At 39.2% G+C, this 137,570-nt stretch overlaps 2 protein-coding genes across 2 annotated transcripts; one reads left to right on the top strand and one right to left on the bottom strand.

The window, feature by feature from the left end:
• Positions 1–5,814: 5,814 nt before the first annotated feature.
• LOC140232064 (uncharacterized) lies at positions 5,815–11,188 on the bottom strand. The gene is made up of 5 exons (XM_072312215.1): positions 11,074–11,188; positions 10,410–10,561; positions 8,889–9,016; positions 8,120–8,328; positions 5,815–7,240 (listed from the first exon to the last, which is right to left on the bottom strand). Exons 1-5 carry the CDS (start codon positions 11,154–11,156, stop codon positions 7,084–7,086), a joined length of 729 nt encoding a protein of 242 aa, XP_072168316.1. The 5' UTR covers positions 11,157–11,188; the 3' UTR covers positions 5,815–7,083.
• A 10,795-nt stretch (positions 11,189–21,983) lies between these two features.
• LOC140231711 (TATA-binding protein-associated factor 172-like) lies at positions 21,984–115,071 on the top strand. Its single transcript, XM_072311865.1, has 39 exons — positions 21,984–21,994; positions 25,383–25,506; positions 33,315–33,432; positions 33,835–33,990; positions 34,524–34,687; positions 36,314–36,450; positions 36,965–37,088; positions 37,891–38,049; positions 38,817–38,909; positions 39,426–39,602; positions 40,304–40,444; positions 41,175–41,426; positions 41,982–42,089; positions 42,614–42,763; positions 43,362–43,513; positions 43,862–44,027; positions 45,126–45,236; positions 46,104–46,162; positions 46,504–46,668; positions 47,299–47,416; positions 47,941–48,252; positions 48,959–49,229; positions 50,528–50,634; positions 51,110–51,311; positions 52,347–52,495; positions 53,017–53,169; positions 54,006–54,295; positions 54,650–54,727; positions 56,177–56,306; positions 56,935–57,076; positions 57,826–57,956; positions 58,795–58,932; positions 59,562–59,710; positions 66,600–66,749; positions 68,512–68,589; positions 73,395–73,524; positions 74,044–74,135; positions 108,879–108,987; positions 114,656–115,071. The coding sequence occupies exons 1-39, from the start codon at positions 21,984–21,986 to the stop codon at positions 114,827–114,829; spliced, it is 5,670 nt and encodes a 1,889-aa protein (XP_072167966.1). The 3' UTR covers positions 114,830–115,071.
• The last annotated feature ends 22,499 nt before the right edge of the window (positions 115,072–137,570 follow it).

The following is a 137,570-nucleotide window of genomic DNA, read 5'->3' as shown; positions in this document are numbered from 1 at the left end:
ACTACTGAAATAGTAAGCTTCAAACCAGGCAGCAGCATCTTGGAAGATGTACACAATATCTATGCTCATTGAAGCACCAATGGCAAAGAATCAATTCACGCTCTATGTCTAACAGTTGAACACATCTAAAAGGAAAATAATATCAAAATGATTATAATATCAAAAATGACAATGAGAAAACACAGTGTCCACAGAGATCTTCCCTTGGATGGGCTATTTCACTGTCGAGGCTGCTTTGGATTTCTAGATGAGTAGTCAAATGTTTTCCGCTACCTGGTTCTTTTCCATTTTTGATATCAAAATTACCTAATTCCAACAAACTCTACCATAGTATTTGATAAAATAAGTGGATGTAAATACAGGTAATGCATTTCTTTCATATTACATAAATTTATGTGCATTATTTTACATCCCAATCAAACAAAACAACCACATCCATATCTGTAAGTCCTGCATTTAATTCATTAAAAAAAAATGAGGAAAGATATTTGAGAAACAATTAGTTTAACACCTCTTTCTATCATCCCTTGCAATTTGGTTATTGAAAAACCAATGTACATATGTATGATAAAAGTGCACACCTTATGTCTTATCTGTAGTGGCTATTGAAATATACCAAGTAACTGGCAGGTGAAAACCAGAAGAGCCGTAACTCCGTCCAAAGTATCTGCCGAGTTAGTGACCTTCTGCTTCTCACCTGATGACACAGTGAACTTGTGACTGTAAATATTTTGTTTTAGTGGAGATGGGAAGATCCACTATAAATTATTTATTTATGCAGCTTTTTTAGAATTATGTCAAACATTTACTCTCAATGTGGTTCGTTATTGTTCTGAATAAAAGACCATTTTGTACTTCGACAGCAATGTCTCCTCGCACAATTCATTTGCTTCTGAAATGGTTCATGAGATGCATGATGTTCAATTCATGAGTAAAGAGTATGACTTGGCGAACATTTTGGTCAGGCAACATAAATGGCGTCAGTATTTATCACTGTGATTGTGACAGTTATGAAAATGGCATAGGTGTTTGGAATGATATCATACATGTACTACGATTCCTGCTACTGTTGCTGTAACAATAATAACACTGCTAATAACAATTATCATATTATCATTAATACAGTTACAACTAACGCTTGAGCAATAACATCCACCATGACTACTTTTATAATTATGAATCAGTGCTATCATCATTGTCAATACTGACATGGGTAAACAAAATATTTGGGGTTTTTGTTGAGACAACAATGATTTACAAACAAAAACAAAACATTTCATGGTACAACTTTGTAGATGTGGAGTTTATTTATTTTTTTTAAAGTCATTTGTTAAAATTATACTTCGCAGACACTGACAATATTACTCACTGGGAAATCAACATCTAGTGTGTTTATTCAGATGTAAAGTTAAAATTGTACATGGACATTAAAATTCTGCTCACACATACCAGAAAAATATGTTTTTCAAAAATTGGTTTTTCCAATGCAATGCAAATACAGACAATTCTTCCATGTGTGGGCAAACAAATCACTTATCACTGTGTACTTCGGCAAATAAATAAGATTTTTGCATTTAAATATCAGAAAAAAATAAATCAATATGTCTTGCATGTAAATGAGTCTAAAAGCAGGCCCATCTCAGAAAGAGTAACAATGTATGGTGCACCAAAAAATATCCTAACATGAGCAATGCACCTGGAACCCTTTGAAAATGATACCACATGCAAGCTTCCACGGAGGTCACAGCTACATCATTCAGAACTACAAAAGCCTACCAGTTTATAGACTACCGGTGACACAACATTTGCTCCTGCTACGATTGCTCTGGTCTAATTTTCTCCAAGGACTTACGATTAGGATTAGAGTTGTAATGGGGTTTTAGGTTTAGTTTGATGTGAGGATTAGGGTTAGGGTAACGTTTGTGGGTAGAATTTATGTTTGGCTTAGCATGCAGATATTTCATGGAAGCAATTGTCACAGGAGCAAATGTCATTGAACCTTACACTACTACAATCAACATGGCCAATCCTGAGACGTTCCCTGCATGAGGCATCACATAATTCAAACAATCACAGCTTCCTGGATATTCAGTCCTCACATTTCAGCTTAAGCTTTCCCCTTTTAAGCTCCAAACTTCCTAATCTTTGTAATAACAATACCACTGTCATGTTGAAGTGAAATCCTTTATGTTGAACACACACAGACAGCCGCACACTGAGACATAAACAAAAATGAAATAAATCAGCATATAAATATGCATTTAAGGACTTAAAAAACATCATAACTAGCTTCTATTTCTCACACTTTCAAATTAAATTGAAAATTTGATTAACATTGATGCCCAGCAGCTTTCACAGAGCCCCTTTGATCATAACCATACAAGGCTCCCACTTAGTGTTCATGAGTTCCATGTGATGCACAAATGTGGCTCATATGATAAAAACGTAGCATTATCAGTTTGCATAATTATCACATTGAATCATTGTGGTGCTAGTGCAAGTGTTGTCATATTCATACTCATTTGCTAAGTTGGCATATAAACAATCTTTGACGGTGAGTTGGTGTCATATCGTCACTGGGGTAACGAGACTTTGTATCTCAAATTTTGGTAAAAATGACTTTCTCTGATGAATGGACAGATAATCAGTTCAGTGATGTCCCGTCCAAATCCTAGCTGTCTTTACCCCAAAAATGATGCCATCACCGCACGTCAAATAAATGGCTATCCCATTTGATATGGTGCTTTGGCTGCCATGTTTTTTTGCTCTCCTAAACATTTGACATTTTGTAGATGCGGGGTCTTGTTGCTCCAGTGACGATATGTCTTTGTAAAGGGTTTTTCATATTGAATGGGCACAGACAACATATTAAACCTTTGAATATTATCTGAATTGTGCAGCGCGAAGATTCACTTGAACAAATGATGGGCACAACACAAGGATTTCAATAAAACATTGATCCTTCTTACAGGACCTTTAAGTTACTCACACTCATCTACAGAAATTGAAGTAATCTCTGTGAAAAAATGCATCGCCGTAATATCGTCCTTCTTCACTGGACATTCCGCCTAATTACGAACAAGGTTACAATCTGTCCACATCAATATTTTGAGATGGAAACACTTTTTTTTTTTTTTTTCAGGTCAGGAGGAGGAAGAGGAAGAGTTTAGGGTTTGAATGATCTAGTTGACCATCTACGGTCAGAGTCAATTTCTCTCATGCAACCGACTGGGTGTCTGGGAAATATTAAAAAGTAAATCTTGTATGCATAATTGAGCTCTTCCTATCAGTTGAAGGTGCATTCATACCCTCAGGCAACTACAGCTTGTGTTGATGGGTGAATTTGTCATTTAGCATGTACAGAAAAACTTGTTCCTTTTACCTTCATACAGATCAATATATATCCAGAATGAATTTCATTTAAGGGAGAAAGTAGTTGCAGAATATTGCTTTGATAAAAAAAAAGAAAAAGAAGAAAAGATATCTACTTCTGAAGTCTGCTGATGAAACACTTCCTTGTGAAAATTCATACCAAAAGTTTAGTGCATCTTTTTACTATTGATTTTGAACTTAGAGTATACTTAGTACAGCACAAGAGACATGAGACATAAGAACACTAAAAAACTGGAACCGACTCAATGGCCCAAATTCACAAAGGTGGTGCAATTGAAACCACGGTTTAAACCATGGCTTATGCAAATTTCTTCTGTGTAAATACGATTGACAGATTGCGCATGCCAACAGACGTCCAGTAGCAAATGCGCATTGATACACGCATGTCAAAGGTACGCCTATTTTATGCTTATTTCAGACCATAGTCTGAATTTTTACCATGGTCTAATTCAGGCCAATATGTTTCATGTGCACTTAACAGTGTGTCAACCCTTTCTCCATGTGTCTATTCTTAGATAACTTGAAATCATGATATCAAAGTGACATCCCAAAGAGATATTACGGAGATATTTGTGACCCGCTACAACAAAAGGATCCTAAAGTCGCTGACAGCTGAGCCGAGAAGATCGAGTTTGAAGTCACATCATCAAAATTGGTCAAAACAATCGGATTTCTGTTTTTGGCATAATTTTGTAGTCTAATGTTTTCTCTATCATCTGCCGAAATTTCGAGGCTAAATGATCAAAGGAAAGGCAAGAAATCAGCGTTTTTCTGGGCCATGATTTTCCAACTTTCTACGTAATAGAAACGTGTCCGAAGATTTGGATTTAGCGCCGCAGTTGGACTCCGCCCCTAGCAACGACAGAGTGATCTTATTGGTCAGTGCTAGGCATCCTGATTACTGATTGGTCGTGCATAGACTGCTGGCGCTAAGCTTGAATGAACATCGCGGAGGTCGCTAGGAGCATGCCTTTTATTGTCAAGCGATGAAAACTGTCTCGCCTCCCCTTGATCATGATAGCGTCGGAATGAAAACTTTGAAGGCATTTTTCTCAAAACTCTCATTTCCTCAGCCACTTGACATGCGCTAATAAAATCATCGATATCTCCGCAACCGAGTACTTTATGAGTTGTGCTATATATGAAATTAAAGTAGAAGAGTAAAGGAATAATGTCATGCCATTTTCAGAAAATTGTACTTCCGCGACTTTAGGATCCTTTAGTTGTAGCGGGTCACATTTCTGAAGGTGACTCGACATTTGCTCCTGCACGAACTGCTCCAGTCTTATTTTCTCCAAGGACTAAGGGTTAGGTAAGGGTTGTAACAGGGAGGTGTAAGAAAAGGAGAGACAACTCCTGCTCTCCTTTGAAGGATGCGCGGCACCGCCGAGAAGTTATGCGCTTAACTACAGGTGGAAATTAGGTGCTTTGACAAAAGAGAGCATCAATAATCGGGACTAGCGCTCTCACACCAGAAATACTTGCCCCTACTGCATTTCGCTCTCTCTCTTTCAATGTGATGGCAACAATGACTTTGTGTACCTTGAATTGGAGCGGCGAATCAAAATGCAGTGTAAAACTGACAATTTTAACAGCAAACAATCTAAAAGCACGCTGGAGCACGCTTTAGCGGAGTACTTTATTTGAAAGATCAAAATATCCCAGATTAAAGGATAGAAAACTAACATGCAGAAATGTACGCATTATAGAAAAATATCAGGTTTTTAAGAGGGCCTAATTTTCATTTCATTTCGATTTGCACATTACGAAGAAACTAGAAATACATGTTTATAATATTGAATTCTTTCCTAAACTACTCTTAATCGATTCGAGTATTCGATTTAAAATTTTAAGGGGAAATAAAGCTTGTAATTCAACGAAAGGTGAAATGCGTTTTTCGTCTCCGAACTTCGCCTTGCAACTAGAGTGGTGCAGAGCATGACTTCAAAGCGTATAGTGGAATGCTAGACATCCCATTGTAACGCTTTGAACCCAAACATGTGTTTGCATGAATTACGAAGAGTTGTCTCTCCTTTTCTTACACCTCCCTGGTTGTAATAGGGTTTTAGGTTTAGTTTGATGTGAGAATTAGGATAAGGGTTAGGGTTAGGGTACGTTTGCGGGCAGGTTTTATGTTTGGCTTTAATAATAGCATGGACAATATTTCATGGCAGCAACTGTTGTAGGATTTAATGTTATGGAACCATTTCTGTTTACATGCATCTCAGCAGTCAAATGCAATTTCCCAAATCAGGCAAATATTCTTAATCTAATGTCATAACATGCAGAGATATCCACTGTATATACCAACTATTTTGTGAGGTTTTTATTTTTGCAAATTTTGCGAGCTGGTTGTTATTTGCAGATTTACAAACACGCATAAAATGTTAACCCTGATTCCCATATCAATGTGACGTGCAAACATACTATGTACATTTCTACAGTCAGTACTGTATTTCACAATCACAAATTCAACCACTCGCGAAATGGTCAAGTCCTGATTCACGAAAAATTAGACTCGCTAAATATATGGTGTGTACAGAATTATATCAGGGAGCCTTCTGCAGAATCAGGGAGACTTGGCCACTCTTCTTAACAGGGTTCCAGTCTGCTCTTGACCAAAACAGCAGCACTATGAAGAAAATTCCTCATTTAGAAGACAAATCAGTGTCAATTCAACTTGCGCTTTTACCAACCAGCTCTTGAATAATACTACTGTAATAGCTGTTATTTTCTTGAGGTTTAATTTTCACAAATTTTGCAAATCACTGCTGGGCCTAGAACTTAACAACACATGAAAATATCGCAATTGGACAGGCATTAGTGCACTTACGATAGCTGTGATGTCAAATCGCAAAAACAACATCTTGCGAAAATGTCTGTGAACTCCTCATTCGCAAAAACATCTGTACGCCATGAACAGCTTCTACAGTATACTTCCAAGAACTTTTAAAATCCCCCCAAAGCAAAAGCACAAAATTTCTCTTCCCCTACTGATGTTACTGATATTCATATGCTGTTGAAGATACTTGTCAAAGAACTATACTAGTGATAACACCTCATGAAAGTAGTCACCTTTACCATTGTTATTTCTTTCTTTTTTTCGTCTCTAATCAAGAGTTGACTTTACCAGGAGCACGAAATGGTCTACAGCACCACAACCTCCTCATGGTATTGTCTACAGTAGCTTAACTCACCTTTATATAAGCATGCTAACTTTAAGTGGCATGGTATATGCATCATTAAAACAATAACAATTTTGTCTTACGGCATTCACCCAGGAAATTACTGATTTTTGACTGCTCCAATATTTTGTCTGAAGAACTAGAATCTCTGCCTGGCATCATATTGGCAGTATACTCAATACTCAATACGCTCACTGAAAATAATATATTTCATCTTCAATTTTTTAGTAATATCTCATGGCTTTCATGAGAGAAATTGACTCTTTTTTTTTCATTAAATCCCCCAAATTTCTTCCTAGTATTACATTGGCAGCCTACTTCACTTCTGTCCTAAATACATCCAGTGAAGGCACCCAGTGCATCTCCAATATGGTGACATTGTCTCTCAGGCATTAACCTTTTCTGTGCCAGGGACTTTGGACAGCGTGTACAAAGCTATGGAGTTTTCTGGGCCGATCAACACTTGAAGGGTACAAAGGGTTAACAGAGGTTTAGAGAACATCCGTCACCGCTTTGGTCTCCTTGACGACGAGCCGCGCTTGATGAACTTCCCCAGAGTTTTCCTCTTCATGCTCTTCATCTTCCGCGCCATGACCTTCGACCCTTTCTTCTTCCTCAGCGCCTGCTTCTTCAGGAGCCGCCGTTTCTTGTCGCACATTGCTCTGGAAATCAAGACATCAAACGGAGGCAGAAAACATAGCAGCTATTTTTACACTCAGAAGTGATAATATTGCAAACAAATGATGATAAAATGATGATGATGACACTAATAATGATGATAAGAGCAAAACAATGGAAATAATGAGAAAAGAAATGACAATACTGATAATATATGGTAATAATAATCACACTAACAATACTCACGAATAAAATTCTGCAATAGTGTCAATTACAGTTCTAAATCATTATTTAACTTGAAAAGCTTATACTAAAATATATATCATGGGACACTGTCATAACTCCAAGTCCAGCCCTCACAATTTTTTAGACGTTCAAACTATTTAATGGACAATTAAAAATCATAGTTAAGATAGAATACACGAAACGACATATCCTTCAGTTCCTTACTCTTGTTACAGAATAAAAGAATAAGTTACCTTTACAATTCCTTCAAAATTCTGAAATTCTCAGTCTTTGATCCAGGCCCGCTAGGTTTCCATTGGTAATGGGTTAAGAGTGTTAATATGGGGCGCTCCATAATTGAGTGAACTTATAGCACATCATTGCTTGTAAGCAACACCCAAGACTAGCTGTATGTATGGTAGGCATGAGGCTATTCACCTACTACAGCAGCTTACCCCCTCCCATATGCCTCAAATCCACCATTTTGTACAGTCTCCTTTCCACCAATTTCACATCGTCACAATCTTTTGGCCTGCATGCTTGGACTGCCAGTAAATACCGAGATTAAGTGATGAAGTTTTTTGTAGGGACTAACACAAAATTGCCTCTGATTATGCCATCTCCTTGCTACACACCTGCCTTGTACTTGAGTGGCAAGCACACGTGATACCTCCAATCATGACTGAGCGAGTACTCACTTCTTTTTATCCTGCACTTCTCTGTTCTTGGAACTCTCCTTGTGTGCCTGAGCATTGCTCTCCTTCCCTGCTTCATCCTCGGATTCACTTCCATCCAGGCCGGCTTGCCCGACATCGCCGATGTCTGGATCATCATCATCGTCGTCCTCATCATGTCTCACATTGTCCTCATCAATGTTGTCACCACTGTCTTCATCTTCATAGTCAACCTGAAAGGGAAATTGATTTTCAAACAATCAGTCCTTCCATCAACTTGTGACACACTAAGCACTGCCAACCTCTGTAGAGTTGAGCAGTTTGATTTGTGAAACATCTTTTCACACTCCACTGAGAGAGAGTCAATATTCGTTACTTCAAAATTTTACTGACTTTTCACTTGTTATTAGAGATTATACAAAATATTTTTACGCTTCACTTTTCACAATGGAATGACACATTATGACTTGCATGAAAATGTCCACACTGGGAAATGCTTAATGTTTGTTGTTTGTTTGCTTTGGGTGGACAAGTGTATTTTTGGGGTGTATGTGCAGGGGCAGATCCAGGAATTCCGTAAAGGGGGGGGGGGGGGAACAAACAATATTTCTGGTGCTACTTCTGGGTTTTATCTCATTTTTTCTTTTTATTTCTCTTGCTTTAACAACAAATAAAGAGGCGGCGCCTGCCCAGTGCGCCCCCCTCTGGATCTGCCATCGATGTGTGTGTGTTACACATAAACTCCATCACAGGTTGATTGCAAAAAAAAGGGGACTGTTTTGGCCCTGGATACCTTGTTGCCTCCCACACCGCCATGCTCCTTCTCCAGGTCCAAACTGGTGATGGACGTCACGGTAACGGTGTGCTCTGGGTGATCAATGACGGCCACATCTCGCTTGGCCTGCTTGGTCTCGGTGACTTCTGATGGATGTATGTCATTATTGCACACAAATACAAAATTGTTATCCAGTAATCCTTCCAGTTCATACACTGAAGGCTTGTGGCTGCAAAGTGCACACACATGATAATATCAAATCAGAGCAACCACATGACATGGATCATCAAAAAACACAAGAACAAACCTGGAAGAGAAAACTACACAGTCACATAAACATTTTGTTTAAGTTATTTGTGCATTTGACAGGTGTAGGGCTGGTGATAGGGTCAAAACTCAGCTACAATGTTAGCATCCTTTAACCCGCTGAGTATGTGCTGATTTTACTACAACACGAATTCCCCATAGACAGCTGCCCGAGTATAATCAGGACTCGCCTTCAACGGGTTAATAAGATATCAATGGAGATTGCATCCTCTCTCCCCCTTGGATTAAAGATCTCAGGAAAGATGTGGACGTGTTTTCCAAATAATACAGCATAGCTGTCAGTGTGGGAAACATGAAAGTGTGGGAAGGCATTTACTATCACACTCACTGATCATCAAACAAAGTCATTTTGACTTCAATAGTCTTGCAACACAAATTACATTACTTGGCCCAACTACCCAACTCTACCCAGCTACATGATGCAGAAATATTTGAGTAAACCTCATTTGGAAAGCAAGAGCTCTCAAATAGAAATTTTCTGATTAGAACCTGTGGTAAATGAGCCACACAATTTATTCAGCTCCACAATGCAAAGCAAAGAGGAACGTGTCATCATTGCTTTCTGAGGTATAATGAACAATGAGTGGAGCATACAAAGATAATGACAAAAACTTCAAACACTCCTCTCAAGTTGACAAGTTGGAGCACACCATGAATGACTACACCCATCTTTTCCAACTTTACAGCTGGTCAGAGCAGTTTCTTGTGAATTTTGAGGAAATAGGGGTAAATGTTTCTTGATGTGATTTCTCTACTATACAAGAACTACATGTAATATCGCAGGGTGCGTCCGAGCGCTCTAAAGCGAACCAAAGCGAACTAAACTACAGCGAACCATACCGTACCATGCCAGTTTTGGAGCGTTCGAGTGCTCAGTTGAGAAAGCATACCTCACGAGTTATTTTTAGAAAAGGTCGCGCATGTTTGTAGCAAGAATGTCATTCACCTGCCGCTTGAACTACTTACAGCTGTCCTGAACAAAGAGAATGATGTCTTTGCATTGTGACGTATGCGCATGATACGCGCATACTTTACAGCAAACTTTTGGTACGCATTTGGAGCATATCAGGAAGTGGTCCACTTTTGGCTCGGTACAGTACGGTATGGTACACTTTAGGAGCATTTGAGTGCTCCTCTGGCGCGGGTACGGTAAGGTACGGTTTGCTTTAGGAGCGCGCTCAAACGCACCCCTAGAGTGAAAATGAGCAACACCTGGAAGTCTGATGCTCTTCAATTCCTCCTCCAGGGCGTCTCTCCTTTCTTGTCTCTCCTTTCGTCTTTCTTCTCTCCTTTTCTCCTCCGCCTCCTGTTGAGCAATCTTCTTTCTAGCCTTCTTTCTTTTCTGAAAACCTGTTAGAAAATCCCTGAGAAAGAGAAGGAGAGAGAGAGAGAGAGAGAGAGAGAGAGAAAAAAAATGACAGCCAGTCAGGTTGTGTAAATGATTCTTGTCAGCATCATTAAAAAAAATACCAAAGGCTAAACCCATGCAATGCAAATGCCATCACTCAGACAATCAAGTAAGGGGTGAGGTAAGAATTTTAAAAGAAACTTCATCTTCATGGACATGGAGATTATCCAGTATCAGAGCTACAGAATTAAATTCTTTCATATTTCATTTGACGAGGACCATGTTATTAGTAAATTCACATGCACTGAATAGGAATTCACAGGGTGCACGTCACACCAGCTGTTATATATGGATCATGTGGTATCAATATTGGTACTCCAGCCAGTGCAGTGGCACAACTGGAAACAATAAGCCATCAGATCGTACTCGTAGATCTGGTTTATTCCCTCTTTATCATGTTTATTAAACCTCTTGTCCTGATTCTGATTCTTATATATATTCTAAACTTGTAAATTTGAATTTACTCACTTTCTACTGTCCTCGTCGAAAACCAGCTGAAACTTGGTCTGCTTATTTTTAGGGTTCCGCTGCCGGAACTTGTCACTGGGCATGTTGATCTGGTGTCTGTCTGTCAGTGGGCGCTTTTCATCGTAGGCCTAGAGAGAGGGTCTAGAAGTCTAGTCGAAATATAAAGTGTGAAAGAGAGGTTGATAAGATTAGATAGAACTCGTCGAAATCGAAGAGGCGGAACAAATGGGGCACGCTGATAAATGAGAGTTTCTACTTTCTTGTCACTATATAGTAACAGGTCTATAGTAATTGTTCCTTCGAAAAATGGTGCACCGATGCAACGTAGTCCGTTGTAGTCCGGCCGGCGTCCGATAGTACGTCAGTAGTACTTCACGCATCACATGTACAATATTGTACGCATATATGCACATGGACACAATACATACAGCATCAGTGCGCTAAGAGCCCATACTTCTCTGTACGTTGTTTACACCATCGAGACCCACGTGTATCTGGCCGGTATGACCCGAACCATGTGACCATGGTTTCGCCAATTGCATCGCAACGACTGCGTGACCTTTACTTTTTCCAGGTGGGTATTCGTACGTACAAAAACGTACGGGTACTGTACGTGTAAACTCTACATTACATTCCGGTACATTTCTACCGACGTAGACGACCTATTTATGTTCTGCGAATTCTGTTGGGTGGGGATAATATTCCTTCGTTTTCCTTGTTGCAACAACACGGATTATACGTGGGTAATGTACACTTCTTTTGCGTTTCTTGTAACGTCTAGCAAGGTGAAAATGAGGGTTGTATCTCGCGTACTTCTACTTGTGACCTTAAAAAAAGGGGGAAGACACGCAATAATTTTTTAAGGTCATTGCCACTGATTTTTTGTTAGACCACAGTTCTAAAAATTATTGGCAGTTTACAGACCATTTTTTTCTGTTTTGTAATTGTTGTGGAAGTCATCTCTTGAGTTTATAAATGCGTTCGCTAAAGTTATAGGTGGGCTGCTTGATGTATACTGTTGCATTTCGGAGCTTGCTTTGATAGGGAGCAGACTCGGCTCCTCGGACATGTATGCCTACCGTGCTGTGTGTACTATACTACCTAGTAGTAGTATGTGGTGTATGCGGGGCCCGCAGAGGAGCCGCGAGGTACGGGGCGCGGGGTTGAGCGCTCACCAATGATCACAACCCTGCGTGTACGAACCGGGCGGTCACTTCACAGAAAATGCAGGCCAAGCGCAGGAGCAGGGGTACCTACCGACAATCACGGCGCGTGTGTGAGGGCATGGGCAATGGGCCGCGACGAGAAAGCTGTCTGTCCGGCTGGTACACTATGGTATGGAGCTCTGGAGGTGGCATCCATCCAATCTCTGAACCTGCTAGTGCATAGTGCTATATTCCCAAAGCTATACAAGTCAATGCAGGTAGCATTATAGCAGGTGTACTTATTGTGCAATGTACTTTATTTAATTTAGATGGATGGTACAGTATTGGTGGAGATGAAGATTGGGCTTTTTAAGTTTTTGCGAGATACCATATACCTACATGTACCAAGAAACCAGTTAGAGGTCTATGAAATAATACAGCGCATACCATCCTAAGAGGAATTCAAAGTTTATTAGATGAAAATTGGTTTTGGAATGGCTGAGACATCCAAAAACAAGGTAAAACAAAGCAATCCTATTCCTAATAAAAGGTGGGTCCCACCTTTTATTGGGATCGCTCTGTTTTGGATACAGTGTATCTCAGCCATTCAAAACCAATTTCCATCAAATAAACATTGAATCCCTCTTGGAATTACATGCTCTTTCTTTCAGAAAGAGGTTTCTCATTATCTCACCAAAAAATGTTAGAAACCTGAAGTTAGGTCTCAACCAAAACTATATGATCCCTTTTGTGTATTTGCCTGGGAGATCTTCAGAAGAAGGTGCAACTTGTGAGTTGTACCTTAGATGAACTTCTAGACGGTCTATGTCACCTGTTTTTTCATGTTTTTTGTTTTGTTTTGCTTTGCTTTTTTTTTTAGCTGCACGTCTACATGAATATGTCATAGAAAATTGTAGAATTTAGAGGATTTTCAACTGCACACTTTACACCCAACACCTCTTCCTGACAAGCATTTCAAAGGTACCTACAATGATGCACCACTACCAGCCGTGTGTGGACTGTACCAGGCAGGCAGGAGGCACGTATTGGCTGTCTGCACTATTGCTAGATTTAAATAGATGTCTGCATGCATGTAGGAAGAAAAGTACTTAGAAACAGAGAACTCTCTCTCTGTTCTGCCATGGACGTCACTGCCCGTTGGCAATCACTGATGCAGTATGCCTCCTCCAGCTCCCTCTATCGTCGCACGAATGCAGCAATGTAGATCCTCTTTCGCCAGCTAATCTAGCCATTGCGGAAAGGAAAGTGAGTCGCTGTCGTCCACGTGATCTCTTTCCGTTTACACATCCAGTCAGGAATAGATGTTCCGTTTGCCTCTTCCTCACGACATGACCCAAAAACTGCATCTGGCGTTTCCTGATGGTCGAGAGCAGCTCACATTCAGCCGACACCGTTTCTAGTACTTCTGTGTTTGATTTTCTCTCTGTCCATGATATTTTCAACATTCTCCTGTAGCACCACATTTTGAAACTTTTTTTTCTATGTCTTCAAGAACCGTTTCCTGGTGGCGATGGACAATTTGCGGTTCGTCATCACCTTGCGCATGTTCTGAAACGCTGTCTTTCCAATGCCAATTCTACGCTTGATTTCTTGTTCTGAGCGGCTGTCTGAAGTCGGAGAACTAGTAGACCCAATTCAGTGCAGGGCTGGACATTACATTGTAGACATAGCGGTGGCTCAGGGCCACTAAAAATTGATGTGGGGCCACAGAATTTCAGTAACTATTTGTCTTTTAATGGCCTGATCGGGCAACTCAGATTTAATTTCAGAGTGGATTTTTACACTTGCTTTTATATTGGGCCACTACACATCTTTTTCGGGCAAATTTCAGATGTTAAGATTTTTGGTCACAGATATGATATTTAGTCTCAAGCCCTGTCTGTAAAGACTACTAGTATTATCTACTATTAAAATGTGTTAATATAGAGTTCAGAGTGTTGTTGGTAATGAATTGGCACCTTGGTGAACTTCTTTCCATGTACAGATCATGTGGATGAAAACAGTCCACATAAAATGTAAACATGAGTTATTTTGGTGTTTTGATCCATTTCCGTAGCATGTGTACAGTGTATATCTCCTGAATGTTGTATTTTTGCTTTTACAATGCAATATCTAGAACAGGTCCTTGATTCACACTCCGATGTTAACAAGATATAAGTCAGTTCGTAATTAGCTTATGTACACTTGTACACCTTGGTACAAATGACCTTTCTTTTTTCTCATGGTTAGGCACTTCACTTGTTTTCAAAGCGGTATAATGCATTATAAGCTGCCTGACATAACAATTTATGGAATTTGTGTTCAAACAAAGTATGAACTTGTATTTAGACCAGGTGACCAGAATAGTCCGTCAGTTGACACTTTAGCAGGCATCTACTTCATTGTTTCGTATTGAATGCAATAGCAACCTTTTTCTTTTGATATTGCCAAATACCAGGCTTGCTGTCAGGTGGATGTGCTGGTAAGCACTATTTAGATAAGGATCACATAAATAATCATCACATCACAGATGCTTATCTCGGTGAATTAATAAACCAAAATTCCTGTTGGTACAAATGACCTTTTTCTGCTCATGGGCAAAGTGGAATTACGAACTGGTCTATTGTACATAAATTGTTCAAAGCTACATGCATGTCTGTCTTGGTGTAATTACATGTAGACCACAGGGGAGAGAAATCTAAGATTTTGGTTTACTGAGTTCTCAAAATAAAAAAATCAAGAGTCAAGAAGTGCAATTTTCAAGATTAACCATCTCGTTGAGGGTTAAGGAGCAATATTAACTTTTGTTTCACAACATTGTAGAGGGCTATAGATTTTTAGCTACAAAATGAAGAAGAAAACCTGTTTGAGGATTTATCCAACACTAACCAATCCTACAAATAACTTATAGTAACACCAATTGAAACAAATGTTAGAAAGAAAGTTTTCTGGTGCCACTTTCGAGTTTATTCAGCTCACAAGCAAAGAAAAAGAGTTTAACCACATTTTTCTGGTGCAACTTCAAAAAAAGGGGGCCCAAGGGGTTAGACCCTACAATGTATGTATTCCTTTGTATAATGCCCCCCCCCCCCCAAAAAAAAAGAAAAAAGTTCTGTTATTGTTTGATAAGATATATTCTAAATCTAGCCAGTCTTTTGCCATTTTACCAGTGGCTGAAAGACAGAATATGGAAAACTAGTATAATGCTGTATGCCTTTTGCCTTTCCAAGATATCTCATTTCTGAGTAATCCTATAGTGTGGGCATGAGACAATCCAGTTGTCAGCTGTATATAGTGCATGGCTAATCTGACTTTTTTTTTTTTTAATCAAAGAGGAGATGCTTACAATGGGTCACTATAAATTCTCAGTTGATTGCATGCATTAGAGCAGGGCGTGGCACTAACTTTTTTTCTCTGGTGGCCTGTTACAGCTACTCAAATCTTGAAATGGCCCTGGGCTTCTGGGTCACCGGGCCACAGCTAATGTCGAGCCCCTCATTAAAGTATGTTGGAGATTAATGTAGTGTCTGTGACTGTGACTCACCAACCTAATAAGGCTTTTTCAAACATCTTTTTCTTTCATCCCTAACATGATTGAAGGACTTGTCTGAACTGCCATTCATTTGTCAATCCTCCGTCTCTAACAAGTTCAAAAGTACAACGGTAAAATCCATTGAGGCCTCACTGTCAGGTTGTATCAAACATCCACGCCAAATGCACCAAACCAAAATAGCATGGACATGTCTATTTAAAGGTCCTGTTTACCTTTGGGAGCAGTGATTTAGAAAATGTTCAAGATATCACTTTTGATGCAGGTCAGTTGTATCACAAAACATCCTACCATGTAAAATTTTTGCAATAAAGCCTAAAATATAAAGGAGATATCACTATTTTTGTCATTAGACCATAACTGTAGACGGTTTAGTCTGGAAACATTTTTATTACAACTATTGTTCTCATTTTGTATATTTAACAATATTTACTTAACATCGATTATACTGGTTCAAATTTTAACATTGGTTGAACCTATCCCTAACTCACATTTTAGAACTATTTTGAAGCACTAATGCTGGGTTTTTGTTTCATCTCCAAATGGTAAACTATGCCTTTAAGGTATAATGCTGGTTAAATTGCCAGATTTGGGAAGTTAGGTTTAGGGTGAAGAGAGAAAAGACACACACACTAATGGGGTTAAATGTGTTGAATATTGTCTGAATGTATTCATTTTACATTATTGGCTAATAGCATGGACCATCCTGCTCAAAAGTGTGCAAAGTGCTACATTTTAGCTGAGTTTAATACTGACGTGTATTGATGTATTGAATTTACATGAACCTGAGAAAATAACCTTTTGATAGGTACCCATGTATGACATTTGTCAATAATAGTACATGAAAATGCATGTAATGTGATGCTTGCACTGTGTACAACTTTTGCAATATTGCCTTCCAAACTTTACAATTCTTACAGTAAATCATCAGCTGTGCTGTCAGTGCAAATCAAAGTTGACTGCTGAGGAAATACTAGAAAACTTTTCAAATGTATGCAGCAGGATATCTGCAAAAAAAAAAGAAGAAAAAAAAGATAATGATATTCATAGAAATATTCAAATGTATCATGATGGCTGAAGCATCCTCAAAATATCATATGGCTATTTAAGATTGCCAATTTTTTTTTTCATGAATAATGTATGTTAGAATTTTTTTTTTCTCTCGAGCTTCTCTGCTTATCTATCTACATGTATCTATCTATCTATCTATCTATCTATCTATTTATCTATCTAACTTATCTACTGCGTATCTCTCTATCTATTATGCATAATCTATTATGTAAGAACTATGTAACATATTATACAGTGAGTATGTACAGCTTTACATGTACGATGTACACAGACACTGTACTTGTATGTAGCCATCTATCTACAACTGTATCATCTACAGTATCTATCTATTTATCTAGATCTATTCATCTATCTATTCATCGCTATCCAGCACACTGACCTTGTTTCTGTGTTTGGATGTGATACAATGTACTTCCCATTTTACTGTAGTCATAGACTGTATCTCATGGAGTAAGTCATTAACCTTCTATTTATGAATAGCTTCCACTCTTGCTACATGGTATAATTTTATTCTATGTTCATATGACTTGACATTTCTAGTGATGGAAGATGAAATCAATGTCAATTTCAGGCTGTTACACTCATACACTTAGATCCCTTTCCCATTAATAACCTCCCTGTTGTCTACCATATTTTTAATACATTTGTTTGATGTTGACTTGAACACAAAATTCTAGACATCTTATACTAGTATCAAATCTAGAAAAATACCCGCAAGCCTTGCAGTTAGAAAAGGAAACCACTTCTGCAAGTTGGAAGACACTTTCGCTTTTCTTGAATGCCGTGCATTGTCACAGGAGACTTTCCTCTGAATGTGGGGAACGAAAGTCCTCCCTGCGACTTGGATCTTTTCTATATAGTCAATGCTTGACTTTCTCCAAATGCAGCAGATTGTTAGCAGACCATTCATTCAATCAACTCCTTCGACTTGTGCAACTCATGTGCCTCAAAATAAGTGGCCAATCACACAATATTCGTACAATATAACAATCAATTTATTTATTATACTGGTTTCAAAGTTGTGATGGTTTTACAATAATAACAAGAGTACAAACTTGAATACAGATTTCCAATTCCACTTGGTCTTGAGCTTGGTTGCTCTGCTCGTTTGTTAATTCTAGATGCTCCTTTGCTTGGTTGCTCTAGGCTGTCGATGATGCCCTGCCTGAAGTAGCGGGTCGTCTCCCCTTTCTGGTCGTTGGCTTTCCAACTTCAGTCCTTGTCGGAACCCCAAACTTTGGTCCTCTCTGGAACCCTAAACTGTGGTCCTCTCTGGAACCCTAAACACCAACAGTTGTTGGTGTTTAAATTCGAATCCTCCTAGATTCTCTTCTGGACAGTCGGGCTGTCCAAGCCGAAATGCAACAATCCCTGAATCACACTGAATCCAATTAACACTCTGCTACTCTCCAACTTCGCAATCTCGAAGTAACGTAGCCTGGTCCTGAGTGTTCCGCAAATTATATGGCTTCTGAACTTTGCGCCTAAACATTGCTATTTGTTGGGCCATAGGTCTCCAAGTCCTGCCCCCTTTTCTTATTGGCTGGAGTTTTCTCCCTGTCAAAACTTTCCTGAGTATCTCATTTTGCATTGGTCAAGCCTCTGCTTGACGTCATCACTTCCTGTCCACGGAAACCAGGATTTCTTTGAAATGGTCCTGTTTTGACCCACCTAGAAACTTGTGTTTGACGTCGTGAATGACGTCCACATTCCAGACAGTATGAGGCAGGATACCCTTTTCTCGTATCTTGACATCACATAGGGTCTACTCATCCTTAAAACATTCAATTCCAAAACACTGTCTTTTACTTTCCTTGTGCATTGCAAAATCTCCTTATTTGGTAATCCTATGCACGCTTTTGTCTTTAATGTTGCACTTCTTTTGTAACCATTGCGATAACATCAATTTCTTACATGAGCTACATGATAAACATTAATAACATGAGACAAATTATTACATGACAAATACAAAATATGTCATATCATGACATGCATTACACGTGCAGCACGGTATATGATATACAACATGTAGGCCTATATAGGGATATCTTCTTGTTACTCCAGGGTACAAGGAGTCAAATTATGTGAATTTGAAAATCTGAGCAGTGTATTAATTTGTGCCATTGACCTATTAAGGCAAATTAATGACTAAACTACATCACTTCTCAACCTCCAGGGAGATTTAGAAAAGTGGGCTGCCCCTTGAAAAGAGAACAAAAACGAAGCAAACACGAAAGCAAAGCTTGGCAGTTACTAAAAAACAGAAGATACTGTATGTTACTGTTTGCTCAAGTAATTCTTCATGTGATTATACAATGTATACAATGTATCTTGTTACATGTAATTGTAGCCATTTTGTCCTCTTTAACTGATGACTGAAACCCACAAGTAGTGCTCTTTATATTTTAGGCAAAAAATAAAAAATAGAGAAAGATAAAGGGGGGTGGAGGAGATGCCTTACAGCAGAAAATCAGCATTAGGGTTGAAGCATATTCTGTGGCATTGTGTCAGCCTTTGAGTTGTTTGCCTTGTAGTTTAAGTTTAACTGCTCATTAGGTCTGTTGAAATGCTTTCCACTCCAACAGAATATACAAATGTATTATAAAGTCAATATTAGGATCATACAGGCTGTGTATGTATATATACTGCTACTTTGTAGTTTATTCTGTATTACACTTCTACCTCATGAATGCTTCAGAGGATTGTTGGAAGAGTTAAATTATTCAGCGTGTTTCTAGAAGACTGAGTTATCCACAGCGTGGATCTGTACAGCCATTCATTTTTTTTTTTGCCTGACAACCTGATTTTGCAACCATCGGGTAAAGGACTGCCAGTTCAGTAAAATGGTATTCATATCGTATTCACCATTATGCCACACGATCAATATGTTGTTGCCATAGTAGCATTTGCACAATTTGTAAGAAAGAGACACAATGCTGAAATCAGGACATACAATGTATCTCACATACTCAAGTCTTTTTCATACCTGTATGCTCACGATGGAAAGGCCAGACTTGCATAGAATTCTATGATTCTTTCTGTCAATCCAACTTTCTCAGTCCCTCCATCTCTCATCTGTTCCACCTCTCTCTTTCTGTGTCTCTCAATGAAGCCTTTCTTTTATAGCCTCTCTTCCTTAAATCTTTTTCATTTCTTCTCTTCCTCAATTCCATTCTTCGAACAGTTGATGATTCATGCAGCTGTTGCTTGTAGCTCTGTACATATTGCACATGTGTGTGATATGCTGAATTTGGAGCCTGAATTCAGCAAATTTGTATGTTTATTCCTGCTTGTTTGTTACAACGCTACTATGGCCGAGTGGTCTAAATGCTGTCAGTGATCATTACTGGTCATGTACAGACATTTCACATCATTGAGCTGTGGTGGATCAGTGGATTAAGACCACTGACTATCAACCATGAGGTCCCTGGTTCAACTCCACTGCCTGCAGTGGTTGTGCCCCTAGGCAAGGTTTATCCTCATTACCTGGGTCATTTGAAGGAGACTTCAAGTCGCCTGTCCCCTGGTTCCTTGCTGACATACATTCATTGTTTTTTAACAGCCATGGAAAACAAATCATGATTCAAATTCATTACTACGTACACTGCAAGATGACAGGTCATCATTGTTTTCTGTACTGTAAAATCTGTTATTTTCACGAGGGATTATTTTTGCAACTTTTGTGAATCACTGTTGGGCAATGAAAAACATTCTTAATTGATGGCAGAGATCGCTTGTTTTGTAGCAAAGCCAATCTTTGATAGAAAGTGAAAAGAACTGAACTGTTTTAAAAACTCTATACTACAATCTTACGTTGTATCACGAAAACCGTAACAAGTTTTCAGACACTGTTTATTTTGTACCAAGTTGACTTTGCCTGATAGCCAAAGTCAACATGTGAAATCAAAAATGGGTCGGTTGATAACCTTTATTTCTGTCCAAGACAAATTTAATCACACTGTACACGCACACACACACACAACTAAACCAGATTTCAGCATTCCTTTTCTAACAAGTTGGCTCTTTAATCTTTTTGTCTTTTTTTCAGCGCAGTCACACTGTAAGCCAGTAAAGCCAGTAAAGTGTACTCTCCAAAAAGTCGAACTAAAATGTTTTGGATATTAATAGATCTTGCAATGACAACTTCTTCCCCTCTAGAGCAGGGAGATCACAGAGAGCTAGTTTAGTAGCTGTCATTACCACTGAATCATATTCCTAAATAAGAATGTTTTTTGAGTACAGGACAGTGTGATTCAGTCGTTAATTGTGTTATCGGCTTGAACCCTTCAGATTCTCTCGCTGCCTTTGTTGCCATTGTGAGAGTTCATGTAGATGAAATGTGACACCCTTCTGGTCATCAGGATTGATCTAGCGTCTCAGTCGCACTGCTGCTGTGCTGGTAAAACCAGACTGCTACACCCATTTAAGTTTCTAGCTGCTTCTTTGATGCAGGTTTGGTGTTTTAGGAATATGATCTGTAGCTACAGACTATGCATTTGTATGTTGGAAGTCATCTCATTCTGTTATTAACTGTCTGCTGTTTTACATTAATTCCCCCCCCCCCTTGGAATTTGGAAAAAGATACTTTGCATTGATACCCAGGTAATAATGCTGCTCTTATAGTAATGGAATGAGAAATAACTTAATGTCAAAGGACAAACTTGACTGCGACCCTTTTCCCCATTTTACTTTTTTTTTTCAATAAAGCTTTAATTTAGTGTACGAAATGTGTTTCTTTTTTTCGCATTTTGAATTTATGGACAGCCTCTTCAATATTAAAGGCCGATAAAGCATAGACATAAATATTTGTATTAAATAAGTTTGATCTATGTGTTAGACAATTTAAGAACCTACAATTGTAGGGTCAATCCATCAGGCAAGAATTTTTGAAAATTACTTAGAAAGTATTTTCATTACTACTGTTTTGCCAGACCTGTTTTAAGTCAGCAACAACAGCAAAAGGCAGAAGTGATATGTATTCATATCTAGTACATGGATATTTATTTTTGGTCATAATTCTTCATTTTGTGCATTCAACCATGCAGAGGAAGCCATCCCACACTGGTTGAGGACCACTGAAGCCACAATCTGTGCTGCACATCCCTTGGGAGCACCATCCATGATCTGTGAGACCGCATGCCGAAATGGCCACCAGGTACGATCCTGATCACCTCACAGGCCCTCCTGATTCCCTAAACTCAGTTGATATTAAAGCCAAAGACAGCACCAGCATAACTCGTGTCAAAGTTTAGAATGCAATATCATCAAAATGTAGCCATCACCCCCCCCCCCCTTCACCATGGTACTTTATTGCTAATGACAGTTCTGTGAGGTTAACTCTAGACAATGTAGAGAGGTATGGATTTAGATAACAAAACAGAATTTATTTACGTCTTATTATGTCCATGTAGAGCAATTTGTTAATCAGTTGCAATGAAAACATCTTGACGAAAGAATTTCACAAATTTGAACCTTGCTTTGCTGTACCCTATGATATTATTTTGTCCTGTGAAATTAGTCATAGCATACATATTCTTTTTTTCTGTCAAGTCAGAAATTTGTGGCTCAATATTGACCAGGGTAACCTGCAGATTATTGGTCACTATAGTAACCCTTACTGGACAACCATCCTGTTGACGCTGGCTGATTTCAAGTTCGGTACCAGTGCTAGTGTGAGTGCTAGCAGTATCTCAACACTAGCACTGGCAATAAAACTGAATTCTAGATCAGTTGGTATCAGCATGTTTACCTTAAAATTATGACATGCTTCTGGTAGCTGGTGTTGGGCCTGGTATTTAATATCATTTGATGAGTCGAGCTCCACTGTTTGTGTTGGCGATATAATTTGTGTTTTTTTCCCATTGGCTAATACTAGCCTCGAGGGGTTATCATACAATGTTTTGTCATTTCAAGTTCTGTGTTGGTGTTTGTGTTGCTACACCTGTGTGAGACCCGCTTTCATATCCATGGATGCATGTTGTATGTGCATTTAAATCTATGCTATTAAAATGTAATGGTTGCCCATGGAATGTACACGGACACTTCAGACATGGTTTCATAATCTGAGCTTGTGAGCAAGACGGTTGTATTTTGGAAAAGGGATGAAATTTGTCACATTTTAGTCCGCCTTCCCCATTATGTGTCTAAAACTACAATGTAAGCAGTCATGATGACATCTTTTGATATAATTGACTTGAACCACACACCATCATTTTTTCTTTTTTATAACGCAATTCCAGCACAATCCCATGCAGACTTTGTGGCAGTGTTTAACATAACCCTAGGTGTTGGGATCAGTAATTGTGATCAGTATCGCTTGTGTTAATCTGATCATCGGTGTTTGAGCTCGATTCATTAAAGGCAGTTTGGGAGATGGCATTAACACCAGCACTAACACCAGCACTAGCACCAAACTTGAAATCACCCACTGTTTGTAGACACCTTGCCCACAGGAATGAGAGAGTTAATAAGGAGAGAGGAGGAAGAGATATATGATGCGAGAAGGAAGCATCACTACATAGCCGGACGTATAGAGGAAAGAGTGGAATGTCTTGTCTGTCTCCACTGCTAATTGGTTGGAGTGCTGAGCACTCATCAATTACAACTTGAGACAGAAAAATACACAGACACATACAGTGCATGCCATACACCACTTGACACACACAGACAGGTCTAGACTACAGACATTTGCTGGAAATGGCTCCCTTATATCAAAACTAATGTTGTGAAGTTTCAATGGATTGCAACTAAAACATTGCTGCAAAAGGAAGCTGCCTATTACATTTCCTCGGTAATGATTGACCACTATGTAAATATCACTGCCTACATTCAGGTTGCATGTGAAACTACAGATATTAATGGCTTTTAAAAACACAAGTGAGCCATTAGAGCTATACAAACCTTGCAATACAAGTCATATACAGTGCCTCAATCACTATTACATCTGCACTCTAATTGTATTATGGGAAACTACATTTGTGTAAGGTGTATTAGAGAGAGAGAGGGAGGGATTACTGTAGCTATTGTTTTCCATAAAAATCTAAATGTTATACATGATCATAAAAAGTTGGTTGTGCATTCTGCCATAGATATTGTCTTGTCTTTCGTATAAATAGTTCTACCCTACACCTAACTCTTTCACATTTTTTTTTTCTTCAAGTGTACATGTATTGTGGCTAACAATAATAACAAAAGCTAAAAAAGGAAGTGGCCTAGTAGGCTGCAGTCTTTCTGACCCGGGCCATGTCATTTAAAAAAAAAAAAAAAATAGATCTCATAGTACAAAATTGTATGTGAGCATTTGATATCTGTCGGAGGTAAAATTCTGTCTGAGTAGACAGAGAAACAAATTTAGCAATTTAATCTTTAAACTTGTGTATGAATGTATGATGTGTAGATATACAAATGCGCGTTTCTGTAATGATTTACATGTATTATGTACATTTGCAGATAGTGGCATTTTTTTTTCAAGTTTCATTGTCTTTGCTTACATTAATATGTATTTGTGTGCGAGATGATAGAATGTTCTTTTTTTTCAGGTTTTAGGATTTTAGGAGTGTTTCCTGCTTGTTTAGAATAACAGTGTCGCAATAGAGCACACATTGATTGCAAAAATATGATGTACAATGTAGCCCTACATGTACATGGCTCTCTTGTGTTTTTTCATCCTATGAAGTGGTGAGTAGAAGAAGTAGATTTCAGACACAGTCTCAACCTTTTATTGACTATGACCAATTTCTAACCCTGGATCACGCATTTTATGTGATTTACCTGTTGTAACTGCCCAACACTTAAAGGGATGGTACAGTACTGGTGGAGATGAGAATTGGGCTTTTAACTTTTTGCGAGATACCAAGAAAACACTTACAATGTATGATATAGGACAGAGCATACCATATTAAGAGGAATTCAAAGTTTATTTGATGAAAATCGGGTTTGGAATGACTGAAACATCCAAAAACAAAGTAAAACAAAGTAGAACAAAGTGATCATTATAAAGTATGGGTCCCACACTTATTTACAGTCGGAGAATCGCTCTGTTGTGGATATCTCAGCCATTTCAAAACCGATTTTCATCAAATAAACGTTGAATTCCTTATAGAATTAAATGCTCTTTCATATTCCATAAGAGGTTTATCCAAAACTGTACAATCCCTTTAAGCTTGATTTTATGGGTTATGTTCAGAAGGTTAATTATTTCAAAATGCGCCAATTTAATATACCAAGATGTTTGTTAGTCTTGAAATGAAATGTGATTTGATAATCCAAGTTTTATTATTCAGAAGGCTCATTAGTCCTAAAATGAAGAATTGTGGTTTTTTTTTTGTTTTTTTTTTCCCAAAGGGTTTGTTAATCAATAAAATGAACTATGGTTCATTATTCCAAAAAATGAAAAAGGATGTGTGCTAGCCAACCTTCGGAATTACAAGCCTTGTATTGTTTTCGGATTCAAGTGAACCTTCAATATAACAAACCTTTTGAATAATGAACCTTTGGAGGGACTGATTTTATTTGAGTAACCTGTTGTGTCCTCTCTAACCCAGATTGGACAGGCTGTTTCTCCTCCTTGATACCGGCTCGACGCCCGTCACCAGGAGAGCCGCCGCCCAGCAACTGGGAGAGGTGCAGAAGCTCCACCCCCATGATCTACACATTCTCCTGTCCAAGGTGAGTCAGGGTTCACTCAGTGACTCCCCCTCCTGTAACCATTGAGGACGGACTTATTTTGCTACAACACGCATTTCCCATAGACCCCTGCCTGAGTACACTCGGGGACTCGTCCTCAACAGGTTAAGAAGTTTTTTAACAACAGACAGTTTGGTTCATGATTTACATACTCTCTGCAGCTGTATGTTGTGCCTGACATAAAAAAAAAACAAAACAAAACAAAAACAAAAATTGATCTGTCTTGCTTTCAATCTGAGTTGGTGAATAGTATATGTCTTAAAAACAAGACAAAAACATAACACACATTTGAGCACTACAAATGTATGTTTGAATACAAACCTCTTTTAATATCTCAGTGCTTTTCACAGTGTATTTCAGTGTTTGAACACTTTTTGTAGCAGCTCAGCATTGTACTATTTGTACTGAACTGCAAGGTATCCATATGTTACAGACGAAACCCCCAAAAGGAAGTATGATCATTTTAATGAAAAGAATTTTTAAGTGTGTATGCCAGAAGGTGTCTCTTCTGGCATATGTACATGAACAGTAGGCAAAGTGTTCATTCATTCTGTACATCAATAAATGTTATTCTTTACAAGAAATAATTTTCCTGGTATCGCATGATTCACATTGTGATTTGCCTTGCACTTTTTATACAGCTGCTGCACAAATGATATTTTGTGTTTCTGTTTTCTTCCATGGAAGTGTACAGGATACCATTTGAAATATTATTCATCAGCTGATACTGATTTTCTTCCATGGAAGTGTACAGGATACCATTTGAAATATGTGTGGCGCTCCGACAAAATGAGTCATAAGTCGCACGGGGAGTTTTCCCGTAATGAGCCGAAAATGAAGGGGAAGCACTACTCGGGTCGAAATTTTTTTATGACGGATTTTGATTCCTTTATGTTTTATCTGTTTGTAGAGAAAATTTCAGCGTGTGAAAATGAGTACAAGTGTCTCAAATCACCGTTTTTCTGAGACAATTTTTTTCGGTTACATTTTTTTCGAACGCTCGCCTTTGCGTTGCGTTTCGCACCTATTGTTCTTGCCAGATCGAGACTCCGCCTCCGTTGCTAGGGTGTATGCTAATGAGGCATTGCTCTTGACCCCTTTGAAGACAAAACAAAGCATGGTGCGCGCGGCGGCGTCGGCGGCCAAGCGGCGAGGGCTATAGAATTACGCAATAATAGTGAGCTGACCAAGGCTATTGATTGCATGACCAGCGAGTTTCGTTTGATACATGCACTCCATTTCAATGAGTGGTGATTGACATGACGCACAAATCGCACTGAAAAAAAATAATTCCAACGAACGATCACGCAAAATTTATGATACTTTATCTATGAGCTAATACAATGATCACATATCGAACTCGAAACATTTTTTATGCGTGTGTGTACTTTTACAACGGTTATTAATTGGCCTCATTAATGAATTTGTTCAAATAATCATAACTTTCGTTCCCTGGTATGTGACTTGCTGTTTAAGGTTCATCTCTGGAGATATAGTAGGGCCTAAGTTGTCAATTATTCTCGTTTTTATAAAGTCGACAATTTGTGTGATAATTCGCCAAATGTATGTAATGCGTACTATTATTTCCCTGGTTAATGAAACTTATTGCCTTATTACTTATGATGGTTTGGGCCGTGACGGCATGGAGAGAAATAGGAAGACAAACATTATTAATGCCCAGATAGCTCGTGTTCCCTTTGGAGGATATTCTGACTCTAGTCATCTGTGTATTTTTTTAGAAGTAGGACCTATTTGAGAAGGGGACAGAAAGCTGTGTCGCTACTCAAAAGTGTGCTTCTTCATTTTGTTTTGTTTTTTAATCAGAATGTTTGTAATGAAAGCTGTTTGCCGTGTATTGCGTGTAGCTGACATGTGAGAGGTCAAGTCTGCAAAGAATTGGGACAATTGGGTTGGCTAACAGCTTTGCCAAGTAGCAGCGCTAATTGCCCATTGAATTGCGTATTCTGGGGAATTTCGAATGAAAGAACTCGGACGGCAATGTTCACGCCTTGTATCCGAGTAAACCCCGCATCAACGAAGCCTTAAACAATGAAAGGTAAACTTCCTGCTATCAAGGGGTGGATAATCACGCAACCAGTATTCTTTCTTCGCCATTGATAGCAGAATCAATGACGGAATGGAGCAACAGTGTTGGAGGATCGGCATTATGTCTGCTAATTTGTAAAGGAATTTTTCAGTCTCCTTTTGTGTTCAGAACCACAGTCAGTGACGCTAACTTACTCTATCTCCTACAAGCTATCGTTACCATCTTAAAACGTGAATTTTATGAAAGGCTAAAAGCGATCACGGAATCAGTTCTTCCGCGTGACACATGCAGGCTTTTATAATAGCATACCAAGCTCAAATCGTTTACCTGTATAGAAAGGGCGGGGATACACACTTATCGCAATCATCCGGATTTGAGAGTGATACACTCTACTACTTTTCTTCATCTTTCCCCCGACAAAGACCATGGTAATTCAAAACAAACAAACAAATAAACAAACAAACAAACAAACAAGCAGTTGATTTATATCAGAACGTAGAGATTTTTTTTTTTTGTGTGTGTTTCATGTATGTATAGGTCATCTCTTGATGTATAGTAGGCATTTGTTGTCGTTTTTAAAGCGTTTCCTAATAAATGCCTATAGCGAAAACCCAACAAAACTTCTATCAAGGAGGGAAGGGAACTTAAATTTAAATATCACATAGTTTACAGAAATCAGACATGTAAATAAGGCAATCATATACATCCGCACGGCCGATTGTAATCTCTTACTATGATTATCAAACATGATCGCCTGCATTTACGTGCTTTTTTCTAATTTCTTGAACTTTGCCTCATTTTCTCTCTTTTTTTTTAAACAATTGCTCGAAACATTTAAAAATCGTAACACAGTCTGCTATCCCACAACATAATATTCCATTTGATTTGTCACTTATTGTTGGTCGGGTGACGCCAAATGTTGGAATCTCGAGCGATGATACACGGCATTTTGTTTGTTGGTTTTCGTCTCATCGCTCAAAAGAATTTTGACTACGATTACAAGACATAACTGATGGTTTACAGAAGTGATCATTAATTCAGTAAGGATTAGTCAAGTCATGAATTCACTTTACCCATCATGACTGTCTAATCGAACTACGACATTGTTTGGGTAATCGCGCCTTTTTATTCTCATAGTTCAAACTAATTCTTGACATAATCAAAACAAATAATTCTTTATTAAATTTCTCAAAATACTCAATAGACAGCCTAAGTCAAAACTTTCTACAAAGATTGCCTGTACGGCAATCTTTACTAGCCTAAACAAGTTTTCTAGAGCTATCAGTTCCCCCTATGACAATGACTTCGATCGCGTTTTGAACTTGTATCGAACTACTTTCAAAACAGCTATTACCTTTGTAGTTCGATTAATAAACCAGTCTTTTGAATTCATAACCAACATTCGTAATCGTAACAATACAGTAACATAGTACTGCATGTCAATAAAAGTTGGAAAATGTAAATGCTATAATAGTAGCGCAAAAAAAAAAAAATGAGTAACGATTATCTTCATACATTCTAATTCCTAGTGATGTCGCTACGAAAATGACACATGGTTTGGTTCAAGCATATAAAAGTTAAAAGGAATGGGATATACTTCTAATGATAGTACCACGCCGTACAATGCATTTCACTGTATTTTGTAACATTTGGTTACGTTTCTGTGCGCTTTACGTATACGAAAAATAAAAGGCAGATTGGTGCTATTAACATGCTAACACGCAACGCATTCAAAATGTTTTTTGAAATACACCGTATACAATATAATGTTTTAGTATACGGTTTGAAACTTTGAATTTGCGAGTCTTTATGAAATTATGAGCAGGGTTATTACATTATCAAGCAAAAATTAAAGTATTTAGGGATTCGGATTTGCGCAGGAGACTAACAATGCTATATATGGCGATCGTTCGCAACAGAGACAATCCTCTTCAATAGATATACAATGTAATTCTGTTTTCATGAATTGAAAGAGAAACGAAAAGAAGTCAACTTTTTAACTTCATTTAGCTTTCTCACCAATTGAATTTGATTTGATCTGCCATGCATGATATCGCTGTGTGCTCTATTAATTATATTAAATCATTTAATCGGCGTGCTTGTTTTTTACGCAGAATATCACAGGTAAGTTTAATTCATTGAAGTTCATAATGTTTGTACATATGGCGTGTTCGTTGTTTTCTATTTTCATTTTTATAATATATCACGTGTCCATTATCTGATTCTGACCACGAAAATATGGCGACTGTTTAAATGCGGAGCACGTACTGGAAAACTGTAATGTCTCCTGCCAGTATAGACAAACTAATTTCTAGTCTATCCCCGCTTAAAATTGAAATGAAATTGAACAAAAAACAAAACGAAGTTCGACTTTCAGTAGATTTCAACCGTTTTTTATAGTGCCTGATTCATGTAATGGACACAATTCTTTAGCACATAAGCAATCACACAACTTTCGTGAATAGATGTGTCTTAATGATTGCATCTCATGGAAGAAAACTCGTCTCCTTGCCTGAATTTTAGCTTCTTCCTGTTCAAGCTCGCGTGAAAGAAGTAGTTGAACATCAATCGCAATCATTAAGAGAGGCACATCCTTAGAAATAAGCACAGGAGTACTGAGACACACTACGAAATAAAAACGGGCCTTTTATCGCTATTGACAACGCATGACATTGAAATGCTTTTTTTTTTTCCGTGGGGGAGGGGGGTAATACAATTGATTATTCTGAAGGTTCGTTAATCACACAATGAAATATGGTTTGCTATTAGCTTAGGTTCGTTAACAAGAAAATTAAATGCGGTTCCTTTCCGGTAGTTCCTTTACCCGAAAGTAATCAAGCAATCATTTTTTTTTTTCTGATAAGGTTTGTGAATACAAAACGAAGTGAAGAAGGCCTAAGTATTAATTCCGAATATTTTTTTAATATTATTATTTATGATCCACTTCTCAAACGCAGAAAGATTGTAACTGCACATGTGATGTAAAAAAGAAAAATCCGCTTAAGCTACAAGTTAATTGTTTTTTATATGCTATGCTATTAGAAAAGTGACTGAGAATCATTGTACACCCAACGTGAAGCTGTCAAGCCTACATCAACCTTTGCTACTGATACTTCTGATGTTTCTGATAAGCGATAATTACTGTGCACGCAACGCCTATAAAGGAAATGTGCCTTTAATATGGCGGGAATTCATAATGTTACGGCTGTATACAGCTGCAGCAGAAAAGACGCGAAAGCAGTTTTTGATGCTCTGCAACATTACGACCATGTGCGTAATTTGAGGGTTTTAAGTACACGCAAAGAACACGATCTCAAATGACGACTATCGTTAATCAACTTCATTGACTTTTTCTACCGATGCTGTCTTTTGAACCCCCGCTTAGAATAGGTTCTCAGGTTCTATTTAATAGGTATTGGTACTTGCTAAACGCATCCTCTTTAGTTTCCATTGACAACAACATGGGAGGAGAATGGAAGCGATGAACGCCCTCGCTAAAAGACGCTTCTCGTATAAAGACGCATTGCGTGCCCGCCTGCAATAGGTTCTCAGGTTCTATTTAGGTATTGGTACTTGCTAAACGCATCCTCTTTAGTTTCCATTGACAACAACATGTATGGGAGGAGAATGGAAGCGATCAACGCACTCGCTAAAAGACGCTTCTCGTAAGACACATTGCGTGTCTTCTTTTCTTTCTACTGTTTCCTATTGTTTGTGAGTTAAAAATTGCGGCAAACCACAACGCAGCCGACACACAACGCGTACCGACTCATTCATGCGGCGGCAGCGGCACGGACACAAACGCGCCGAAGTTTACATTCGGGCTGCCGTATTGGTCAGAATCGTTAATGATAGACCTGTCCTGCGATTGGTTGATTATCTTACATACCCAAGCTATCGCCTTATACGGTAGTGCGTGCGATGGAGCGTAAACGCCGTCGCTAAGCAGGACAGTTGTATTGTTTCGTCCCGTGAAAGAAACAGGTTGTGAGCATGAACATAGCCTGAACTTTGAGAGCGATTTTCTCCGTTATTTAGAAAATCAACTGACATAACAAACGTGGTTAATATTCGTTTTTATGATCTATAGGGATGTCGAAATGAGTTGTATTACATATCAGTGTAAAGCTTAGAGTTTGTAGAATTCACTTATAGGCATAACTACGATTTCATTTTTTGCGACTTTTGACTCATTCCGACGGAGCGCCACACATATTATTCATCAGCTGATACTGATTTGAGTTGGAAAATTATTCCCAGCTTTAAAATGAAATTCTGAAGTCCCAAACAATTTGTATGAGATGTGCGAGGTACCCATTGGCAAGGAATCAAGTTTACCAGGTATTCAGGAACAGGTGTCTCTTGTGGCATATTATGTACTCAAACAAAAGTTGCTTATCACTAATTATGTGTATGTACTTTATGACTCATGCGCTTGTTATGTTAGTTAATGTCCTGTCTATGTGTTTACATTGCAACCAATACTGCAGACATGAAACTTTGGACATTATCACCATGGTTGCTTTGTTTTGTAACCACTGAATGTAGGCATGGGTGTTTACATTGCAATATGCCGAGAGACAGGCTAGAATAGGCTAATTCACTGGGTACCACTCACTGTTATACTCAAAGAGGAAACTGTCATGAAAAAAAAAGAGAGCTTGAAACACATTGTTTCTGAAAAAAAAAAAAAAAAGAGAGATATATATATATCGTCGCTGGGGTGACAAGACCTTGTATCTGAAATTTTGATGAAAATGACTTTTTTGGGGTTAACGGTGAGATAATCAGTTAAGTGACATTCTGCCCAAATCCTAGCTGTCCTACCTCAAAAAAGGAAGCCACCAAGGCAAGTAAAAATAAAGGCTCTCCCATTTGATATAGTGCTTTGGCTGCCATGTTTTTCTGCTCTTCTGAACATTTGACATTTTGTAGATATGAGGTCTTGTCACCCCAGTGACGAAATATAGATATAAATGGGGCCCTATTGAAAAATAATTTGCTCCTACAGGCAATACTGAGATCAAATCAGATGATATAAACAGCTGTAACATTGATTTATTAGCTGAAAACCCATTGTCCATAATAGTAAAAAGGATATAAAAGATAGATAAAAAACTATGATAGTATGTTGACTAGATTCTATTTGAACAAGTATTAGATAAATTTGTCCATAATTGAGTTTTCCTACTCACATTCTTGTCTGTGTAAATAATATTCTGTTTATTGATAAAAAAAGAGCATGATTGACAGGCACACAGACAGAGACAAACAGACAGATATATAGATAGATATACATGTAGATAGAGAGATAGATAAATAGATACACAGATAGATAGATGGACAGACAGACAGATAGATGGATGGATGGATAGGTAGATAGATTGATAGATAGATAGATAGATAGATAGATAGATGGATAGATAGATAGATAGATAGATAGATAGATAGATAGATACAGTAGAGGTAGAAAGGTATATGGAAAGAGAGAAAGATAGATGAATAGAAAAACAGATAGATTGGTAGATAGATACAATGTAGGTAGATAGATTGATATACTTCTCCTCACTGCCGCAGCATGAACTGGTTCATGAGACATTTGGCCAACTAACTTTCTACAAACTTTTTGTCTGTTTGAAAATAAAGTGTCCTCGTTTGATGCCTCTCCCATTTTGTGTTTAATACCAAAAGCCTCCACTATGATATTTCCTCCCTCCTGCAAACATCCACCCTGTGCATGCAGGTTCACATATATCTGAAGAGCGGATCATGGGAAACGAGAATTGCAGCCAGCCAAGCGGTGGAGGCCATTGCCAAAAATGTGCCCCAGTGTCGCCATGACAACAGGATAATCAAACAGGGTTCGTTTGCAGTTCGCTTCATTATTTTTCCGGGATGTCTGTCGGGGACAGGATACAATTCTATGAATGTGACATTATTTTGAGTTACTGAATGATGTTGTGCACAGACATCTTCCACCTAAAGATTTAATGCAATATTGTGATTATTCCTATTACCAACACTTAAATATATTATCCTTTGGTATGACATTGTCATTTTTGCATTTGGATTTTTTTTTTCTTTTTTTTACCATTACCACTATTCTTAAAAGAACATTAAATTGTCAGCAGTTTAAGGACTTCCTGCTATATTCAGTCACTGTCAGTCCAGTTCTGCCTACGCCCAGATGGTTACCTTCATCAGATCAACAGTAACACAGTTATATGATTTCCATTGCATTCTCTTTTTCCTTATTCCTTCAGAGCCGGGAGAAGGAGTCCCAAAGATCGGTACACCTGCCATCCAACGCGATCCCTCGAGGCTCGAATTTTCGAAATTTGATGTGGGCAGGGTCTTGATGCAGGGAGCGTCACTCCTTGGGTCGGCCGGGTCGGAATATGAGCTAGAAGTTGATGCAGGTAATCCAAAAAGACAAAAAAAAAAAAAAACCCACAAAACAAAGTCTTCTCAGTAAATTGGTTCTTTACTGCACACATGCTTCTCAGAGCACTAATTAAAGATTTTTCTGACAAAGATTAGATTGAAGATGTCTGTTTCATAGATGTGATTGAAGATGTCTGCTATTTTTTTTTTTTTTTTTTTTTTTTTGTGTGATTCCCCTGAGATGTGTGGAAGAGTTCGAATGCTTTCATTTTGTAAAGTTTGAGTCCCTGGATAAACATTTTCATGTGCTCTCCAAGAAAATTGTGCCAGCGAGCTGGTAGTAATATGTAGCATTGAGTAAGAATGGAAAACCCTTCAAATCATTTCAATATTATCCGCTTCATGAAACAGATCCAACCCATTCCTCATCTGCATTTCGATAGCAACATGTGATATCATTCGTATAAGCTGAAGTATGAAATCTGTTTGAACAAATACTCCAACGTGTCATCTCAAAACTCTTGTAGACTTTTCCATTAAATCATCTTGTGGTTGATGTTCTATGCAGGTGGGGATCCCAAAGAGAGACTCGCCAAGCAAAAAAGACTGCTCCAGAAGAAACTAGGCCTGGATGTTGGCATCGTTGGCATGGAAACGGATGATTTATTCAACGATGAGGACTTGAAGTGTGTCGCCCAGAAACCATCGACATCCAATCTTCTCAAACCACCAGTGAGTGGCGTGAGGAATGTCTGTGGAATGTGAAATGGGCAAAAACCTTTCTTGCAAGTTTCCAGTGATGTATTTTGTCTGCAGACTGCTGCAGGTATAGACCTGTTCAGTTTTAAGACACTGGAAATTTGAATCTTATTTCTAGCTTTCAAAATAAGAAGGAAAGATGATTCAATGGGTTAGGCATGTGGTTATGTCAGTGCATAAATAAGAAATTGTGTTTGGCATATATGACTCCCCCCACCCCCCTGTTGTGGTTGAAATGAACAATAACATTAAAAAAACACAGCACCTGAGCTGAACAAGTCTATTATGAACAACATAAATATGGCACATACAGTGTACATGGTGTAAGTCAACACAAAATTTAAGGCCATTCCATGTATTGTATAATATGCAGGATATTTTACAGTGTTTTTTTATATAAGTTTGTGAATTTCATTGGTTAACCAAAATGTGCAAAATTAACAACTCTTGAAAGGGTTGCCTCCTTTAGCATGAATGTGTTATATGTCATCTCCAAGATGGGACATAACCAACTTTTTTTTTCCTGAGGAGGATAATTATTACTTCTAATTTCATCAATGTGGTCAGTGATTGTGAATTCAGCCACTTGGAAATTGTTTGACAAGTCCTAATTCCATGAATACCATACTTATAAAATATGTGTCACATTCAGTACTCAGTGGTTCCTGCCTGCTTTTCATCAAAATGAATGGCAATCAGGACAGTTGATTTTACAATATTTTGTTGACTTGATTTTTGTGGTTTTACAATATTTTGATTATTTGATTTTTGTCGTACAATTTAATGATAAATCAGGCTCAGAAAACAGTGTGAAACAGAGCTTCCTGCTACTCCTCATATCTACTGGGAAAACCCCCCAAAACAAAACAAACAATGAAACAAAACCAAGAGGCAGTATCAACCCAAAACAGATCAACATCTATGTTATCAGAGTACTTGCCTAAAGAGCATCTCTGACTTTGTTATCTTACTATGTTTACAACTGGTACATTATCTTTGGTATGTTAGCCTTTAAAGGGTTGGTGTAGCATTGGTTGAGGTGAGGATTTAGCCTTAAATTTTTTTGCAAGATACTTTATAAACCATTTTGTGTAATGTTAAAGAGCATACAGTTTTTTGAGGAATTCAAAGTTCATTTGATGAAAATTGGTTTTGAAATGGCTGAGAAACACGAGACAAAGTAAAACAAAGCACTCTTGATAAAAGATGAGTCCCACCTTTTATTAGGATTGCCTTGTCTTGGATATCTGGGTCGTTTCAAAACCAATTTTCATCAAATAAACTTTGAATTCCTCTTAGAATTATATGCTCTTTCATATCTCATAAGAGGTTTCTCATTATCTCAAAAAATCATCATCAAAAATCGTTGGAAACCTTTAGCTCCATCTCAACCGAAACTGTACCATCCCTTTAACTCAACTGCAGTGCCTCAGTCACCATATGAAATATTTGTGAATGCCACAGTTAGCAACACTGTGAGTTGAATGAATCTATACAGTCACAGAATGGTGAATTGTGCATCACCCTTTTTCATGGGTAAGCTTTGTCCTGAACTACCAGTATGTGGCACTGAAATATTGATATCTCTCTTGATGTTAGGCCAGTGCAGCTGACATTGTGGCCCAGGAAATGGCCAGTCTTGGTCCTGGTCTTAGTTCCAGGGAGAAGAACCGGGCCAAACGGAAAGCTAAGCTGATGGCTAAGCAGCGCTCCAAAGACGGTCTGGAAGGAACCAGGTAATATTTCTCTCTCTCTGTGGGGCATGTGGTCGCAGTTCCCAGAACCAATATAAATCTCTGTTGAGTATGAGTGCATCACAAACTTTCAGTACATGAACACATGCATCAAATTGTCTTCTTATATCAAATCCTACAAAAGCCAGTCCTGGTACCAGTATTTTGAAAACAGATCAGAGATATTGCACTAGAAAAGGAGACATTAGAATCATTCATTCTTGTACATTGATTCTTTCAGCATTTTTTTTCTCAATATTTCATATGTAAATATTCATTGAGTGTGATGTGATATTATTCTTCACCTTGTGCCATTGTTAATGTCAGTGTCAACTCAATTCACATTTATTTTCATTTTCGACAAAAACATAACATTTACTTCACTCTCTTTTGTTACAAAGAAAAATTTAAATAATACATTGTGAAATGTACATAGTGTACACTAATAGCGAAACATTAAGAGAATGAAACATTGTAATGAATATTTTTTCTGCATCTGATGTTTTCTCTGGAGTAGTCTTGACAAGGACGAGCCTAGCAGTAAGCGTCTAAGAGCAGGGAGCACTGTGGGTAGCCAGGGCAGTGTGTCTTTTGACAAGGGGGCAACAGAGAACATCGACAGCACAATCTTCCTTGAAGAGGTGAGTTCACAAAAAGAGATCAGAATAAAATAACATACCCTCTACATCTATCTTTTACCATCAAAAGTATGAATTATAGATGATGATGATGAGGAGAAGGATAATGATGATGACAATGATGGTGATGATGATGATGATGGTGGTGGTGGTGGTGGTGGTGATGATGATGATTAAGAGAAGGAGGAGGATTATGGCAGTGACAATGATGGTGGTGGTGATGATGATGATGATGATGATGATGATGATGATGATGACGATGACGATGACAATGTAGTTACCTTCTCAACCACATCATGCTGCTCAAAATGTTACAAAATGTTGTAACCTTTGACATTGGAATAGAACTTGATTGCAATCACAACACTCCTAGCCCGGCATTCTAGCCAGGCTGCCACTCTACCAGTGTGTAGGCTATGTCCACCCATAATAATGTTCAACTTCTTTAACTAGGCATCCATTTATACACCTGGGCAAGAAGGAGTGTAGAGAATAAAGTGCTGCCACAAAACTGAAACCATGAAACTTCTTATCAAGAGCACAGTGAGGATGGAATGTCACATTTCTTAGGCAGCTTCCTCTATAGGAGCTATGTATTGTGTTCTGAAATATCATTCAGTGTCACAAGAAGAGACTTTAAGCAAATGCAATAACATGTGCATGAATGCACTGTAATAAAAGTATACATCAAATGAGATGACAACATGGAAGTAGGCAAGAAGTTCAGGATAATTGTTGATAAGATACTGGTTAATCTTGTTGTGTCCCCAATAACTGAGCCTCCCTGCCCCAAATCTATCCATAGCCGGGAGATTGGCCATTCACGTCATTCTGTGAGCAGCTGACCAATGACCTGTTCCACCAGTCCTGGGAGGTGCGTCATGGGGCGGCCACGGGCATCAGAGAGGTCCTCAAAGTGCACGGCCAGAGTGCTGGCACATCGGAGGAGAGTCCACTGGATCAGGTAACCATGGCAACCAAATGAGGTGATGATGAGAGCACTGAAGCTGTAATGATGATCATGAGGAGGAGGAGGAGGAGGAGGAGGAGGAAGAAGAGAAAAATGCCAGTTTTATGTGGTTTTGAAGCAAATAGGATGATGGTGATAATGATGGTTTGATGCTGATGATAATGAGCAGGAGCAGAAGGATGCTGCGGATGAGATAGTGACTAGACTCGTTGGCAGTGATGATAAATATGTTTGTGGGTAGGAGGAGGAGGAGGAGGAAGAAGAGTACAGAAGAATCCTCATGAGGATATGATGATGGTGGGTAGAAGTGATGAGGAGGAGAAGGAGGAGCATGGCAACAATACTGTGATGATAGAAATAATGATTGCAATGCTGATGTTGTTGACAGTGTGGCTGAAAAGAAGGAAACAAAGAAATAGATCTTCAGTGCATTCTATGATCATGATGATATTGATGTATTTGTAGTAATGATATTGTGGCAGTTCTGTAAGATTTCTTCTTGTTACGTGAACAGCAAAAACAGGAGTAAGTGTATATGAAGAAAGTTAAACACCACGAATGTGTATGAGTACAAAATACCCATTGAGTGCTGTAAGAGGATTGAATTCTCCTCTCAGTTGAATGCTGAACAACATCACAATGGGTGGTATTCATCTTCTTTTCAAGCTCTCATTCTAGTCAGTACTCATTGGATTAGCTGGCCTACTGAAACCAGCAATGTTGTACCATTCTGAGTCTGGTCTGTTTTCTCACTTTCACAGGCAACCCTAAATGACATGTTTTTGGAAGACACTGCATTGCGCCTCCTATGTGTGCTAGCCCTAGATCGCTTTGGAGACTTTGTCTCAGATGAGGTATGGATTTTTTGAAGAACTACTGACATTTTCTTGATAGGTCTGTTTTACAGTCGGCATTTAATGAGTTGTATCTATCAAAGAATGTGAAGAGTTGTAATCACTGTCTGAGAGTTTGAGGAAAGTTGTAATATGATGTCTGTTGAAAAATAATGCACCTATTCCACATCACATTGCCCATGATGTTTATTTATTTATTTATTTATAATTTGCTTTATTTTGTTTTATGTATACAGGGTGGCCCCATCAGTAATTGAGTACTGTTTTCCAGAGGGCCCTGTAAACAAATACATACAAGATAACAATCATAGCAAATGACATAAACATAACTCAATACATCAAACAGAATAGAACGGTATTTGATTTTAAATAAGAAAATGAGGAATAGGACTACTCGCGAAAATGCCTGTGACCGCTTCATTTGCAAAAATATCTGCACCCAAAATAACAGCTTATACAGTAGTTTCCATGCCTGTATAGCAGATTTAGCAATGTATCTGTCTAATCTATCCCAAGGTCGTTGCCCCCGTGAGGGAGACATGTGCCCAGGCGCTGGGTGTGGTCCTCCATCACATGCGGCGGGATGCGGTCCAGGGAGTGAGGACCGTTCTCCTCCAGCTGCTGGCCCAGAACCAGTGGGAGGTCAGACACGGGGGTCTGCTGGGACTCAAGTACCTTCTGGCAGTTAGAAAGGTCAGTTGACTGCAGGAGGTATAACCTCTCGCCCTTTCATGAGAATTAGGCGAAGTATTTAAATGGTTAACTGGTTTAAGTGAAATGATTAGAGTGCCATAGATAAGCCCCTCCTCTGACTTCTTGCTTCTGTAAAATTGTGTGAGGGGCAGTCCTGTTTGCTATAGCATATATTTTGATACCTTTTCTTACTTGAGGAAATGCTCTAGTGAAAGGTCATGTTGAGTATTTCTAATCAGAGTGCTGCAGCTTGTCTTGTAGGCAAATCGACCATAGACCACTGTACAATGCATGTTTAGGGTTATGCAGTATGTATGTGTGATCAGGTCATTTTATAGAGTTTATTGCTAAAAAAAAATGTGCATAGGCACATATGGCAGACAGGAGTGCCGTATATGACTGTATGATACAAAACACACACAAAAAAAAAACCCCAAAACAAATCTTTGTTACGTACTGTATGTATCAGATTGACTTTTCATACCTCTGTATCAATGGTGCCAGGAACATGATATACATTGAAAGAAATGTGATGACAGTATAGATAGACGAAAAGCTCTGATGATAATGTTTTAGGTATGAATGTCTTCTGCATAAAAACCAATCTGTAATGAAAAGATTAAGGACTCATTGAGGAGGCTGGTGGAATGTTTGATGGTTTGGGGATACTGAGGTCACATCTCTTTGCTTGATTTTTACAGGAAATGACGGAGGAGCTTCTTCCAGCTGTGCTACCCTCTATCATTCAGGGCCTGCAGGATGTGGATGACGATGTGCGTGCGGTATCAGCTGCCTCCCTACTCCCGGTCGCCCATGTTCTGATCAAACTTTGCCCTCAAGAGGTATGACATGTGCAAGTTGCATTGATACATTCCAAACTGTACTTCTTTTTGAAGGTCAAGGCTATTATCCTTAACACCTTTCAACAGCATTCAGTGGTGTAGAGTCTGCATTTCATGGCACTGTATTGTGTTGAGATTTTAGGAAATGAAATGTTGATTGAGTGTACCCATAGGCAGTGTATGTGTGGTAACTGAACTTTGTAGTTCTGTAGTGTGTAAATCATCATTATGCTGAGGTACTATCTATTTATAGTGTAAAGTGTCTACACTGCGAGGTATTGTGTACTGTTGGTGTTTTAACTGTTCTATGAATCGTATGGTGTTATTGCCAGCACCCAGGGCCTGTGTAGTTTTAAGAACTTGTGATATGAAGAAGTGAAATGTTAACTGTACATTTTATGAATTGCTTAAATTGCCTGAGCTCTCAGGCTGTTTGTAGTATTGAATAACCATATTTTGTTTCCTCGTCAGTGAGGCAAAGAGATACTGTAATGGATGTGTTAGTGAAAGAATTATGATAGTTTGTATTAAAATGCAATTGTAATGAAGGGAAATGCAATATCAGTGAAAGGGTTTAAAAAAAAAAAGAGAAAGTTGTAGACAATCATAGAATAATCTATCTTGAGAGAAAAAATTGGTATAAGGCTGTAAAGCAATGGGTGGGGAAGGGTGGAAAATACAAAGCTCAGTAACATGATACAAGAACATGCCTTTGTTGTCATGGCAACAGGTGATGCTCATCCTGCACACTCTGTGGGAAACACTGGTGGAGCTGGATGACCTGACGGCCTCCACTAACAGCATCATGACGCTGCTGGCCACCCTCCTCTCTCACCCCTCGGCCTGTCTACAGTCCAGCGCCAGCCAGCCCCTGGCCACTCTGGTCCAGCGGCTCTGGCCATTCATGCGGCACAACATCTGGTCCGTCCGCCGGGCAGTGCTGGATACACTACTCACACTCCTGTGCACAGACAATCCACAGGTATTACTTTCCTAACAACCTCCGTTTGCTTTCTTTATTTCTTAACTGTTGTTCTGTTCTTCGTGGGTAGTCTTAAAGGGGTGGGCACCAAAAGAAACATATCAGTCTTGTATGTGTAACTGTGCAGAACTTTGTATGAAAACATGACATCTTCAAACATATCTAGAAGTCCAAAAAATACATTTACACTCGGTTTTAAAAGAATATTTTTCTCCTTATTCATTTTGATTATTTTTAAGTATCATGAACAATGTCCTGTTGTTGCGTAAGAAATGGTTGTTTCCTTTTAAAGCAGCCACAAACACCATTTAACAAATATTGTCACCAAGTATTGTTTGTGCTGTTATTAGTAGTGTCATAATTATCATTGCCATACCATCATGATTTTTATGCCTCTGCCACGAAGTGGCGCCAGAGGCATTATCAGTATTATCATCATCATCTTTACTTATGCAGTTATTGTTAATGCTACTATATATATTTGTATATCATGTTGATAGTGTAGATCAACCTGAGAATGACTATGTTTTTCTTCCTTTGTGTTAATCTGCATAGATGCCTGTGGCGGCATGGCTACCTCCAATTCTTACCGACATGATGCGACATGTCTACCAGCGTTGCATCCTCGAAACCAATGCAGAGATCCTCGAGCTGGTGCAGAAGGTAAATTCAATAAACTTGGCATTACAAATGTCAATAGATATGCCAGTGCATGTCCAGAATTCAGTTTAGAAGTGTAACCTTACCTTTGACTGGTGCACATCAACATCAATTCAAAATTAAATGAATAAATTGCTGTCATAGATATTTTATCCTATGAGGTTGACCCAAATTTCATCAAGTATACTCTGGAGTAATGTAAACGGAGCAATGTAACTGCTAAGTTGATTTCTACCTTTGACCCCTTAACCCTGACCCTGGATTTTTCATACCCAAAACTCACCTCAGAAAGATTGCTTCAGAAGCATTTACAAGTCGTTGGGTTCCAATAGGTTTTATTAAAGGTTAATGACATTCAATTATGGTACGGTATGTTGCTATAAATCACACTGGTCTTGAACTTTCACCTTTGAACTTGTTACCCAATATTCTGAATCAGATGAAATGAATCATTGTGCTGTTGTGTCAAGATCTCAAGCAGTATGCCTAAATGTCTAACAAAGTGGCCTTGTCATTGTTTTTGGTAGGTCTGGGATGCCCTGCTACAGAAGGTGCCGTCGGACGTGGTCGTCCAAGCGTCCTTCCCGTGGGTCAGTGCCTGGCTGTGTCTGGCCATGCAGCCGGCCAGAGTGCCCATTGACCCTCAGATGCTGATTGAAGCCAAACACAAACCCAAGGTACAGTCTATCCCCACACAGACCTACACTGGCGAATCCAAGCTGTAAGCAGCAAGGGTAACAATATGATATGCTAAATGATGTACACTAAGCTGTTGCCACAGTAACTGTTAATTATTACCTCCGCCAAGAAAGGAGGTTATGTTTTCGTTGGCGTTTTGTTTGTTTGTTTGTTTGTCTTTGTGCAAAATAACTCAAAAAGTTGGGAATGGATTTGGATAAAACTTGCAAGAAAAGTTGATACTGACACAAGAAACAGATGATTAAATTTGATAGTGATCTGGGAATTTTTAATGAATTTTCGAAGGATTTTTGGTAGTTCGGCAGATAAGGTCAATGAGCTTGGGAGTTCAAGCTGCGCGTTTTTGAGGTTTGCATATACGCACTAAAGCGCATGCTCTGCTCGGGCCGGGCGCCGCATAGCTGGAAGCCGATGACGTAAACAAAAGGCTTCTATTTTGGGAAATTGGGCGATTCTTAGCTTGTGTGTATGGGTGGGAATGAGCTGCTTGGTGGAGGTCTGCGCTCTTAAGAGTGCTTTTCTAGTTTGTACATTGCAATGAGTGTGAGCCTCTGTGAAATCTTTCCTGTGATGTAGGATGTGACCCAGACGCCTGGCAAGTCATCCTGGAAGAGTCAGCAGACCATCCGAGAGGATGACGTGGAGTACATCGGAGGAGACATCTCCATGGCAGGACCCCAGCAGGACCAGGAGGAGGCTGTGCTGGTTGCCAGGGCAACCGCAGCCAGGTACGTCATGATGATGACTTGACCTATACACAAAGTCCTCTTGGCATTTTTTTTCTCAAAACATCTTGGTAGAGGAGGCTTTCAGAGACAAATTGAAATTTCATGGTAGGGCTTTTCTGCTGGGCAGGTGACGATACACAAGTTGGTATGCAATTGGAAGGGGACACAGATAAAGGTACCATGTTACAACTTTGCAATATAGTGAAAAATGCAGTTGGCTTAAATAACAAAATGAACATATCAACCCTGTTCCAGCAGTAAAAGAGAATCAAGACCAGGAGAGCATAGTTTGTGGTGAAGTATAGTTCTGCATTGAAAGTGTTAAGATTTTCTTGTCTGAATTGACAGCCTGCTGGGAAGACTAGCCCCCCACCTGACAGCCTGCCTGGCTCCCACGGAGGAAGGGGGCATGAATCCCTTCAGCCAGCTTCTGCACTTCCACCTCAACACCAAGAACTCGGTCCAGAGGATGGTAGCTGCCCTGGTGGTGGAGGAGTGGGCCAAAGCTGGGCAGGTGAGGTGCTCTGAGGTTTCCTCTAATGTGTTCTGAACAGTGGCAATAAATGTGTGGCTGATGCTGATGTGATGACCGCCTCAAGAGTAATGATAATGATTTCTTGGTGGTTTGACAATGGTGATGATGATGGTGATGATGATGAGGATGATAATCGTAATGATTATGATTATGATGATGGTGATGATGATGAGGATGATAATTATAATGATTATAATTATGATGATGGTGATGATGATGATGATTTTGATGATGATGATGATGATGATGATGATGATGACATACTGTTGATAGTTATGCTGATGATCATGGTAATAATAATGATGATGATGATGAAAATGATGATGATTTTGATGATGATGGTCATGATGATGACGATGATGATGCTAATAATGGTTGATGGTTAAGAAGGGTTGACAGCCAACAGTTGAGGTAGTATAGGTTTATGCAGTTGCCCTACTTCTCATTGGCTTAAAGGGGCTGTACAGTACTGGTTGAGGTGGGGATTCATGTTTTGAACATTCCCAAATGAGATAATGAAAAGACTCTCATGAAATATGAAAAAGCATGTAATTTTAAGAAGGATTCAACGTTTATTTGATGAAAATTGGTTTTCAAATGGCTGAGATATCCAAAAAAGTGCTAATAATAAAAGGCGACATGCCACAACTTTATTAGGATCTCTTTGTTTCACCTTGTTTTTGGATATCTCAGCCATTTCAAAACTGATTTTCATCGAATAAACTTTTGATACCCCTTAGAACTGCATGCTCTTTGACATCTCATAGAGGGATTTCTGAATATCTCGCAAAACGTTAAAAGCTAAATCCTCACCTCGACCAGAACTGTACACACCCTTTAAAAGTGGAAAATTTATCAAGACAGGGCCTATGTAAACTACTGTAAAACGAGGAATGTTCACATGCATTTTAATTTCGTGAATTTCACGAGCGCTAACATTCCCAAAATTAAAATGCACGCGAAAGTTCTTGTCTGAACTATATGCATTGAATGCCAGTGGCAGTTCGCGAAAAATTAATGCCGCGAATATATCATGTTTTACAGTAAACACAAGTGCTTGTTTTCTATCCCTACCAGGAGTGCAAATGCCCCGATGCCCTGAGATCGGCTCTGGTCGAGACCCTGACCAGCACTCCATACTATGACGAGGTGACCAACCCATTCATGAGACTACAGTTTGAGTGCAAGGTAAATCCTCCTGCCATACAACATGGTTTACTTCCATTGTATGTGTTATAAAAGTAGATGTCATATCTCTGAAATACGACAGTATTAGAGAAACTTTGTATGAATTATAAAGGCCCATCATATAGTGTATGTAAAATTCTGTATGCTTTGTGAGATTTGAATGATCTTCTGTGAATAGAATCCAAGGGCTGACAGGATTTCTGGTATACCAGACTTACTGGTTCATATAGTGAGAGGGGCCCCATTGAAGGTAGAAAATACTTCTGGCACATTTTATGCCCGAATGGGGTGTGGTGGGGGTACAAAATATGACTGAGTTGTGCAAAAATCTGGTGTTAAGTATTGAGATATTTACAGAAGGAAGCAAAGATTTGCTGGTTCAGTGTACTACATGCGTGACTGAAGCATTAGTGCAGGTTTTCTTGTGATGTGTTGGATTGGATAATTTGTGTGTCACTGAGACATAATTTATTATACTCTTGTTGTACGTCTGACTTTGACAAAACAAGGAACCTGCCCTAATGTGAAACAGACACCCATCCTTTTGCACATCAAAAGGCTCGTGTCCACAGGTAGATCTACCCCCAGCCAGTCGGATTCTAGAGATTCTTGAGCCCTTCCAATGAGATACTCTGCCAGAATTCAGTCATAGTAATATCTTTAGACTAAGCTGTGTGAAAAAGGAGTAGCAAGTCTGCCAAATATTAAGGTGGTGAATGTTGCATCACTTAATTTTTGACTCTCAATAACATGACTTCACTCTGCATTGTGCCTGTATTCAGGGAGTTTGCAGTGAGCTCTTGACTGAAATGTGCTGCAACTCTATTACTACTCTGATGTGATGTGATTTATGTTTTGCTCTCATAGAATTTAGTCACCATTTGGAGGACAGTCCGACCAGACATTCCTGCCTCCAGTTTTCCAAGGTAAGGTTCCTGTTATTTTTGTTGTTGATTTGTGTTGGAGTAATCCTCTGTGAACAGAATTGAATGAAAGGGGATCAGGGGGTAGATATGATTCATATAGAATATCTTAGATTTATTGTAGTTGGTAGAAGTCTAGTGTTTGTAAGTGGACATACAGTAGAGGTTTCACTTAAGTTTACAAAAGCTTTTGTAAACATCTCAGTACATTTTTACAGTGCATCTCCCATCTCCCCTTTCTCCTCCTCCTACCAACCTCCTCCTCCTCCTCCCCTTCCCCATCTGTATTTTTCCTCCCTCTATTCCATCTTCTCCCCTATCTCCATCCCATACTCCTCACCCAGTGCCTTTACGGTGGAGCAAGCCAAGACGCTGCATGACTCCATTCAGCATCACCTGTCTCGGCCCGGCAGCCAGGGGGAGCCCTACCCCGAGCTCCAGAGCAAGGCCAGACTGGTTCAGGCGTCAATCGCTGAGATCAACACTCAGCAGCAGAAACTCAATATCAGGTATTGCCCTCAAGATAGAGAAACTGTTGAATTTAGAACATTTAGGTACATTGGTCGTAAACATATAATTGATGCGTTTTACACACTTCAACAGAATGCAATTGCAGTGAAAATACAGAGAAAATATGCAGTTTGTTTAATGAAAATAGGCGGAATTTAAACATTGTATTTTATGCATCTCATTTTCATGCAAAAAAAGTCAACGGATGAAATCAGTGGAAATTATGAGGGTTTTAAAGAGAGAGATTCCACCCAAGATTATTTTAAGTCTGAGAGTGTAGGAGATGACAATGAGAATGTTTTGTCTTTTCTTCTCGAGTTGATGAAAAGTGTTTACTTTAATGTGGGCCAAGACAAGGCCAGACAAGAAAAAAAAAGAAAGAAAAGAAATATGAAGTGAAAGCCCAGATGAATAGAAAAATATCATCTGGAGACCAAGTTATTTAAATTTCTTGAGACGAAAACAGCAGTAAATGCCTGATCATATTTTGTTAAGAAAGTAGGTGGTCGTGATGCAGATGGAATTGCTGCATCTTCTACACAGATATTATGTAATTTGTTCTTCTTTCCTTCATTTAGTTTTTCTTTTCTTTGTAAATACAATTGTTTTTGTTTTTTTTCATTCACCAGGACCCAGTCCTGCCTGACAGCGGCGCTAGTCTTGCTCCAAGCCCTGCCAGACAAATTGAATCCTGTGATCAGACCACTGATGGAAGCGGTCAAGAAGGAGGAGAGTCCTTTCATGCAGGTCAGTGGTCTTTATCCATCACTGACCACACGAGCCAATAAATTTTTGTTTTTGTTTTTTTCATCCACAAGTTTTTATGAATCACAAGGATACAGACATTTTAACAAGTTAGTCTTGCGGAGTAGTTTGATAGTTTTCCACCACCTGAAATCTTATGCAAGGACAAATTTCCAAAGCATCATGTGTAAGTGTGTGCCCATACCTTATTGTTTTTAATCTGCTTGCCAGGTTCCACAAGATGCAGTAACTGGAGTGAAATGAGCTGCTCTGTTTAATTAATGTAATTAGAAATAATAATAATGATTTGCTTGTGTTGAGTCTTATGTTTGCCAAGTGTATGCTATTCCAAACATCCATGAGGCTGAGGGTAGGACAGCATCAACACACAGTATTTATGGTATATTTTATTAGTGCATTGTTCTTCCCAACTGACTAGATTCTCAGGATGCATTTAATGCTTTGCAAGTAAGCCCTTTTGCCTCTCACTGATTAGTTTCTTTTACTCCTCATCTTCATACCCCCAGAGGAGGGCAGCAGTGAGTCTGGCCCGGCTGTTGGAGCTGTGCTCCTCCCGTCAGCCCTGCCCCAACCCCAAAATCATCAAAAACCTCTGCACCAGCCTCTGCTCCGACCCCTCCATCACCCCCTCCGTCTCGCAGCCACTCAAGGTGACCTCGGCCGAGCCCAGCTCGAACACCCTGACAGTGCCGGGCGTCGCCCCTGGTGGATCGCGACCCTCATCACCGCTCACCCTGGGAGGGGGAGAGGGGAATTCCCAGAGTGTGATACAGTGTGACAAGTTGCATGGTGTTTTGACGTTATCCAAACAGCAACAGGTGTGTTACATATGATATTATTTCTAATCGATGAAAAAAGTGTGTGCATTAGTGTCTTTTCAAGTTTTTTGTATTCACAAAATTACCTGCTAAGAATCTGCTCCAATACCAATACTTGCAATGTTTCTAGATGTAAAGAAAATCCATTGTTCTAGCAGTTATTGTATGGGTGTTTTCTTTTTTTCTACTTACCTCTCTTTCTTTCTTTGGAGACAATAAACCGGACAACCTGCTTCTGAATGCCTTTCTTTGAATGGCCAACTTTAGTGTTGTGTCAATATTGATCAATTACTGCAGGATCCCCAGACTCTGAGAAGTCTGCTTTTATAACTAATAATATTTCTAATGAGAGCGAGCAAAAGGACCTCGAAACCAACAATATCATTGGCCTAGTTCACAGATTGGAATGAAATCCAGGTGGAAGAAAACAAACACAAAAAGTGTAAAGAGCTAAGGGTGAAAAGTGTTAGATTAAAACTGGACGGGGACAGGAAGTAGATTCAATGATAAAGAGAGTGTTTTACAGCATTATGAATTAAATGAAGCAGGTTAAAATGACCCCTCCCAAAAAAAAACAAAACCCAACAACAACAATTAAACAAACGAACAAAGAAACAAACGAACAGCAAACTCTTTCCGTACAGTACATTGTCACAGTGTGCACATTGAGTTTGACTTTAATTGGTCATCCCATTATGTTTGACAGCAAGCTGCACTTACCGCAGCCAGCAGGCGAGCAGCCTTCATGAAGTCTCGGAGCCGCGATGGCAGCTTCTCCGATACTGGGATCAACCTGAATGACCTGCGCGATGGCGAGGGTGAGAGCGCCCGGCAGGTGAAAGTCCAGCAGCGGGGAGCAGAGATGGCACTGACCACTATCGCTGGTCACTTTGGCCCCCGGTTGGTGGATGCAGCGGGCAAGCTATGGGAGTCTATGACAGCACAGATCAAGACACAGATTCAGCCGGGAAACTTTGGTGAGAGAAATGTTTTTATTTTTAGATTGCAGTGCAGAAACATTTAAACAAATTCAAGGGAGTTTGTTGATATAAGAGCAAGTTGGATTACATAAGTGGGTGATTATACCTTTACTATTGTGTTGTTTCAAGAGTTTAAAATTTGGAGACATTTAAACCCATCGCTGACTCTGAACTGATCTGTTGGATTGACCAGTCATAACTGTTAGAGGAGGCAAAGGCCTTGCATAATAGTTGTGGGAATGTAGGTCAAAATGGCATAACTTCTCTAGCCATAGGGGTCTTTTGGTTTTTAAATGCCAAGTTGGTGATTTCTTTAGTGCTTTGTGTCAAAACAATACTGTTCTTTGTATCTTCACAGTGACTTGAAAGACACTGTGATAGACCTGTTTCTGGATGGTTTGTTACGATATTAATTTAACATTTCCAAGTTCATAATTTTCAATTCAATTCAATTCAATTTTATTTCCACATAATCATTAAAAGGATACAAAGGATACATAAAATGTGATATAATGAACATCAATTGGAATATACAAAGTAAAAGAACAATACACATACATTGTAACATACCATAGTCAGACATTTTAATGTCTATGAGAACATTGCCCACGGGAAGGGAGAAGGGCAAAGGACAAGGAGAAAAGAAGGAGAAAAACTATGGGAAGGAATGAAAGAAGGAAAGAGAAAATGTGAAAAACAGCAATGATGTAATAGCACACAGTATATAAGCCAGTTCGGGGTTCCACTTTGAGCATGAGCAGAAAAAGGTCATCTCTACCAGCAGAGCATGTTGGTTTTTAAATTCACTGAGATAAGCATCTGTGATGTAGTGATTATTCAAGTGATCCTTATAAGCGATGCTTGCCAGCACATCCACCTGACAGCAAAAGCGGTATATGACAATATCAATAGAAAGAGATTGTTAATACATTCAGTGCAAAATAATGGAATGGATGCTTTCCAAAATGCCAATGGAAGGATCATTCAGGTCACCTAGTCTACGCAAGTTCATCCTTTGTTTGAACATGACTGATGAATTCCATAAATTGTTACGTTGGGCAAGCTATGCCTTCTGTCATTTGAAACTAATGGAGTGCCTAATCAACTGAGAAAGAAGAAAGGTCATTTGTACCCATGTGCCCATGAGCTAACCCCGAACTGGCTTATTGTGACAGCTATATAATGAAGTGGTATCTCTAACTTGTTTTGTAGAATATCATGACAGTATATTGTTTTGGCATGTTTGATGATTTGTTTCATTGATTGGTTGATATGACTCTTCACTTGATTGACAGATCAGTCCCAATTCCTTGACAAGGACCAGCAAGCCCAGGACCTGGTCACCACATTACAAGTCTTTGAGACATTAGCTCCGGTCATCCATTCCAGCCTACACCCAAAGGTCAGACATTCACACATTCTAGGAAGTCTCTGTACAATAGTTTGTTGCCATATTCACTTAGCGCAGCCTCACTGAGCACTACCACTGCTCTCCCCAAGTTCCCTGCTATTATCTGTACCCCAGCATGGTGAGTGACACATTTGTAAATCTCGAACAAAAAGGGTCAAAGAAGATGATTGTACCATCAGGAATCAAACCCAGGATTTCTTGTAGAAGACACCAAAGTCATTGTGACATACAATAGTGCTCACACAGTGCATCAGCCAAGTCTGCTGAAACATTCATTATCTATCATAACTTGTTTTACTCTGAGAAGTGATAGTGTGTACATGAAATATTTTGGTTTATTTAAAAAAAAAAAACTACTGGATTTACTAAGTCATTTAGCATTGATTTAGGGTTCATAGAATGAGTATGCCAAGTGCACTTTTTAGGTTGTCAAGGTATTTCACCATGATAACTGCATCACTCACAGCTAGAAGAGCTTCTCTCACCGCTGATCACAAGCTTGGAGCATCCGTACACCACCGTCCGGCACATGGCCGCCCGCTGCCTGGGAACGCTGGGCCAAGTCATCACCACGCCAACGCTGAACCGCATCCTGGTGGAGGTGGTCCCAATGCTTGGGGCCCAGGAGGATGAAGTCAAGAGAGAGGGGGCCGTGGAGGCCCTGGCCTGTATCCTTCGTGCAGCTACCACTCACTCTCAGATAGTTACATTGTAATAATAGTGGGCTCTTGTAAAGTGCTGAAGTACATTAGAAATGACGCTCATGGCGCTGTAACATAACCAGCATGAACAGTACATATACAACCATGCGATAGTCAAATATGATAATTTATTGGAACTATAAAATACAAAAAACAAAAACAAAAAATGCTACTTATATATTATGAAAATTGATGTCAGAACATAAGAAAAACCAAACATACACTAATATTGCAGTAATGTGTAGGCCTACAAAAAGACATCACATTGTAATGATCATTTTTCATTCACAATTAAGAATTGAACAGATATGTCTTGAGGAGTTGCTTAAAGGAAATGTAGACCAGTGAAGGGACTGAAGAACGGGAATTATGTGACAGGGTTTCGTAGTGAGGGTGACGATTCAAGCTGCAGAGTGTTGGAGGTGATGAAGTTTAGAGAGTTGTCGTTGGGAAAGGCCGAGCAGAAGAGAGTTACAAAATCAAGGTGAGAAGAGATGAGGGCGTGGACAAGCTGTTCTGTTGCACTCCTGGTCAGATAACTACGAATGAAGCTAAGGTTGCAGAGTTAGCATCAAATAGCTTGATGACATTTCTCAGGGAAAGGGCTGTAAGAGAATACTAGTATTTCACTGATGAGTACAGAATCTAAATCTCCAAATTGAGGAATGACTTGAAGAAATGAAACCAAAGGTGCATTGTTATTGTGGAGGATGAGGCTTCCGTCAGTTTTGCTGTGCAATGTTTGCTTCCACTCCAGATGCATACATAAGACCTGCACTTCACACAAGGTTCAAATCATTCATTCCCACCCCCCCCCTTGATTACTTGAATTTTTTGTAGAGCTCATATTTGACAGCTTAAAAGTTTATATCTTACATTTCTCACTGTGGATTGCAGATTAGTATTTGAGTGGTTTGATTGATGTGGTATACAGTTAATAGCACAAAGCTTGCCATTTCAGGCAGGATCAGAATAGCGCCTTAACCATGTCCACCCCACCAGGCATCATAGACCAGCTGTCCATGGACATCGTGCCCTACATCGTCCTCCTGGTCGTGCCTCTCCTTGGGAGGATGAGTGACCAGGTGGACAGCATTCGTCTGACGGCCACGCAGTGCTTCGCCACGCTCATCAGACTCATGCCGCTTGAGGTCAGTCTCAATAATCTGTCAATGTCTGTCAATCAATTAATGTCAACCCTACGACCCCACAACCCTACGACCCCACAACCCTAACAACTCCAGTTACCTGTATACCAAAGACAACTTAAACTCTCTGTCAGGCTAGTGAAATATTTAGACACTTGCCTGTTAAAAATATTGGCTTCACCCCAAATTCCCAGTCAGGGCACGTGGATGAATTATTTTTGTTTGTTATGCCTTACAAGATGTTACCTAGGTGCCTTCCAAGATGTTGCCTAGGTCCTTTTGGGTGGTTACATAGATTGCCTGCAATAAATTAACACCACATTTACAGCTATAAAGGTACTATATGTCTTCTCCCTCTCTTCAGTATTTATGGTAGATCAAAAGCAGAACAGGAAATGTACATGCCTGATCCGGATGATTGGGTACTCTGATATTTGATTTGTGATTAATACGTTATGTTTCCTAACCCGAACAATCTGCTGCTCACCCTTCATCCCTATACACCCTTGACCTCTGACCTACAGGCTGGCATCCCTGACCCTCCAGCCATGACTGCTGACCTCGTGGAGCAGAAGACGAGGGAGCGACACTTCCTTGAGCAGCTCCTCGATTCATCCAAACTGGACAGCTACAAGGTGCCTGTCCCCATCAAAGCTGAACTCCGCAAATACCAGCAGGTTAGTCACTCTTTCTGACCCTCCTTGACTGAGAGGTCAAAGGTTGCGACCCTTCTCCAAAAAAATCTGTCCTTTGTTATCCATACCTGTGGCTTGGAATGTCCAGTAGGAATATAATGTGATGGGAAAAAATAGTTGTACGATTATTTGGAGGGAAAGATTGGGGTCAAGTACACACTGCAATAAATCATTAAAAAATGTGGATAAACATGATGAAGTTACTATAAAAAAACAGGATATAAATTTGTGTCAGTTGAATGGTATCTGCCACTGATTCTGCATACACTGTCGAAATCACACATGGTATGAACAGAGATGATTTCATGGCTGCCCAGGTATGCTTTTTGTATATGTGCAGCCAGCCATTTTTTGCAAATTCCTGATTTCTCTGTTCTAAAATGAAGTTAATTCATTTTATGTATCTGTTATTACCAATTGTGCATTCGATTAGGCGTCAAATACATACCTCTGTCAAGTATGTTATGTGTTACTAGGCAGCATTTGTTGTGTGTTTTTTCGTTTACTTGATGCAAACAATGTTGTGCAAAAATTTATAAATAGATTTTAATGGAAGATATATCTGATGTGGTAAAAGGGACAATTTATTAACCATTGGTGGTGCTCCTTATAAGAATCCAGATCCTAAGGATATATGCATAGTTTGAATGGCATGAGGTGCATAGTTTGAATGGCATGAGTGACCTAGTGGCCAAAGGTAAGGTTTGAGCTCTCAGAGTGCTTCTAGTTCATACAAATACAATATCAGTGGAACAGTATTCAAGCATTTTATGTCTGTGCCAGTGTTTACTGAATTTCTGCTGCTGCTTGCACCCTAGGACGGCATCAACTGGCTAGCCTTCCTCAACAAATTCAAACTGCATGGCATCCTGTGTGATGACATGGGCCTAGGCAAGACTCTTCAGTCCATTTGCATCATGGCTGGGGACCACCATCACCGGGAGACAGCATATCGCAAGACGCAGAGTGCCGACTGCTCCCCACTACCCTCCATCGTGGTGTGTCCCCCCACGCTGACGGGGCATTGGGTGTACGAGGTGCAGAAGTTCTGCCCCAAGCAGTACCTCAACCCCCTGCACTACACCGGCCCACCTCTGGAGCGCACAAAGTAAATGGTCCTTCCATCTGCAGCTGTAGGGATTTTTTGTTTTATGTCTTTGTTTGTTTTTTAAAGAATCCTTTGGTGCAGAGAAGAATTTTGCAAATTACTTATTGTAATGTACACTGGTTTATTTTGTGTAAAACAAATTCAAGTCTTGTTCTTTTTCTTTGTAATCTGTTTTTATTTTGTACATATTGTAGTCTCTCCGTGTAGTCAGTCATTTTATTTAACACTCAGCAGCCAATTACACTGATGTATCCCCTTTTACAGGAATAAAAGACATAACAGCAACAGGAACAATTTTATCTGGCTGAATATAAACTCTCTCTTATATTTTCTGATGTTGTTTCCTTCATCTAGATTGAGAAGCCGAGTGAAGAAGCACAACCTTGTCATAGTTTCCTATGACATAGTCAGGAATGACATTGACTTCTTTAGGTAAGCTGGTGTTAGATGTAGATTCACAATTTTTCAGGCACTCTACAAGAACCTCTTGAGACTACACGTCCAGAACATACAAAGGCATCAATGATTTTGTGATATTGTTGGGATAGAGCTTTGCATATTGATTCATCTTTGCCATACTAAAATACATATTAACCCTAACTTACCTGGGGGGGGGGGGCCATAATGGCCCCCCCCTCGACAAATTCCGCGACCATTCCGCCGCGCAAAATTTTTTGACCGCGCCGCTCACTGACTTTTTACTTTCAAGTCTCGCGCAACTTTTGAGACCAAATTTGTCGCGACCGGGCATACCGTTCCGAAGCCACGCCCCTTCAAAAAATGTTCGTCCACCCCAAAATTGCTCAAAAACGTGATTTTGTGTACAAAGTCAATACAAATTGTGTTTTTTCAATTAATTCATATAAAGATTCATATTTTTAATTTTAATGGCTGAAATAAATGTATTTTAGTATAGCTATGCTTCTAAAGATGTGTATGACAAATTCTGCTGAAAAAAACAACAAAAACAAAAGTTCGAAAAAACAAAGAAATACATTAAAAAATGATAAAACAATAGAAAACATAGGAAATTAATTTTGATACTGATTTTCTTTTTACGTACAAATGTTCGGAATGTCACTAGGAAAATTAAAAACAAAAATCAGCATTCCATAAGCTTTTATAAGCCAATTATAGACGAAAATGAGTTTTTTTGCATATATTTGCATAATTAATTAATTTAAAATAAAAACTGCAAATTTTTTGAAAATTGAACTTAACAGTCTTGTAGATTACATCCGGCTTTATGTTCATGCAAAATTTTGCGGCGATCGCGCGATCAACGGCCGAGATCTGAAGGGGGGGCCATAATGGCCCCCCCCCCCCAGGAATTCAAGCTTGCTAAATAGCCCAGGTAAGTTAGGGTTAAAGTAGATGTTGAGTTGAACCTGTTTAGTGGCTTTTGTGTCTCAGTAATCAAACCCATTAGACAGCAATATTTACCTCTATATTGTAAACCGGATTTGACTTCACTTTGACTGATGATAGGACTAGGTTAATTCAGAAATCGTATGACAATTTTGCTTTCACCCAGCAATACCAACAAAGGAGATGAATTATGTACAATATGTGAACAAATGCTCACGAGATAAACTGACTATATAATTAATTTTATCCAGGCATCAAAAATGTGATAACTGGTCTGAAGACAAAATTGCCCCAAATGGGTGAAAAACTGGACAGATGAAATAATTTGTTGAGAGCAACAGTATGAATAGGTGAAAGAAGAACTTACATAGTATATTACATGTCAGAAAAGATATCCCTGCTTGCAGCAGCAGCAGAGAGGACAGTTTTCCTGACTTTACAACAAGTCCCCTTGGCATGAGGCTTGTCATATCTTTTCCCCGTTACTTTCTTTTCTACTTTGAAACACCATAGGACGATAGATTGGAATTACTGCATTCTAGATGAGGGCCATATCATCAAGAATGGCCGCACCAAGCTAGCCAAGGCCATCAAACAGCTCAGTGCTTGCCACAGACTCATCCTCTCTGGAACACCCATACAGGTAAACTTGACCAGGAGCTAACCACAGTATTTTGTATTCAGATGAACAATTGCCCAAACTGATTTATGAATTGGTAAAAATGAATGTGGTGAATCGCTATCACAACACCAACGTACTCATCGTGATGAACATATCTGTCATTGTCAAAATTGTAATCATTGATCTTCTCCTCCTTTTCCTCTTCCTCCTCTTCCTCCTCCTCCGTCATCTTTGCCTTATCCCCTTCTCCTCCTCCGCCTCTATCTTCTTCCCCTCCTCCTCCTCCGCCTCTTCCCCTCCTCCTGTCTTTTTTTCATCTTCTTCTCCTCCTCTCCCATCTTCTTCTCTTCCTTTCCTTCTTCTTCTTTGTCATCTTCATCATCACCATAAATACCATCATCATTATTACCACTATGATCATTTGTTTTTGCTTTTACCAACTTAATTACATTCCTCATGATCCAGATCCTTACAAGGTTGAGGTAAGTGGTTCTTGATACACTATGTTCTGCTTTTTGACAGCTTGTACAGCTTGGAAAAAAAAAAGGGGGGGGAGGGGAGTGAAGTCAGTGAAGGTGTGATCGTAAATGAAATGAAGAAATCTTAACCCGACTCCCTCCAAACCCCTCTCCTCCTTGCGCTGCATCAGAACAACGTACTGGAGCTGTGGTCTCTGTTTGACTTCTTGATGCCAGGCCTGCTGGGTACGGAGAAGCAGTTCACCGCCCGGTTTGCCAAGCCCATCCTCCAGAGCAGAGATGCCAAGAGCTCCTCTAAGGAGCAGGAGGCAGGTGAGGATGCTGATGTGATCCTTAACAGCACCATCGGGGGTCAGGGGGAGTTTTTTCTTTTAGATCACTGCAGGGAAGTCGGCGCATGGCTGTACAAGGTGGTGACACAACATTTGCTCCTGCGACAATTGCTCCAGTCTTATTTTCTCCAAAGACTTACGGTTCGGGTTAGAGTTGTGGTAGGGTTTTAGGTTTAGTTTAACCATCGATCTATGCCGCAAACAGGTGGTGAACTGGTCGTGTGATAAACTTCATGAAGTTTCACTTGCTAACTTTCACACTGTCCAAAGGTCAAGAAGATTGGCGGGGTTCTGGGAAGATTCCCTAGTTTTAGTAGAAATTTCGCGAGAAGTTTTGTTGGAAGTTTACAATCGTACTGGCCAAACTTCAAGACCTTCAAGATTGCAATCTTAAACTCTGCAATCTTTTGCCAATGTGAATGCGGCTACAGGCACATTCAGAGTTATTCTGTATATGCTGTTATTTTCGTGTACAGATATTTTCACAAATGACGAGGTCACAGACATTTTCGAGAGATGTTTTCGCGAATTGACGCCGACGCTTATGTTAATGCTCTATCAACAAAGCATGGAGGCATTTTGGTGTGTTGTTAAATTAACGATCCAACTGTGATTGGCAAATTTCGCGAAAATTAAACCCTCGCGAAAATAACAGCTTATACAGTACCCTGTTTGTGTTTGTAAATGTTATTGCTTTCACTGACTGGCTCATGGTTCATCTTCCCACAGGAGCCCTGGCCATGGAGGCACTCCACCGTCAGGTCCTACCTTTCCTCCTCAGGAGACTCAAGGAAGACGTCCTGGATGACCTGCCACCTAAGATCATCCAGGACTACTACTGTGAGCTCAGCCCCCTACAGGTATGCCACGCCTCTTTCTAGACCCATACTGGTGCTGACTTCACACATCAGCACATCAACTGGCATACATCTTTGAACACACATTTGTGACTGTGCATCACAAAAGCAACAAAATATCACACGACCCAATTTTACGTGACGACTCGTAATTGGTGAAATGAGTCAATCTAGTAATTTTTTTTTTGATATGTATTCTGAAAGAGCAATTCTTTTGCAGTGTTCTAGCACCTTTTTTATTCTGAGATAGTGTGATTATGAAAATATGCCTTAGAGGTCCTTTTTTAATTTCTTGAATTGTTTTTACACTCTCTTCACTTTTAACTTATAAATTTTGAAAGGATGATGCAGTTGCACTGAAAGTTGGCAGTGGTCACAAGTAGAATATATACTATATAAAGTGATTACAAAATTTAATCTTTATTTGACAATCCTGTCGTAATGTGTGCTATAGAATTTCATATCTTGATTTTTTGTCGTATTCATTGCAAATTCATTGCCGCAATAAAATGCTGCCTAGAAATCTCAAGTGAGTGGGTATGGTCCACAGGGGAATTGGTATGATGGGGTTTGTAGTGGACATATTGCCAGGTCTTCCTGACTCGACAGAGAACTCAACTCTAAAATTGAATATCTATCCATGTCCCGACAGAGAAATGTGAAATCTTCCTTGATTTCGAAAATAATTCTGTCTGTAGAAATGCATGTACTGCACCAAACGTTTCCCTCATGGCTTTCTTGCATCTTCCGAGATTGTGATGGTGTGAATGGTAGCAGCTCTGCATATCATAAACACCTGCTGGTAAGATGCTGATCTTTCCTCTATCTCTCCTTCCCACAGGTGCAACTCTATGAGGACTTTGCAAGGTCCAGGGCCAAGAAGGGGGTAGTGGATGCCATCTCTAAAGAGGACGAGGACAAGGGAGCCGTGAGGGAGAAAGCTAAGGCTCCGGCCGCGGCCACTGGACACATCTTCCAGGTTAGCCATTTCATGATGATTGCAGATGGTCCCTGGACGGTGTAGACTATTGCTGTCCTTGTTTTGTTTGTTCGCAAGCGCAGGTGTCCAGCAAGTAATTGTCAATGAGGAAGAATCATGTAATCCTTCCAGTCCCTGTTTTATGAGAGTGGTCTTGTGGGAAACCGTCAATTTCTGAGACTCAAGTAGGCATATCGAACTTGACTTTACAGCCAAATGTAGAGGTAAAGTTACAATAGATGGAATCTCGATCAATTCAAAGGAAGGAGAATATAAAAGCACTCTCTTTGGGGAAATATACATACCTTTGTAGATGTGTGTAACACAGAAGTTTCTCTCCAATCACTCCATAGAATCTCTTTAATATTGATTTTGTAATGTTGGTAGCCCTGAACTCTAAATGACTGCTACAGTCAAAAGGTAGAGTTGATCATGAGTAAGATTACTGCATGCTAATGATAACTGGATTTTAAGCAAATGTTCTTTTGCCAATTCAGAATTTGAGTATTCAAGATTGTGCAGCCTCTAGTTGTTTTGATCACTCCACCATTCCAAATCAGGATGAGTAACTTCAGATCATTGTGATGAAACATAAAAGTCCCCCCCCCCCCCTCTTACCTCTCCTACAGGCCCTGCAATACCTGCGTAAGGTGTGCAATCACCCACTGCTGGTCCTGAACAACAAACACCCACAGTACGACACCATTACTGAACAGCTGAGGAAGCAGAACTCATCCCTGCGTGACATCAATCACGCCCCTAAGTTGACGGCTCTCAAGTGAGTACCCCCTTCTTAAAGACAGAATGAAATAAAATAAGAGAAATTGTCACCTCTAGGAGTCAAAGATGTAAGATTGGAGTTATTAACAAGTTATGGTTTACAGGCCCAAGTGTACATTTTTTATTTTTATGCCTCCGCAACGACGTGGCCGGAGGCATTATGTTTTCGGGTCGTCCATCCGTCCGTCCGTCCGTACGTCCGTCCGTACGTCCGTCCGTACGTCCGTCCGTCCCGTTTTGTTTTTGTCGATATCTCAAGAACCGTGAGGTGGTTTTACATCAAACTTGGTATGAGGGTATATCCTTGGGGGATAATACTTTGTGTGGATTTTAGGGTCACAGGGTCACAGGTTATTTTGTGAAAAAAAAAATTGAAATTTCATGTTTTTCTTTATATCTCACAAATGGTTCAAGGTATCTTCATGGAACTTAGTATATATGCTTGTACCGATGGGCAGTGATTATCTAGAGAAGTTGGGGGTCATGGGTCCAAGGTCAGGGGTCAAAGGTCAAGGTCAACTCCTCAAAATATCACTACTTTCCTTATATTTATGCAATGCCTGAAGGTTTTTTTTTTTTTTTTTGACTTGATGTATGCATGTATTTCCCGATATATATTCTGTGGGAAGTTTCTTGCCAAAAGGTCAAAGGTCAAAAGGTCAAAGGTCAAGTTAAAGTGCTGAATTGCACTTTTTCCTCCATATCTCAAAAGTAACTCAAGGTATCATCATGAAACTTACATATTTATGCATGTTCAACCTAACAGTGATTCTCTTTGGAACTGTGAGGTCAAAGGCCAGGTTTAGATAATGCTATTTTCCCATTTGATACTGAAATTATACTTTTTCTCAATACCTTGAAAAATTACTCAATGCATAAACTTATAAAAGGGTCAAAAGTCAAGTAAAAATCATCAGTTCCCCAAATACCTGCACTCTGACATTTTAATCATTCATCCAATTGAACCTAGTTCTAGGAAAGTGAACATTCAGCACATTTGTGTCAAACCTGTCATTTTAATATTTTGCCAATTGTGTGAAACTGTCATCACACATTGTCAAGACATTGTACTATAGACCTATTAGGAGAACCATGCATTATGGCGGAGGCATATCAGTCGCCGTAGCGATATATCTAGTTCAATCTCTTGAACACTACATTGTATGTTTTATAGAATTTGCAAATTATATTTTGCAGTTCCAGCAACTTCTGTACACGCACACACACACACACACACACACACACACACACACACACACACACACAAAATCATTTATTACAAGCTGTGGCAGCCTTTTTTGCATACCCGCATGGCCTACCTGGTATGCAAGTCTTGTAACATTTTCATGTGAGTGTGGAGAGGTTTTTCTCCTGTTAGCAGATCCAGTCAGGAAATGCTTTTTTTTTATGATAAGTGCTGATGAAGGACATTAAATAAAGATGATGATGTAACTACTAATTTTTTTTTTTAGCTCATCATTCCTGTGGCAAGGTCTCAGCTTGCTTGAAGTAAAAGCAAATGAGAAAGTATGAGGTCAAAAATCTATTATTAACAAAACAAAATGCTGCAATTAGTTGATATATGATATAGGAATTGTGACTGTTTACTGCACACATTTTATATAAAGCTTTTCTTTACAGACACTTTTTTCCCCATGTCTGATGTGTGATGTAACAAATATAACACACACAAAAAAAAGATTGTCAATTCTTGGTCTAGACATGCAGTTCAGCTACCACTTTTATACCATTTGTAACATAAGCCCAGGAAATGAACTTATTCTTAAATTTAGTACAGAAATGCAATATTTTTTTATGCCTCCGCCAGCGAAGTGGCCGGAGGCATTATGTTTTCGGGTCGTCCGTCCGTCCGTACGTACGTCCGTCCCGTTTTGTTTTTGTCGATATCTCAAGAACCATGTGGTGGTTTTACATCAAACTTGGTATGAGGGTATATCCTGGGGGGATAATACTTTATTTGGATTTTAGGGTCATGGGGTCGAAGGTCAAAGGTCACAGGTTATTTTTTAAAATGTGATTTTCAGGGTATTGGTACACTTTAACATAAATGCACAGGAAGGATAGTACACTGTTAGCACAATTCCCGCCATGGTGTCAATCTTATGGTAGTGCTCTGATCCAGCACCTTACAATGCAGCACATCTATATGAAGGTCTTGGTTTCACTTTATCCAGACTTCGGGAATTTGTGATGATGCATGCAAAGGAAACAAGCCAAATAGCTCTATCACACACACACACACACACAAATCCAACTCAATAAATTGTTGATGGTTTTGCAAGCTCTGTTTGATAGCCAACTGTATGTTTTCCATCTGAAGAGGGCTGCATACCTCTACAGAGTTCAGAATAACAAGTATTGAGTCATTGAACTGTACATGTCTTTCAAGTATTGTTCAATGGTGTGATCTTTCTCCATTGGCTGGTTCAATCAAGTAGCATACTGTACACATGAATGTATGCCATTTATACATGCATAAAGTTTGCTATATATGAATGACTACAGATCTGACAATGTAACAGAATGGCTGATCACATTGATATATTCATATATGATAATATATATATTCACATACATTGTATATATTCATATATTCATATAATCATATATTCATATATTCATATAATCATATATTCATATATTCATATATTCATATAGTCCTATATGTAGTATGGACCTGTCGATCATTTGTGATTATTTGTAATTATTTGTAATTATACAGTTACAGACAAGCCTGATTTCACATAGACCATGTACAAAGTACAGCCGGGCCAAAGGCGGGGCCTAAGGCCGGACCCAAGGCCACGGGCCTTAGCCCGGAACCAGGGGCCCAGAGCCCAAGTGGGCCCAGGCCCAGGGGCCCATAGCCCAAGTGGGCCCAGGCCCAGTGGCCCAGGGGCCCAAGCCCAGGTCGAGGCCAGGAGCCTAAGTGCTGGCCCAAGGCAGACTGAGACCACTAAGAGTACCAGTCATGACTTGCTGTGATAATGATGTGACAGGCCTGTGCATACACATATTATGTAAATACACTGTACAGGGCTGTGCATATTATGTAAATACACTGTACACTAACTATACACAGTCATGACTTGCTGTGATAATGATGTGACAGGCCTGTGCATACACATATTATGTAAATACACTGTACAGGGCTGTGCATATTATGTAAATACACTGTACACTAACTATACACAGCCCAGTCGCTGTATATATCGCGACAGGGCTGTACCTGAGCAGCCCACAACACAGAGCAAACACAAAGCAAATTTTACGATTGCATTTAGTTTTGATACTTGACATCATTTTTTGTCACCTCAAACGCATCAAAGACAATCTTTATTAATGAGACTTCATACCGTACCTGTTTTCCTGGGGTTATTTGTGGGAATTCTGCGATCTGGGTACTATTCGCAAATCTAACATATGAAAATATCAACTCCTGATCATGTAACGTGCATGTGTACATTTCTGTGTTTACTGCTGTATTCCATGAACATGAATTCAACAACTACTGTTATATCCTGTAATATAAGCTGCCAGTACAAAACTCACATTCGCTCTGATTCTGTATAGCAATCACTTTCAAAGCAATGTATTGATACATTTCTGCCAGCTAAAAATTCTTAAATGTTGGTTCACCCATGTGAACGGGTACAGAAACTGAAGCCTAGGTGGTGGGTTAAGCAGAATTGCTGCTGTCCTTGCAGTCTCACTCATATGTTTTCGTGTTAGTCTAATGCTTGTTTGTGGCAATAAGAGAGTGTGCCAAGCAGTTTGCCAAGCAGGGATTCAGCTGGATGTCGAAAGTGATTAGCCATTCTGATACTTGAATTTAACAATACCATTTAACAATTCCACACCACCTAAAACCCCAACCCTATCAAATTCTTTAGAATTTCTGCTATCAAAACAATGATAGGATAATCTGCAGACAAAGTAGATTTTTTCTGTCACAAATCTGCTGTTACTGTGTTATTACCTCCGCCAAGGGGGAAGGTTATGTTTTCGTGACCGTTGGTTGGTTTGTTTGTTTGTTTGTTTGTTTGTTAGTTAGTTTGTCTGTGTGCAAAATAACTCAAAAAGTAGGTAACGAATTTGGATGAAACTTGCAGGAAAGGTTTAGATTGATACAAGTAACAGATGATCAAATTTTGGTAGTGATCTGAGAATTTTGGAGGAATTTATGAAGGATTTTTGATATTTTGGCAGGTAGGGTCAATGAACTTGGGAGTTCAGGCTGCGCGTATTTGAGGTTTGCATGCGCGCACTAAAGTGCATGCTCTAGTTTCTGCTAGGGCGAGGCGCGCCATGCAGCTGAGGGTTTATGACGTAACAAAGGCTTCTATATTGGGAAATTGGGCGACTTTCAGCACACAATGCTATAAGTATGTATGGGTGGAAATCACTTCTATGGAAGAACAAGATCAGTGGTGGAAATGAGCTGCATGCTTGGCGGAGGTCTGCGCTCTCAGAGTGCTTCTGTAGTTTTGAATGTCTTCCTCTGTGAAAAATGTGAAATCAATGAAAGGAAAAAATATGGTACCTGGTAAATATTAATAGCTGTGCACATTATTCACACATGTACTATACAATGTATGACAGTAGCATATATTCACTCACAAAAACACTGATACATGTAAAGGAGTTAAAGAATCAGCAGACATAGTTTTACAAGATGTATTGCAGAGTTCAGTTAGTATTAGTATTAGTAGAAGTAGTAGTAGTAGTAGTAGTAGTAATAGTAGTAGAAGTAGCAATGATAATAATAATGATAATAGTGGCTACTTGTATAGCGCACAGGTCCGCTTTTTAGTGCTCATGGCGCTTCATAAATGAAAAGATAGATATAACACATGTTCAAACATGACAACAGAGAAGAAAATGGCAAACAACAACAAACACATACCAGATAAAGAATACAATTGTTCGAACATTATAGACTGCAATTATAGTCCTCAGTGTGAGAGGAATAGGTAAAGTTTTGAAGTTTGGATTTGAATGTTTCTGTAGATGACAATTATAGCTGTACACACAGAGAAAATGTTCCAGTTAAAGAGGAACGTAGTCATACAAAGTGTATGTATTTCACATTTTTCGGTATTTTCAATCTTTCATATCCATATGCAGTGGGCATAATGGACTCATTTGAATATCATTTGCATAGTATGCTATCATGGGGTGTGAAAGTATGCTGAGTGTTGACACATAGGTCATCCACTCATTGTATCCCCCGAACAGAGTTCGGAGGATACTATGGATTTGGCCTCGTTGCGCCGCGTCCGCCGCAGAGAGATTTTCTTGTGAGCACTCTACTGGCTGCAGTTCTTCTTAGATCATCTTCAAATTTGGCATGAAGGTGTGTTATGGTAAAACAAAGACGCCTATTGTTTTTGGTGATGGTGCCCTCGCTTGTTTCGTCTTTATACATGAAAAAGTAAATTTAACAGGGTCTGTTTGTGTGTGCGACGCTGGCCTTGCTTCGTGACCAATTTTTTTTATGCCTCCGCCAACAAAGTGGCCGGAGGCATTATGTTTTCGGGTCGTCCGTCCGTCCGTACGTACGTCCGTCCCATTTTGTTTTTGTCGATGTCTCAAGAACCGTGTGGTGGTTTTACATCAAACTTGGTATGAGGGTATATCCTGGGGGGATAATACTTTATTTGGATTTTAGGGTCACGGGGTCGAAGGTCAAAGGTCACAGGTTATTTTGTGGAAAAAAAAGTTGAAAATTCATGTTTTTCTCCATATCTCGCAAATGGTTCAAGGTATCTTCATGGAACTTAGTAAATATGCTTGTTCCAATGGGCAGTGATTATCTAGGGAAGTTGGGGGTCATGGTTCAAAGGTCAGGGGTCAAAGGTCAAGGTCAACTCCTCAAAATATCACTACTTTCCTTATATTTATGCAATGCCTGAAGGTTTTTTTTTTTTTTTTGACTTGATGTATGCATGTATTTCCCGATATATATTCTGTGGGAAGTTTCTTGCCAAAAGGTCAAAGGTCAAAAGGTCAAAGGTCAAGTTAAAGTGCTGAATTGCACTTTTTCCTCCATATCTCAAAAGTAACTCAAGGTATCATCATGAAACTTACATATTTATGCATGTTCAACCTAACAGTGATTCTCTTTGGAACTGTGAGGTCAAAGGCCAGGTTTAGATAATGCTATTTTCCCATTTGATACTGAAATTATACTTTTTCTCAATACCTTGAAAAATTACTCAATGCATAAACTTATAAAAGGGTCAAAAGTCAAGTAAAAATCATCAGTTCCCCAAATACCTGCACTCTGACATTTTTAATCATTCATCCAATTGAACCTAGTTCTAGGAAAGTGAACATTCAGCACATTTGTGGCAAACCTGTCATTTTAATATTTTGCCAATTGTGTGAAACTGTCATCACACATTGTCAAGACATTGTACTATAGACCTATTAGGAGAACCATGCATTATGGCGGAGGCATATCAGTCGCCGTAGCGATATATCTAGTTTTATTCTTTTTTTAGTGCAGGAATGCTGTCAAATGTTTATAGGAAAATCTTCAAATGTAGAATACTTATTTGAATCTCAAATTTGTACTTCGTCTGTAATATGGCTGTGACAGGACATTAGAATAACCATCTATTGCTGCCTCTTGTTTTGTTTGTGTGTGTGTGTGTTTGTTTGTTTTTTACAGGAAGGTGACAGGTAAGTATTTCTTGAATTTAGGGAACGAAGAGTTGTGAGATGTCTTTCACACTGTCCCTCTGTGTATTGCCACCCCTTTAAGTAATACCAGACTTCTCTCAGAATATGCTATGTGCTGTGGGAAGGACTTTGTATTATTATCATTATTATTTTCATCATTATCATTATTTGTTGCCCAGGCAACTGCTCCTTGACTGTGGGATTGGAGTGGACAGTCTAGGGTCCAGTCCCGGAGGCGAGCTGACCCAGTCGGTGGTTGGTCAGCACAGGGTGTTGCTGTTCTGCCAGCTGAAAGGGATGCTGGACATTGTGGAGAATGACCTTCTCAAGTGAGTATTGCACTGTGGCGTAGTGTCCTTTCAGATTGACAAAAACAGCTTGTTTGCAAACATGTTTCTAGAAACATGTCTCATGTTAATAGTCCATGTACTTTCTCACTGCCAATCTGAACCTAGTTTTTTAAGTCTAGCTTGGTCGATGATGGTATGTAGAAATTTTCCGGTTCAACCTGCTAAGGATGAGCTGAATTTGCTATAATACACATTTCCCATAGACACCTGAACAAGTATTCACAGGACTTGTCTTCAAGGGGTCATTTTTTTATTTTTTTTATTTTTTTTATTGCGATCGCCCTTCGTCCGGCGTCCGTCGTGCGTCGTCCGTCGTGCGTAAACTTTTTACATTTTCATCTTCTTCTTGAGAACCCCATGACCGATTCTCACCAAAATTGGCAAGTAGCATCCCGAGGGGGATAGGATCTCAATTTATTCAAATGGGTGCCATAGCCCACCTGGGGGCCCCCAGGGGGCCCAAACCCCCTAAAATTAAGGAATCTTTAAAAAATCTTCTCTAGAACCAGAAGTGACAGGGCTGAGATAATACTATCAGTTAGTACATTGATGACTGTAGTTTCAAGTTTGTTCATAGGATTGGCGGAATCAGGGGTGCCCCCCCCCCCCCCCCCCCCCCCCCCTTTGGGACCCAGGAGAGGGGATGGGGATGGGTCCTAATGGGACCTGAATTGTACATGTTCATCTTCTTTTTGAAAACCTCATGATGAATTTTGACCAAACTTAGCAGGTACCATCCCTAGGGGGATAGAATCTCAATTCCTTCAAATTAGCACCATGTCCCTCTTGGGGGCCCCTAGGGGGCCCACCCCCCCCCCCCCCCCCCCCACACACACACACACATTAAGGAATATTTAAAATCTTCTACTCTAGAACCAGAAATGATAAAGCAAAGTTAATACCATGAGTTTGTACATTAATGAATTTAGTTCCAAGTTTGTTCATTGCAAATCCAGGGCTGCCTGCCCCCCCCCCCACCCTGTAGTTGAGGAGGGGGGATCCATACATGCAGACAATGTTCTCAGGTATGAGTGTGCAAGAATGCATGGAAGGTGAAATTGCGATACTCAGGTGAGCGCGTGACCCCCGGGTCTCTTGCTTTTTAATTCTCACCGTTCGTTTGAAGTCGGAATGGGCTGACCTTTAAAATGAGGAGACAGCTTAGTTTGACTTGCATTCACTTTGTCATTCAACTGCACACTTTCTGGCTTGCGGTTTATGCTGCATGCATGTGGACTGGGTGTTGTGAATTTAAGGAAGCTGTTACAAGGCAGCTATTTAAAACATCAACTTCAATTTGCAGTTGGCACAGAAGATACCTATTTCTGTTTTTTAAATGACTCACAACTGACGAACATGATTAGAAACATGATTATGAACAGAAACATTTTATCGTTGAAAAACATACAAAGATCTTCATGAGGCCGGCTGCTTATTGACCCCAAAAGAAGGGTACGATGAATTCATCCAAAACTTCATCCATCTCGGCAGATTTCCACCTTGAAAACTTGACTGGAGCTGGTTAGAGGGTGACAAGTGCTCTATGTCATAAAACTTTTTAGATGATTAAATATCGATGATAGAAACCTTGATCAAACAGTTCCTAAGTTCATAATGTAAAGATCTATCTACTTTCATATAAGAAGATGTCAGCTTGGAATTTAGGTTTCAGGTTGACCTTTAACCTTTTAGGCACATCTAGCCCATGACTGATAGTTGTGTATCTTCTTTCCCATGATAGATCGCAGATGCCCACTGTGACCTATCTGAGGCTGGACGGGAGTGTCCCGGCTGGTCAGAGGCACGACCTCGTACACAGGTGAGCCATTATCCTCCCCTCTCAGCAAGAGATTTATAGAGTATTGGTGTGTGATGTCATAGCCATTCATTGCCATGGAAACTGGTTCTAAATAGCCTCACATAGCCCTAATAACTGAAAACACAATGTTTGCTAACAATGCTCATACCTGGATCCAACCCACTGCCCAAAGCCTTGTGCTAGAATATCTTGTCTGGAACCAGCACTAGTTATAACAAAAGCCTGTGACATCATCACTTTTATACTCTGTACTGGGGTCATCTTCACAGAAATTATATTTGTTTGTAGACAGCATCATTTTTTTTTTTTTGATTGGATTACTTATTTATCAATTATTTGTTCTTTGCTTATTTTGTAAACTTGTTATCATATATCATTGACATCTTGTTCAAATACTACATAGAAATCCTTTCACTGGATTATACTGATAAGAGACAATCTATAAGCATGGCTCAAGGCCTTCAGTAAGTCTTATTGGTTAATTGAAAAAAAAAACCCAAAAAAAGCCAAGTTTGCTTTTAGCTGGCACAAGATTAAACAAGTATGTCAATGTCTGGAAAGGGTGTGTTTGTTTGTTGTTGTTTTTTCCTGAATGAATAGTACTGTAGGATTTTCACCAGAAAATATGTGGAAATTTCTTTATTGATAATTTGAAGGGCTAATGAACAAATTTTTTTTAAGTATGATGAAGGAGGAAGTTGCTGTTAAGGTCATGTTGTGAAAAGTGATAGGGGATGAGCAAAGAATGCATGTATAAAATATTTACTTTATGACTCATGGTTTACAAAGTCTAGATGACAGACAGACGCTGTGTACATTCTTAGAGCACTCGGCCAAGAAAAACCCCACAAGAAGTGAATTGTACACCTGCTGCAAACAATACACCATGTAAACTCCATCATAGGGAAGTGTACTGTGGCAATCCTCTGTTATTTTTGTCTGTGTTATTGTTATCATTGAAAACTTTTGCACCATTTAAGCGAGACCTTGATAAGTAAAATGAGACTAGCTGTATCGAAGAAGTGTCATGATAATCAGACATAGCATTTCACCTTCTATTCAAGTTAAGTGTGATGATTAGTATCTATACAACACCTAAAAAGACTGGAGCAATCTGATTCTCTACTGCCCATCACGTGACATGCAATAAAAAGTACCACTGCGTGCTGTCGCTGTTAACCATGCAATTTCGTTTGAGCAAAAATGGATCTCGCACGACTGACGTCACCAAAGTCCATAGACTCCTGTGTTCAACTCATGATCGATTCTTAGTTTTTATTCCAATGCACGGCTCTCATGTCACGATAAACAAACCTTTGCAGCGTGCATTCTGTCACTCCTTTAATCGTTTAATACTGTAAACAACTTCAAGAGATCAAATTTGCACACAACTGACAGTTACTCTGCTGCTCATTAACCTTTCACACCCAAAAAAATTAAAAATATGATTTCTATTTCTGTACTAACTTCAAGAATCTGTGTGGACAAATCTGTTGATGTCTCTGTGTTGTATAAAACAAATAGTGTATGGTCTTTACTTGTGCAATGAAACAAGATTTCACACTTGGTGAAAGATGAGGTGCACTGTTCAACTCGGCTTTGCCTCATTGAATAGAGCGCGGTTATCTTTTACCTCGTGCGAAATTTCGTACTATCGTACCTGAGACTGTTCACTATTTGTATAAAATCAGGCAGAGGGAGAGGTAGGAGTTTCGTCAAATTGGGACAAAAGTTTTACAACATGGTCAAGTTGACTTTGAAGGCATTATTTACCATTTGCAGATGAAACAAAACCACTGCTTTAGTGCTTCAAAATAGTTCTAAAATGTGAGTTAAGGATAGAAATAACCAATGTAATAAATTTAATCATTGCAATCACTGTTAAGTATTGTTAAATATACAAAATGTGAACAATACTTGTAATAAAATTGTTTCTAGACTAAACAGTCTGCAGTTATGGTTTAGTGAGAAAAATAGTGATATCTCCTCATATTTTAGGCTTTATTGCGAAATTTTTATATGGTGTGATGTTTTGTGATACAACTGACCTACACGTATGCATCAAATGTGATAACTCAAACATTTGTTAAATCACTGCTCCCATTTGAATACAATACCTTTAATTGTTTGTGTGCCACACTGTAGACCCCTTTGTGTGCCACCCTATTCTGACACTGTTGAGTGCTTTTGGAAAACATTCTGTTTTTCTAAGCCGTTCTGGTGTTTTCGTAAGGTAATTTATGCTAGAAATGCGCTGTACAGCAAAGTTGTAGAAGAAATTGCGTGCTTTGATCTGACAGATTGGACCGGATTCAGTAGTTGAAATATTTCAAATTTGTCACAGAGGTTCATTCCAAAGCAGCTGTCCCGCATATGCAGAAACTTATTCTCCCTTCCCCTTTGAATCAAATTTGTGTTTTCGATGTAGTTGGGTTTTTGTTGTCGTTGTTGTTGTTTTTCAGAATGATCTTGTCATATCAAGTATATGAATTCCGTGGGTTTCTTGTGGCCCGAATGATGTTAAAAAGCCATGTGGAAAAAACAAAGAATCACTCTTCATGTCATTGACATAGAGTTACTTTTTTCCCAATGAAAAAGGAGAAAAATTCATCTAAGAGTAAGTGGCTGTTGTTGTGTTTGTGTTAAAGATAGTGTAGATAAGTATGAGAAATGCTTTCACTTTGAGCTAAAGTTTGATACATATTTATCCATCCAATTTCGTGATGGATGCCCAGATTTTAGTTTTCACTGCTGCGGTCACACTGAAAGGAGAAAGTGAAATTGTTTTGGGTTCGATAATGTCAGGGTATTTTCGAGAATCGTTACTTGCGATCTTTACTTGTCACGTCCGCTTGTCAACGTGGACACTTGCCAGTTTTCCCTGTCAGCAGAAAGCCATGCATAGATCGTGGTGCCAGTTATCTGTCAGTAAACACACTATCCTGATATTTGTTTTGAGCAAGTGACAGCAACTTGTCACATTTAAAGGGACTTTTGGCTCCGCGATCGTGCAGTGTCATAGGGAAAACAAAAATGAAAGCTGTGAAATATAAGCACAATGGCAAAATTTTCAACCAAAAACAAACAAACAAATAAATAAGAGACATGTTTTATGCATATGATTTTGATATGATCTTTAATCTAGCAGCAGTAATAACTTGAATGTTTATCTATGTGTAATTGTTCCATTGCTTACATGATTTTCATAGTATTTGGTCAAATTTGAATATTCAAATGAAAAACAAAAAGAGGTGCTGAGGCAAACTTTTAATGTTGACAAGATATTTCTTAAAAGTACTCAAGATCAAGTACAATTGTATGGTTGTAGAGGCCTTGAATTGCTTCAGCTACAATAGTGTCCAGTGTGATAGTACTGGGCAGTGGCTTTAATCTCAAGGGTAGCACACCAGCAGTTGAAAACAACACCATGGTAATATCAGTGTCATATGTCAGTCATTGCTATGACTAGGATGTAGATAAAGTATCAGCGCGAAGCCACTCTGTGACTGTATATCCTTCCTTCTATGAGCTTCTGAGGCCTAACTCTTCAAACTTTAGTCTTAATAACAACAAGAAAACAACTTGATACAGTGCGATTAGGCTTGGGACAAGGTAGATAATTACGTATGGATGTCAGCCTTTCATTTCCATTACCAAGTAATGCATATAAAGCTATTGTCTGCCCTGAGTGATGTTGACTATTTTAGCGTCACATGAGTGATCGCAAACATTGGGAATTCTGTTTTTTCTGAACCTTGTTCCAAGCCAGAAAAAAAAAAAACAACAACAACAAGAATGAGCCTCATTCTACACATTTGAATACTCTGCATGGTTTTTATAAATGCATTTCATACTACTCTCTGTGTATTGATTACAATGTTGTATGTTTGTTTTGCAAAGAGGAACTGCAATTCCATAATGGGAAGCATGTGGTCGCAGCACATGTGGTGTCGTGTGTTGTGTAGCCCTGTGCCAGATTTCCTTTGTATGTTTGTCGCTGTTGGTTTTTTGATGGTGTGTCATTTCATAGGTGTAGGAAACATGAAAAAGGACATAAACGAAACTTGAAGCATCATATTTGACAAACATACACCAGGTCATTTGATACCTGATTAATTACCAGGCAGTGCAGTTTTTCTGACTGTTGTGACTGTGTGGAATAAGTTCACATCAGTATTTGACAGGGAGGTCTTTCAAGTTTTATCTTCTGTATATGCCAGAAAAAAAAAATATGGAAGTTGAATTGCCAGTTGCAATGGCACATTGCAGGGCCATGAGCAGAGAAGTCTTCCTGACTATGCAGATCAGCATGAATTTTGAAGCAGTATTTTGAAAGAAAAGTTTTAGCTTGATATTCTTGTTGATTTGCCAGGGAGAAAAAAAAACATGGGTAGGGAAGTCTACCTGACTGCATGCCAACAAGAATTTGCTTTCCTGGATTTTACAGGAAAGATTTCGTATGATTTCTGTCTGAACAGGGGATAAAAACAAAATGTTGTTTATGACATATATTTTGTGGGGGGGGGGGGGGTGCACAGATTTCACGCGTTGGGTGCTATTCATGAATTGTTAAACATGTGAAAATATCAACTCTGATCATAACATGAATGGGACGTGCACACATACATTTCTTTATTCTTTGCTGTACTCCATGATTGTGAATTTACATTGTAGCTCGTGAAATTGTTGGGAAGTCCCGATTCTCAAGGAATTGGACTCGCTAAAAACATGACGTATGCAGTAGCATTTGAGCAAGCCCAGTTCTTGTTACATTCCATGTTTACAATCATGGATTATATTCGCAGGTTCAACAATGACCCGTCCATTGACATCTTGCTTTTGACCACTCACGTGGGAGGACTCGGTCTCAACTTGACCGGTGCCGACACGGTCATCTTTGTGGAACACGACTGGAATCCGACCAAGGATTTACAGGTGAGCTTTGATTAGATGTTTATAAAATATCTTGTTTGTTTCATTTTTTTCAAGTATGAAGTATTATTTTCATAAATCTTAATCATAGAAGGAGAATTAAAAAGTTTTGAAGTTGATTGATATGGGATTGCATCACACTGTATTTCTATCAGAACCATACAGTGAATAATTATGTAATGAAAGGTTGGCTTTTTTGTAGGAAATATTTTTAATGGTTTAGGCATGAATGGGCAATGATATTAGGGGAAAATGATAATATTTCAATAGAAAAGTCAAATGTTCTTTGTTGCTAACTTCTTGGCAAGTTCTAATGAGCCTTTGATACAAGTACATGCTAAACACATTTCTACGACAGTGAAAGTGAAATGTGACATTACTCAGAATCTGGTATCGACAGGATGTGTTCGGTAATCTTTGAGGTCACTGTAGAGCTGTTTTCTAAAGGTTTGATGCTTATAATGATGTGATGATATTGCCATGGTAACAACTTTCACCCTCGACCATTCAATTGGGCTGCAGGCCATGGACAGAGCTCACCGTATCGGTCAGAAGAAGGTGGTCAATGTCTATCGTCTTGTCACCAGAGGCACGCTGGAAGAAAAAATCATGGGGTAAGTTGACCAACGAGCTCTTTATTGTTGTGAAGTTTAAGAAAATTCCTACTACTGTATATGCTGGTTCCATGACATTTGCTCCTGCAACAGTTGCTCCCATGAAATATCTGCATGCTAAGCCAAACATAAAACCTACCCTCAGACATAACCCTAACCCTAATCCTAATCCTCACATCAAATTAAACCTAAAACCCCATCACAACCTTAACCCTAATCCTAAGTCCTTTGAGAAAATAAGACCAGAGCAATTGTTGCAGAAGCATATGTCGTGTCACTGTATATATGCCACATATATTTTTGCTGTGTCTTTCTTTTAAAGATTTCGCTGGTGGATGGATATTTGTGAAAGAAATAACTGGTAAAAGATCAAAAAGTCTCCTGTAACAGAGATTTAATGTTCATCATCTCTTTTCCTCATATATTTGACAAGAAATAGTACTTATTTCTTAATTCCATTGCGTGGTTCACAATTTTGTGAATTCAATGACTCGTGAATTGTCTTGCAAGTCCAGCTACGTGAAAGATTATGCTCGTGAATTGAATTACCTCTCTGTATAATGGCTTGGAAGAATTGGGGGGGGGGGCACCTTTCTTGGGTATCGTACAGCCAATCACAAGGTAAGAAGATAGTGCCCTGACCTGGTTTAACATGGTATCCATCTAAGATCTCTAGCTACTCTCAGCTCGTTTGCTTGTACACTTCCTATGTAAAGGATGATTGGAATTATCACAATTTTTACATAATCATGAAAAGGGAAAAGAAGTTGTGAAGGCTCTCCTTCCATCACTGCATAATTTTGCAGTGCATACCATTAGCAGTGATTTCACAATGCAAAATTAGTTTAATTGGACAAGCAGGAGTTGTCTCTACTGAGGAGAGTGCACTCAGACAAACTAATGGTGAAATTTGTTTGTTTGTTTGTTTGTTTTTTCCAAATCCAGTTAAATGAAGAAAGTGCTGGATTTTTAAAAAGGCGTTGTTGCACATTTAACAAGGTAGTGCTTTTGGTTACAATCACATGCTGCAAGTAGAATACAAAAGTGGTCTTACGCCTTTACAACCCCTTTCGTTCTGGTTGTTCATGAACATAGTAGAAATGTGGGGTTTTTTTTGCATTGGTCAATAATTGAACAGCCCACAGCGAGAATTGAACTCCCAATGGTAAATGTAGTTATTTCTAAATTATTTACTTTAAACTATGGAATAATTTGATACAACACTTTGATATCTACAGTTAATTTTCTTAGAGGGCTTGTGTGTCAGACGATGGGAAACTAATGATGTGGTGAAATCATTACTTCATAAAATTTGCTGATCAGTGCAAGTTTGACCAATATCGCTGCTCTGCTAGGATGTGAACCTTTAAATCTCTCACTTTCTAACCTTTTGACAGAATTTTGATGGAGCGTACACACTATTCAAGCTGTCTGATCTTCCTGCATTTTGTTATCGTAAAACTTGAAAACGAAGAAGAGTTTCACTTTCCGCCAAAGGTAGTGGTGTAGCTTCACCACATTGCGAGGTGACCGCGAAATGAAGCAAATGAGAAGTGAAAGCATGAAGATTTCTGAAAGCCTTTCCCCTAAATTTCTTTACGAACAGACGTTTATGTCTGATATCCACTCGTCATTCTGCTGGTGAGGACAATTTTTGGCTACCACTGTGCCGGCTGGTATTGCTTTTTTGTCAGTGGGGAGTGGAGAGGGTCAGCCAGATATTTACTCAAGGCTGTTGCGCAAAAGTATCGGTTTGAGTTTTCGTAGAAGTGTAGAGACTGCGACTCAAGTGGCAGTAGAAGGGGTGGGGATGGGGTGAGGTGTCAAATTTCCAAAGCTTGGTCACTCTCTCTAGCACAGCAATCTTTTCGAATGGGCGTCAAGAAGATATTGGCCCCTCCAAGATTTAAAACAGCAAAGAGACAAAATAAAACAGTACACTCATGGAGATTTGGGTCCTAAAAATTCTCGATTAAAAAATGGGTTGTAAACAAATATGTTTTACTTCATAAATTTTTTTTTTTCTAAAATGGGATTTTGCATGACTGCAGAGTGTAATGCAGTTTCCCCAATTTTTAACCAAAAGTGAGGGTCTTTTGCCTTTAAACTACATGCTTTGCTGTGTATCAGTGTGTTGTTTTGATGTGCAGACTAGGAGGTTGACTACCCTGTCTTTGCTTGAATCGACGTATACCTGAAACCGTTGTACAGCAGAATTAAATGAAAAAAAAAGGCCACAAAAACCAAAATGTTTCAATCACATGTTTCCTACATCTTTTTCTTAAGCGTCATTGAGTTCATGGTTGTGTTTTTTTCTTATTTTATTTTGTGTAGTCCTAAAGCATTAAAAAAAAAAAAAAGCAAACAAACAAAGACAAAAGAAACATATAGGGTGTCTTGTACTCCATGCAAAGCACGCAATTACATACGTTTGTAATGCCCCGTCACACTTTGCCGGATATGGCAAACGCATTAAAAACAAATTTCGATTTTTGGCATCCGTTGATATCCGTTAAAATGCGTTTCATGTCCTTTTTATTCTTTGGAGGGACATTCATCTTCCGCTGATTTCCACCAGAGCAGCCAGAATACTTTGTGCATGCACAAAGTTTTTTCTCGCCAAGAACGGGTAGCGCGATCTGACCCTTGTCCGATAGTTGTACGTTTTCTCCTGTTTCTGTTCTGTGCTTTGTCGTTTTCCACGCGCTTCCATCCACTAGGCCTCCTGTAGAGTCCGTTGCTGCGAGAAATGGAACGGATGGAACGGCTATGTACAGCACAGTAAACGCGTACGCATGGTTCTCTGACGTTCGATGTGCGTCTCATGCGTCACCCATTTGTTCCTCATGCGTTCTGTCCTCTGGGCATGCGGTTCTTATTCGTTTCTCATGCATTTGCGCGCATTCCACTGTCCTGTACACAATCGCCCAAGGTGTGTTTTGTTCGACCGCTAGACCATGTACACTGTATGTACGCTCATCTGTAACGAAAAATTTACACTTTGTCCTTCGGATTGACAAGATTTAAACAGCGGATGAGCAAAATCTCACCCGTTTCTTTTACGGAGAGCCTTTGCGGCAAAGTGTGACAGGGACTTCAGCTGCAAAGCATTTCTTAATACTCTTAATGTACACGTATGTATTATGTCTTTATTTTCATATGTGCAATGTAAAGGGTGTCTTTAAAAGGATGGCGACTGCCACACTTTTTTATTGTTATTGTTGTTAAAGGCATTGTTTAGCATTTGCAGAGGGAACAAAACCCAGCTTTATTGTTTCAAAATAGTTCTAAATTGTGAGTTAGGGATAGAAACAACCAATGTAAAGATTTGAATCAGTATAATTAATATCAAGTATTGTTAAATATAAGAAATGTGAACAATAGTTATAACATGTTTCTAGGATAAACCGTCTACAGTTATGGTTTAGTCTGAAAAATAGTGATATCTCCTTATATCTTCAAGGTTTTATTACGAAATTTTTATATGGCAGAATGTTTTGTGATACAACTGACCTACACATATGCATCAAATGTGAGATCACGAAAATGTTTCAAATCACAGCTCCCAGTAGTAAACAGTACCTTTAAATAGCAGCAAGCAGTTTTGGCACAAGGCTAGCCAGCTTCTCATGAATCAGCCCTGTTGCTACCTGTTGCCAAGGTCTTACAGCAGGTGCATTAGCCCTTTACCATTTTGAGGTACAGTATTCATCGCATAATCGGGCATCTGATAATCGGGAACCTCGCTTAAATGACAAACGTTTCCCAGAAACATTTCCAATGCACGTTATATTCACTGGATAATCGGGCGGGTACCTCTGATAAACGGGACAATTTTTTTTCAAGCGATCTTTGATTTTGTTGATATTTTACACAAAAAATCTACCAAAATACCACAACAATATTTCAAAGATTCCCTATCAGTTGTCATTTATATCGAACTTACAAAGCAAGCTTCGGACTGGTGTGTTTTGATCTCCGTCCATCCAGTACACGTACATTTCAGCTCGCTGCCCGCCTTCGCTTTTCTGTACATGTGTATATATGGCGAGCTAGATCGCTACATATTGACAACACATGTACAGTGCAGTGATCGCGGCAAGTAAACAATCAAGCCGTGATGATTGAATGATTGAAGGACTTTTCATTGATGTTCCCACATCAGTTCTGGGTAATCATTTCCCATGGTTGTGGATATGTATTTATACGGAACGCCCTACGTGTCCAAGAATTCTACGAATGTTTAAGAAAGTGCTAGAGAGGTGACAGAAAAAGAACCCGTTTGCGATTATTCTACATCATTGCGAGAATGCAGGGAGAGCTGGAGGGTCGCGCCGAGGGGTAGCGTGATTGTGTATTCATGTACATGTACAGTACGTCAGTATGCGTGTGTGTGTGTGTGTGTGTGTGTGCACTACATGTACATGTCGTATGCCGTTAGTGTATGGTGAGTGCTCATCGCGAAATCGGGCACCCCGCCTAAAGGGGCCGTGTTTGCTACTCCCAACCTGTCCCGATTATGCGATGAATACTGTACTAGGGATACCGATTGCACAAAGTCAGAAATTAGAAGGGGTGGGGTAGAGGTGTGGGGTGTGCAAGGGGCAAGGGGCAGGTGGGGGGGGGGTTCAGCACTGTAGCAACTTGAGCAGGGATAGGATTGGAATCATACTGAAGATGCATTGTCAATGAAGAGTATTAGTAAAAAAAAAATATGGCCATGCCATCTTTCATGAATCAGTGCCCTTTGGCAAAATCACTTGTTTCCAGAAAGATTATGTAACCAGTAGGCAGCGATTTTACAGACAAACAGTTAATCGTGAATGAATTTGTGTGTTTAAAATGTCACACAGTCAGTCCCAAATGTCCATTGAGCAAGAGGGGGTGTGGTACTCAACATACTGTTAAGATGAATTAATTCTGTGCTTCGGTGGTTTCTTGACTAACAGACGAGGACTTGTTTGCTTTTCTGAAATGATTTGCATACACAGAGGTTGCCCCCAAACATGTTAATCACCATTCTATGCCTTACACAGAAACATACAATGTATGCTTTAGATTTCATGATGGTGTATAATCACATGTTGTGTGTTGTGCTATTTTGTGCTATTTAATATGTGCGTCTAGAAAATCATATCCAGTAGGTTAATGTCATTTCGAGATTCTTTTTTCTTTTTTTTTTAATTAAGAGTTTTATGACTTTGCTTTCTTATTGCCGCGAAGGTTCTTAACATGAGACAGGGAAAACGATATGATGAAAAAAAAAAAAAAAAGAGAGAAAGAGAGACTCCAAGAAGGAAGGGAGGAAAAGTGATGGGGAAGAGGAAAGAAAATTGCACTGGGAAGAAGGAGAAAGAGAAGGAGACATTGGTTAAGAGGATATAAATGGAGAGGAAGGGAAAGGAGGAGAAGAAAAGAAAAAGAAAAAAGAGAAGAAGAAAAACTAGAGGAAAAGGAGAAATGGAAGATGAAGAAGGCAAAGCTATAAAGCTGTAGAAGAAGAAAATGTGGAAGAAAAGCAGGAAAAGAAAGAAGGACAGCAAGTCAAAGATGTCAGAGACAAACAAAAACTAAAAGGGGGAAGGAGAGTGAAGGGAGAGAAGAACAAAAATATGGGTTTCTTTTTATATTAAAGGTCTGAGCCTAGACTCGTGCAAAGTTTGCCAAAGATCGTGCCAGGCCCAATTTTCAGCAGTGGATAAACTTTTTGCAGACAAGACGGGATGGTGCGCTTAGGTAGGATGCTGCCTTTAAAGGCTAACCAGTGTCACTTGACTCAGGGGGTAACCGTGTTAGCGAAAAATCCACACGGGAAAACCCCTGGTTCATCGTGGTCCAAGAAAGCGGTGGAATTACCCCCAAATCATTGTACTTCCCACTGCACGTGTAAACAGGATATTCGATATTGGAGATGGCGTGGACTTTGAATACACAGCATTTCATCAGCCTGTGGGGTTGTATGTGCATTGCAATTCATGCGGTCACAGTGAACATTCCCAGAATTTTTGCATCTGTTGGTTATCGTGAGGTGTTGATATCTAATCATCCATTATGAATGTATTATGTCATTATTCTTGAATTTTATTTTTTTTTTTTGGGGGGGGGGGGTGCAAGAGGAGAATGCAAGTCAGCATCATTTCTGCCTTGCACCAGTATGAAATGCAAACAAAGAAAACATTGTTTTACCGATAGAGAATTCCTTGGCTGTGAGCACAGGAAGAAAAAGTCAGAGAGACAAGTATGCCTCAGTTTAAGACGATAATCTACAAGGAAAAAAGAGATGAATAGAAGGTACGACTGTGGTGGTACTGGGATCACACACACACACATTTGTATGGAATAGGAATGCTCGAAAATTCTTCTAGTAGTATCCTTGAGCATAGAGTTTAGAGGAGCTTACGATTCAAAAAACAATTTGTTATAATTTTTGGTGTAACTTTGGCCATTTGCTTTAGGGGAATAAGATTGATAAAGACTAGGAGTACAGTTATTTAAAGATATTTGAGTGATACTGAATATAAGATGCAGAGATTGAACTCATGCACTCCTTATCTAATATGAATGCTCCACGATTCTTTACAGAGAATGTCGACACTGGAAACTGAATTCACAATATTGAGAGCAGACTCCTTTTTCTTCCTCTTGTGGCACATGCATTTGAAATTGTTCTTGTAATAGATGGGTTCTTGTTTAGTTAACAATGCCTACTGGTTTGTTTTCAACAGGTCTAGGCATCTTCAGAATACATTGAATTAATGCTCAAGAGCTTTAGATACATTGGGTTTTTTTCTCTCATTTCTAGGTCCGTGTGATCGGGAAATTGAAAGACTAGATGGCATTGTCAGTAAATGGTACACCTGTAACGTTGTGTTTTATTTTTTGATGGAAAACAGGAACCAGTGAAAGTATCAATGCCATTGTTGTGATGAAAGCAAGGTTCAGTGTAGCGGTTGAGAAGGTGCCAAGGCAAGTGATAGCACTGTTACAGTCTCACGCCACATAACAGGTTCTGAGCTCAGCACTTGTTATAGTAGGACCTACATGTACATGTATACTGTTCAGAGAATTACACATGTATGTATTCCCAGTCAAGACATGTCAGTAATGTCAAAAATATGTAAGGTGTCAAAATTATGACGAGAGACTTGAGCCAAAAGTTGTGAAGCATCTAGCAGGGTAAATGGTGATTTGGGTGATGAGGGTACTGGTAATGAAAGTTATAATTACTATCGATTTCATGATGATAATATTGAAAATGATGATAATGATAATGTTAACAACAGCAGTGATGATAATGATGATGATGATGATAGATGCAGTCTTATGAGAAGAAGGAAAAGGAGAGGAAAAATTGAGTCTTGTATCATGGTGTGTCTGTCACATTTCTGTGACTTGAAAATGTCATCTATTTTTTTTTACATTACCAAAAGTGCTTAAGTGCACAATATTTTCATTGTTGTTTTTGTTTTACTGTTAAAGGCTTCTTTCGGTTGCCTACCAGTCTTTTAATTCTCCTTTTTTTTTTTTCATGTAGAAACTTACATTGATTGATACTGATTGCCACATCCAGTTTTACATATATTGTATGACAATCTCATCTGTTTAATTCTTGTCAATACCTGGGCAAGGTGTTTGCATATATATTCCATACAAGATAACATCAACATCATCATCATTTGTGTTGCTGTGGAAACAACTGACACAGAAAAGAATAAAGGTCAACTCTATACTAGTAATTCTCTGTGTCTTGACGAGACTAATGTCCGAGGGCACGCATTACTGGCTACTACTCAAGGATGTTGACCTCGGCCACTGCCTTTAACTCAAAAGCCAATTAGCCCGCAATGATGTTTGTTGTAGCAATCATTTCATAAATATGGCCTCTCCATGTTGGCCCTTCCCTTCCCTCCCTGCAGCCCAGGGGGGCAGGAAGGTCATTCCAGGGGGAGGGGCTCCCTGGGAGTCATGTGACAGGTCAGGTGGTCAGTCATCTGCCGCTATATTTGGCTCACATAGTGTGGTTTGCCTCTTTGTGCCCCTTTGCAGCAGGGAGGTACACGGACTGGTCAGTGGGTGATGAGTATCACTGCTGAAGGCTACTCTAACTTGGCATCGTGCAAGTGCCCTGGGGTGAATGATTGTGATCATGTGACTGTCACATGGCATACATGCTTCTGTCCACAAGATTTCACATTTGAAATATCATCTTCTATGCTTTTTCTAAAAGGAAAAGTGTTTATCATTACTGTATCATATTTTAGTCGGGAAAGTTCATCTTTACCATTCTTGGCAGGGATGTCTTTTTTTTCTTTTTTCTTTTTTTTCTTTTTTTTTTTTGGGGGGGGGGCAAGCCATATAATGTTATTTTTCAATTGATTTCTTCATCTACAAATTTCTTTCTATTTCACCCAACCTGAAACAAAAAGCCTATCAGAGTGTCAACCTTTTCTGCACATTGAGTATGAGTGTGATGCAAGCAGTGATTTTGTCTGTGATCAAGATTACTCATTTGAGTTGCCAATTTGCTTACCACACGAGAAGTCTTCCCGTTATGAATTCACCAAAAAAATGCAAGCGCACACAGGTAGAGTTTGGTATTTGCCCAAGAATGTCCTGCCCCATGTAATCACCCAAAGTCCCAAACATCATGACAAGATCTTACATGTGGTGTGAATCAAGTGTCTACTTATATTATTTGCTTTCCTTCATTTTTGAGAATGTTCCCGTGGGAGAGACCCTGACATTTTCCTGACACAATGATTGGGATTGATGCCAATGAGTGTCATTTAAGTGTCATCTCCTCTTAGGCAAGCTGTGTAAATATCAACATCCGACTTTTTTTTTTTTTGTGGGTCAGCTGGACGAGCATCAAGGTCATGAAGTTTGCTCGCTTCTATCGTAATGTCAAGGGGGGGGGGGTCTTAAATTGGCAACAGTGCTTGTAAACAGGCACTAGGGTTTATGTCATTGTGCTTTGTTTTGTAGCTGTCCCATGCAATCCTGAAGTCCCAGTTGGAATACCTCAAAATTGTTGGTGCATATATGTAGCGTCTTAACACTTAAAGGTAGCCCGTCCCTTTTGCATGCAAATTTTTGAAAAATTGGTGAGAACACTTATTTATTGAAGAAAACAGTATTTGGATACCTCCTGTAAATTTTGAACTCAAGTGGGTCTTTATTTGTTTAGTTAAACTGACCGTTAAGATTTGAATAATTTTTGCAAACTTCGCAAAAAGTACAAATCTAAATACTAGTCTAGTTTTACAGACCTGTGTGATGCACTTAGTTGTACATGTAGTTCATGTAAGTGGTGTGTTGTTATTTGCCATTGATAACAAAGTAAGAGAAGCTAGTGAATTCAAATGACCTCCAAACATGCACAAACTCACCTTAGTTATTCAGTAACCTAAATACTTGCATCTGAGCGAGATTCAAGTCCAGTAGAAATGGAATTTTCACCATTTTGTCATTTATCTACTTCTCGGAATAATCTTGATCGCAGCTACTCGCTCAGCGATAACTGCGTTGCACAGGAGCAGACAGCGCAGCACGATGTACAAAACACACGGCAGCACAGCAGCGAGCACCGCGATTGATCTGAATGTAGCGGTGCTCGCTGCTGTGCTGCCGTGTGTTTTGTACATCGTGCTGCAGCTGTGCCTAGTACACAGAATACGTTACGGTGAGCGTTTGGTGCATTATTTGAATTTTTATGGCTAACAACCTTCAAATATCACAGAAATGTTAAAGATTTACAATAGTCTTGTCATTCTGGTGGAATATATCACGTTCTGTGCTATTTGGGAAGGAATGCAAAAGGGACAGGCTATCTTTAATGTCCAGCCCCATTTCACTTTTTTTTTTCTTTTGATGTTTGTTCTCAAGTGTCTTCAAGTCACAGAGAAAAATATCTTTTTGTTTCCTTTCAACTCTATGTGCGAATGCCTCTAATGCAGAAGCAAGATCCTCTTTTTCTCAGGGTCAGGGGCAACTCTTTGACCAGTCAATACAAGACCATCCCCTGTAATAAGGAAATTTTAAGGAGGGGATGGGGGGGGGATGGGGGGGGGGATGAGCAGTGGCCATTAAAAGTGATTGCTTCCATATTCAGCCTGTATCTGAGACTGAAGATGCAAGTGTGAATGCAAAACATCAAAGTCACTGATTTGTGTCATAGTGTGCTAACTAGTGAGATCATGGTTAGATGTGGAATGTCTGAACATGCTTGCCTTCGTCACAATGACCTACTGTGGCCATTTTCTTCTTCTTTAATCTAATAGAGGTGAGATTGATCATGATACAACCATATGTGGCCATTTTCTTCTTCATTAATTCGATCCTGATATAGATGACGACATGCCCGGTCTTGATATCCAATCACCAAGCAATTTATCTGACAGCATTTCCCTGTGTAATCTGATCTGCAAATGTGACACTGGTATATTCAGAACTTAATAACTCCCTCTTGAAAACACACACACAAACTCCCGTAGATAATGCAAAAAAGAGAAAATGATACTGAGAGCCTGATAGATGCCCTTGTAACAAGTGCTCAGGAAATGCATCTACAGAAACAGATTAGTTTTCACCAATTGATAATGTACACTTCCAATTTATTGTTGTTTGTGTAAACAGTGCTGGGCAGGCAACTGTTTTTGATGCGAGGAAATTGCAGCAAAAGGTGATACAGATACGTGACACTTGCCAAGCTTGTGTCAAATCTGACGTCATCTGTGTGTGGCGTGTTGAACATTCTTGGAAACAAACCAACCGTTTTGTCACAATTTCGGTATCAAAACACTAAGTTTTGATTGCCCTTGATAAGGGAATGAAACTGAATATGCATGTAAATTGGGTGAATGTGGCAATATTAGTAGAGCACATCAATGTGTGAGGATAATTGGACAATCCTTTCAAAAATTACGAGATTTTAAAAAGTTTTGGTAAAAGCCGTTGCTGGACAGTACCACATGGCTGGAATAGAAGACTACAACAGTTTGTGATGTCAGTGCAGGCAACATTATCAGGAAAATGTGAAGAGAATACCACAAAATTTGATTTCTTACAAAAAGCACACATTTCCTCGACTTGTTACTGACATACATGTGTGTTACGGGGAATACTATTCCCCTTGGCTTTCTGAATGCGGTAAGTGCTCTTTCATTATGCTAGAAAAGAAAAAATATATTGAAATCTCGTTTTATTCTCTCTGTATCACTGACTTGCAGTGACGTCATGAACTGTTGTAGTCTTTTCATCCGGCGATGATGGCATCGAAACTTTAACATGTCATAATTTTAGAACGGATTCTCTGACTTTCCTCGAACTGCAATGATGTGTTCTACTGATATTGCTGCATTTGCTCAATCCACAAATATCTTTGGGTTTCATTTTCCTTTAAGATTCCTTTAAGTGTGTGTGTGTGTGTGTGTGTGTGTGTGTGTGTGTGTGTGTGGGATGAAGGAGATCTCCACAATCAACTCCTGATCAAACACATCGTCTGCAGAAAAGAATGATATTTTTCTCTACGCATTGCTGTCAAGCATAGAACCATTCTTTCTTAAATCAGCACATTGCGGTTGGTTGACCCAGTAAAAAATTACAAATATACAACAGAAATCTTATAGGAAAAAAAAAATGATGGAGGAAACTAAAAAATATTGCCCCCCCCCCTCCCAAAAAAAAAAAAAAAATTAAGTAGGCAACAATATAAACATATTATATATATATATGTAGCGCCCGCCCGGGGAGGGGGGCGTGTCTGAATAGACAAGAGAAGATAAGACACTGTGTCAAGCTTGGATGCGTGGTACAACAGAGTCATTTTATTCTATATCTCTACTTCAACAACTAATAATCATATATCGAAATGGAAAATGTATATTTACAAATGAATATTTACATAACAAACACTATAAAATGTACTGATGAACGTCTCATCATAACTTGTAACGCTTCATGATACGAATTGTATCGATTATACCATAATAACGACAACAGTAACAATAACCACTCCTTATAACCCGAAACACTTCATTCTTTAAAACACTATTAACATATCTAACAATCCTCCGATATATCAGTCTATCATTCCTTGGAATGAACTTTTCATAATTCTTGAAACTAATCAACCAAAACTCATTCTTAACTCTCAGATTACCTTTGTAATCCTTTTGCCTTTAAAAACAAACATAACCAAATTAATATTAAATTCACAAAATACAAATGTAAAGTCTGTACCTAATCAGCCATCATATTCATGCCTTCAAAATAACCTTGTTATCTTGCATGAGTAAACCTGACATCTAACATGTATTTCACCATGACTAAATTGTCATGAAATAATATACTAAAACATATTCTTCTTTCAATCTTTAACTCTCTTTTTACTTTCAGCAACTCAATGAATATAACTACAAGAATGTTAGCATTATCATCCCTATAATTTCTACTCAATGATTTACTATCTTTAATCTCTAAGACTGCAGGTCATTCGTGCGCACAAGACCCTTGAAATAATAATATTTCACTCTCAGTCTTCATTATTAACACATAATCATTTGCTCTGCAAATGCATTTCTTCATGTATTCTAGAAGCTATCATAACTTCGCATAACATGACTAAACGCTGAAGGTATAAACTGTACCTTGCCATTACTTCTAACTCTCATGACTTTAAATAAAATATATATTAACCTTGCCCTTCTGAGGCCAGACATACGCTATTCACTATAGCATTTATATATACAAGCACTACAAGGTGACAATAAACTAGACATACACAATGTAACCAACTACAACACTACAGCATTCCCACACTCTGGTAGGGGCTTAATCCTAGAACTAAACAAATCACAGACTGCCCAAACTTCCTGCCTCCACACTGAACACAGCATCTCAAACAGCTACTTTTATTCAAGACTGGTAATACACTACATCATGCAGTCTCTTCTCTTTCAGGTGAGGAGAAGAGTGGGGAAATCTCCTCATAAAGCTCAAACTAAAACAAAGAGACTGGCTGACTGTTCAGCACCGTTTTCTCAATGAATAGAGTAGAGGGACAGAGTTAGGGAGAGAGAGAGAGAGAGAGAGAGACAAAGCAAAAGAGGGGAGAGAGAACTAAAGCAGGCAGTTACACTAGTCTATGTTCAGACCCTTTTTGCTGAAAATTCACTAGCCATTGGGTTCACCCTGTAATACACTATATTTACATTTCTAATAATTTAAAGATGAACAGGTAACATACTGTAACACCAAATGCATCCTCAAAGCTGTAAGTCACATCAATGTTATATCACCATAACTTTTGCACATATAGAAATACTCCAAGTGGGTCTAGATTGTGAGACTAATCTCTTACTTGGAGAAGTTCTCATAAAGTTTCTTATCAGCATTGTTTCTCACCCCTGAAGCTTTCTGGTCAGTTCTTTGTTCTAGTGTGAATCATGGGGGTGCGTTGGCACTCTTTTCATTACACTCTTTCAATACTCTATGTACTACCCTGTGCTGGGTGTGTTCATACTCAAGGAAGGTATATACAATTCTAGTGCTGCATGCGTAACAGCACTGCTTCTGACCCAACGTGTATCAAACTATTTTGGATCACACACTATATACATAGTACATTGCCGATATACATTCTCATAAAACATTAAGTCTCATCTTCTTGACAGATGGATATTATGACATATTATCTTGGTTGAGATGGGACATTCTTGTTTCACCAACTTCTCGAAAACTTAGATGGAGAGTGACATGGAGCTTTCATTCACTCAAGTTTCTTATTACAGAACATAAAATCATTGCATTCTGTTCACAAAAGCATCTCATCCCGTTAAAGCTCTCATTATATTTCTCAAAACATGTTTGGTTCAATAATCATTCTGAGAGAATAACTATAAAAAGTATGAAAAAGGTATTTCTTACCTGAATAGACAAGAGAAGATAAGACACTGTGTCAAGCTTGGATGCGTGGTACAACAGAGTGAAGAACCAAGCCAACATCCAAGCTGGTTGGGCTTTTCTTATCTCTCTTCCAAGAAAGGGGCTGGGCCACTCTCCAAATGGGGAGGGGCAGCATCTCACTTTGAGGGACAAATAGCTATTTACCTTCATGGTCACTTGCCATTAGGACATAGGGGAACAATATAGTAACAACAAAAAAATAGGGGGGGGGGGCAATTCTGTGGGGCTCCACACCTTCCCCTCCAAAAACAAAATGTCCCCTGGACATTTTAAACCTGATGATCATCTAAACAATTTGGGAATTAACGAAGAGATGCATGTGTGAACGTCATTGCTCTGATCAACATAAATTATCATCATTACCTATCTTTATAACATAACAGCATTACACTCTACAGTATCATGATAATTGTATCATTTTTGAATAACTGATGCAATATGCTGGATATCAGTGTCTTCATATTTAACTGTTCGAGAACGCTGTTCCCCCCCAAAAAAATTCTTTAGTTGTACTCCCCGACACTAACTTTCAGAGGATATCATGTAATTTTCTTCCTCACAGTGTGCCAAAATTATACGCCCAAAGCACCATTAATTTGATTTTTGGTGCATTTTGCTGCATTACATCAATTTCATTATCATACCAATTAAACTATCATTTCTTTCATGTTGAATCTATCCCTTGAAATATGAATCTTAACAGTTTCTCCAGCGCTTAACGCAATTTGATCACGTTGCTGGCATGGCAGGTCCTGACATCTCCCAGGGAAAGTGATGTGGCTGGAAGTCCTGCAGATCTCCGGGTCCCGGTGTTGGCCAATGGTAGGGAGGTCTGTAGTACATCGACAAGCCTTGCGTCCGCGACTGGGGTACAGGTGACGTCTGCCGCTGCTGATGTGGGGCAGGTGGTCGTGGCCCGGGTTGTAGCGACGGTTGAAGCGGTAGTTGCGTTCGTGGTTGCGGTGGTTGTTGCAGTGACTGGTGGATGGGGAATCGTGGAGGTGGGTATGGAGTGGGTGGAAACGGTGGTGGCGTTGAATGGTAGTGTTGAACCGGCGGCCGAAGTGGTGGGAAGAAGCTTGTACAGTTCGTAGGATATGGAGTATTTGACGTCACATTCTTCTCCTGGTGACCAGTTACCATGGCTACATTCTGATTTTCTGCGTCAGGATGTATGACAGGCTGACCTAGAGTATCGTAGGTGAAGGTTGTTGGTGTTCTCCTTCTTCTTGAACTCCTTCGTAGAACAGCCCCTTCACTTTGCGGTTCCGTGGTATCTTGCACATCCTGTGATGCATCACCATGACCTAGGTGTTGTGTCAGTGGAGCTCCCACATTGGAATCATTTTGGTCAGCTGAGTCAACTTCAACATCTTGGGTACCCAAATTCTCTTGTGACTGGCTGGAGTTATCTTCCACAACTTCTACACCTTCTACCTCTGAGTCATCACTAGACTGGTTAGGCTCATCTGCCAGGTTGGGTGCCCTGTAGTGTCTTGCTGCCCAATAATAACTTTCTTCATCGGAGCTTGATGTGTCAGTCATTGGAGTAGGGCGCTGTTGCTGCTTACGCCTAACAGGGGGTCTCTGTCTGGGCTGACGGGCTTCATGCCGAACCTCTGGAGCTGCAGGTAGGGAGTCACATGGCATCAGATGATTCCTATGGAGGGTCCGTGTACGTCCCTTCCCACTCTCTGGTGCAACAATGTATACAGGGATGGAATCATTACTCTGTTTGATGACTTTGTAAATGTCATCCTCCCAGTATGGCTGAAGCTTACCAGGTCCTCTTCTAACCAGCACTCTGTCTCCCTTCCTAAGAACTGAACTGCAGGCTCTTTGGTCGTATTTCTTCCTTCGGTCAGCTGCTTGGTCTATCTTGGAAGATGCCAAACGGTATGCTTGTTCCATCTGTTGACGCCACTTCTCTGCATACTCTTGGTGGCTCACAGCAGGCTTTCCATCTTCCGTTGTCTCTAAGCCGAAAGCGACATCAACCGGCAGTCGGGGCGATCTTCCGAATAGAAGGAAGAATGGCGAGTACCCTGTAGTAGCGTGCTTTGTGCAGTTGTACGCATGCACAACTTTGGGCAGGTGGTCCTTCCAACGAGAACGCTGTGCGGTAGTGAGGGTCCTCAGCATTCCCAACAGCGTCCGGTTGAAACGTTCCACCTGTCCATTTCCTTCAGGGTGGTAGGGGGTAGTATGGGACCTGGCTATGCTGCTGTGCTGACAGAGCCTCTCGAACAGCCTGTTTTCAAATTCTCGTCCCTGGTCATGATGTATCCTCTGTGGATATCCAAACCTAAGGATAAAATCATTAAACAGGCAGTCTGCTGCTGTCTTGGCGGATTTATTTTTGGTAGCGTAGGCTTGAGCAAATCTTGTGTAGTGATCCATGATCACAAGAATGTACTCATGTCCACCTACGCTCTGCTCAAGATGGAGGAAGTCTAGTGAGACCAGCTCGAACGGTTGAGTTGTTACGATTGGGGTCAGGGGTGCTGTTGTTCTGTGAGGGGGTTTTCGTTGTTTCAGGCAGTGGCAAACTGAGGTTGTGTAGCGCTCTATGTCCCTCTGCATATGTGGCCAGTAGAAGCGCTCCCTAGCGAGGCTTGTGACCCTTTCTGCACCCTGGTGACCCATTTCATCATGCAGCTGCTCCAGTACAAACTGATGAAACTTGGCTGGCAGCACCAATTGGGTGTAGGTCCGGGTCTTCCTGTACAATAGGCCATCTTCCCCAATCTGGAGTTGATTCCACTCATGGAGTAGTGACTTGGAAGCCTGACTAAAGGTTGACCGTTCTGTTCTGGAGGGAAAGACGCCCATTTCCTTGTTCCTTTTTATCGGGGATATCACCTCGTCTTCCTCCTGGGCCCTCTTGATGTCTTCTTTAGTCCAATTCCTTGTCACATCAGCTACTCTCTCGCTATCCTCGGCCAGTTTCACTGCATCAACACCAAGCGTAATGAAAGCTGCATTACAGTTAGCATTCTCTGAGCAAACAGCTGACTGGATGGCTAGGATGCACGGTTGATTTACCTCCTCAGTGCAGTCTTGTCTGTACTGCTCAAGGTTGGACGGGATGCGGGAGAGTGTGTCTGCAACACGGTTGGTCTTCCCAGGCAGGTAGCGGATAGTGAACCGGAAGTCAGCTAACTCAGCTACCCACCTCTGCCCTGTTGCATTCAACTTGGCTGTTGACATGACGTAGGTGAGTGGGTTATTGTCAGTAAAGATGGTGAAGTGCTTGGCGTAAGACAAGTAGTCCCGGAAATGGTCTGTGACAGCCCACTTCAGTGCCAAGAACTCCAATTTACCGCTGTGGAGATGATAGTTCTGCTCAGCTGGAGAGAGTGTCCTTGAGCCATAACCAATTACACGTTCTTTGCCACTCTGAATCTGAGTGAGAACCGCACCTAGGCCATCTTGGGAAGCATCAGTGTAGAGACAGAAAGGCTCATTGAAGTCTGGATAAGCCATTATCTCAGGTGAGGACAGGGTGTTGATTAGTCCCTCCAGTACCTCTTGGTGACTTGCTTCCCACTTGATAGGTTGAGTAGATGGAACGGTGTTTCCCTTCCTTCCTTGCTTGTGAGACTTTTGCTGTGGTGGTGTGTCTGGTGAAACCTTGAGAAGTTCGTAGAGTGGCTTGGCCCTCTGGGAGAAACTCGGAATGTACTTCCTGAAGTATCCGATGAGGCCGAGCACTTGACGAACATCTCCTACAGTCCTTGGGACTTTCTCTACCAGGGCCTGTAGGGCATCTGTATCCTTTGTGTCAGGGGCGTGTCCTTCAGCAGATACAATCCTACCCAGGTACTTGACTTTCCGCTGGAATAGGGTGCATTTGCTGGGCTTCAATTTGATGCCATGTTGTTGCACTCTTCTCAGGACTTGGCGGATGTGATCGACATGCTCTTCAAAGGTGCGGCTATACACCAGGATGTCATCCAGATAGACTACACAGCATTCGTGCGCTAATCCCTCGAGGCATCTCTCCATGTATCGCTGGTACACTGCAGGGGCATTTTTGAGGCCAAAGGGTATCCTTTTCCATTCATAAAGACCCCAGGGTGTTACGAATGCGGTGACATGCTGGCTATCTGGGTGAACAAACCCCTGGTGGTATGCCTTTCCTTGATCCAAGGCCGAGAACCACTCACTCCCACCAAGGCCATCCAAGACATCCTGTATCCTCGGGATTGGTTGGCGATCGTCGATGGTTTTCTTGTTCAGGCCTCTGTAATCAATACAGAGGCGCAGGCTACCATCCTTCTTGCGGACACAGATGATGGGAGATGCATATGACGATGACGACCTGGTGATCCATCCCCTCTCGATCAAGTCCCGGAGATACTCTTTCACCTCAGCATAGAGTGGTCTTGGGATGGAAACATATGTCCTGTTTACCGGGGTGTCATCCCTCAATGGGATCTTCATTTGGAGGTCCTCCACAACTCCTGCATCTTTGTCATCCTTAGCGAAGGCTCCTCTTTCTTCCCGTAACATCTGAAGGACATATTTCTTTTGGGCAGGGGAAAGCTCAGACAGGTCCATGGAGTTGAACAGGTCATCATTTTGGTCTGTTGATGCTTGCTCTCTCGGGTCTGTCATCTCTTGGCTGGGTCGGACATCAGTGGAGAGGGACTGGACTTGGTGCAGTCTGCCTAGAACTGTTCGTGCTCCAAGTGTTATCTTGTGCTTTGTGGGATTGTTGATCGGAAGGATGACTCTGCTACACTTCCCCTTCTTTACTCTTAGGAGGCAGTCTTCAACTTCCAATCCATCCATTCTTTCACTGTCTGATGCCTGGAACAAAACATCTAAGGGCTTGTCAGGGACTTGAACATGTACTTGGCAGATCACACCTACCGTTTCCTTTGGAGGGATGACTATGCTTCTTTTCCCATTCCTGACGAACGCAATCCCATCATCGTCACTGTCATTGAGTAAGGAGAGAAGTCCTTGGGCAGTACAATGCTCCATTCCAAGGGAAGCACACAGTGCAGACACCTTTACTCCTTGGGTGGCTGGTGCATTTGCCCTTGTCACCTCTTCAATCACATTGAATCCGATGATGGGTGTCTCGATGGGGTCTGGAGTAACGAGTGTGGGCACCTCGATGATGTCCTCTCTTGAGTCGATGAGGCTGAAGTGCATCTTTATCCAACCTGTGAATGGAATTTCCACACCGTTGGCTGCTTTCAGGTTGAGTCCTTGGTCCAGCAGGTCACTAACAGGATGAAGCTTAAGGTGGGGTAGGTTATCGTTTCTCCATCTTTCTGAGACAATGGTCACTTGGGCACCAGTATCCCAAAGAGCTTCAGTTTCTCTGCCACTTAGAAAACATCTGATAATACACCTTTCTCCCACTAGTTTTGAAACTTTGGCTGCACGTGATCTTGGTACTGGACGTTGCTGAAACTTACTAGTTATTGAGGCGGTGGTAGCTGTTGGCTGGGGCTGTTGCTGGGGAACCCGTTGCCCCTCCCGGATGCCCCGCTGGCGTTTCCCGGCTGTCCCTGGCGGTACCGGCATCCACGCTGGAAGTGCTCACTGCTCCCACAGCGAAAGCAGTGTTGGCATTGGTCTCCACAGCCCTGTGATCTGCAGCTCTGGCATCCCCATTCCCTTTGCTGGTGTCTCTGCTGCATCTGGAGTGGTGGAGTCTGAAGCTGCTGTGATGGTCTTGCTGGTGTGATCGCAGCAATCTCTGTTCTGATGAGTTGCTGCAGAGTCTCTTTTAGGTTGTCAATGTTGAAGGTGGTTGTAGGTTGGGTAGGTGGGTCTTTGGGCTTTTTGGCGGCGACTTGGGAGGTGGAGACTTCACTAACCTTGGCCCTCCTGGCTGTGCACTGCTTCTCCTGCCTCTCCATCTCGTTATTGGCAGCGACGTTCAGCCGCTCCAGAAGGACTTCATCGCTGGTGTGGACGTTTTGCAGTAGGGGTTTCAGGTCACTCTTGATGGCGTCAGAAGTGATACCTGTCAAGAGAGAGTGTAGAAACATACCTTGCACTAATGTCCCGTCATATCGGAAGGTGGCGTCTGCTTCCTTTGATGCAAACAAAATCTTTTGTCGCAGTGCCAGCATCCTCAGAAGAAATTCTTGGGGCGTCTCCTTCTGGCCTTGGACTGCCCTTGTTAAGTCGTGATACAGTTCGGTTGCTTCTTTTTCCCGGTAGTGGCTGCGAAGCAGTCGCCTCAGAACTGGTAAATCAAGATCTGGTTTGGACTCCAGGTAGGCGCGGAGAGGTAACCCGGGAACCATGGATCCTATGATGGCATCCACAATCTCTTCCTCTCCATAACTTCGAGCCAGTCCGCGGTCTATTTGGTGGACGAGGCTGGAAAACGACAGCTTATCCTTCTGTCCAGCCTCACCTATCTGCCCCTTGATCTTAAACTCTCGTCGGAACTGGTCATGGATCACTGATGCTTTCTTGGTCGGGATGGTGAGCTCCACCTCAGGCAGGGTCTTGACCTTTTCCTCCTCAGGCGAGGCCTTGACTGTCTCCATCTCAGGCGGTGTTTGAGCTTTCTCTCCAGTCATCTTCCTAATGCTCGTCTCGACGCTCTGGAGCAACTCCATCCCACCATCCGTCCTCCCCTCCACCTCATCACTGCAAAGAAAAGAAGTGACCACACGCAACACACCCAATTTTCCTTTCTTAGCAACTACTGTTACCTTTTCTTCTGGGATGCCGCACACGGTTGCAATTTGCTTCAGCTGCTCTTCTGTCAGTGTAGGCAGAGTGGCGAGGATTTCCGTCGAGAGTTCATCCATCCTGGGTCCAGATTCGTGTAGGTTAAGGACGACAAATCAGCATCTCGAGCTCCTTTTCTGAGTTTGCCGTCCTGGCAGGGTCGCCAGATTTGTAGCGCCCGCCCGGGGAGGGGGGCGTGTCTGAATAGACAAGAGAAGATAAGACACTGTGTCAAGCTTGGATGCGTGGTACAACAGAGTCATTTTATTCTATATCTCTACTTCAACAACTAATAATCATATATCGAAATGGAAAATGTATATTTACAAATGAATATTTACATAACAAACACTATAAAATGTACTGATGAACGTCTCATCATAACTTGTAACGCTTCATGATACGAATTGTATCGATTATACCATAATAACGACAACAGTAACAATAACCACTCCTTATAACCCGAAACACTTCATTCTTTAAAACACTATTAACATATCTAACAATCCTCCGATATATCAGTCTATCATTCCTTGGAATGAACTTTTCATAATTCTTGAAACTAATCAACCAAAACTCATTCTTAACTCTCAGATTACCTTTGTAATCCTTTTGCCTTTAAAAACAAACATAACCAAATTAATATTAAATTCACAAAATACAAATGTAAAGTCTGTACCTAATCAGCCATCATATTCATGCCTTCAAAATAACCTTGTTATCTTGCATGAGTAAACCTGACATCTAACATGTATTTCACCATGACTAAATTGTCATGAAATAATATACTAAAACATATTCTTCTTTCAATCTTTAACTCTCTTTTTACTTTCAGCAACTCAATGAATATAACTACAAGAATGTTAGCATTATCATCCCTATAATTTCTACTCAATGATTTACTATCTTTAATCTCTAAGACTGCAGGTCATTCGTGCGCACAAGACCCTTGAAATAATAATATTTCACTCTCAGTCTTCATTATTAACACATAATCATTTGCTCTGCAAATGCATTTCTTCATGTATTCTAGAAGCTATCATAACTTCGCATAACATGACTAAACGCTGAAGGTATAAACTGTACCTTGCCATTACTTCTAACTCTCATGACTTTAAATAAAATATATATTAACCTTGCCCTTCTGAGGCCAGACATACGCTATTCACTATAGCATTTATATATACAAGCACTACAAGGTGACAATAAACTAGACATACACAATGTAACCAACTACAACACTACAGCATTCCCACACTCTGGTAGGGGCTTAATCCTAGAACTAAACAAATCACAGACTGCCCAAACTTCCTGCCTCCACACTGAACACAGCATCTCAAACAGCTACTTTTATTCAAGACTGGTAATACACTACATCATGCAGTCTCTTCTCTTTCAGGTGAGGAGAAGAGTGGGGAAATCTCCTCATAAAGCTCAAACTAAAACAAAGAGACTGGCTGACTGTTCAGCACCGTTTTCTCAATGAATAGAGTAGAGGGACAGAGTTAGGGAGAGAGAGAGAGAGAGAGAGAGACAAAGCAAAAGAGGGGAGAGAGAACTAAAGCAGGCAGTTACACTAGTCTATGTTCAGACCCTTTTTGCTGAAAATTCACTAGCCATTGGGTTCACCCTGTAATACACTATATTTACATTTCTAATAATTTAAAGATGAACAGGTAACATACTGTAACACCAAATGCATCCTCAAAGCTGTAAGTCACATCAATGTTATATCACCATAACTTTTGCACATATAGAAATACTCCAAGTGGGTCTAGATTGTGAGACTAATCTCTTACTTGGAGAAGTTCTCATAAAGTTTCTTATCAGCATTGTTTCTCACCCCTGAAGCTTTCTGGTCAGTTCTTTGTTCTAGTGTGAATCATGGGGGTGCGTTGGCACTCTTTTCATTACACTCTTTCAATACTCTATGTACTACCCTGTGCTGGGTGTGTTCATACTCAAGGAAGGTATATACAATTCTAGTGCTGCATGCGTAACAGCACTGCTTCTGACCCAACGTGTATCAAACTATTTTGGATCACACACTATATACATAGTACATTGCCGATATACATTCTCATAAAACATTAAGTCTCATCTTCTTGACAGATGGATATTATGACATATTATCTTGGTTGAGATGGGACATTCTTGTTTCACCAACTTCTCGAAAACTTAGATGGAGAGTGACATGGAGCTTTCATTCACTCAAGTTTCTTATTACAGAACATAAAATCATTGCATTCTGTTCACAAAAGCATCTCATCCCGTTAAAGCTCTCATTATATTTCTCAAAACATGTTTGGTTCAATAATCATTCTGAGAGAATAACTATAAAAAGTATGAAAAAGGTATTTCTTACCTGAATAGACAAGAGAAGATAAGACACTGTGTCAAGCTTGGATGCGTGGTACAACAGAGTGAAGAACCAAGCCAACATCCAAGCTGGTTGGGCTTTTCTTATCTCTCTTCCAAGAAAGGGGCTGGGCCACTCTCCAAATGGGGAGGGGCAGCATCTCACTTTGAGGGACAAATAGCTATTTACCTTCATGGTCACTTGCCATTAGGACATAGGGGAACAATATAGTAACAACAAAAAAATAGGGGGGGGGGGCAATTCTGTGGGGCTCCACATATATATATATATATATATATATATATATATATATATATATATATATATATATATATATATATATATATATATATATATATATAGTATGTGTATGTGACATGTATATTATTCATATGCTTCCTGTGTGTGATTTGAAAAGTGCCAATCATGGATTTGGAAAAAAAAAATATTGAAGGAAGTTTGTCATATCAGGATGTAGTTGCAGTCACCACAGCCATTGGTAGATTCCCTTTGAGTCATCCTTTTTTTTATTACTACCGCAGATTGGTCGAATGTGAACTGACCTTTTAAGGACAGTATGACATTTTACTCAAACTTGATAGGGTCGATTGTGTCAGATTTATTTTTGTCCTTGAGGCAGTTTTGTTTTCATGTTCTGTGCCATGCAATTTTGATAGTTCAATTAATCATAAGTGAAGGTTCAGTTCACCTTTGGTCTATTTTCCAAGTAATTCAAGTTGTTTAGTACTTCACTCCTAAATGTCATTAATGTAAACCTGTGTGCTCAAACTCTGATCGGGTCAATGAAGCCAGATTGCATTCGTGTTGTTACTTTATTTCTCTTCCTCATCATATGTGAGCGCCCAGCTCAAAACCCACAAAAATTAGGCCAAAATTATTACTTTCTGTTTTTCTGCATAGGCTAGAAGAGAAAGCGCTAAGCTTAAAAGTGGTATGGAACTTGTTAGAATTGGGCCATCCTAACCCATTCAAAACAGGATTAAGATAAGAGAAAGTTAGGAGGTGTAATTTCATACAACAGGGAGAAAAGAGGATTATTTTAAAGATTAGGGTTACTCAGGTGTAGTTTGCAGCAGTATCAATGAAAATGTGTTCTATTTCACAGTGAAAGCAGCAAATCTCCAAAAAACATATATATATATATATATATATATATATATATATATATATATATGGCCCAGAAAAACTGCTAACATCTCAATTTTTGTTCAGTTTTAAGCTGCCAAATTTTGACAGTAGGTAGAGCCAAGATTACTCTTCCAGATAATTTGACAAACTTGGAAAATTTGAGTTAATCAACCCAAATGACATATTTAGGTTCATGTACAGAAAATCCCAATCTGCTACTTTTTGTGGGTTTTGAGCTACATAATGTTATATGTGACCGTGCATCACAAAACAAGCAAAAAGTCGCACACACTGAATTTGCGTGAGGACTGAAAATAGGTGAAATGTGTCAACCTAGCTGATCTTGACTTTTTCATATTTTCTGAAAGAGCAAGTCTTCTACTACATCATGTTAAAATTTGGGATCATAAAATGGTCAGAAAAGTGTGTTTTTTAGCTGTTTATCTTGAACATTTTTGGTAGAATACTGTGATTAGATGTGTCTTTAGAGTCCAATTTTCATTTCTGAGAAACCTTGTACACACTCTTCTCTTTCAACTCTAATAACTTTTGACAGGATGACGCTACTGCTTTGAAATATGGCAGTAATTATGGACAAAGTGTGTTTATAAGGCATGCTCAATTTCAGTTCAATTTGATAATCCCTTCATTGTCGTTACTCGTGTTTTTTGTCCCATTCATCGCACAGGCAGCACGGCTTGGTAAAGATTAAGCGCTTGAATAGACACTGTACTTCAGAGCCTCTTTTCTCAGTTCACACTTTTCCTCAGTGTGTGCTTTCTTTCCAATATTTACATAGGTTAGGAGAATCCATTTGAATTGAGTTATACATCATTTTAAAGCTTAGAGTCTACTCTTTCAGAATTTCCCCTTAACTAAAAATCCATGTCTGGCGACTTTTTGTGTGTTTTGTGCTGCAGGGTCACATATGGCCTTTTGGATTTGAAGGAAGGCACTATGAGCCTGTAACTAGAGTTAGTTTCATCATGGACCTAACGTAGGTCCATGGTTTCATTAGAGTTAGTTTCATCATCAACAACAACTATCTGATGCAAAAGTTGAATTTTGTTCATTTTCTATTCTTGTTCATTTCACTTTGACATCTATTATGCAGCTTTTTTTGACCCCCCCCCCCATTGCCTAGTTCTTTGTATTCACAAAAGTGAAACCTAAAAATCTTCTTTCTTCTCCTGTGGCACACCAAAAGACAATAGATCGTGTGATATTGTTCTCAAAAGTTCCTGCTTTCGAAGTCGTCTGCTGGCTGACAAGGACACGTGTGCTAACCTAGAGCAGAAATTGATGCAGACTGCTGTGTGGCACAAACATGGATACCAAGAAGGATATTGGGTTGTCTCACCCCCCCCCCCTTCCATTTCTTGACCTTTGCCCTTGACCTTTCCCAGCTGTGCTGACAAGGATGGACGTTCCATGGTATTCATCAGCATCTGCCGCATTGTCTTCCAAAGGAACTAAAATGAGACAGCACATGTCACAATCATAGGGGTATCATAAGCATGGTCTATGATAACATGACATTATACTCATATCCTCCCCCCCCCCCCCACATAACTGCTGACTCAAGGAAGAAAGTAGTTGGATTAGTTATGTGTATGTTATTTCATGTTTGTACACAGTATGTACATAATTTTAGAAACATACTTTATGGAATTCATAGGGTATCTTTAGGAGGCTCTTCAGTGTTTGGGTGTTTACAAAAGAACACACATGAGTTACTACACACACTTACAGAGATAGACACAGGCAACAACAACCCAAGTCCACAGACTGAGTATTATGTTTGTAGGGGCTCATACAACCCACCCCCCCCCCCCCAAAAAAAAAGAATACATTTTTGGCTGAGAACCAGAAGGGCGTTATTGCAATTTTGGGGCATATTGAGTTTTCCGTGTCACATCCATCTTGTAGATCTCAGTCTCCTGTTTATTATGGTATCAATTTCAAATATTTTCATTTTCAGTAAAATGTTCAATATCAAAACCACAAGGGTGCTATTTTCCTTGAAATTTTGAACAATGCTTTTGAAACTACCCACTTTTGGTTGAATAAACTTTTTATTTCATGCAAGTGGATTGCTTCGTTTTTATGTACGCTCAAATTTTAGAACGTAATAGTGCCCTTCTGGTTCTCAGCTGACGACATGTTGATAATATTCTGACACTGTTTGGAAGGAAATGGCACCATTCCTCTCTCTCCCCCTCTCTCTCCATCTATCTTTCTCTCTCTCCATCTCTCTTTCTGTCTCTCCTTTTCTTTCCTTCTCTCTCTTTATGATGGTCTGTGGCAGGAAAGGTCTCAGTGGCTATTTCCTGCTACAGGAAATCAACAGTCATGATTTGTCTTGGGAATGACGGAGACGGTCCCAACCAGACGTCTCTTCTCCAATTCCGCAAATCAGAGACCTAGAACCTAATGCCACTGACCGACCGACCGACCGACCTTTTTTGTGTTACGTGTTCCTGACTTGCTTCTGTCACTTCTAAATTGAGGAGAATTTACATACAATTGAGGAAAGCTATTTAAATCAATGCAATGGGAAGAAAAATTGGAGACATTTTAAACTTTATACTTTACCCATAAAGCAATCTGTATTTCAGTTTGTGGGGAATGTATTCAATTCCAGCTGGAATGACTGTGTGAACTAGAAATCTGTAATGGAATGGATTTGACCCTCACAACATAGAGAAGCTAAAATGTCTCTAATCATGAGCACAGTTGACACACTCTATGAGCCTCGCGTATCTACTGCTAAGCTGGAATTATGACACATGAAGTTTTAAAATTGTCGATCACAGCAGGTATTAACCACTTTTACCTCGGAAACCCTGATAGCTCTTATAGAGGATGTGGTCCCAATATTCCTAATCCAGGAAGTTGCACAAAGTTGCAGAAAACTGACGGAAAGTATATTGCAGGTGCATCTTTTACTTTTTAAAAAAAAAAAAAAATCATTCTTGTAATTGAACAATACATTACGAAACATCCTACTTAGAAAAAAAAAAGAGACGATTGCACTATTATCTAAACATATGAGGGCTGTAGTCAGGATTCAAGACTCTTCCTATCATTGTTTCGATATCATTCCCTTCAGGGTTTTGGCTAATAGCCCTGGTAGGATGGCATCTCAACTTGGAAAATGAGAAAGGTGCTGTGTCTTGCGGATACCTGGAAATCAGTGTGTGCCCTTAAAGGGAAGGTAAACCCAAAGAACAATGTGGATTGAGTGAAAGCAGCAACATTAGTAGAACACATCAGTGAAAGTTTGAGGAAAATCGGACAATCAATGCAAAAGTTATGAATTTTTAAAGTTTTGGTGTTGGAACCGCTGGAGGAGGAGACTACTAGAGGATATGACGTATGAGTGGACAACAATACAAAGAAAATATAAAGGAAATTCAACAAAAATTCACTTTTCTAGAATTATGAAAGAGCAATGGACCAACCGCTTTCAGAAAGCAGGGGGAATAATTGCTACCCTTAACATATGTCAACATCAAGCTGATGGAATTTGTAATTTTCATGAAAAATGGATTTTTGCAGAATTTTCTTTATATTTTCTTGGTATTGTTGTCCACTCATACGTCATAACCTCTAGTAGTCTCCTCATCCAGCGGTTCCAACATCAAAACTTTAAAAATGCATAACTTTTGCATCGATTGTCCGATTTTCTTCAAACTTTCACTGATGTGTTCTACTAATGTTGTTGCTTTCACTCAATCCACATTGCTCTTGGGGTTTATCTTCCCTTTAATTGTCAGTATTTTCCTTTCTATTGTCAAGTTTTTTGTTTTTGTGAAGTTTCTTTTTTTTTTATTGGTGAGGAATTTCAAAAACAAACATGAACAGCAACTTTGTTTTCATCTCCTATTTTCTTTTTCATGGCTGGTCCCAGAAGCATTTACCCAGCGACAAAAGAAAAGAAAAAATCAACAACATTCAAAGCCTTCAGATGTAAGGAAGACTGCACTGTTTATAAATATCCTCATCACTTGCCTGTCCCTATATACTATCTAGACAAGACAAATTACTTTCCAACAAAGTCTAGAGATTTTTTTTTTTTTGTTCTTTTTGGTTCTTTATGTTTTTCTAATCAGTTTTTGGCAGCATCCCAGCAGTGAAATTGCACTCGCTTAGTTCAGAGCTAGACCTTCATACCTATTCTTTTTCTATCATTGCCCTACAGAATCACAAGGGTATAGTTTGTTGACCTCTAAAAGAACTTACTTCAGTTTAATGTGACATTCGTAAACATGTATGTTTTTGCTTGATACGTGCATGCCAGGTTCCTATGCACGAGGACAAGTTTGAACTTTAAAGGATGAGAAAGCTGTGAGCCCATTTTTGAGGAACCAAACTTTTGTCAGGCCGGATTGAACGGTCCCCCCACCTCCCTCCTCCTTTCCCACCCCATTATACAGTATGTCCAAAAAAAGAAAAAAATACAATTTGATTTTTGTGTTGATAACTTTCAATATGATTAAACTGTCTGACTGCTATTTCAGGGTCTAAAGATATAATATCTTACCTATATTTTGCAAAAAAAAAAACAAAAACCATTCAATTTGATTGAAGTAGTCACAGAGAAATGTGAATCGTTGTGAAGCATGTCATGGATGTGATTCTTCCAAGTTTAGCACTTGGATGCTTTTGTGTGTGAACACAATAGACAGAACTTGGAGGGAAGGGATTCCTGACATGCTCTACAAAATTCATCATTTCTCTTTGACCACTGAAGCAAATTGAATGGGGTTTTCTGTAAGATGTGGGCAACGAGTTGTAGTTTCGTATTCTGAAATTGTATTTGGATTGATTCACTGTTTTTAAAGTTATCATTGCGGTGGGTCCCGTTGTAATTTTTGGGGGGGACATACGGTACTTGTATGTGGAGTTTGTAGAGGGACCTGTCTCCGGTCTCACACTCCAGCTGAACTTGGGCTGTGATTGCCCTCCCAGCCTTCCGTCCTGTGCAGACAATTTGATAACAGCCAGGTCGCCATGGCAACCTAACCTAGTGAGAGTGGGTCCTGGATTTCTGCAGAGCCCCCCAGTATTGACAGTACTTTCTGGAGATTGGCCAAGCAAGCCTGCAAGTTCACGTGGTTGAGTGCTTGTCTCACTGCTGTATGTGTATGTTTTGGAGGGGGGGGGGGGAGGGAGGAGGAACCCCAACCAAAACAAAACTTTGCACACTCAAAGCCCACTTCAGGGTGTGGAAGTGGAATTCTACTGAATTGAATTGTTCTTAATGCAGATTCGTGTACAGCACTGCAAGTATGTCATTGAATTATCTGAACTATGTCTTGCAAAATGTGAGTATAAAAGAAAGGTTTATCTAAACTGAAACTCTGCTGAGAACACATCAGCACACACATACAATCTTGAGCTCTCTCTCTCACCGAGAACAAGTCAATGGAAACCACCTTGTAATTCCATTGCCAACATCGCTTTTGCCATTTGTACTTGCAGCCCACAAATTATCACACCTGCTAATGAAACTATTCCCAGTTTGCAGGTATCAAACAAGATATACATGCCTTCTTCATAACTTGTACGTAATTCAAAGCATGTTGGGACATTTTGTGTTTGTGTGTATGCATGTTTGAATTGTTTCACAAGGCTATAATGCATGTCCTTCAGTGGCAGTCATCATTGAAAAGGATTCATAGTATTTGTAGTAAAGTCTTCCTTTAATAGGTATTTGATAGTATTGATTTGCTATAAATCTGAAAAGTAAATTGTCGTGAATGAGGCAAAAGACATATTTCTTTACTTGCCTATTGATACTTTGAGGTTTTTGTTTTTCAGAAGAGAGAGAACTTCTAGATTCAATTTCATATTGCTAATTTCATGAACACCAGCTAATTGTGATATGATGTAGGAAATGGATGGAAATTCTAGTTTACAATATTTTTCCTATTTCATTGTCCCTGCCGAACGAGTTCGAGCAGGGGACTATGAAACGGGCTCCGTACGTGTGTGTGTCCGTGTGTCCGTCCGTCCGTGTGTCCGTCCATGTGTGCGTCCGTGTGTGATCAAAATCTTCAATTTGCTACTTCTCTGTCATTTATGAGCCAATTTTGATTCTGTTTGCTTTATATGATAGCACTACATGGGAGCTTTGAAACTTCTTCACAGAATTTCAGCCGTGACCTTTGACCTTGACCTTTGACCTATATTGTACATTTTGCTACAAAATGCTACTCCTTCGCCATTTCTAACCCGATTTCGATTCCGTTTGCTTTATATGATGGCACTAGGTGAGGGCTTCAAAACTTCTACACAGAATTGTGACCTTTGACTTCTTTGACCTTTGACCTTGATTTGTTGACCTGTATTGTACATTTTGCTACAAAATGCTACTCCTTCGCCATTTCTAACCCGATTTCGATTCCGTTTGCTTTATGTGACGGCACTAGGTGAGGGCTTCAACACTTCTACACAGAACTTTGACCTTTGACCTTGATTTTTTGACCTATATTGTACATTTTGCTACAAAATGCTACTCCTTCGCCATTTCTAACCGGATTTCGATTCCGTTTGCTTTAAGTGATGGCACTAGGTGAGGGCTTCAACACTCCTACACAGAATTTTGACCTTTGACCTTGATTTGTTGACCTGTATTGTACATTTTGCTACAAAATGCTACTCCTTTGCCATTTCTAACCCGATTTCGATTCCGTTTGCTTTATGTGACGGCACTAGGTGAGGGCTTCAACACCTCTGCACAGAATTTTGACCTTTGACTTCTTTGACCTTTGACCTTGATTTTTTGACCCGTATCGTACACTTTGCTACAAAATACTACTCCTTCGCCATTTCTAACCCGATTTCGATTCCGTTTGCTTTATGTGATGGCACTAGGTGAGGGCTTCAACACTTCTACACAGAATTTTGACCTTTGACTTCTTTGACCTTGATTTTTTGGCCTGTATTGTACACTTTGCTACAAAATGCTACTCCTTCGCCATTTCTTACCCGATTTCAATTCTGTTTGATTTATGTGATGGCACTAGGTGAGGGCTTCAAAACTTCTACACAGAATTTTGACCTTTGACCTTTGACCTTAATTTTTGACCTACATTTTGTTGTACATTTTGCTACAAAATGCTACTCCTTCGCCATTTCTAACCCGATTTCGATTCCGTTTGCTTTATGTGATGGCACTAGGTGAGCGCTTCAAAACTTCTACACAGAATTTTGACCTTGACTTCTTTGACCTTTGACCTTGATTTTTTACCTCTATTGTACATTTTGCTACAAAATGCTACTTCCGGCGGGGACATACGCACCGCGTAATTTCTACTTTTCCTTGTTGAATTTGAAGCTGGCAGGAATTCGCTACTAAATAGGCACTCTTGGAATTACATGGTCTTTCACATATGCACTATGAAAAAAAGAAGATATGAAGAAAATTCCATGTAATTTTCACTTTCCGAGTATGATGAAAGAGCACTAGACTTACCTCTTTCAGATAGCAGGGGGAATAATATTTATCACCCTTGACGTATGCCAGTAACAAGGCCAGGGAATGTGTACTTTTCATGTGAAATGATATCTTGTGGAATTTTCTTTATATTTTCTAGATATCGTAGTACATAGTATATTGATGTCATGATGTGTAGTAGTCTTCTGATCCAGTGGCCTTGTCACCAAAATTTCAAGAATTTAAACATTTGAACAGATTGTCCAATTTTCCTCAAACTTTCACTGATGTACACATTCTACTAATATTCCTGCATTCACTCAATCCACATGTTTGGATATCATTCCCCTTTAAAGGGATGGTACAGTATTGGTGGAGATGAAAATTGGGCTTTTAACTTTTTGTGAGATACCAAGAAAACACTTATAAATGAAAAAGTACAGAGCATACCATTTTAAGAGGAATTCAAAGTTTATTTGATGAAAATCAGGTTTGTAATGATTGAAACATCCGAAAACAAAGTAAAACAGAGCAATCGTAATAAAAGGTGGGTCCCACACTTTATTAGAATTGCTCTGTTTTGGATATCTCAGCCATTTCAAAACCACTTTTCATCAAATAAATGTTGAATTCCTCATGGAATTACATGCTCTTTCATATTTCATAAGAGGTTTCTCATTATCTCACCAAAAGATGTTAGAAACCTGAAATCAGGTCTCAATCGAAACTATCCGATCCCTTTAACTATCCATCTCATTTTCCTCTCTACTTTTCTTTCTCTCTCTCTCTCTCTCTATACACACACACACACACACACACACACACAGAGACATGCACATACATATTTATATTTCTTCTACATATCTTGCTGTCAATATGTCTAGGATGTTTCTCTCTTTTTTCTTTTTTTTTCCATTGCTCTATCTGTCTCACTGTGTACCAGCAGTCTTAGCGCTGTCTTGGATTCTGTCCAGGAACTCTGCACCAGTCTGGGAAAGGTCTGCAGACAGTTTGGATTATGACACATGCATGCTGCAGTTATTAAATCCCAGAGTCAGACATTGTATTTCCCTCCTGGACTCTAGATGCCTCTCATTGGGTAGCTTTTAACAAGATGGAGGGAGATCTCTGAGAGGTTACAGCCCTTCTGGACTCTTCTCTGCCTCTCATTAGGTAGCTTTTAACAGAATGGAGGGAAATCTCTGAGACATTACAGCCCTTTTTACCTCGACACTCCCATTTTTCTGAGAACTAGTGTGTGGTTGAAGGGTCATTTGGCACTGGAGCAGTCTTTGATTAAATGGGTGTCACACTCAATTTATATTTTGGCATTCATGGCATACAAAAGGATAAAACTCAAACAGCTAGTGAACTCTTTCAGGACACATTGAGCGAAACAGACCAGCCATCATATACTGTACACCTGACTTGATATTTTCATCCAGTCTGACAGTTAACATTATCAACACAGACAGTTGTTGTCCAGGGAAAATTGATACTTTGACATGTCATTCATATAGGTGTTTTTATGAGTGTGTTTGTTTGTTTGTCTGTTTGTTTGTTGGTTGTTTTTTCTTTGTCAAGAAAAGCGCGATATCACTCATTCAACCTAAGTTTACATCCTGTCAATTTTTGATAGGTTTTTAGACCTTAAATAATTAAATCTTACAGAATGTCTTTGTTTTTCATGGGTCAAATATAGTTGACATTCTGTCATATTCCAGTGAATTGTCTTTACCCTCCCATTTCATTCCAAAGAACAGATTGTTGTTTGTCTATCAAAACTTCTCATTAAGTGTGCTAGATTCACTGAATGTAGATAATGAATTTGGGTTTTTCTTTTATTTTTATTTATCTATTTATTTATTTTTATTATTATTTTTTTTTTTTGGGGGGGGGGGGGAGAGGGATCACAAAGTCTCGGTAAGATTAATCTTCATCATCTGTAAACATTGAAGATTGTGAATATTTGGTCTAGATGAGCACTTTAGAAGTAACATTTACCATGCGAATATAGACCAAAGCTGTAGAAAGATAGTTTGATCTGAAGCAATCACTTTCTTGTGGAAAATGGAAGGGTTTCTGAAAAAGAAGAATCAGGATATTAATGGTCATTACACATCGACAAAAATCAGGAATATTCATATTTATTACCAAATGTGATTTACTGTCAAGAACTGAATTGGGACAACCAAAACCAATTTGTCACCGAGAATTTTATGTTTATATACATACATGATACCTATGGCCCAGCTTTAGGGAGACATCATATGCTCATAATTACTTTGCTCTGGATATACATGACCTTGGGGAGACAAATTGTGTCTCCTTAACATTTTCAAACTGTATTTAGTCCCATTCAATCGCATGCTTTACTGCCGACATCGCTTATCTACGCAATGTCTCTCTAAAACTGGATCCAGAGTTATATACATATATTATTATGTATTATGTATATATTGATTTTTTAATACTGATACTTTGCTCCCTCAACCTCAGCAATAAAGTTCTGTTTGATTGTTTTTGAAAGTTGAAAGGTACACAGCGATGGTATTATTCCTTTATATAAAATTTGCTGTTACGTACAGTGCCAGCAGAAGTTTGGCAACTGTGCACACTATGTTTTCCCAGTGAACTTGATCAAATGTTGACTACTGTGTGGAACTAGTTCTGTTCATAAACTTTGCATGGTATCATATGAGACTTTATGTACTTTATTATTGTTATTTCTTCTTCTTCTTAAGTAGAAGTTTTATGTTATGCATTTATACCCAAGGTTCAGATTTGATAAATTCTTTGACTGATTTTATACTGTATGATTGAAAATTTGCATGTTTTTAAAACACTGCTCCTCTTGCTTCCAGAATTATTTTTTAATGAATGCAAAATATACTTTTATATATATTATATCCATATCTAAAATTTGTAGAGTCTTATTGACATAACTGAATGGCTAGATGTGAAAGCCATTGTTCTGTTTTGACAGAAAATAAATACTCCCACTGTTTCTGTATATATTGATAGACTGTATATGGTTAGTAATTTGTGTCTCTCTTTTTAAATTAATGCAGTGCTTAAAGTGGTATTTGTCATATCTTGTGGTTATGCATGACAGGTTACAGAAGTTCAAGCTGAACATTGCCAACACTGTGATTACTCAGGACAACTCCAGCCTGCAGTCCATGGGAACAGATCAACTCCTGGATCTCTTCAACCTAGACACGGCAAGTAGTCTTTTGTGCATTATCTATTATGTAATATATAGAAATATATGAATATATGAATATATAAATATACATATATAAATCTATATATCTATAAATATAGATATATATGTGCATATATGTTTGAATTGCATTTTTAATCTTAGGCCTTCTATCCTTTTTTTTTTTTCACTGATTTGCGCACACACTGGAGTGTTTTCTTTGCCAGTCAGCACTGATATTTTGAAACTAATAGTTAATAGAAGAAGATCACCTTATCTCCTCAAATACCTATTGTGCCACCATAGCCTTCCAGCTGAACTGAGGTGCATCACTTTGTACTTCTTAATGGGCCTGCTGATTTACCACTGGATCATGTTTGAATGGGTTTACTGAATGCTTGTGAAATAAAGCTTGTCAAGTTTAGCTAAGTGCCTGGGCACATGAAGGTTAACTAGTACTATTTCCGGACTAGCCCCCAGTTTGGATGACATTGTACATTTTACGCATCAATTTACAGTGCAAATGGTCACTCAAGAAATCTGCCTTTTGTGATTGGCTGATGCACTGAAATTCAAATGATGTCATTCCGTCCGTTGTGATACCTACTGCCACATGTAGATATGGTAGCTCTATGATGCAACTGTTAACTTTGTGGACTTCATTAGTTTGCTTAACATCAATTTGTCTTTTACATAAAAGGTACTTTTCTCAGCTGTCATTCTTGTCCATTCTTTTTCTTTCATAAAGGAAAATTTCTTGTAACAGGGGACTGTCGTAGTCAAAAGATGGCATCCTTACAAAATCATAACATGTACTTCTAATAGTGCTTTACAGGATTGTTTGATAGAGGACCAGTGTACAGTATCAATAATGATGTATTTTGTTATCAGAATATGGAGCACAAAAAAAAAAAAAATTTATTTTGCTTGCCATCAGAGCTGAATTCTAGTGTTTTGTACTGTTAAGTGTCTGATGAATATGTACACCTTTTCATTAGACACATCTTCTTCATTGTAAACTTCAGTAGCATTGAGTGCATTTTGTTTTTGTGAGCCTTTGTGCCATTATCAATATGTCGTCTTCGTTGCCATTGTTATATTGGTTCCAAACTCTTGATTAAGATGAATTTGCACTTACCAGCTGTTAGGAGGGAAAATGAAGTATACACAAAAAACAAAAGTGCCATTGTCATTACACTGCTGTGGAGGAAAGTCCCAAATCATAATACAGGAGTTATCATCGCAAAATAATATGCCTAACCAAAGTCATCTACTGTGTCTAACCATGGAGGTAGAAAACTACCTCCATGGTCTAACCAAAGTCACCTACAGTGTGTAATATTGTAGATGGCCCTACGACATCAAATCACTTGACAGTATATCGCATGGGTTAGTCTTTTTGTAACAGAATGTGCCTTCCCTGTCCTCATGTAAGAATATTCACCAGGCAAATTATAAACTCTTTGTCCATGTTAAAAATGTAAACACAGCACACCACACCTCCTATCCTGCATATTTTTCATGAAACCAGCTTGAAGGAAAAAAAACTTCTGCCAAAGAGTCTAGCTTTACACCAAGTGAGCACGAGTGCAACAAGGTTCCACCGATTAAATTTTGGCATTTATTCACACGCAAGAGATCCTATTTTGCATGTGTTGCCCCATATTTGCACCACCTCAAGGGACATAAAAATCTAGGCTGTAGTCATGTGACTGTGTATTACATCAGCACGTTTAATGTGCTAGTGATAAAACTCCAAAAGTTCATTACCAACCCGTATTTGTACAAATTTGTTTAATTGCATTCAAAGAAAAATCCTAACGATCTCAAGACTACGTAACCTACCATCAAGATATTTGTGCAGAGTGCATAAAATTGTCTGATCATTCATAAGAAGAGGTATACTTGCATGTTACTGTCACAAGTATTTGATAATCTGGTGTTGAAAACAAAAACAAGTATAAAGAGTTATGTGACATTTATGTATTTTATTTGTTGTTTGTGTCTGTTGAAGGAATTCTATATGTCAAAGTCAAATAGCAGTCAATGGTATGGAGGGGTATGACAAGAAGGAGCTTACTAGTTTAAAGGAAACCCAAACCCAAAGAGCAGTGTGGATTGAGCGAAAGCAGCAACATTAGTAAAACACATCAGTGAAAGTTTGAGGAAAATCAGACAATCGATGCAAAAATTATGAATTTTTAAAGTTTTGGTGTTGGAACCACTGGATGAGGAGACTGCTAGAATAATATAATAATATAAAGAAAATATTCAATTCAATTCAATTCATACATTTATTCAGTTATGAAAATTGTTTGGATATAAAATGTTTACAAAATATAGCAGGTACAGTTCAGAGAAAGCCAGAGGCTTGGTCAAAAAGAATGTACCCTTGAATAGGGTACATTCTTGGATGTACCCTATGGTACCTTTGAATAGGGTACAATATAAAGGGAATTCCACAAAATTCATTTTTGCATGAAAATTACACATTCCATCAACTTGATACTGACATATGTTAAGGGTAGGAAGTATTCCCCCTGCTTTCTGAAAGCAGTTAGTCAAGTGCTCTCTCATAATGCTAGAAAAGTTGATTTTTGTGGATTTCATTTTTAATTTTCTTTATATTGTTGTCCACACATGATGCCATAACCTCTAGTAGTCTCCTCATCCAGTGGTTCCAACACCAAAACTTAAAAAATTCATAACTTTTGCATCAATGGTCCGATTTTCCTAAAACTTTCACTGATGTGGTGTTCTGGTAGTGTTGCTGCTTTCACTCAATCCACATTGCTCTGTGGGTTTAGGTATTCTTTGATATCAGTTGTTTGTGATGTAGTGTGCCAACATTCACAAGGCTTGCGTGTTGTGCTCATCATGAACAAACTCGCACAAACTCTCCCTCCTATTATTCTATTATTCATTGAATGAAACCTGTCATATTTCTATGAGCGCATATCCTTTAGCACATGTATCTTTCTTCTTTGAGATAACAGTTTTATTGTGTTTCTATTCCACCCATCCCTATTTTGCTCTACAGACAGCCCTATCAAAAATCATCTACATTTGTGTTGTACACATACATTCTGGTATATGTCTCTGTTGAGATTTTATCCTATGAAGAGTTAAAAGATTAATATGAATAGCTTGTGCCGTGAGTCAAATATTGAAAGTGACAGTCATAAAATTGGCGAATGCCAGAGTCAGGATGATGCTGGAAACCAGTATAAACTTGCAAAACTCTGAAGTGCACTGTTTTATAAATTTTTCCCTTGCAATTCTGGTGGTAAGAAATACAAATCTTTCATAGTTCATGATCAGAAACATATATATCAAGACATTGAGATTTTAAATGTTGTCCTTGATTTTAGTGCACTTGCTTTGTCACTTAATAGCGTGAGAGATCATGTGAGTGATTATTTTTTTCTTTTCGCTATGCTTGCACTTTCCAGAGATTTATGTCCGTATCATGATTATGGTGTGTGTTTTCAATTACTGAACATCATAGATTAGCCATGAGAAAATATTACAGAGCTCTTGTTTCGTTGACTAATATGAATTATCTGCAGAGATGCACACAGCTAGGACTACATTTGGATAGGTATCACAATGCAGTTAAATAATGGAACCATGCTAAAACGGCTATCTTCTATGTGACACAACATCTGCTAGTGATATCCAGTTGAAGTTATACTCCAAAAATGTCTTAATTCTGAAGTGTTGTTTGAATTATATTAAAGAATGGTGGGATTTTGATGTGGCATTGTTGTTGGTAATATTTTGTCAATCTTTTACAGTTGTTGGCATAACAACTGAATCAGTGGAAATGTAACATACAATGTAATGAGGGTAGAAACAGTCACAGTAACTACCTGTGGTCACCACAAGGCTTATGAAGAGTAATATTATGTACCATTTCAGTTCAGTGCAATTCAAGTAATGCATTTAAATGCAGGCAATGAACTTCTTACTCTTCAGTCAAGGCGATAGTTTACTGGCTTGGCTTTAGGCAGGAATGGCATTTTTCCCTGCTTTCTTGGCATGGTCGTACAGAGTATTAAAATTCATAGTCAATTGCAATGTTAAGCCAAGGTCAGGTAGTGTACACAATAAACATTTAAGGGCAATGACATATAAGTGCATTCTAGGACACCTGTACATTGACATTCTAAATCAAGGATATCATGTAGAGCATGCCAGGCATGTTTCAAAAAAAAAAAAAACTGAATGTCATTGCAGGGTCATGGGGACAATGTTCTGATTGAAACAATTACAGAAGAACAAGGGCATGGATGTTATACCTGTAGATTTTCTGCACTTTTTATGCTTTGCTGCCCTATAGTCAATGAACTGGAGCAGGCACATAAATGTACAACTGTATGTAATGTCTGTGCCACTCAGTGCTTTACAATATGTGACCGTGCATCACAAAACAAACAAAAAGTTGTACACACTGATTTTGTGTGAGGACTGAAAATAGGTGAAATGGGTCAACCTAGCCGATTTTGACTTTTTCATATTTTCTGAAAGAGCAAGTCTTCTTCTACATTAAGCTAAAAGTTGGGATCATAAAACGGGAAGTAAAGTGTGTTTTTTAGCAGTTTAAATCTGAAACATTTTTTGGTAGAATAGTGTGATTAGGTGTGTCTTTAGAGTCCCGGTTTTATTTCTTAAAAGCCTTGTACGCACTCTTCACTTTCAACTCTAATAACTTTTGAAAGGATGATGCTACTGCTTTGAAAGTTGGCATTAATTATGGACAGAATGTGTTAATAAGGCATGCTCAATTTCAGTTTGATCTGATAATCCCATCATTGTTGTTACTCCGGTGGTTTACATCCTGTTTTTGTTCCATTCATCTCACAGCCAGTACGACTTGGTAAAGATTAAGCGCTTGAATAGACACTGTAATTCAGAGCCTCCTTTCTCAGTTCACACCTTTCCTGAGTATGTGCTTTCTTTCCAATATTTAGATAGGTTAGGAGCGTCCATTTGATTTGAGTTAAATACATCATTTTAAAGCTGTGCTCTACCTAAATTTTCATGTCTGGCGACTTTTTGTTTGTTTTTATGATGCACGGTCACATATGATTAACTCTTTATGTGCTATGTTCGCACGTCCGACTCATGATGGCGTGCCAACTTCGCATATTCTGCTCAAACGCACAAACCCGCCCAAACTGATGGCCAAATGGCGCAGTACAATGAAAGTACTTCTCATGCTCCCGTTTGTCTCACATAAAGTTTACATTTTGTGTGGTGATTGACTAACAAGCGTAGTTGCTTACTGGATTTGTGTGTAAATTCTAAGTTTCTGTCACTGTTTAGTGTGCAAAAGTCATGCCTTTACAGTAATTTAGCTACTAGTCACTTGAAAGAAAAATAATTATAGATTTGTCATACGATTTATATCAAAGCAAAGCTTGGAGTTTTCTCTCCAACTTTACACACTATATGTCCAGCTTCATATAAATCTACAGAAGTAGCAAAGATTTGAAAAACAGTAGGTTTTCTCAAAGCATGACAATGTTGGTGTCTCGGAATAGTATGGCACACAGGAGGTTTTTACCATGGCACATAAAGAGTTTACCTCCAATATCTTTCAACACAAATATTTTCATGTGACGCCTTTTACTCTCTCCTATTGAGTCCTAATTTTGCCCATGTGCTTGTCCATGTTTCTACAGAGTGGACCGACGGGGCCAGGAGATGCCATGGTTGATGGTAATGGTGGCAAAGCCAAGGAGGGACAGCAGTCCATGAACACCATTCTCGCCAACCTTGGTGACCTGTGGGATGAAAGCCAGTACGAAACAGAGTACAATATGGCAGACTTCATGCAAAGCCTGACATCAAAGTGAGGGGATGACTGAAGAGGCGAAGTACTGTGGGATGAAAGGCAGTATGAAACAAGAATACAATACAGAGGACTTCTTGCAGAGACTGACATCAAAGTGAAGGGATGGGACTGAAGAGGCCAAGTACTGTGAGATGAAAGGCAGTATAAAACAGAGTACATTAGGGCGGGACTTCTTGCAGAGCGTGACATCAAAAGTGAAGAGATGGGACTGAAGAAACCCAAGTACTGTGGGATGAAATGCAGTATGAAGCAGAATACGGTACGGCGGGCTTCTTGCAGAGCCTGACGTCAAAGTGAAGGGATGGGACTGTAGAGGCCAAGAACTACCTGTTAGTATGTTTGTGTGAGTGTGTGTGTGTGGATTGGGTAAACTTCGAGTGCGAGATGAGCTCACAAAATGTAGTGATGTGGAACTGAGTGCGTTCACTGTACATTTGAAAGGCAAATGCAGACCACCATCCCAAAATGGGAGTCTCATGATCATATGATATCTGAATGTATGGTAAATGAGACATGCTAATTCTTCAAATGTTCGTGCATACCTTCAGAATGATGGAATCGCGTCAAGCTGTCATAATCACAGTAAGTAGGGCTTTCCTGCACAAACAAACAAAAATCCAACAATCACCGCATGCTCCTTACAACCCGCTTCTCACTTTGTTAGTTTTAGTCAGGAAAACGAAAGCGAAACTACCAGAACTGCGTAAATAGATTCTCAAGGGCAATATGGAATCTGCTGAGGTCATAAAATCGGGAACACTTGGGAGTCCTGAGATAATAGGAGGAACTGTCTTCTACTTATCTTGTTGTTTCCTCTTTCCTTGATCTTGACACCGCTTGTTCTAATAACCTCACCAAAAGAGAGTGATGCGCATCTGTCATCTTCCCTGCCGCCCACTTCATATTTATCTAGAGCGATGAGCCATTTCTGCCTACTTGGAATGGAACGCGGAAGTGTGTCTGAAAGCCAGACGCACAGCCTCTTGAAGAATGAATCTCTTCTTACATCATCACCTATTCCCGGTATGAGATGCTTGAATTGAAAAGTGCTGAACGAAATAGAGAGCCGTGACCTCTTACCCAGTGGGTTGATGCAGAGTCATTACAAAATGTGTCCTCTTTACATATTATCTACCCCCAGTTTGTCTTGATACAGGCATAATACAGGTTGCTCAATATTTTTCAATTGGTAATTAATGCCTGAACTGGTTAGGACATGCACCAAAGTAATGATCCAGTGGCATACTTAGTGAAACCCTGCAGTCATTGTAATCAAGTGGCAATGATTCCAGTTTCTATGGCAACAGTCTAGAAAAACAAATAATCAATCAGTCCTAGAGCGTGTCTCTTGGTGTTGTGGTAGTTGCTATTATCTTTATATGTGTTACTAGGTTCCCAGGTGGGAGGAGAAAGAAAAGCAAAGAAGAGGAAGACACAAAACTACATGGTGTGGGACTGAAGAAGAGGAGATGTGGGCCATGAATCAGGGTCGAGGAAGTGTTAAGGGGATAGCCCAAGATCTCCTTGAGTCGAGAACCCTCGAATCTGATGCCAGGAGGCAGAATGAGAAGCTACGCAATGAGTCTCACCTAGTAGTGAAACTTGCGCCACGGCTGCATCACCCAGGATGCTGTTTTTGTTTCTTTAGTTTTGTATCAAAAAAGAAGTGTCATGATTCACAGGAGATGGGAGTCTGCAAGATGTAGCAAAGTCACGTACTGAAACCGGAAGATTGAGTGCACATCACTAGCCGGAGGTGGATGTGTAGATGCTGGTTGCGGTCAAAATGTGGAGATTGCTTTCCATCCTTGGAGCAGACTGTAAAAACTATTTGTCCTTGTTTCGCAGCATTCATCCATCATCTGTGTCAATGTGATACCTTGTGTAATAAGGGTAGCTGTACACACACGTGGCAGCCTTTGGTTTCTGTAGTGAAGTGGGCTTCCCAGCTGTACGTCATGACAGTAGTAGCTGCCACAGTGTTACAGTTTTTAGGCAACCATAGGAATGCCTGCTAGGAATACCTGCAGTTCTCAAAGGTACATGGGAGCTACGGCACCATTGCCACGATAGCTGCACTCATTGTAAGCTACGATAGTTGTAGATATTCCTGTAGGGAATGACACATGGAACAGCTTTTATTCATATCTTGTGTGATATGCTGCATTGATAAGTTGTCCGTATCATCCCATCATATTGATGAGTTTGTTTCAGTGATGTGTTTTATTTGTAGATTCTAAACATGACATGAATAGCATTGAGTTCTATGGCACAAAATCAATGAATTATCAGTCCCCCCCCCCCCCCCCATCAGTACCACATTTAGCAGCAGGGGGAAAGGGGCAATAATCCATGTCCTTCAAAAGCGTGCAATCATTGAATTAATGATGCGTATTTGTGGTCGATGGATGATCTGTACATCAGTAGCCCAACTGTCTCGCTGAGTGGTTCAGGTGAACATGCGGTTGTGGATCTTTATCAGCTGGTAGTGGAACGTAATGGTGCTACAGGATGTTGACCTGATCCTTCTGAAGTATACATTGTGCTGGATTATTATTTGTTGCCACAATTCACAAGAAAACATAACACACAACAAACAAGTTAAGTGGAAAATGAGGCAGATGGCTCTTGTGGTGACATTGTGACCTTCATGTGGTTTCGCACAGCCAGCATGAGCCCCACTGAGCCAACTCAGTTAGTGTATCCCATAGCAACTACACCTGTAGAGTCTGGTACAGTGCACCAGCTTTACACCAGTACAGAAAATAAATGTCTTTGTATCTCATCCAATGTGGGCATTTTATCAAGATCACACAGGAGAGGTGACAAAAGTCTAACGCAAATAGATGCAGATGTTATAAAATGTGAAAATAATACTACGAGGTGTATAAATCTTCATGCAAGAGCACGACATCGGTATCGATGTAAAAATGACATTGGTAATGTAAAAATGTAAGAATGACATTGGTGATGTAAAAATCTGTGTACAGATGAAATAATGTAATTATGTATGATATATCATCCTCAGGATCGATTTACACTTGGAGTGTAAAAGCAGTGAAATGTTTTCAGGAAGATGTCATGCTATAGATAAGTTTTTTGTGTTTTTTAATGTATTGATAATTCATGCATAATTGATTATTTCTTTTTCTACCAAGCATGTGTTAGGTGCTGAATTGAATATTGATTTCATGTATTGTTGGAAAAAAACTAATTATTGATATTACCCACCTGTTGATATGCAATGTAAATGACAATCTGTGGTGATTGCTATGAAGCTAATTTGATTGATACATTGTTCTACTGTGAGCTGGATTTTGAAGACAGTGTCTGCATTCTGTTTGATGGATCTCTTCCTCAGTTTTGTCTTATTATATATGCACTTTATGATGTGTTGGAGAACTATAGTTCATTTTTTGTATATCTCTGTGCAAGAGGTTTATTTTGTTTCTCTATGCAGGAGCCTCAAAAAACAAACTTTGAATTGTGTAAAAACTGGAGCTATGCCTTCTTTTGTTTCTTTTTTTTTTCTGCTCTTCTGTTGATCCAATACCTCAAGTAATGTTCTTCTTGTTACATTTCAAGCATGCGCTATTAAGAGACATTTTATAGAATTGAAAAATATCTGTGTAAAGTACAAGTACTTTTGCTTCCCTGTATGCAGTATACATTTTATTTCTACATGACATTGTGATATTTATTTTCTGTCTTCGGTAAAAGTTGTAGAAATTCCTAAATGGCTGTGAATCAGCCATATTTTAGGATTGCTCATTCGATAACTACATTGTACATGTTATATCACAAACACGCTATGAGTGACTGCACATAATGATCACCTGTGTACCGTAGTCACCCATATACACTGTATTTTGCACAATTGTCAAGTAATATGCAGAAGTGATTTCAGTGACATATTTATAATACCCTTGGTACATGCATAATGACTGACTGTAGATTAGCAAGCCCACTCAGGTGTAGCAATATTAATGTGCCCCAGTTCTACAGGAAGGCTATGGTAACCTAATAGGGATTAAGGGGATTAGGAAATCTCTATTTATCGACAGTTTGTTTCCAAACATCTTTGTTAATTGATTGGCAAACAAAGCATAGTAAGGGTTATACAGGATTAGACTTCAGTTTTCCTAATGGGATACGTTTCTTATCAAATATTCATACCAAAATAGCAATTTTCATATAAAATTCATCATACCAAAGGGAGAAGTATCAATGAACGTACAATGCATTGTAGCCATGGGTATTAAACAAAATGAAAATTTGGAAAGTATATATTGTACAAATTCATGGTACACGTATAATGCATATCATACATACAAATGCATAGTACACATATCGATGAGAACATATAGCAGTGTTATCACATGTCAGTGTGACTATGCATATCAGTATGAACACATATCAGTGTAAACATAGGTCAGTGTGAATTCACATATACAGGTACTAGGGGTACGAACACATATTGGTGTGAAAACATATCAGTGTGGATGTATGAATATGGACAGTTGCTAAATTGAGACAAAAATCTCCCTCCTGGATGCAAGATATAATGCATATAAAGGTATATACATTGCAAGAATGCATAGTACGCATATCAGCATGAACGCATAGTAGTGTGAACACATCGGTGTGAACACGAATCAGTGTGAATACACATCAGTGTGAATACACATCAGTGTGAACACAGTGCTGTGAACACATCGGTGTGAACACATCAGTGTGAACACATATCAATGCGAATACACTTGTCTGTGTGAACTCATTAATTGGGACAGTTGCTGTATGGTGGGGGCAAAGGTATTGTTCCTGAGTCATCCCAGTTCATTAAAGCCATGGTGAATGTAATTTCAAATTTGTGAAACAAAATTTTGATGTACGAATGAATTACAGAGACTCAGACTTTTGTGCCAGCGACAGTTCACTTGAGGGCAAATGTGTACCAACCAGTGAGTCCCAACATTTTACGGTTGGAGCCCCATGCAGATTAGCATCACATGGTATGATGGAATAAATGTGGATATTATCGATGAAGTCTTATATTTATTTGATGTGATTTGCATGAAACAGATGGATGCAATATTGCACCCTAACTCTGTCCTAACCAGATGGTTCCTCATAGAATTATAAACTTTGCATATAGATAGATATGATAGAAAGATACTAGCATTTTTAGAATGAACAAGAAGAGCAACACATATAGAAAATATTATATATTACATCATTCGGCAGTGCTTTTTTTTTTTTCTTCTTTTTGGGTTGAGAATTCTGCAAGTCGAGAAATCATGTAAGTACGGGTTTAACTGCATTATTTGTGGATGCAATCCACTTTCACCCATTTCATGGATCTTTGTCAGTGGTGTATCCAGGGGGAGTGCAACAGGCACGCGCCCCCTTTATTTTTTTGTTAAAACAAAAGAAATGAAAAGAAAAAATGTGGGGGTGCATGCGCCCCCTTTAAATTTGTAAAGGCGCCCCCTCTTTACGGAATTTCTGGATCTGCCCCTGTTTGTTCATGCTGGAATATGCCTTGACTCGAGAGTCTTCAACTTTCCTGAAAAAAACAAAAACAAACGGTTTCTCATTTACACTTTGATTAGCCCTGTGACTTTGACTGTTACAGAAATGACTGGCATGCTTTGCAATGTTTTTTTTTTTTTTCATGTACCAGTTTGCAGCCTTTAAAGGGTATCTCAGCCAATGTACAAATGTACCAGGCATTTTCATTGGGAAAACAGGGCTTTGATAATTGAACTTAAAATTACCTTTACATGGGGGTCAAGTGAAAGCTTTTCTGCAATCAAGAGGCGACTTGTACGGTCAACTCCGGACAACCGATAGGTCAGTTTGTGGATTTGTGCAAATTTCCTGAACCAGTCCAAGGCAGGAGTCTGTGGATTGCTCTTGACCCTTCTTTAGCCACAATGTTAATCACGTCAATCCAAAGTAAGCTTGTAAGTTTGTTCAGTGACCACTAGTTTTTTTTTGTTTTGTTTTTTTGGGGGGGTTTTCTTTGGACAGATGTGAAATGATAATGATGACAATAATGATAATAATAATAATAATAATAATAATAATAATAATAATAATAATAATAATAATAATAATAATAATTATTATAATAATAGTAATAGTGATAATAATAATAATAATAATAATGATAATAATAATAATAATAATAATAATAATAATAATAATAATAATAATAATAATAATAATAATGTTGTTGTTGTTATTATTAATAATAAATAATGATAATACTAATAATAATAACAATAATAATAATAATAATAATAATAATAATAATAATAATAATAATAATAATAATAACAATAATAGCTGGTTTTTATATAGCGCATTTCACACAATGATTTATGTAACTTTACTCTCCATGGTCAAAAAAGTTGTCACTTCTGAATCAAATTAGCAGAAGGAGCAAAGGTCATGGCAAATGCCTTCCCCAAAAGTAGAACTATAATATTTTAGTATATTCATACATTTCATTTCATTTCATGTATTTATTGTCCATAAAACTGAAACTCTTCATGAATCAAGTGGCATGCATAATTACACATACATACACCACACATTTCAAAATGAAACACAGAAGATACTGGAAGAACACACGTCGTTAATTCATATATGAATAACATAGAAATCTTAACACTCGATAACATAGAAATCTTAACACTCGATAACATTAATATATATATATATATATATATATATATATATATATATATATATATATATATATATATATATATATATGCATATGTGATAAAAACCTAAAATAGCATTAGATCTAAAATCGATTTATCCTGAAGAGGAAAGCGCTGTCATGTTATAGAAACAAGACACCAAACTGGTTAGTCATCGCATTCTTCATCAGCGACCAGGATGCGATGTGATGTTAGATTAAAATCTGTTTCTGAAGCAGACATACACACAAGGGTATACGTCTGCTCCTGGTCGGACGGATTTCAAAACTAACCTGCTTGTGATGGAATGCGTCTAAACTGGTGGTAGTTGTTGCCACAGTGCATGGTAACTGCGCAGTGTGTCTGTGCGCGTTTGGCGTAGCAACGACGCATCCATGGACTGGTTCCCTCCATGAAGAGCCAAAGTTGAAAGGATGAATTCAGTGTTAAAAAACATAACAAAAATGAATCCCTGATAGCTTTTCAATACATATATCTATATATATTAATCTGTACAGGGATTGTACTTCACTTGCCATTCACATATCACTTTGCACTCGTGTTACCAATTTTTGGTAGCCTTCCAACAGCGTAGAATGACAACACCTCACATGGCATCGCATACCAGACGATGCAATCACCAGTGAATGATTGCCATTTATTTATGAAACTTTGTCGACAGAAGTGTACCATAGTCATATTTCTGTGCTAAAAGGGCTATTGCACAAATGATATGTAGTCTATGGTTTATGACAGATCATTCATTTTATTTTTTGTTGCAGCTGGTATCTATTTCACCAATAGGTCAATTTACCTATGTATTCATTTTTTTCCTCTGATGAGGTAGTAACTGGCTATTCCATCCACTTGTACATGCTCAACACATTTTAATGATTGGAATCCACCCTGCATACATTAGTTGTTGCTCTGTCAGGCAAGCCTTGGGCAAGCTTGTTGGCCATCAGAAACGACATTTTATGTAGAGGTATGCATAAAATTTGAATATGTTAGTAAACTAGTCATCTGTGAGTGAGTATATCATTGCCTTGGAGACTAGATGATGGCCTGGTGATGACTCAAGTCTCGCTGGTCGCGGAGATGTCTCCGCAATGCGTCTGCGACGTCTCCTAGAGACTAGCCTAGTTTCTTGGGATTTTCCAAAATGTCTCTGCAACCTTGTGGAGACCCAGTAGCGGCCTAACGAAGACATTGTGGAAACATCTCCACAACTGAGAAGACATCTCTGAGACATCGTAGTGATGTCTCTGTGACTTCCAGGCGAAGGAGTTGTCACCTTGTTCGGAGATGTTATAGATGTTGCCATGGAGTTGCCTTCTTGTTGTTAGTGCAAGTGATTTCTGAGTCGTTAGAGTTGCAAGAGTCGCAATGACTGATCAGTTGCAGCAGTCTTGACGTAGTCTCCTCCAGTAAGATAGGCCCTTTAAGTGATAGGGGAGGTTTGTCTTTCAATATGTGAGCTGCTGTGCTCTCGCTTCTCTTCCAGTAATCTTGTTATACAGCATTGATGATATTCATCATGATAGGCTGTGAGAATATAAAGAACAGGGGTTGAGACAGAGACTCTTAATAATATGGCATGGGTTTTTCTTTTCTTTTTTTTTTTTCTTTTTTTTTTTTGGGGGGGGGGATGGGAGGGGGTAGTGGATAGGATTGTCATGGATTCTCTTTAATATGAACTGATAGGTGAGGGCCTCCTTTGAAACACTGCTTTTATGCTTTATGCAAGATTTTTTTTTTTCCATACATCAAACACCTTTTCTTTTTTGATGAAACTGCACATTACTTGTCTTTATTGATAAAGGAACAAATTACGTAGAGGCCTCACATTGTTGACAGTACTGAGGTCATTTGTGATTTGTCCATTTTTAATAAATTCTGTCATGGAAGTCCATGAAGAGGACAAAGTCCTTTGATTTTCTTGATTCTTTTTGGTCAATGTCAAGATTGGTCATGCTGAAACATCAGTGTAAACTTTACACATTGCAGTCCGCATCAAGTTGTCAGGTTTCCAGCAGTGTATGTGCGAAAATTCTTCATATATTGTTTTTGTAGTCGGCTGTCGACAACAGGAGGAGGAGAAATAAAAGAAAATATGAATATGCAAATGTTGTGTCCTCGCATTGTTTATCCTGACGTTTTGTTCTCTAATCCTGTTCCCTATGTCTTAGCCTTCACTATGCATTCTTACTGAATGTATTGTGCACAGGAACCTCATCTTAAAGTATATTTTCTACCTAAAAACCATGATATCAGATTTCTCACTTTAGTAGAGTTAAAAACATAGAAATGTAAACTGTTGGCACAAGCAAAATCATCTTGTTATATTAGGGTTTTGTTACTTCCCACCTCTCTATAGAGAGGTTTCGCTGCACTAATTTTTTCCCTTTGCACTCTGTAAAAGCAGACTGACTATACATCTACATGCAATATTTATACTTCATGCATACACCAACACACATTACACAGAGAGACACACAGTAGGAAAACTTAGACACAAAGTTACCTAATTTGCCTCTGCCTGTGACAAATGTTAGAGAAGTAGTGAGTACTCAAATGGTTCTTGTAACATTCCTTTCTTTGAAATTCAGACTGCATTTTTGCCTTAAATCACAGATTTGTACAATCTGTAAATGCCACCCAATGTGTACCACATACAGTAACACACTGGCGTAGCCAGGGGGGGGCGATGGGGGCGGTCGCCCCCCCTAAGATTTGGACCGAGGAGTTGGGAGACGGAAAAAAAAAATGCGTGTATACTGTATGCATGCACATGAAGCGGGTCTCCTTTGCAACCTTTCATCAAATAAGATATATTTTTTTGAATATTTCACTCAAAGTGTGCACCAGATCGTTGAATTTCAATTCAAAATATGCAAAATCTCTCGTGCTTGGGAGGGGGATACCCCCTCCCAAACCCTCCCCCTCTTTGCCGCTTTCCCTAGCTAAGTACACTTTTTAGATTAAAAAAAATTCTGAATAATTCTGAGTGCACAAGACTTTTCACTAATATTCCGAACACTGAAGGTTCCCTCATGTATAAGGGGAATTTCCCATTTTAATCGACCCTTTCCTCCCTCAGCCCCCCCCCCCCTCCCATCATTTTTTTTTTTATTACCCAAATGTTGATTCCATCAAATATGCTTATTATGCGTATACGAGATATCTCAATTTCAGCCTTAAAAAGATACAAGCTCCATCGGAAGGGAAGAGTGGAGATAACACTCGCCAACGCCTTCTTCCTGTCCCCCCCCCCCCCCGCCATGCAAAGAAGTAGACTGTGGCTATACCAAGATCGCTTTATTTCAATTCTAAAAACGCAAAAGCTCCGCGAGCGGGAGGGGGAATCCCCCTTCCCCTAAGTTCTACCTCACTAGACTTTATACATACGCACAGATGGTGCACATTCGGAATAAGAGCTAAATTCCGTGATTTTAACACTTTGATGAAAAAGTGTTGCACCAAAAATTTGCACCAGATCGCTGAATTTCAGGTCTGAAAACGCAAAATCACCTTCGTGTGGGAGGGGATATGCCCCTATCTACACCCTCGTGTGCATGCTTTTTCTGTTTGATTGCTGAACAGACAGCGTTCATGATATTCAGTGTAAGAATTAATACAAGAAGACTAGTGTGTTTGAATTATACTGTTTTATAGGCAAATTGTTCAATAATAATCTACAATAGAATATACGGCAACCTTAAACAAGTGGGACTGTTTCAACTCGTTAAAACACGCAAAAACATGCATCAAATTGCACCATTTGCAACATCAAAATGCAAAAAGTTCTCACCGTAGGAGGGGGGACACCCCCTCCCACACCCTCCCCTACCCCCTCGCTCGCTCCGCTCGCTCGGGTTCAGTCGAGTTCGTGATATACAGTGAAAAGAATTAATACAAGAAGTGTATCTAAATTATACCATTTTATAGGCAAATTGTTCAATAATAATCTACACTAAAATATCCTACTACCTTAAACAAGTGGGACTGTTTCACGTCGATAAAACGCGCAAAAACATGCATCAAATTGCACCATTTGCAAAATCAAAATGCAAAAAGTTCTTACCGTGGGAGGGGGGACACCCCCTCCCACACCCTCCCCTCCCCCCTCGTTGGCTCCGCTCGCTCGGGTTCAGTCGCGTTCATGATATTCAGTGAAAAGAATTAATACAAGAAGTGTATTGGAATTATACCATTTTATAGGCAAATTGTTCAATAATAATCTACACTAAAATATACTGCAATCTAAAACAAGTGGGACTGTTTCACGTCGTTAAAACACGCAAAAACATGCATCAAATTGCACCATTTGCAAAACCAAAATGTAAAAACTTCTCACCGTGGGAGGGGGGAAACCCCCCTCCCACACCCTCCCCTACCCCCTCGCTCGCTCCGCTCGCTCGGGTTCAGTCGCGTTCATGATATTCAGTGAAAAGAATTAATACAAGAAGTGTATTGGAATTATACCATTTTATAGGCAAATTGTTCAATAATAATCTACACTAAAATATACTGCAATCTTAAACAAGTGGGACTATTTCACGTCGTTAAAACACGCAAATACATGCATCAAATTGCACCATTTGCAAAATCAAAATGTAAAAAGTTCTCACCGTGGGAGGGGGGTTCCCCTCTCACCCTCCCCTACCCCCTCGCTCGCTCCGCTCGCTCCGCTCGCTCGGGTTCAGTCGCGTTCATGATATTCAGTGAAAAGAATTAATACAAGAAGTGTATTTGAATTATACCATTTTATAGGCAAATTGTTCAATAATAATCTACACTAAAATATACTGCTATCTTAAACAAGAGGGACTGTTTCACGTCAATAAAACGCGCAAAAACATGCATCAAATTGCACCATTTGCAACATCAAAATGCAAAAAGTTCTTATGGTGGGAGGGGGACACCCCCCTCCCACACCCTCCCCTCCCCCTCGCTCGCTCCGCTCGCTCGGGTTCAGTCGCGTTCATGATATAAAATATACTGCAATCTTAAACAAGTGGGACTGTTTCACGTCGTTAAAACATGCATCAAATTGCACCATTTGCAAAATCAAAATGTAAAAAGTTCTCACCGTGGGAGGGGGGAAACCCCACTCCCACACCCTCCCCTACCCCCTCGCTCGCTCCGCTCGCTCGGGTTCAGTCGCGTTCATGATATTCAGTGAAAAGAATTAATACAAGAAGTGTATTGGAATTATACCATTTTATAGGCAAATTGTTCAATGATAATCTACTCTAAAATATACTGCAATCTTAAACAAGTGGGACTGTTTCACGTCGTTAAAACACGCAAATACATGCATCAAATTGCACCATTTGCAAAATCAAAATGTAAAAAGTTCTCACAGTGGGAGAGGGGAAACCCCCCTCCCACACTCTCCCCTACCCCCTCGCTCCCTCCGCTCGCTCGGGTTCAGTCGCGTTCATGATATTCAGTGAAAAGAATATTTGAATTATACCATTTTATAGGCAAATTGTTCAATAATAATCTACACTAAAATATACTGCTATCTTAAACAAGTGGGACTGTTTCACGTCGATAAAACGCGCAAAAACATGCATCAAATTGCACCCTTTGCAACATCAAAATGCAAAAAGTTCTTATCGTGGGAGGGGGGACACCCCCCTCCCACACCCTCCCCTCCCCCCTCGCTCGCTCCGCTCGCTCGGGTTCAGTCGCGTTCATGATATTCAGTGAAAAGAATTAATACGAGAAGTGTATCTAAATTATACCCTTTTATAGGCAAATTGTTCAATAATAATCTACATCAAAATAAACTGCTACCATAAACAAGTGGGACTGTTTCACGTCGATAAAACGCGCAAAAACATGCATCAAATGGCACCATTTACAACATCCAAATGCAAAAAAAGTTCTTACCGTGGGAGGGGGGACACCCCCCTCCAACACCCTCCCCCCCCCCCCCCCTCGCTCGCTCCGCTCGCTCGGGCTCCGTCGCTTCGCTCCCTCGCAGACTAACCGCCCCCCCTAAGATGAAATCCTGGCTACGCCGTTGTAACACATGATAATTAGCACATAGAAACCTGTATAATCAAGCAGACATTGCTACACACACACACACACACACACACACACAAACTGCTCCATGCACTTCAAAGGTAGACAGTCTTGGCGTCACATATTATGGTATGATGACTTGTGGAGGGTGAAACAGAGAGAATGTTCCCTCCAAAGGGTTTGAAATGCAACGGAGGAGAGGTTTCATGGCATTATGTCGATAAAACTGAACCATCAAACTAAGTGCTTTTACCACAGGATGTGTTTTCGTCAACCAGTTGAATAATACACTGGTATTCGATTTTTGTTAAATATGATTCATCCTGATCTGTGCATATAGCATTTCTCCCGTTTTGAACCAAAGATGATTTTATGCCTTCAGAAATGTATCAAAAAGTGTGCATCAGTATATTTTCAGGCTGCTGAGGTTGTCAGCTCTGCTGTATATGCCAAGACTACCTCACAATGTAGAGAAGGTATTAGAATAACAATTGTATTCTGTAAACTAAAACATGCTGTTGAAGAATGGACAAGGTTCCCAGTCCCATCCATAGGCCTCCATGCACTGGTGGGAAAAATACAAGCAAGCCTGGCACAGGCTTACTCCTGTCAATGGATCCAGCTTGTGAGAAATTGTTGCGATATACTTTCACTTTCCACAGCACAACTACTCCCTCTCATCCCATTGTATGCTCTCAACTCAGGGGAAAAGGGCTAGCCATCAAAACACGCACAACTATAACCAAATTAATAAATAAATTCAATAAATTATGGTTACATCAGACAAGCTTTTGCATTATGCTCCTCTGAAAACAAGTGAAGTGCCTAATTAACTTTGAGAGAGAGAAAAAAGGGTCATTTGTTCTAATATATACACATGATGCACATGAGGTAATTGTGAACTAACTTAAAGGGACTGCTATAATTTCTATTTGGGGGATATTTGCATATGATTTGCTGTTGTGCTCACATTCTGTATTCAATTTCTTCAAATACAGTGTCAAAAGGTTTGGAATTGAATTTTCTTTTGTGTTAAAAGTTGTGCAGTACAACACACCATACGTGCACAAGTTGTTAGCCATGATCCAAAGACAAAGTGGTAAGTAACTTTTTTGTGAGGTGTGTGTGTGTGTGTGTGTGTGTGTGTGTATATATATATATATATATATATATATATATACAGTTAAACTCGCATAAGTCGATCTTCTCGGGACTGAGCAAAACACATCGACTTAGGCGAGTTTCGACTTGTACGTAAGTCGAAAAAAATCGACTTAAAGTTACACCACACGTACATATAATGTACATGTATGTTGTCTACTCTGGAGCCGAGAGCTGGAGCGGTGTGCCCGATATTTGCCCTTCAGCAAGACACTTTATCCACATTGATGCAGGCCAGGGCTCCACACTAACTTTTATTTTGGTGGCCCCAAAATGACTGATTTTTATTTTTTGGTGGCCCGAACAAAAAAAAAAAAAAAAAAAAAAAAAAAAAAAAAAAAAAAGCAAAACTAAATCGGTCCTACGTTCGGTCCGAAAGTTACCGTTATACTGATTGTAAAAGCAATCATCCACCATTTACAAGTATTTTAACACCTTCCGGAGCCGAATGTTGCCGTTAATCATTTTCAAATGTAAAAACAAGCAACCGACATTCATTCTAGGATCTTACGGAGCTGAATATCATCCTTATTCATTTCCGAACGTGAAAGCAAACATCCGCTTTTTATTTCGTCATCTAAATGAGCCGATTGATACCGTTAATCATTTCAAAATGTAAAAGAAACAATCTGTTACTTATTTTAGCATCGTACGGAGCAGAATATTACCGTTATTCGATCTCCAAATTCAAAAGCAAACACCCGACATTTATTTTATGATCGTAAGGAGTCGAATGTTACTGCTGTCCACTTCCGAAAGTGAAATGAATCATCTGACATTTGTTTTGGCATCTTCAGGAGTCGAATGTTACATGCTATTTACTTTCGAACGTAAATTATTTCATCATCGCACTGAGTTGAATACAATAGTTGTTCATTTCCGAACGCCAAAGCAAACATTCAACATTTATTTTAGCATCTTCCGGAGCTGAATGTTACTGCTGTTTACTTTCGAACATAAAAGCAAACATAAGACATACATTTTATCATCGGACGGAGTTGAATACTATTGTTATTCATTTCCGAATGTTAAAGCAAATATCAAACATTAACTTTACCATCAAACGCAGCTAAATGTTACTGTTATTCATTTCGAAATTTAAAAGCAAACATCCGACAGTTATTTAGCATCGTATGGAGAAGAATATTACTGCTATTCACTTACGAACGTAAAAACAATCATCTGACATTTATTTTAGCATCTTCTGGAGCCGAATGTTATTGCTGTTTACTTTCGAAAGTAAAAGCAAACACCCGATATTTATCTCATCGTCGTACGAAGTTGATTATTATTGTTATTCATTTCCAAACGTCAAAGGGATAATTCGACATTTACTTTAGCATCTTCCGGAGCTGAATGTTAATGTTATTTACTTTCGAACGTAAAAGTAAACATCCGACATTTATTTCATCATCGTACGAAGTTGATTATTATTGTTATTCATTTCCGAACGTCAAAGGGATAATTTGACATTTACTTTAGCATCTTCCGGAGCTGAATGTAATTGTTATTTACTTTCGAACGTAAAAGTAAACATCCGGCATTTATTTTATCATCGTATGGAGTTGAATATCATTATTTTTCATATCCGAACGTCAAAGCAAACATTCGACATTTATTTCAGCATCTTCCGGATACTTTTTTTTTATCCTTATTCATTTCCGAATGCAAAATCAAATGTCTGACATTCCAAAAGTATAAGCAAACATCCGACTTTTATTTTAGTATTATACGGAATCGAATATTACCGTTATTCATTTCCAAAATTAAAAGAGCAAACATCTGACATTTATTCAGCATCTTATGGAACCGATTGTTACCGCTTCATTTCCAAAACTGAAGGCAAACATTCGGCTTTTTTGGTGGCCCGGCGTGCGTTTTTGGTGACCCCGGTCGCAAATTAACCATTTGCGAAATCGTGATTCGATTCGCGAAAAGACTCCGCTAAATATAAGGCATAGATCGCTACACTCGGCAGGGGCTATACGTCGTCCTTTCACCAGGTCTCGTTACAAAACCAAAATCTCGCGTGAGTTCTTGCGTTACCTATCGTTAATGTTAACGAAACATCGTTAATTTGCGCTAGGGATCGTTACTCATCGTTGCTACAAACGTTAATTTTCCCGATCATTAGTTTGCGTTACTAACGATTCAGGTGAAACCGCTTGCGTTAATGAAACGTTAATGTTTATTTACGCATTTTCTTTTGGTATATACTGTATGTAAACAAAAACTGGCGTCTCGTGATTTTGACAGTGATTTATTACACAATAAAATCTTATTCGACTTAGGCACAGTGAATTCAGTGGTTTTTCCGTGAAAGTGTTCTTGGAATTTCATCGACTTAAGCGAGTATTCGACTTAAAAAATTCGACTTATGAGTGAATTAATACACGTAAGTCAATGGGGAAAAATCGGGACTTTTTAAAATTATCGACTTACGCGATTATTCGACATATGCGATGTCGACTGAGGCGAGTTTAACTGTATATACATATATTATTTATTCATATATATATATATGGGCCGTGACGCGAGAAAAGGGCCCTTAGGGCACTTTATACCGAAAATGAGTTTTCACCTCCACATTGTAGAATGAACTCTGTCGTATTTAGATATGCAAACCATTTTCTGAAATTCCAATCCTAAATGACCCCATGACGACATTCAAAAAGAATGTTTTGTCCAAATCTTGCCACTTTTTGATACGTCTATGCATGTGCGCGCAGTTAGCTAGTTGATCTTTTTTGCGCGTATTGCTTTGTCAAACTTCCGCGCCGTTTTCTGGCGTTTGCGCACAGCGGGGCTAAGGGCCCTTTTCTCGCGTCATGGCCCATATATATATATATATATATATATATTTACATATATTATTTATTCATATATATATATATACACTCATACACATATCCACACACAGTCACCAATTTGGGTTCACAACCACTTATTTCATTATCATACTGTCTAAGTAGAAACTTTTGCACTATGGGGTTTTCACCCTGGTTTCAATCATTATGTTAAAGGGATGGTATGTAGTTTTGATCAAGATGGGGATCTGGGTTTTAATTGTTTGCGAGATAACTAGAAACCATTTATATGAAATACAAGGAAAAGTAGAAATTACGCGGTGCGTAATATATGTCCCCGCCGGAAGTAGCATTTTGTAACAAAATGTGCAATATAGGTAAAAAATCAAGGTCAAAGGTCAAAGAAGTCAAAGGTCAAAATTCTGTGTAGAAGTTTTGAAGCCCTCACCTAGTGCCATCACATAAAGCAAATGGAATCGAAATTGGGTTAGAAATGGCGAAGGAGTAGCATTTTGTAGCCAATGTACAATATAGGTCAAAAATCAAGGTCAAAGTTCAAAGAAGACAAAGGTCAAAATTCTGTGTAGAAGTTTTGAAGCCCTCACCTAGTGCTATCACATAAAGCAAACAGAATCGAAATCGGGTTAGAAATGGCGAAGGAGTAGCATTTTGTAGCAAAATGCACAATATAGGTCAAAAATCAAGGTCAAAGGTCAAAGAAGTCAAAGGTCAAAATTCTATGTAGAAGTTTTGAAGCCCTCAACTATTGCCATCATATAAAGCAAACGGAATCGAAATCGGGTTAGAAATGGCGAAGGAGTAGCATTTTGTAGCAAAATGTACAATATAGGTCAAAAATCAAGGTCAAAGGTCAAAGAAGTCAAAGGTCAAATTCTGTGTAGAAGTTTTGAAGCCCTCACCTAGTGCCATCACATAAAGCAAACGGAATCGAAATCGGGTTAGAAATGGCGAAGGAGTAGCATTTTGTAGCAAAATGTACAATATAGGTCAAAGGTCACAACTGAAATTCTGTGTAGAAGTCTTAAAGCTCCCATGTAGTGCTATCATATAAAGCAAACAGAATCAAAATTGGCTCATAAATGACAGAGAAGTAGCAAATTGAACATTTTGATCACACACGGACGCACGGACGGACGGACGCACGGACACACACACGTACGGAGCCCGTTTCATAGTCCCCTGCTCGAACTCGTTCGGCGGGGACAATTACGGGACATACAATTCTAAGAGGAATTAAAAGTTTATTTGAAGAAAATCAATTTTGATATGGCTGAGATATCCAAAAATAAAGTAAAACAAATAAGTCGTAATAAAAGGTGGGTCCCAACTTTTATTAGGACCTCTTTGTTTTTGGATATCTCGGCCATTTCAAAACCAATTTTCATCAAGTAAACTTTTTTTTTCCTCATAGAATTGTATGCTCTCTAATATTTCATATAAGTGGTTTCTAATTATCTCACAAATAGGTAAAACCTCAATCCCCACCTCAACCAAAACTATATACCACCCTTTTAACTCTGCTTTTCTTCCATGCACTGCCTTTCACACATTCAAGGGCATTGTAAACCAATAACAAAATCTTTTCACAGACACACCACTCAAACAGAGACATATCCCCATTTTGTACGCATTGTCATTTAAAACTTTTTTATTCTCTTAAATAAACATTTACATGTATTCGAGAGTTGCACATGATACAAAGATAATATCTATGTAAATTGTGGATATCGTTATATTACACACATGTTTGAACTATCAGGACATTGCTTGTGACGAAATAGTGATTTGGAATATACTGTTCAGCATTCTGTTCCTCTGCACCTTAATTTATTCAACTGCAATTGTCTTGAAAGGAGGCTAGTTTGGCCTAATTCTATCTGTAACTGAAGGGTTTGTTTGCAAAAACCGATAAGTCCATTTTTGAAGATTTTTAAGTACGATCTCTGTCATAAAGTACAAAATAATACCTTTTAAATGATATATTGGTCACTACATATAAAGGTATATTTTTGAAGTTATGGTCAAAAGAAGCAAAAATTTTCTTATTATTCTCTTTATTTTTCTTGACCTTTAATCGCAAATATCTCCATTTGGCAAATATGGACTTATCGGTTTTTGCAAACAAACTCTTCAACTCGTACTGAAAAGAGGCATGGGTCTCTTTTCTTTCCAGAGTATCAGTCTATGGAATATAACTGACATGTTAAAAGCTGTAGCTTGATCAAACAGTCATATACACTTTGTTCAAAAATTCGACAAAATAACTAAAAGTGAAGATTTTCATTCTCCTACCTTGACCCTGCCCCGACTCATGCCCTACAATTTTATCCTGTCATACACTTGACACACATTTTTTTCCCCATTTACATCATTGTACACGTATATGACTTCATAACAAAAGTGATGGTACAGACAAGAACGTATTACGACATACCACCATGAAATAGATAGTCGCACGTGGTGATAAATCGTGTGCTGCAGGTTCACAAGAATCAATAAAAAAAGGAAGTTCACTGCAAGATGACACCAGTTTGCTGACGTAAAAACCACATCTGACACGCAAACTTGTACCCATTTCAGGTAATCGTGGGCGGGATTACGAGTGCTGAGTAAAAAAAAAAAAAAAAAAAAAAAGAAAAGACACAGTTATGCCACTTGATTGAAAATTTCCATATCACTTCTGTGCCACCATTATTTGGATAATAATGCACTTTTAAGAATGATGTGAACTCGTTTTGAGAAAACAGTCATGTGTATAAGAACTGTCAGGCTAAGCAATTAAAATGTCAATTGACTTCCGCGGGTGTACTGTTCACCATGTTCCCTTATGTGTGTGTGTGTGTGTGTGTGTGTGTGTGTATGTCAACCAACACACACACACACACCACTAATGTAGCTCATGAATGCTGAGGGTTTATGGAGTGCCTCTCTCTCTCTCAAAAAAAAAATAGATAAATAAATAAAAGTTGAGCAGACTTCCAAAGATAGTGAGAAGACAATCTATTTTGTTTTTAATTGCATTTTTTTTACACAAATGGGTAAAAATTGTCAATAGGACTAAGCCAACTATCATCAAATTGTGCCCCACTGTGTGTGTACTACACCCACTGCTACACACTTGCAATTGGCTCAGTAAGCCCCCCCCCCCCCTCCATAATTGCCAAAATAAATAAATGATAAAGTGAAATATTTGCATACAATGTTATACACGAAAGCAAAGTTCTTTGCATGTACATCTGGCACTTAGCTGTTATTGAATGTTTGTCCTTATACATACATACATACATACATGTAATCACACATTTCACTTCATATTCACAATGTGGATTTCAACCAATATAAATCATATCCTCTGTATATGGAATGGTACAGTAACGGACAAATGCAATACTATTTGAAATTTTTTAATACTTGAAGCTTTGCTTGTATTCCTGCACAACACATACACACTGAAACATTCGGTCTATACACGAGTTGCGTTCTGACAATTCTGCATTTTGCTGATGAAAGGAGCATAGATAAACAAGACTTATGTTGAACATTGTATACTTTCAATGAACAAAAGATGGTTCTGACCAACACATTCTTTGAATACTACCGACTCATCTCAAAAGTTTAGGGCAGAGTCTTTTCAATATTGCAGTTGATCTTGTCACAAGCTCCCTTTTACTGGTATTCATTCTGTTGTTTCTGTAGTATTTGTAGAGTATATATCAAATGGAGAATATTTTTCATTCACAACAAAATGCAATATTGGTTTATGGACTGATGTATTTTACATTTCCAATCCACATGAACACATTTCAAATGCATCCTCAGTTGAATAATAATAGAAAATTTTGCATACAAAATGTATCGTATCAAAGTAAATTCAACACTCAATAGAAAGAATATGGGATGTATGGTGCTTTGACAGATACTGAGCTGTTTGAAATTACGGGGTAAATAACTCAAATTTTGGCAAGAACATTCAGAACATTATGGAACGGCGTTAGTCCTTCCGTATTTCTGTATCAGATGACCTGAAAAGCCATGCAAAAAGGATGTTCCATGTGTTTTCACTTCCCATGTCACACCATACCGAATTCACAAGTCCACGTGATCGGCTTCACAGGGAAAATGCACATAAGCACAGTTGTGATTGTTATTATGTACAGTGATGCCTATAGCTTGATGTGCAGTCAGTTTATATGTACAGTGTGAATGTCTCATAATGACAACATATACAAAATGATTTGTACAGTGAAATAAACGGATCTTGGAAAATAAAATTACACAAGTATCACATAAAGGTATTTAAACTGCCTGTTTTCTTCTATTACACATTTCCTCGGCTGTCCTTGAAAGTCTTTGACCTCAAATTATCATGCAATGTTGCATTCTATGATATGTACAATTTCCGTAGATCTTTTTAAACAAGCCAAACTTGTAAAATATTGTTGTTTTTTCTGGGTTTTTTTTTTTCCAGTAGCCATGGAGAGGAAGGCAAATACATATAACCTTCACCTTCAGATTGCATTTTAACCCTACCCTGGCAACAATACACTTGTCCCTTTGGGCAAGATTGGTATATTAGCATCTCGCTATCAATGCGGTCATCTTTGCACTAATATCAAGGTCAGGGGAATGTTTGACTGTCAAAATACATAACATGATGACTGCTACAGGCAGTCTTTACTCCATGCCCAAAAGTGACCCAAGCTCATCTTTCTGTGTTTTAAACTCTTCCAGCTTAACATGCACTAGCTGCAATGAGTCTATTCTGGCATAGATTGCCATTTCACCAAACATAGTCAAAAGCAGCTGCAGATATACACTGTGTAGGACTTTCTTCTGACCAACTTAAACTATAATCTTCCAAAGACGACTTTCATTAGTCTTTGGTATTGCACATTAAAAGAAAACAAGAAAACTTCACTTTCACTCTGCGCTTTCACTTAAGGTATGATTACATTAATCATGAACATTTTCTCAGACATATTGTTCAAATGTCAAAATCCCAAATGATTCTCTGCATAGCTTCCATTTGCACTGAATATGAAATGGGTCTGAAAAGTGTGAGAACACGCGTACTCTATACGGTATGCTTAACTCAGTGCATGCTGCCAGCAACTCTGTGTGCAAAATATCTTCTTGGCATTATGATATAATGGTAACAAGAGGGTTATGTCAACCAACACATCAAGGCAATCAGGTCAGACTTATGTGATATACAGTAGTATGTGTTACTGTTCATTATTCCAAAGGTTTGTGAATCCAAAAAAATGAAACAGAGTTTGTTAATCCAAAAGTTTTCAGACCAATGAACCTTCAGAATAACAAACCCCCCCCCCCTTTTTTTTAAGGATTAACGAAGCCTCGGAATAATGGACCTTCGCAATAATGAACCTTCGCAATTATCTATAAACAGCCTTTCTTGCACATGCATCATACAATGTACTTCTACATTACAGTGTAAAATAGAAAAAAGATTGGCAGTCCTGCAGGCTTTGCAAAATAGTTGATATGTTTCTTTGCTGTGTAAAGTGTTTCTTCCAATAAACATCACTTACATTTATAATAAAGCCATTCTATTTTTTTTAATCCATTATCATTAAAGGTATATTCCCTTCCTCCTCCAACGACAACCAACTATTGGAAGGACAATTTACAATTTCTGAGAATTTATGTAAGGAGATAATGGTATTATTGTCTTTTGCAGTTCACGAGGGGAAGGTACTATCCATTGTCTAAACTGAAAATAAAAGAATTTGGATGAACTTCTTGGATATGAGCCAGGTCTTCTAACCTCCCCATGAAACTAACATTTGTGTATTCACATTACCCAACTATGAGAGCAAAACTGTGAAAAAAGAGATGAAAATGGAGAGGTTTCAGATATCACTGTTTGCGACAAACATGGCTTTAAAGCCAAGCCAGCTGTCTGCTAATGGCACCCATCGGGTACAGGTATCGAAGAAACAAAAAAAAAAAATTATCTTGGGGGAGCATGTAAACATTG

Source organism: Diadema setosum, chromosome 8, assembly GCF_964275005.1.
Source record: "Diadema setosum chromosome 8, eeDiaSeto1, whole genome shotgun sequence".
Lineage (NCBI taxonomy): Eukaryota > Metazoa > Echinodermata > Echinoidea > Diadematoida > Diadematidae > Diadema > Diadema setosum.
This window is presented reverse-complemented; position numbering and strand designations above follow the sequence as displayed.

What these genes read in the sequence shown, in the direction of transcription:
- LOC140232064 (XM_072312215.1), bottom strand. Translation starts at nt 11,156, where the DNA reads ATGCCCAGTGACAAGTTCCGGCAGCGGAACCCTAAAAATAAGCAGACC. An exon ending in GCGGTGTGGGAGGCAACAAG is followed by an intron (nt 8,329 to 8,888) that starts GTATCCAGGGCC and finishes TTTCCCTTTCAG; the next exon opens with GTTGACTATGAAGATGAAGA. An exon ending in GAAGTGCAGGATAAAAAGAA is followed by an intron (nt 7,241 to 8,119) that starts GTGAGTACTCGC and finishes CTTGATTTCCAG; the next exon opens with AGCAATGTGCGACAAGAAAC.
- LOC140231711 (XM_072311865.1), top strand. An exon ending in GATTCAGCCGGGAAACTTTG is followed by an intron (nt 49,230 to 50,527) that starts GTGAGAGAAATG and finishes CTTGATTGACAG; the next exon opens with ATCAGTCCCAATTCCTTGAC. An exon ending in TCAGACTCATGCCGCTTGAG is followed by an intron (nt 52,496 to 53,016) that starts GTCAGTCTCAAT and finishes TCTGACCTACAG; the next exon opens with GCTGGCATCCCTGACCCTCC.